Here is a 144179-nt window from a genome sequence, read left to right as displayed (position 1 = left end):
TTATTGTGTTCTTTGATCATTTCTGACACCACTATTATCAACTTTCTCTATATTAATGCCATTTTACGACTTGTAAGTAATACAGCAGAAGCAGAGGTAAACAGCCAGCAAGTGGAATGGCTTGGCTTTCACAAATGCACCGGCTCTTACTACTGGTTATCGCCTAACCTAACTCTTCCATCCCATCCTAGATAAGAATACTTCTAAAAGCCTTGCAACAAAATAATTTGAAAATGCTTAAAACATTTCTCCATGGGCCCTCAAAGGAACCAGACCTTTACTATTCCAAAAGCCTCCTGGAAATTCACCCTCTATGTCTGAGTGTTTTGACAAAAAAAGACCGTATCAAACATTAAACATGCTGAGAAATGTTTGAGGCTCAAATACATACCTAAAACAGAATCACACAAGATCCCTTACTCATCCAGTAGGCCAGTGACATTCAAACTGATCTTTTTTCTCTAGCAGTGAAATATGCACTTTCCCCTCAACCCAACCTGAAAAAAAAAAAATCTTACATAGCAACTCGGTCCATGAAACATATAAGCAGAGTGGCTCTCCTTGAATCAAGTGTGGAAGACCAGGATAGCCACCAGCTTAAGAACTGGTGATGTCAAGCCTCAGCCAGCAGGGAACCTGGCCTAGAGGCAGAGCAAAGCAATAAAGGGCCAAGGAATCAGGCAAAAGATTAGGAAATAAGGGTTAAGACTTAGGCATGCACAGGTTCCAGTAAGAGGGATGCTGAATGAATAACAAGAGAGAAGGTATAGATCCAGCTGCCTTCCTATACTGCCACCTCCCAGACCACACACTCAGACCAAGCTTTGTTGAGCACAATGGTAACTATTTTGCTATAAGTGTAGTGATGGACTCAGGAACGTGGATTACTTATAAGGATTGGGTGGCTGTGTGGTTAAAAATACCCAGCAATGTGCCAGATGCTTAAGTTAACATGCCCCCAGGAGACTGGCAATCTGCATTCACCTCCAAAGCTGGCACTAAAGGGCTACTGGCAAGCTAATGTGAGCACCGAGTTGTCCTTCCAGGTGCAGGAAGAGATTTCCATCCAGGCAGACCTAGGAGACACTGCGGATTAGGCTCTAGCCCACCACAATAAAGTGATTATCGCAATACATAGTGACTCACATGAATTTTTTGGCTTCCCAGTGCATATAAATGTTATGCTTATGCTATACTGCAGTTTATTAAGTGGGCAATAGAATTATGTCTAAGAATACAATGTACATATCGTAGTTAAAAAATACTTCATTGCTAAAAATGCCAATCATTATCTGAGACTTCGGCGAGTCATAATCTTTTTGCAATACTAACAAAGATCAATGATCAAAGGTCACCATAACAATTATAGTAATAATAAAAAAGTTTGAAATATTTCGAGAATTACCAACATATGACACAGAGACATGAAGTGAGCAAGTGCTAAAATGGTGCCAATAGACCTGCTCTACTCAGGGTGGCCACAAACCTTCAATGTGTAAAAAGTGCAATATCTACAAAGCACAATAAAGTGAAGTACAGTATATATGCTTGTGTATTTACTCTATCTAATTGAGTCCAACAAAAGGCTTTTATCAAAAGGATGCCCAAGATAAGGATATGGTCTGAGACCCTGGCACAGACTTAAACTACCCGGTTCCTGACAGGTGCTAAGCCACAATTATGGCCCTCATAGGCTTTCTGCATGTAGTTTAAAAAGGTGTGTTCCAATCAACTGAGGTAAGTAGCTGCAGATTATTCTATCACTAGGACTGCCACTCTTTACGTTTGGCAGCCTGAGCCACAGTAAAAAGAATGCCAAAGAACAGCCATAAAAATAAGTAAAATATGGTTGCTACATCCTTGGAGAATAATTTTTTAAAAATCAATTAATGGACAAGGGGAAGGAAACAAGTGTGTGTGACTGCAAGTGTGAGTGTGTGAGAGAGAGAAAGAGAGAGGTCTTGTGCAAATTGTGATCTGCCTCTTAAAACATAAGACATTTCTGCCCCTGCCTTACTGTGGAACTTTGGACAAGTCTTTTCTCCTTTTGGGGACTCATCTACCCCAAAGGGAAAATGATGGCTTCAGTATGAATGGTCTGTGAGGTCTCTTGCAGCTCTCATAGTCTCTGGTTCTATAACTCCTTTTGAAAATCTAGATTTCAGCTATAGGTACAAAGACCACAGAGGGACTGAGTAAGTCTTCCTTTCCTTGTATCTTTCCTTCATCTTCTAATTATATCTTCATTTTCCATTTGTCATAACAGTAATTTATGTACCCTCGCACCAGGCAATCTCTGCCTCATTTCCTGGCAATAAAGAATAATTTCTTTTATTCTAAATTAAGGGCTATGGGAAGCTCTGAATCCATCCCCCAAACCTTTCTTGTGAGGCCCTTTGTAAGGAAAATGGCGGGGGGGGATTGCTGTCCAATGTTGTAAAGGACACCATCCAGTTTCACCTGCCAGTTATCCTCAAAGCATCCTTCAGGACCCTTGGATAAGGGGTAAGATGACACCCCATTCAGTTATAGAAGAGAACTTGGGAACAAGAATAAATGGTGGAATAAGTAGAGGACAGGAGACAATACTGTGCCCAAATCACTCCTTATCTCTGGTTCCCAGGACTTCAGAGTCAGTCCTGAGGAGCTATATACCAAAAGTGGGGGATGCAGCGAGAGGTCTGCCCAGTTGGAAAGAATATTTTATCATTGATGTTGTTTAGAATTTTTGCTATATGGTGATAAAACGCAGATCAACTTTTAGTTTCATTGTTGTTTCTAAATGCTCTACAGACAGTGCCCATGGGAAGTTGATCTAAGAAAGTGAAATGTAAAGGAAACATCCCTATATTGAGAAGACCTGGGTTCTAATAATAATAAGAATCACTAAGCATCTGGTAGGCTGAATAACGGTCTTCCAAAGATATCAGGTCCTAATCCATGGAACCTGCGCATGTTACCTTATATGACAAAAGGGACTTTGCAGGTATGATTAAATTAAGGATCTTGTGATAAGGCGATTATCCTGGATTATCTTGAGATGGGCCCTAAATGCCATCACAAATATCCTTAGAAGAGAGATGCAGAGGGAGATACTACGACAGAGAAGAGAAGGCGATGTGACAACTAAAGCAGAGGTTGAACTAATGTGGCCACAAGCCAAAGAATATCAACAACTACCAGAAGCTGGAAGAAAAAAGGAATGAATTCTTCCCTGAAGCTTCTATAGGGAACCAGCCACACTGACATTTTGATTTTAGCCCTGTAAGACTCACTTCAGATTTCTGATTTCTCTAACTGTAAAATAATACATTTGCGTTGTTTAAGCCACTAACTTTGTGGTGATTTGTTACAACAGCCATAGGAAACGAAGACAGCATCTGCTGTATACCAGATATTGCATCAGATACTTAGCACAGATCATCTCATTTCATCTCCACATCAGCCCTGTAAAATATTATCATACTCATTTCACAGATGAGGAAAGTGAGGCTCTCAGGGATCACTTAACCAATTAGTGGCAGAGCCTGAACTGCAACTCAGGTATGCCTAACTTCAGAATCTACTTTTTTGCCACTACAACATGTGGTAAAAATAACCATAATTATGAGAGTTTACACTCATCCGAAGCCTTTGCTACTAACCTCACAGGTATGATTTCTGTTAATCCTTCCAATAATCTCAAAACACTGAGATTTAGGTTTAAAAAACATTTGGTAGTTGGGTGATGATGGGAAAATTACTTATTCTCTGTGACTCAGTTTGTTCTCTGTGAAATGGAGCTGAAAATAATATTACCAGCCTCATAGATGTGTTGTGAACACCTCACAGGTGTTAACATTTGTAAAGAGCTTATAATAGTGCTGGGAACATAGTAAGTACCAAACTTTAAACATAACCATGATGATATATTCTCTCAGGAATGTGGTCCTGCCTCATCTGCTAACTAACTGGGTGAGTTTGAGCTAGTTCCTTGACTAGATTAGAATGCCTTCAAACACTGATATTTTACGATTCGAGGCCTCTCCAGGCCTCAGTCTCCCCAAGTATGAAATGAGGGCTTTGGAAAATAATGAGCTCTGTCATTCTATGATTGCATGAGAACCCTGGTAGTCGCTAAGAGCCTCAGGGGTTACATAGCTGCTGCACTTCCCAAAAACTAAAACTATTTATTGTGTCCGTACATGGTGAGTTTGAGTAACACAGATTAATGAGAGCTCAAGGCAACTAGATCATTCCATGTCACAAAGCAGTTTATCTGTAGATGAAAGTCTCTCTCTGTCAAGTCCTTTTAGTCCAATTAGATGCTTTCTTCCTAAAATAAGGCAGATCATTAACTGGCTTTTGAAAAATGTAAAGGCTCTGGTATTTCAAAGCAATGTGCACTATGACACCCAACATTATTTTTACCAATATGTGACCTTTTGTCATTTCTTTTGTCTCCTTATAACTGCTGGGAGATAGGCCTAAAGTTCACGGATGTCAGGTACCTCATTTAGCATGACAGAAGCTTGGTAGGAAAGGAGTAAAAGCCCAAGGTAAAAAGACTCGTGCACAAACCAAAGTTTCTCTGGTAGAGTCATGTCCCATGGCAATAAGAGAACACAGTCCACCACCTAGAGAGGCACTGCTGGGTACCAGAGGAATGACATGTGTGGGAGGACAAGCATGGACATAAGACAAAGAGGCCCAGAAGGGTGACCCTGGAGGAGAAAGCAAGCTGCTTCTACTCTCACCGTAGCCGAGCCCAGTCCTGCTGGTGTTTATCTTTTACCTGAGGAGCTAACTGGCCAGCAGTGACTGGCTTCCACCTTTCTTTTCGGCAGACTTAAACTGTTTGTACACTGTGGTATCTTATAACTAGGTGTATGGACTAAATGTTTGTGTCCCCCCCCAAAATTCTATGTTGAAATCCTAAACCCCCACTGTGATGGTATTAGGAAATGGGGCTTTGGGAAAGTGATTAGTTCATGAGGATGGAGCTCTCATGAATGGGATTAATATGCTTATAAAAGGCCCACGGAGCTCTCTCACCTCTTCCACCACTGTGAGGGCACAGCAAGAAGAACCAGGCAGCAGGCCCTCACCAAGAACCCAACCATGCTGGCACCCTGATCTTAGACTTCCAGTTTCCAGAACCGTGAGAAACAAGTTTCTGTTGTTCATAAGCCACCCAGTCATGGTATTCTTTTATAGCAGCCCAAACTGACTGCGACACTAGGTTAACAGTTTCTAGTTGTTTTCAGAAAATATGGGAACCCTTCTTTACCATCAAACATTTTCTCAGACCTCCACATGACAATAGCTATACTTCACTACAGATGGTTGAGAAAACATGGTGACAAATAGTAACTGAATCCCAGGATATATACATTCAATAAGGCTACATACATGTGCAAGTAATATATTTATCCAGTTTCATACAAGTATTTTCTGAAGTTCTTAAAATAATTTTATCCTTCCCTACTCCTGAGGCTGTTGTCAAGTGGGCATTTTGTCTCTTTTTTCCTCCTACTTCCTTGTCCTGATATGGCCACCAAGCCTCCCCCTCAAACATGGTTGCTATGTGACTGGAATTCAATGCTCTGACCAATCATATCTGCTATTACTTTGTTGCTGGTTTATCCAACTTCTCTCCCTTGCAGTACACGTGAAACCCAGGGCAAAATCTCCCTGTAAAACTCGAAGTCCATCTTCCAACTCTGCCCATACTATCCCATTTCAATTCTCTCAACTCTTCCTTGGACCCCAGTTATGATGCCCCATGTTCCCCATTCCATAGCCAATTTATCTGGTGGAAATGAGGGAAGTGTACCAACATGGCCTGAGTAGACAACCTTTGAGCTGGGTCTTGGGAGATGAGCAGGAGTTCCACAGGCAAGGATAAAGGAAAAAGCATTCCAAAATGAGGCAAAACTATATAAAGTGTTGAGCAGTAGTTAGAAAAGGAGCATGTGTTAAACGTGCAGATTTCTGGACCCTACCTCCAGAGATTCTGACTCATAAGTCTAGGGTAAGGCCCAGAAGTCTGCATGTTAAACATATGACCCACACAGTTCTGATAGTGGTGGTTTATAGATCATACTTTAAGAAACACTGATCTAGAAACAGGTTTAGTAAGTCAGATACAATTTGTTCATCTGTAGAACTGTTCAGGGAAATCCCACTGAGGGTCAAGGGTAATAGTTTGGGTTCATCTGAAGAAACTGGCTCATGTACACACTGAGATACAATCCTGATCCCTTGGTATTGCTGAGTGATGGCATGCTGAACAAATCCGGCCTAAGATGGAGCTAGTTCTTCCTTTACCTATCTTTCTAACTTCATAAAAGCCAAATTTCCAAGTATAAAATGAGCATTATTTTTTTGTCCTGCAAATCACAAGACAGAAGATACTTCTTTTGTATACCTAACCAACCTTGTGTCAAAATTTTATGACACCTCACATTTTAAGAAGGCACTTCATGGTTTTTGGTCTCAGAGCTCTTGCCATCTGCATAAAGGTAGTTTCTGCACATGACTCAAAATGCACTTGTAAACTGGCAGTGGAGGAACAGGGTAAAGGGAATGTAATTTGCATATATGAGCAAGTTTGTAAACCTGATGGTTAACTCAGTATGTTAAGGCATGAAGCTCATGAGGCCAAGGTTATGAGTTTAATCTACATATGAATTAGATAGCTGTTCTCCATCACTTAACAGACTCTACCCTTCCCCCAGCTCACCAATGAGCAAATATAACTGGGCTAGGCATAAGAGTGTGGCTAGCTCTGTGCAAGATATCCCACCTATGTGAATATAATGAAGATGTAGAGCACATGTTTTAATAGGAATGGGTAGGACTACTACTTTTTTTAAAAATAAAGTAAAACCAGACCTTTTACCTGAGACTATTCAAATATAATGGTTTTATGTGCCACCTTTTGTATCTTTAGATAAGTATGCTAAAGCATCCTTCTAACTGAGTCAAGTAGGGAGGAAAAGTGTGGTTAGTGGTGCTTTGTGGATGGATGTAAAATGGAGGAGAACACTCTGCCAAGGTAGCTTCAAAATGCAAAAGTTGGATATACAATTTTATTTGTCAATCATACCTCAATAAAAACAAAATGCAATAGTTTGTTTTACTGTCTAAAGGGAAATATATTTTTCATATGATTCTTCGGGCTTCTGAATTCTTCTCTGATTTCCACTAAAGAGCATAAAAGAAATTAAAAATCCCTTCAAGAAAAAGGTCTAAGTAGCTGTCTTCTGTTTGAATGGTCACTGGCATAACTCAAGGAGGCTTAGGCCCAAGGCATGCTGGGGCCTTGCCAAGAAGGCACCTTTGTGAATTGCAAAGATGATAAGACTAGTCTGTATAGAGACTGGGAAAGTGGCCCCGAAGGCCAGTTTACGAGAGGGCAACTCAATCTCCCATAGGATATGATGGTTTCTGTCCTAAACCTGAAAACATTGGTCTACTATCCAATAAGGTCGGTGACTAAGTCAGCAAACAATCCAAGAAGTAATCAAACACTTAGTAGTCAGGTTCTAACTGATTCTTCCATATATAACAAGTCCCCAAACCAGCAGCTAACCAAAAGAGAGCAGTTTCTTACCTCCCAAGAAGGTACTGGCAAGATGTTTTAGAGTATTGGAGCCCTAGTTAACTGAGTCAGTGTTCCTGATAGGATCCTATCCTAGATGGTAATGATAATGACAAGATGGAGACCTAGGCTAGACCTCTGAAACTACTGCCTCCAGATAAGTTAATACAAATAATGAACATAGCACAGTGCTTGGCACAGAATAAGTCCACAATAAGTGTTAGTTCTTATAATAATTACTTAGAAAACTGTAACACAACTGCTTGGTTACCCTTGCCTTCCACTAGGCCAACTCTGAAACCCATTTGTTTTCCTCAGCCTCTGTTCTTCTCTTGCTGTGACTTAAAGATCATGTAGGAGTTCAGAGTTCACAAGTATACCACATTTGGAGATAAACAATAAGACAATTTCAAATGGTCAGACTGAGGCTGACAAATGCCATATTGCATGACAGTTAAGATAATGAGCTCTGAGATCAAACCATCTGGATTAAAATCCTAGCTTGCCCAAACCAAATGTAACCTTAGGCAATTTGCTTAACTTTTCTGTGCCTCTATTTGACCCTCCACAAAATGAGCATGATAAAAATCTCACTGAGTTGTTCTAAGAATTAAATTGATATAATACATGTAAAGTACTTAATAGGGTACCTAGCACACAATAAGCACTCAATAAATGTTAACAATTGTGATTATTACTTCTTTTCTCATTCAGGACTGGCTCAGAAGGCATGACCAAATCTGTACTTTTGGTTATATATGGGCTCAGCTGGGAAAAGCTGAGGAAGAGGGATAATAAAGAAATAGGGCAAGAGTTGCTAATAAGATGGTAATGGCTGATAGTGACTTGGGGTGGCCCAAGAGGATACATTTAAAGTTTAACAAGGCCTTAGGTCCCTTAACCTGAAGCAGTGAAGGTTTCAAATACTGTGGCACATATAAGGGGGAAGACTTGATGGTAATCAAGGACCTCTAAGCTCCCCCCACCCCTCACGTCACAGCAGGAGGGCAGCTACTTATTCCACCTAGGCACAGGGCCAGAGAGTGCTTTGGTCCAAAGGCCAGTGGAAAGTCAGGCCACAGAGACTGCCTATGGATCTCCTCACTTTGTAAGAGTTTCTCAAGCTGGTTTGGCTAGGGAAGATTCTTTTTCATTTATGCTAGCAATTTTTCCATCACAGTGCTTTCCACAACCGTAACCCCACACCCAGCCAAAATGGCAGTTATTACATTTGGCTTAATGAAAAGAAAACTAATGAATATAACTAAGGTGATTAGCCAAAATGAATCACCAATTTAAGGAGGAGTGCTGGCTCAGCAGGGGCACGGCTCACTTCCAGGTGTGGGCTCCAAACTGCAGCTTCCAGCGCCAATAGAAAGGAGTTTATGGAGGAGGGGAAATCACCCCAGTGGCGCCTAAATCGCCACCCTTTCCTCTCCTATGCCCTCTCAAGCCCTGCCCTTTTCACCCTCAGGGTGACTTCCACAAACAGTAGAATATTCACATTAGGGAAGGCAAAGAGCACCTAAGAGCCTGGGCTTTGGAGTCACACTAACTTGGGTATGAATCCTAGCTCTTCTATTACTAGCTGTGTGGGCTTGAGAGAGGTATTTAGCTTGGATGAGCTTCAGATTCTTCACCTAAAAATGTGGGTCAAATTGGTAACTATCCCATAGGTCTGTTATAAGGATATAATGAGATTATTTCATTCAACAAATGTTTAGGGAATGTCTATTTCGTAGCTGGCTGAGACTGTGCTAGGTGCTACAGGTACATCAGAGAAAAAACTAGACATGGTTTCTGCCCTCATGGAACTTACAGTCACAAGGGGGAGACAACAGTGTCCCCTCTATGCTATAACTTGGCTTCATGTTTACAGCAGGGCAGTAATAATTGATGGCTGGATGTGTTTTACAACTAGAAACTAGGCCTCTTGCCCACCTTTAACCACAATACTACCTGCCTGAGACCGTATTTCTGAAAAATTGCCCTCTCTCCAGGTTGCTTTCATTGTTGTGTGCTGCTTATTAGGATGCCTTTGCTGTTTTTATTCACTCATTCAGCATTGTATATTGGTGGAACTGGAAAAAGGCAAGTGTGGCTTGAACAGTGAGGGAGATGGGAGAGTGGAGGGAGAACAGAGTGGACAGGTCTGTTAGGAGCAATATTGGGCCTTTCAGGATATATTAAAGATTATATATTTTATATCAAGTACAATTGAAAGCCATTGAAGAGTTTTAGGTACTACAACAAGGTGCTTTTGTGTTTGCAAAAGATCCCCCTTTTCCAATATTTTATAATGAACATTTTCAAAGTTACCAAAATATTCACAGAATTTTACAGTAAGCACCCATATACCACCCACTGAGTCTATAATTTACATTTATTAGACTTGCTTTATCACCTGTGGGTCCATCTAGTCATCCTTCTATGCGTCCAGTCCACCTTATTGTCATATGCATTTCAAAGTAAGTTGCAGTCTTCAATACACTTCCCCCTAAATACTTCACCATGCATATCATTAACTGGAGTTCAATATTTGTTTATTTTTTTCTTTCCCCCAAATGATCACTTTTAGAAATCTGACTACAGAATAGCAGTTACCTCTAAGAGGAAGCTCAAAGAAGCTTTCTGGGGTGCTGGAAACAGTCTATATTTTGATGTAGGGAATAGTTACATGAGTATATACATATGGAAAAATTCATCAAGCTATACACTTGAGATTAATGCACTTTGTACATATCACTATATGTATGTCATACCTCATTTTAAAAAAGTAAAAAGAAAAAATCTGACCAAGGTATAGACGCAGATTAAAATGGAACAAGTATGTGAGAGGTGAGACCAGTTAGAAAGCTATTATAATCCGCAGAGAAAATGACAGTAGCTTCCACTATGATGGTGATATTGAAGAAGGAAAGAGACACATTTATTACACATTTTGGGAGAAAAACTAACAGAATTTGTCAAGGTTCTGAATGTGGGATGCAACTGAATAGTTGGTGGTGCCATGTAGTGACAGGATACACAGAGGGAAAAGCAGAATGGAATTGAGGTGGCAGGCGCTGTAGGAGGCACAGTCCAGTTTTGAAACATTTGGTTTCAGTTGCCTCTGAAATATCCAAACGCCAATGTCAAATTTTCAGTTAGATATACAGGTCTAGCTCCTCATGTCTAGGAGTAAAGATAGGAATTTGGGAGTCATCAGCACATAGAGGGCATAGATGGTATTTGAAGACAAGATGATGGATGAGAATACTTAGGGAGAGAATGTAGCATGCAGGGAAATGAGACTACAGATAATTTATGTAAAGCATTTAGCACATACACTGCACATAGTTAGAAATCAATGAACAGTAGTTGCTCTTATTATTATTCCTCATCATCATCATCATTGGATCTAACACAAGAAAAAGGGCCAGAGCTTGATAGGTAGGAAAGATACTGAGCTTGGAGTTAACTTTAAGAGCTCAAAGATGCAGTCATCTCTTTCTGTTCACTCTGTCCCTGAATAACACAAAAGACAGATGCCTGAAAAAGCAGAATATTTCACTTTTAGACCATTTAGAAAACATATAATGAGTGCCTAATCTGGGCCTAGGCACTATGGATACTAAAATTTATAATAATAGCATTTCCATTTAGGAAGCATCTACTGTATCTGGTACTCTATAAGCATTATCTCATTTAATCCCCACAAAGATTCTCTGCAGTAGGTTGGTATAATTATCCTCATTATACAATGATGAAAACAAGACTCACAAAGGTTAAACAAGTTGTCCAAGATAAGAGAGAGAGAGTTAGTAAGTACCTCAGCTAGGACCCAAACTCAGGCAGTCTGGATCCAGAATTCACACTTTTTCCATTATATTACATTACCCCAAGATCACTTAAGAAGAAAAAGTGGAGCCATAAAATCCTAACCAAAAAATTAACTGTATGTTATAAGCCACGTTAGAATAATAACAATAATATCTAATAATTGCTGAGCAGGATCTATTCTTTTTGCCAGGTAGTGCTCACAGTCTTTTACTTATATTAACCCATTTAATCCTCACAACAGCCAACTTGATAAAATAGGCACTATTACCATTCTCACTTTATAGGTGAGAAAACTGAGGCACAGAGAGCTTAAGTAGCTTGTCCAAGGTCACACTTCTCATAATGATGAAGCTTGGATTTGAATCCAGACAGTCAGGTTCAGAGACCAAAAGAACACTGAGGCAATCACAGACGACATCATGGAGATGGTAGGATTTGAGCTAGACCCTTAAAAACTGTAGGATTTGGAGAAGCTAGGAAGAAGGCATTCCCTTTGAAACAACTTGCACGAGCAGCAGCAGCAGCAGCAGCAGCAGCTACCAGACTCTCCAGGGCAGAGCTGGAGAGGGTAAAGAAGTCTGAATGCATCTCCATCACTATCCCCCACACAAAGCTACCCACAACAAGATGCACAGTTTTTCAGAGAAGCACAAACATAGGAGAGACCAAAGGTAATATTTAGGGAGCTGCCGATTAGGATTATAGAACTTGAATGTCAACCTAAGAACTGTTATTTGTTTGGCTTCAGCTCATGTGTCTGGGGCTAGTAAGCAGAGCTTGACACTCCAAATGTTAGGCCCTCCAGTCCCTGCCCACTTGTTTTATTTTGTTGTTGTTTGTTTCTCTACTTCCTGCTGGATAGCTTAAAAACAATAAAGTGACTAAGAAAGCAACAGCCTAACTGAAAGGGGCAAACGGGTGATGATACAAGAAGGGTATGAAAAAGGAAAAAGAATCATAACATGTTAAAACTATTTAGGGGCTTCCCTGGTGGCGCAGTGGTTGAGAATCTGCCTGCCAATGCAGGGGACACGGGTTCGAGCCCTGGTCTGGGAAGATCCCACATGCCGCGGAGCAACTAGGCCCGTGAGCCACAACTACTGAGCCTGCGCGTCTGGAGCCTGTGCTCCGCAACAAGAGAGGCCGCGATGGTGAGAGGCCTGCGCACCGCGATGAAGAGTGGCCCCCACTTGCCGCAACTAGAGAAAGCCCTCACACAGAAACGAAGACCCAACAGAGCCATAAGATAATAAATAAATAAATAAATAATTAATTAAAAAAAAAAACTATTTAAATGGGCAATGGTTGCTGCACGAAGCCAGGATATAACTGGTAATCATTCAAATGTCTTAACACCTCAGCCCAAAGGATGGTGGAGTTGCAGGCCCTGAGGCAAGTATGGAAGATCATTTTGGTAAGAGGCATCTTTCAGAGCCTCTCAATTCATACCATGTAAGGTGGTAACGGGATGGTAATAAGCCCCACTTAAATTGTCTTTCTTTACAGTTTAAGTTTTAAAGTTTAAAACAATGTTTCTTATTGCAAAATTTTTAAATACACATTGAAGAATACTTGAAAAATGTGTATACATGTGTGCACACATGCAAACACACAGAAAAAAGAAAGCAAGCATCACTCCTAGTTACACTACTCATTCTTTCACTCAAGAAGTATTTACTGAGCACCTCCTAGAATTAGCAGAGCAGAATTTCTCACCCCTCATCCCTATCTACCTTCTTTCTTATTAGCATCTTTAGTGATGAGTGACAATTTTAGCAAAATAATGAGCCACCAATATTAATAAGAAAAATATTTGTCACATACACGTACCACTCAGAAGCAACTGAAAGATTTAAGCCTGCTCCCAAGAAAGACTTTAATCAACTATTCTACAAAATCATCCTCAATATTCCCTGAAAAAAGTCTCAAATGAAAGTCCATGGCTTTGATTACTGGATAAAGAGCCAGAACACTGGGGAAAGGCAAAAGATAGAAAATGGAAGCTGGAGGGTCATTAGGGAAAGAATGGACTCCTAGAGCATTCATGTAACTCAGAACTGTAAGTTGAACAACTGGAAAAGGTACAGAACTCTTTTTTGCACCATGCTAAAAATTCAGTGCATGTTCATAATTAGAGACTCACAAGATTGTGTTCTTTCTGGTGATGAGCTTCATCTCGAAGCCCTTCCAGACAATTCAGGGCATAAATGGCAGGGTTATTACAAGCCAGATGCTGGGGATGCATCACTGAACAAGAACAATAAACACAGTCCCTGACTTCCCAAAGCTTAGAGTCTAGTTTCCAGACAAACAAACAGGAGTTTTCACATCTGTGTGATGTGCTATAATCAGGAAAGCACCGAAGACTATGAGAACTGCAATTGAGGGGTCAAAGAAAGTTTCCTAGAGGAAATGATATATAAGAATAAAACTTTTTACTGATAAACTAAAAAAAAAAAAGACAATGGAAGAAGAAAATAAAACCACACTGCAAATAACACAAAAGAGAATTAATACTGTTGAAAAGCTGGTAAGAAATATATGGTATACAGGATTAAAAAAAGGTTAAAAAAATGGAAATGAACAAAAAGTTTAACAGGATTCAAAATAACACAACAGATATCTAAAAGATAGACAAAGGAGATCCAAAACAAATACAACTGAGGAGCATAAAAAATAAACAAAACATGGACTAGAAAATATTTAAATCTCCCCAGAAACAAAAAACCCAAATATACAGATTGAAAAAACATACCATGACCCTAGAAAAATTGACACAGAACACTCAGCACTAAAATATATCTTAGTAAAATAACTAGATATCAAGAACAAAGAACACTTTGGGTATCTAGACAAAAAAAAGAGAAAGACACTGATAAGGAATATTATTAGGCTGGCCTCAGATGTCTCCAGTGCAACATTCAACACTACAAGAAAGTGAAGCAATGTCTGTCTACAAAATCTTCAGAAAAAGAAAAATGTCAGCCATATTCTGCTACATAGTCTTTCATGAACAAAAGTAACAAATGTGTTAGATTATACAAGAATTTATAGAATATCATTCCAGTAAGCACACCTTGAAAAAACTGCTGCAGGACAAATGTCAGCCTATTCAAAAGATGGATGGAGACTCTCTAGCAAGAGGATTAACATTGAGCATGGAAACCACTTAACTACAGGACTAAGATTAAAATAACCCTGGAAATTACGGTTACAGAGTAAGATAGAAATCTTATAAATGAAAATGCAAAAAATTATATAACTAAAAAAATAAAGATAGGGAGGGAGAGAGAAGGTAGGACTTAATATAGGTGTATTGATTTCTTCATACTTTAAAGTTGGTGACCAAAGGATATCATCTAAGACTGATAAATCAAATCAAATGTATAGGCATATTTAAAAGTATAAAGCTAAACAAATAAGCAAGAAAATAATATAACCAACTACAATTGGGAGAAGAAAGAGTAGGATGGCAGAAAAAGGAGGTAGGAGTAAAATGAAGTAGATTTATTTTGTCTTTACTCATGCAGAGTCAATAGACCCGTTTCAAAAAATGGAGGATTAAGAGAATGTCTATACCCATGACAATGACCCTTATTCAAACTTTGAGAACTAAACTATAGGACTGTTTACATAGTTACTGATTATGATGTTATTCTACAATCCCAAGGCAGTGGGTCAAGATGAACTAGGCTGTCAGCATGTTTAAAGTAAACATGAAGATTTATAATGTGTACCTGGTACCTGGTTTAGGGTCCACACTATGGCTAGTCATGTGTCAATTACATCTCAATTTAAAAAAAGAACAGAGACTAAATTTTAACCAATTTTTGGTTACAACTAGAATAGAAATAGACCTCAAGCTATTAACTCTTACAATTTTTCCTATTAGCACCACTAATATCACATCTGGCTATACCAAAATATATACTGCTTTTTCCTCCTTTTAAAAGAAGTACACTTAACCACTGAGGCTTTTCTACAATTATATTATGGTTAACAAATTTACATACAACTAAAAAAAAAGATGAGTTCTATTTTTTCCAGTTTTACTGAGATATAATTGACATATAACATTGTATAAGTTTTAGGTATACAACATAACAATCTGATTTATGTATGTATTACAAAATGATTACCACAATAAGTTAACATTCATCACTTCACACAGTTATAAATTTGCTTTCTTATGATGAGAACTTTTAAGATCTACTGTCTTAGCAGCTTTCAAATATACAATATTGTTAACTACAGTCATCATGATGTACATTACATCCCAAGGATTTACTTATAGCTGTAAGTTTGTAACTTTTCATCATCTTCACCCAATTTCCCCAATTCCCCACCTCTCTGTTTCTATGAGTTTGGTTTTTCTAGATTCCACATTTCATAAGTGAGACCATACAGTATCTGTCTTTGACTTATTTCACTTAGTATAATGCCCTCAAGGTCCATCCAGGTTGTCACAAAAGGCAGATTTCCTTCTTTTTATGGCTGAATAATATTCCTCTGTGTGTGTGTGTGTGTGTGTGTGTGTGTGTGTTTCATGTTTTCTCTATCCATTCATCCATCGACGGACACTTAGGTTGTTTTTGTGTCTTGGCTATTGTAAACAATGCTTCAATGAACACAGGTATGCAGATATCTCTGCAGGACAGTGATTTCTTTTCCTTCAGATTTGGTATTCAACCAAAAGTGAAGTTGCTGGATCATATGGTAGTTCTGTTTTCAGTTTTTTGAGGAAGCTCCATGCTGTTTTCCATAACAGCTGAACCATTACATTCCCACCAACAGTGTACAAGCGTTCCCTTTTCTTTATACCTTCACCAACACTTATCTCTTGTCTTTTTCATAATAGCCATTCTAACAGGTGTGAGGCAATATCTCACTGCAGTTTTCATTTGCACTTTCTTGGTGATTAATGATGTTGAGCATGTTTTCCTGTACCTGTTGGCCATTTGAATATCTTCTTTTGAAAAATGTCTATTAAGTCCTTTGTCCATTTTTAATAGGATTGGTTTTTTGCTATTGAGCTGTATGAATTCCTTAATTATTTTGGATATTAACCCCTTATCATATGTGGTTTTCAAATATTTTCTCCCATTACATAAGTTGCTTTTTCATTTTGTTGATAATTTCCTCTGCTATATAGAAGTAGATGAGTTTTAACTTAGGGGTCCATAATAGAGGACTGCTTAAATAAGTTATGGTACATCCATAAAATGGAATATTATGAAGCCATAATGAAAGAAAAACTAGTAGGGCATATCTACATACGGGCATAAAATGATCTCTAAATATTTTAAGTGATAAAAGCAAAGTGCAGAATGGTAGGTATGGTATAAATGTGTGTGCATGTGTGTGAAGAGATTATATATACACATCTGTGCTTATGAAATTAGTACACTGACTGAAAATGTGTTTTCTGATCAAAATGCAATTTTTTCTCCCAACATCCCAATAAAATTTAATTCAATGAGAGGACTATTCCCTTGTTCATGGATAAAAACTCCAATAGACCTATGACTTTTCAGCTCAATCATTTCCTGTAATAATGAAAAATCCCAACTTTACCTAAATTAAATCTCTCCTAGCTCAGGGTGTGAGGTTGCAGTGTAGCAGCTCCTTCTGCTAGCATGTTTTCTCCCTGATCGTGCTCTCTCCTACACGCTTATAGTGGAAGCTCCAGGTCAAAGAGGCGGGGGCAGTTAAGGGATAGAATAGTTCTTACTTGACTAACACAGTGCTCTTTTGAGTCTGGGCCTAGAACCTGGCAGATAATTAAAGTGGACCATATCTCCTGGATTGCTTCAATGGGCCATCTCTTCTGTTGTTCCTATGACCCAGCAGATGCAGCTCTAGTCACTCTAGGACCAGGAGTTTAGATTGCTAACTGGGACTCTATCTTCAACCCTTGGGCATCTGGCAGTAGACCTCCTGCTTATTTCTGCTTAGGTTTCCACATCCCTCTGTGCAGCTCCACTGCACAGAACCCAAGATGACACCATGACAACTCTCCCTCTTAATGGCCCACATCCATCTGCAGAAACACTTATGTAATGCTTGCTCTGACAATCTCTGGAAGTATAGACCAATCTGGGAGCCAGGAGGCAGGTGAAGGGGGGAATTTATTTTGTACTCTGTATACACTGTATTCTTTGTTTTTTGTACTGAGTATATGTATTATCTAAATTCATGAATAAAGTGCATTTTAAAAAGCAAGCCATAGGGGCTTCCCTATGGTGGTGCAGTGGTTGAGAATCTGCCTGCTAATGCAGGGGACACGGTTCAAGCCCTGGTCCAGGAAGATCCCACATGCCGTGGAGCAACTAAGCCCGTGAGCCACAACTACTGAGCCTGTGCTCTAGAGCCCGTGAGCCACAACTACTGAGCCTGTGTGCCACAACTACTGAAGCCCGCATGCCTAGAGCCCACAATGCGGTGGCTCTGCAACAAGAGAAGCCACCACAATGAGAAGCTCGTGCACCACAACGAAGAGCATCCCCCACTTGCCGCAACTAGAGAAAGCCACCACAGCAACAAAGACCCAATGCAGCCAAAAATAAATAGATAAAATAAATAAATAAATAAAAATTTTAAAAAGCAAGCTATAGATTGGTAGAAAATATTTGCAATTCACATATCAGCCAAATGACTTGTACCCAGAATATATGAAGAACTCTTATAAGTCAATGCTAGAATGACAAACAATAGAAAAATGGGCAATATATTTGAAAAGACACTTCACAAAGAAGATATATAAATGCCCAATAAATACAAATGCTCAACCTCATTGATCATTATGGAAATGTAAATTAAAACCATGATGAGATAACACCAAATACCCGTTGTAATGTCTAAATATAAAAAGAATGGCAACACTGAGTTGGAGAAGCTGTGGAACAACTAAAACTTTCATATACTGCTAGTGGAAATATATACAGTACAACTGCTTTGGAACATAGTTTAAAAGTTTATTAAAATATTAAATATCTAATGTGATACACCACATTAACAAATTGAAGAATAAAAACCATATGATCATCAATAGATATAGAAGAGTCTTCTGACAAAATTCAACATCCTTTTACGATAAAAACTCTCCAGAAAGTGGGCATAGAGGGAACATACTCAATATAATAAAGGCCATATATGACAAACCCACAGCTAACAACATACTCAATGGTGAAAAGCTGAAATCATTTCCTCCACGATCAGGAACAAGACAAGTACGCCCACTCTCACCACTTTTATTCAACACAGTATTGGAAATCCTAATCAGACAAGAAAAAGAAATAAAAGGAAACCAAATTGGAAACAAAGAAGTAAAACTGTCACTGTTTGCAGATGACATGATACTTACTATACATAAAAACTCCTAGAGATGCCACCAGAAAACTACTAGAGCTCACCAATGAATTCAGTAAAGTTGCAGAATATAAAATTAATATACAGAAATCTGTTACATTTCTATATACTAACAACAAACTATCAGAAAGAAAAATTAAAGAAACAATCCCATTTACCATTGCCTCAGAAAGGATAAAATACTTAGGAATAAACCTACCTAAGGAGGTAAAAGACTTGTACTCAGAAAACTATAAGACACTGGTGAAAGAAACTGAAGACAACACAAACAGATGGAAAGATATATGGTGTTCTTGGATTGGAAGAATCAATATTGTTAAAATGACCATACTACCTAAGGCAATGTGCAGATTCAGTGCAATCCCTATCAAAATAACCATGACACTTTTCACAGAACTAGAACAAAGAATTCAGAAATTTGTATGGAAACACAAAAGACCCCGTATAGCCAAAACAACTTAAGAAAGAACAGAGCTGGAGGAATCATGATCCCTGACTTCAGGCTATACTACAAAGCTACAGTAATCAAAACAGTGTGGTACTGGCACAAAAACAGACACATAGATCACTGGAACAGAATAGAGAGCCCAGAAATAAACACACATACTTATGGTCAACAAAAAAACTGATTCACTTTGTTATAAAGCAGAAACTAACACACCATTGTAAAGCAATTATACTCCAATAAAGATGTTAAAAAAAATGAAAAGGCAACCTACTGAATGGGAGAAAATATTTGCAAATGATATGATCAATAAGGGGTTAATATCCAAAATATATAAACAGCTCATACAACTCAACATCAAAAAAAAACAAACAACCCAATTAAAAAAATGGGCAGAAGAACTGAATAGACATTTTTCCAAGGAGGAAATGCAGATGGCCAACAGATACATGAAAAGATGCTCAACACTACTAATCATCAGAGAAATGTAAATTAAACCACAGTGGGATATCACCTCACATCAGTCAGAATGGCCATTGTCAAAAAGTCTACAAATAACAAATGTTGGCAAGGATGTGGAGAAAAGGGAATCTTCATACACTGTTGGTGGGAATGTAAATTGGTGCAGCCACTGTGGAAAACAGTACGGAGGTTTTGCAAAAAACTAAAAATAGAACTGCTGTATGACCGGCAATTCCACTCCTAGATATTTACCCACCACCCCAATAAAAAAAATTATGTCCAAAACTTGTGCATAAATGATCATACTAGCTTAATCATTATCCCTAAAAACTAGAAACAACCCAAAAGTATATCAACAGGTGAATGGATAAATAAAATGGAATACTACTCAGCAATACACTGGAATGAGTACTGATACACACAGCAGGGAGTAACCTCAAGATCATTTCACTGAGTAAAAAGAGACTGACAAAAAAGGAGAATAGATCATAAGATTAATTTAGAACTTCAAAAAGGCAAACTAACCTATAATGATAAAAAGGAGATCAATGGCTACCTGAGGGAAAGGGTAAAGAGAGAGATGAACTGTAAAGAGGTCCAAGGAAACTCTGAGGTAATAGAAACATTCCATATCCTTATTTCATAGATACATAAATATGTCAAAACTCAACACACTGTACACTTCAAATATATGCAGTTCACTGTATGTAAATTACTGCTCAATAACTTTATTGAACAAAGAAACACAAGATCCTCTTTGGGTAAAGAAAATCTAGTGGATAACCTGAATTGTAAAAGAAATTTACTGTGTATCAAATATATTTTCCAATCAATTTGTCACTTTTTCCCTTACAAAGCTGAAAAAATGGGTAGGTTTTACCCCATTTTTTTAAATATGAGAAAATTAAGGTTTGGGGAAGAAAGTTATCTTCCCAGTGTACACATAAAGTAAGTAGGCTGAGATGTGGTTTGAATTCACTTCACAATGATCCCTAATTTAAGTAGGCCTTTATTAAGCAATGGATAAAAAGAGTACTTTCCATCATAATTCTAATTATTACCTATACAAATTCCACCCTCATCACAATCTGAACAAATCCATATCAAGGATACTGGGTCCCCAGACCTGTCTGCTTAGTTGAAATACACTCTTCTTGATTTCCATTGTTTTTAAACATCTAAATTGACAGATTTGATGGATACGTTCTATAAGTTTTTAGTTACTGATAATGTATCCACTGTCCGATGAAGAGAAGTTCTTTTCCTACGTACTCAATATTTTATATCAATGAGCAAGATGCAGAACATTGTGCATTATAAAATATTATTTTTGTAAATGAAATATGTGTAAAAGTTTAAAAAGCAACCCAGATGTCCATCGATGGATAAATGGATTTTTTAAAATGTGGTACATACAATGGAATATTATTCAACCTTAAAAAGGAAGAACATCTTGTCACATGGATGAACCTTGAAATGTCATGCTAAGTGAAACAAGCCAGCCACAAAGAGACAAATCAGTATGATTTCACTTATATGAGGTATCTAAAGGAGTCTAATTCATAGAAACAAAAAGTAGAATGGTGGTTACCAGGGGCTGGGGTAGGGGGCAGTCGAGGGGGGGGGAAGGGAAACTATTGTTTAATGGGTACAGAGTTGCAGTTTTGCAAAATGAAAATGTTTTAGAGATTGGTTGCACAATCCCGTGAGTAGACTTAATGGTACTGAACTAAATAAACTTAGAAGTGATTAGATTGGTAAATTTTATGTTGTGCTTTTTAGCTAAATAAAAATAAAATTAGTGTTTAAAAATTAATGCTTAAAATAAAAATAAAGAATTAGGACGCACTTCATCTGGAAAGTTATACCCATAGGTACTACCCTCTTGCTTATCCTGTCTGTAAGGCTTTCTACTTATTGAACAATTTTAGTAATTTATGTTTTGAAAAAAGTATCTATCACTGAGATCTTCAAATTAAAAGCATGGAGTTGTACATGACTTCCGTATAATTCTGGAACTCTCCTCCATATTTTCAGTTATATTCCATTTTTCATTTTTAATTTTGTGGATTTTTCCCCTCTTAGGTTTATTAGGCTAGGATTTTGTCCCCCCTACTTTTTTTTAAGAAAAAGTATTCGGATTTGCATGTGGTTTCACTGGATTTCTTTTTTTCTAGTTCATTAATATCTGCTTATAGCCCTATTAATTCCTTCCTCATGTTTTCCCTTATATTTATGATGTTCTAACTTTGGAACTTTAACATTTAATAAAAGAAATTTTGTAGAGCTATGAATTTCCCTTTGATTAAAGCTTGTCAATCCCCCTTAGATTTGGACACATAGTATTCTCATTATTGTTATTTTTCTAAGTATTTTGATACTGTGGCTTCTGTTTTCCTTCTCAAACCAAGAAGTTTTTTGAAATCGTGTTTTGAATTTTCTATGTGGAAGGTTTCCATTTGTACATCTATTATTAATTGCAAATACTACTGAATGATGTACTATCTTTGATTTTTGGAGTTGAGGTTTACATTGTGGTCAATATGTGATTACATTTTTAATGTCACATGGGTACTACAAAATAAGATAGTTCTTTAGGATGAAGAATTTTTTCATGAATTGATCACTTCAACTTTATTAATTAAAATAATCAGACCCTCTATATTATTATATACATTTTGCATTTTTATCTGTCATAGAAAAAAAGATACACATTCTGTCCCCCTTTACCACTGGCATTCTGTAAGTTTCTCCTTGTATCTGGCAGTATTAAATTATTACATTTGAATGGATCTTATTTTGTGTATTAGGGTTCATAAATGTTACACTCTTAGTATACAGTGTACTCCTTACCAGTATTTTCTAACTGAACCGAGATGATGAAATCTTCTATGTCAGTGCTGTCCAATGTTCTGACTATTGAGCACTTAAACACATGTGGCTACTGAGCATTTGAAATGTGTCTAGTATTACTGAGGAACAGAACGTTTTCAATTTAATTTTAATTATATTAAATTTAAATTCAAATAGCCACATTGTAGCTAGTGACTACCTTATTAGAGCAATGCTAAATTAATAATAAATTAACTGCCTCATCTTATGAATGTGGTTGCTTTAGATTCCACTTTATTATATGCTTTCTTTCTATTTGGATTTGCTGATGTATATATAATATATATATTATACATATACATAATTCTTCTACCTTTCAACCTTAATAGTAACTTTTAGATGTGTCTTTCACAAACTACAGAAACTGTAGTTGAATATTGTTTCCTAACTCCATCTGAGAATCTCTGTCCTACTCACACACATTTATTGGCATCGCTTGGTCTTACTTCTGCTGTTGTATTTGAATTATGCTTTCTTCCTATCTCCTTTTTTAATGTGGATTTCCTTTGATTTTTTTTCTGCTTTAGCAATTTGAAAGTATACTTTCTGCTTTTAATTCTGCAAGAGGTTACCCTTAAAACTAAAATAATTTGAATCTATAGTTCTCCTTGAAACAGTATCTACTAATTCCTTCTGCACTTTCCTTCCCCATCCCCATTTCTTCCAGGTAATGGTGGCATAGTATGAGATTTTAGACTTAGTTTTGTATTTTCAATGTTTAAAATGTTGTCTGTTCTTTCAAGGATTATTAATGATTTCTGTATTCTGTTTGTTATACCCTACCCTTATCTACAAAATTTTTTAGAATACTTCTATGTTTAAATGGAGTCAATGTATGCATCAATCTTTTTATAACATAGTCCACATTCTTAAAGTCTTTATTTTTCACTGTTTTCAGTTGCTTTGAATCTATTTTGAGTTGCCCCCTTCCTTTTCCAAGGATTCTACAGAGGGTGTATTTTCTGAGCTCTTGCATTTCTGAAGGTATCTTTATGTTGCACTGTCAGGGTAGAGAACTCCTTGGTCAAAATATTTTTCTATCAAAAATGTAAATGTCACTCCATTGTCTTATGACATTTAATATCATGTTGAAATCTAGGGTTATCCTATTTTTTTAATTTAGAGGTGACCTGTTTATTTTGGGGTTTTGTTGTTTCTTTTTGTTTTCTTTTTTTTTCTTAAGTGGGTTCCTGTAGATTTTCTTCTTTAGTCTTGAAATTCAGGACATTCAGCAGGAGTATTCAGATGTCAGTCACATCTTATTAGTTTGACTGGTACCTGGTGATCCCTTTTGATCTGCAGATTCAGTCATTTCTTTATTTCAGAGATGTTTCCTTCTATTATTGCTTCTATTGAATTTATTCTTTTTCTTCAGATATACAGATTAGCCACATGTTGGTTCTCCATTCTCTAGTCCATTAAATTTATTATTGATTTTCTCATATTTTTATCTCCTTGTTCTTTTTCTCTGCATTAATTGATGATTTTATTTGCCACATTCTCAAACCTGATCCCTATTGCTTCTGATTTATTTTTTTACATTCTAGTATTTTTTATTGATGGTTGGCTATTTTTGGTACACAAAAATAGCAATTTCATATGGTTTAAACTAACACAAGAATAGTTACTGCAGCACCAATGGTTATGGTAACAAACGAGAAATACAATGAATTAATATGGAAATGATCGAACAGACTGTGGTACATTCATATCATGAGCTACTGTGCTGTCACTGAGAATTGTGTAAAATTCACCAAATCCATTAGGTACTGATTAATAAATAAAAGATACAGAAAATGTATAACATACTAACCAGTTTTATAAAATAATGACCAAACAAACCTCTGTGTGTGTGTTTGAATGATATGAAATTAATCTAGAGAAACATATAGAAGGATATATGTCAGGCTGTTAACTCTGGTCATCTTGGGGGAGTGTAACGAGAAGGAAGAGAAGAGGGTAAGGACAAGTCCCTCAAAAGATGTCCTTAAACAATAAAGAAAGCATTAGACTATTATACCATTTACAAAAAGTAACATACGTATATGTGTATACACATAATGAGCCACACAAAAGGATGGCCATTCTAAAATGGTTATCTTAGGATGGTAGGACTTTAGATGCATCTTTCTTCCATTTTCCTCCATCCCCAAACACACACATATACACCATTTAGAAAACATAAATATGGGGGGGGTGGGATGAATTGGGAGATTGGGATGGACATATATATACTAATATGTATAAAATAGATAATTAATAAGAACCTGCTGTATAAAAAATAAATAAATAAAACACCTACAGATTGCAAACTTCAAAAAAAAAAAAAAAAAGAAAACAAAAATATAACACTCACACTTCCAAACACACACAGCATAAGCTAGTTTCCAGTAATCTAAGAGCCTAAAGGTAAAGAAGAGGAAGCCAGAGCCACAAGCAGTGCTGGCAAAGGAACTTTTTCTCTACTTCTTCTATTTAGTGAAATTTCTCCACCATGGCCAGACTCAGATCAGCCTCCTTCACAATATGATAGTCTCTACATCAGAGTCCTGCTACCTTCCCTTTTAGTTCTTGCTCTTCCAAATTAGGGAGAGATTGTGATGTCCAGGGTTTTTTCAATGTCTTGAGAGGCTGGGATTCTCTTGCTGAGTGGGGAGTTACAGGATGTCTTCCAATGTTTTTCCTTGTTTGTTTTCTTGGTCCCACCTGCACTGTGTCTTGACTACTCCTTCCTTTTTTACATTTCAGGATAAGACAGGTTTTCTACGTTTTTTAAATTTCCTCAGTCCTTCCAGAATATCCCTATTTCTTAAACTTACTTTTCTTTATTTCTAAGCTTCACTTATTTAAAGTCCACCTTACCTCTCTAGAATCCTAGCCTCCATTTTGCCTTTCTAGGCAGTGATTCTAGTGATTCTTGCTACAAGGATGTTGAAGACTCCATTTCACAGGACCTGAGATAACCAACCAATCTCAAAGCCTTGAGATTGCCATGGCCCTTGAACCACATTTAAACTAGTGACAAAGCTTTAAAAGCCTTTACTTATCTTTAATACAGGCCCTCTGAGCCCTCAGCATTACATTCTCCCACCCCATCAATATTTTATGGAATTTAAATTAAAGGCTGTTTTCAAACTCTTAATTGTAAAGCATTACTTTCAATTTTCATAATGACTAAGACCAAATTTAGCTTCTGGGCATTGCTTAGGCTGTCCCTAGTTAGAGAGTTGCTAGGGCTGTTTAAACCTATAATCTTAGTTTCAATCCACACTCTATAATTTTCTGGAATGATGGCTCTGACAAGAAAATGCCTGGAAAGACACCAACCTCTGTTTCTCCCAACTCTGCAGAAGGCACTTGTTGACAGACTTTGACAAAAGGGCCCCATTGAGTACACACTGGGGCAAGTTTCCGTATGAATCAGACACCTTCCTGTTTGGCCTCAGCTTTTTCAAATGAGGGCTTCTGTACACTATCTAACCCTCACCTTTCACCTCATTGGCATAGGTCCCCCAGTCACACAACATCAGCAGGCGATCAAACACTGTCCCAATTCAACTGTACCTGCGCAGTAGAGATCTGCTGCCTACTGGGCTTCAGCACAGGAGAACTATACTGAGAAACCTTCGGGAAGTGAACCAAATGAACTATAACTAGCTGGGATCAGTTCGAATCATTTCAAGCCAAACTGGCCATCACAAGGTATTGGCAGTCCTGAGCAATTTGTGACTCAGCACAGGGAGCAGCTACATAGGATGAACGAAGAGTTAAGGTGAGCCATATTACAAAGAAAGAGAATGAATAGTGAAGCCCTAAAAACCTCTCCTTCTCCCATCCCCAAATAAAAATCTGTTCCTCACAGTTCTGCCAAGAGTCTTAAAATTCCCACCACAGGAATTACTCTGTTAGGTTGAAGGTACTGAATGTCTTTGTTAAAATTTAACTGGGAAACCCAGGAAAGGTAACTCAAACCATTATAAAAAGCCTTAGGGCCCTAAAGGGATTTGTTTGCCATATTAAGCAGTTCCCTAGAAAAAAACTAAAAAATAATACCTCATATCTGTAAAACGCTTTATAAACTACACATTGTTACTTTATATGTTCATACCACTCAGATGACACAGGTAAGGAGGAAATATTATTATCCTTGTTATTTGGTAAGGAAATTGAGACCCAAAGAGGTAAGGTGACTCCAGCCAGCTAGCAACTGACATCTGTACTAAGAATGGGTCAAAGGACAGTGAAAATTTCATAGGAGAGAAGGAATTTGGAAAGACCCTGAACACTGTGGGGCAGGCTAGGGTGGGGCCCCATGGTGGAAACACTAAGTAACCTCAGAACACTGACTACCAAAGCTTCGGCTCAGATACAGGGGAAGGTGAATGTGTAGACATGGTTCTGTCCATGGCCTTACAGTATGCACATCATCATTCAAGGATCTTTCAAAAAAGATAGCATATCATTAGATCTGCCAGTATCCAAAAATAAAATAAAGTAACACAAATCTACTCTACTGAGAATTAAACAACCTGGGTTCTTGTCTCAGCTCCACTAATTACTAGCTGCATGACCATTTGTGCATTTTTCCATCTATCTCTTTGAACACTGGCAAAAGAAGAGGAGCCATAAAGAATTTAAAAGACCACAGGATTTGGGACAAGAAGACTGAGGTTTCTTTCAACACTAAACAAAAGCATTCACTATATGCCATGCACTAATCTAGTCTCTGGGGAATATAGAGGAGAACATAACAGATAAAAGCCCTGTTCATATCAAACTTACATTCTAATGGCAGAGAAGACAGATAATGACCAAACGAATAAGCAAACAATATGAAAGATATATTCTAGTGATATGTGCTATGCAGAAAATAGGTTTTGAGTCTGACTGAAAAAACCTGGGGCAAGTGACTTCTCTGCACCTTAATCTCCTCATATTTAAAAGAATGCTAATGACTCATGCCTAGCCTACTCCAAGGACTTGCTGTAAGGATTAAATGAAAGTAAGAATTGGAAAGCTCATTGTATAATGCAAATTGTTTACATAACCTTTACCAGAGAGGAAGAAAAATCTTCTGACCACTTCACTGCTGAAAGCAAGCAAAAAAACTGAGCATGCCAGAGATTCTGTTGTTTCCAAAGACAAGGTGTAAAGGGGCACGTTCGATAACAACATATAAAAGGAGACCAGTCAGTATAGACCAAAATGTTCTTCTGAGTGGGTAACTAGAATTGGGAGTTGAAAGAAATTGAGAGTCAAGCTAAATCAGAGAAAGTTCTCATTTCACATATTTGGTTTTTATTGCTGGAATTGATAAGACATGAAAAAGCTAAAATTAAGACAATATCAGTGAGTGGCCTCAAAGCCTCCAACTACAATAAAAGCCAAAGCCCTCTTGATTCTTTAAAGCAAATTTTTATCATGCAGACACTCAAACTGAGTGTTCTCTACCATGGCTGGAAGCAGAGAACTGAGCCTGGGTAAGAGGAGGCACAGACAAGAGAGTCTAGATGTATAGATGGAGGTTCACATCATAAGCACATGCTTTGTTAAGATAAGTTAGAACCCACAGTTGAGAAGTGCTAGGTGCCAAATGGAGAGAGGGAACACCAAAAACAAACTTCCAGGCCTACCCTACTAGGACAGTACTGGCCAGCAGCTTAGCAATGTGCTAGAAGACCAGTTATTTAAGTCTTATTTCTCTAACTTCTATAAGTAACCCTCCTATAGCAGTGGTTCCTAAACTTAGCTGCACTTTAAAATCTGGTATATTTTAAAAGAAACCAATACCCACATCCACCCTCAGAGGTTTGGATTTAATTGCTCTATGGCACGATCTAGGCATTGTTAATCTTTTAAGCTACTGCCCAGGAGATTCTAATGTGCAACCAGGTTGAGAACAACTGTATCTGCAACTGGTTTGAATGGTCACCTCAAAGTTTGATTTGAATACCATCTCTCGCTACTTGTGTTCTTTCAGCTCTTCCAATTGCTAGTGGTATCCAATAGATCACAAGTGAGAGGGTAGAAAAAAGAGGGCATTTCACATTTACCCATCAGAAGTCCCTTAACCTCTCTCTGCTCCCTGTGACACTCCCCATTCCCCGTAGTATGCATCTCTTATTAAAACATGCATCCCATGTGTCATGTATCACTAGGAGGTGAACACAGCATTTCTCCACCCAAAACCAGGGAATGTGGCTTAGTGTCCGTCTCTCAAACTGTGCCAACAGGGATCTTACCTGTACTTTCAGAGTTAGTGTTCACTGAATCATTGCCATCCCCACTGAACCCAACTGTTACCCTGTAGATGAGACAGTGCGACAAAGGGAGAAGGTAGGAGGAGAAGGAAAGAATATGAACAAAGAAAGAGGAAGAGAGAAAAGAAGATGAACATACAAAAATGAGTTGTTCCCATTCTAAAACGCAAGTAAAGCCACCAGAAATAAAGAACTTTTAGAGCTGTTAAAGACCTTAGAAATCACCTATCCAGTTTCTCAAGAGTGAACATTAAACCATATAGACCCCTTTGAGGTGCTTCTTAATATGAAGATTCCTGGGCCTTAGTTAAATTTATTGGATCAAAGGATAAACACAGGAGGATGACCCCAATTCTGAATTTTTAAAACACTCCTTTGCATAGTTCTTATGCACCTTAAAGTTTGAGAGAACTCCTAAATTCCCTCCTTTTTCAATAAGGAGACTAAGGCTCAGAGAAAAGAAGGGATTTACTTAGGGTACACACAAATCTAATTAGTGGCAGAGATGGGACTTGAACCTAGGTTTCCAACTCACAGTCTAGTGCTATTTCAACTATCCTCTGCAGGTGTTGCCACTGCTGCCAGTGCCAAGGAATATGAACACCAAAATGCATTCTGCTTGGTCCAGAAGAAGTCCCTATCCAGTATTACATTTCTTCAAATATCCTATAACTGTTTGCCAAAACACATCTCTGATTAAAAACAACAGCAGCAACAACAACAACCAAAAAAAAAAAAAACAACCCTTCATGCAGAGGCAGCAATGACTGGAAATGTTGCAAAGCACTGCCCTTCTCAGGACCATTTACATAACCAACTCAATTCCCCAGAGCAGCAATACCCCAACCATCCAAGTCATGACTCTAAAATGACAGAAATGCAGGCATCAAATGAACCATAGGTGAAAGGTTTGAGGAGCAGGAAGTTATCTTTCTTGGTTTCCCTCAATTCCTGTTATGCATAAAGCCAGTCTTGACTAGCAATAATTTTAAAGAAAGCTAGTTTTAAATACATCAATATTTTTGTTGTTATTGTCTCTTGGGGACTCTATGGATCACATATCTAACAACTTCTTCACAAGTATTGTGAATCGCTCACTGGTCATCTCAGAAGGACCTTCTCCATTACGCCTTTCCTGAAGTGGCCATCTGATACTGAGAAGGTATTTCTAGCTAGATTTATGGCTCTTGAACTCAGTTGATCCATCCAGCTGATTATAATTTTATATTATACAAGACTGGATGCCTTAGGGGCCTACTGGCCCAGGACTTTCTAATTGGCATCTGCTGAGATTGACATTCCATTACCTGCTGGAGCACATGTATCTGAATAACCTTCATGCATTGACATAAACTGGGAATCAAGGACTGGCTGTGGCATTTGGATACATTAAAAACATGCAGGGCTTGAGATTTTGTTCAGAGACCACAGCGAAGAATCAGGAGGTTCAGAAGCACATGTCTCCACCCCTACCCAACATATGAACAATGCAGTGAAACATCCCAATAACCTACAGAAACACACAGTTTTGTAACCATCCAAAAGATTTAAAACATTAAGTAAATCAGTTATATAATTGTGAAACAAATTCTACCTCTATTTGCTCCATAACTATATAAACAGAAAATTTTGTTATGATTGAAATTTGAAACAAAAGTAAACTATGAGCATCAAATCATGGAAAATTCTATCACCAGGACAGAATGTACACCCCAAATGTGTTTAGGGGGAGTAAACTTCTGTTCAAAGGTGAATTGTCCTCTAGCTGGCAAAGAGGTATTTATTGAGGGCTTACTATATGAAGAAATGAAAGTCTGGGCCCCTAGCCTAGAGCTATTTATAAACTACTTTGGAAGACACAATATACAAAATGAAATTGCATGAGAGAGAGCAATCAGCATAACAACGTGACCTATAGACAATACTCAACTGTCCCCAACAAGATTACCAGATTATGTGCCTTGCCTGAGCATGGACAATTGAGTTATTCTCTCCTCTCTTCTCTCTCCCCTTCCCCGCATCTTCCCCACTTCCTCTCCCCACCTCATCATTTCCCCTCACTCCTCTCCCCACCCCACCCCTGCTTCCTCTCACCTCCCCACTGCTACACACACACACACACACACACACACACACACACACAGAGCCAGCTAAGGAAGCAATCCAAAAGAGCAAAGATTGAAACAGGCTATTTTGACAAATTATGTTTTGATACCATACACAATTTTCTAAATATTTCCACATTGTCTTTCAAAGGCTATATGGTATATTTTGTGAAATCCTGGCAACATTCCCACACTGGCTTTTAACGGTACCTGAAATTTCCGACATTAGTAAAACTTTAAGGCAATGATTCTCCTCTTATTTGAGGGCAAGGGACGTATTTAAATCTGTATGAGCAGAGGGCATGATACTAAAATCTACTGAAAAAAATCCATCTGGTAGTGATGACGAGCATGGGCTCTGGAATATGGCTGCCCGAGTTTACAAGTCCAATGAATCCTTACCACTTCTTATCTGTGAGGATTCCCTGAAATCTGCTCCAGTCAAGCTTTCGCCATCACTACTTCACAAAATTGCTCTTGTCAAGGTCAAGTATGATCTCCATGTTGCTAAATCCAATGGTAAATTTTCAGTCCTCACCTTATTTGACTTTCAGCAGTATTTACCATTATTTCTCTCCAACTTGAAGTATTCTTTGCCTGAATTTCAGGTCAACACACTCGCCCGGTTTTCCTCCTACCTCACTGACTTCTCCTTCTTAGTTTCCCATTTTGGCTCTCTTCCTCTTCCCAATCTTTATATGCTTGAATATCTGAGGGCTTGGTTCTGAAATTTCCTCTCTTTTTCTATACTCACTCTTGCTGATCTCATTCAGTCTCATTGCATCTAATCATTTATATCTCCCAAATTTATAATTCCAGCCAGTGCACCACCCCTAAACTCCAGATGTATATATGCAACCATTTCCATAATACCTCCCACTTGGCTGTCTGAGAAGCCTCTAAAACCTAACACATCCAAAACCAAACTCCAGCTCTTCCCTCTCAAACCTGCTCCACCCACTGTATCTTCCATCTCAGCTGTTGGCAACTCCCCTCCAATTGCTCAGGCCAAAAACTTTGTTGTCATTTTTAACTCCTATTTTTCTCTCATAGCCCAATCCATTTGGTTAGCAAATCCCACTGGCCTACCGTAATAATATTTCCAAAATTCAACCATTTCTTAAGTCCTCTACAACACCACCCTGGTCTAAGCCACCATCATCTCTTACATGAATTATTTATAATAGCCTCCTAACATCTTTCTGCTTTTGTCACTTTCCCCCACAGTCTGTTTTCAACACAGCAGCTAGGGATCCTATTAAAATGTAAGTCAGATCATATCCCTCCTCAGCTCAAAACCTTCCGATGACTTTCTCACTCAGAGTAAAAGCTAAATCTTTACAAGGCCTGCAAAGAGCTCTCCTTCCCTCACTGTTACCTTCTGACCTTATCTCCTACTATTCTCCACCTGACTCACTCCACCCTAAGTATGGTGGCCTCCTTGCTCTTCCTTGAACAAACTAAGCAAGATTCCACCTCAGCTTTGTACTTTTTGTTCACTCTACCTGGAAAACTCTGACCCCACATATTTACATAGATCCTTCCCTCAACTCTTTCAGGTTTTGCACAAATATTCAATATAATTATCAGTGAGGCCTAACCTAGCCCTATTTAATACTGTAACTGCACCCTCCATCCCAGCCTTTGATATACCTTCCCTCAATTATTTTCCTCCACCATACTATAAATTTTATCTTTCTGTTTATCGTCTATCTCCAGATGTACACACCAGAATATAAGCTAAATTAGGGTATGAACTATCATCTGCTTTGTTCACTGTCATATCCCCAGCACCTAGAATTGTTCCTGGAAGTTAAAAAGTGATCAGGGAATAATTGGTGAACAAATAAATGATCTTAGGTAAGTTATATAAACTCTCTGTGCCATAGCTGACTCATCTGAAAAATGAGGAGACCACTGCTACCTACCTCATAAAGTTGCAGTGAAGATTAAGTGAGTAAATACATGTAAGGTCCTTGAAAAGTACCTCAATAAGCACTCAGTATTTGTAGCTATTATTATTACTATGATTCACTAAGAGAATATAAATGAGTATAGGAAAGGAAGAAGAAAAGACATGGGTCAGGAACTTTGAAATCCAGGCCCCTAGTGTCTAATAAGGGGAGGTGAGATGGGATGGAGGACATAGTACAACTCAGTCCTCATTGAGACTTTAGGAAATGTATGAGATTTGCACAAAGAAAGTACATGTGATATGATATGATACAATCTGCCTTAAAGTGGCCCTGAGCCTATCCGTGGGCCCACTTTTCCTTTCAGGTTGTAGCAGCAAAAAGTTGTTGATTAAGTACCCTGGCTGTTCCTATGGCTGAGCTGACACCCAGGAAACAAGCAAAGGGCCTTCTCTAGCTCCCTGTAAATCACCAAAGAAAAGCCACATGTTTTAACTTCCAAACAGAAACGGAGGAAATTTCTATAAGGAAAAGAGGCATAATTTTCAAATAGCAAAAAGTTATTAGAGGCCAGGAGTAGTAAAATTTTAAGAATTTAGAAACATGTAGTGATAGCCTTTTTGAGGCATTCTGCCTTCCTTAAGTTCAGAGTTCATATACAGCCTTAAATTAAGCTTTGCAGATTTTGACAGTGCTAGTTGAGAATTTGGATATTTTCTTCCTGCCTTTATTATGCTGGGAAAGGGGCCATGGGCAGTTTTCTTTCAGCACCTGAAAACATTTCTATAAAAAATTCATCAACCATTAATTTGTTTAAATGACACATTTAGCTTTTCAATTCCAAGGCTGCAGCTGCTGCCATATTGTGAAGAAAACATGTTGAGGTTTCCTCTGCCTGCTAAAGGGCAAGCATGACCTGAGCTAACCACTGAGGCACCTCAACACAATTTTAAAAGGAGCAGAATACTCAGAAAGAGTACACAATGGTGAACACATTGAGACACCACCAAAGACCCCCCTCAGGGGAGAGGGTCTGGTCACCAGGTAAGCAACCAAGACAAGTAGGGGTGCTGAGGTTGAGGGAAATCTAGAATTGACAATAGAAGAGGGAGATGATGAGTATCAGTTGCAGCCCTGAGATCATCTGCAGTTGTGGGAGCTGTAATTTTCTCCACTAACCTTCCTTTTCTAAGTTCTATCCAGGAAGAGAGGTCTATAGAATCCTGGAAAATCTGTACCCAAAATACATTTGAAGAATTGGATCTAAGCCAGCAAGGGACAAACACTATGACACACTGCTCAAATCTCCCTCCCATGAAGTATCTATTGTTCCAGCTGCTGGAGCAACTTTGGCAGACATCCTTCAGCTATTAGTCCCTTCAGAGATTACCTCAACTAGAGAGAGCCATCTTGCCCAAAGTCGTGATCCTTCTTGGGGCAGCCCACATCCAGTGACTGATTGATGAGGGGTATAAAGGCCTGGCCATTCTGGTCCAACTCAGGAAAACTCTAAAGGACATTTTTTAGCTCCAGATTTCCCTAGCTAAGGATTAGCTAAGGCTACTGTTAAGCCTGTAGCTCAGATTCTCTATCTATCCATTCCTGCTTCTTTCCTTTCCCCTTCCATACATGTTGATCCCAAGGGGACTCCTAAATAAATATCCTATGATCTACATGCCATCTCAGAGTTGCTTCCTAGGGAACCCAACCCATGAAAACACAGGCAATGATGGAAGAAATGTCCAGTACATTCTAGTTCATTAAACATTCACTGAATCAATATTCATTAAGGACTTTTTCTAGGTATTGGGGATAGATCACTGAACAAGACAAAGTTCCTGTTCTCATGGAGCCTATATTTTAGTGAAGGGACACAGGTAATGGACAAATTAACAAATGAATAAACAATATTTCAAACAGTGATAAATATTATGAGAAAAAATGATAAAGAGGCATGATAGAAATTGAATTGGAGGTATGGCTAATTTAGATTGTGTGGTCACAAATGGCCTCAATGAGAAAGTGACATATGAGACAGTCTGCCATATAAACATATACAGTAAGAGCATTCCAGGCAGATGGAACCTCAAATGTGAAGGTCTTACTGTGCAAATGAACTAGGTATGTTCTTGAAATTGAAAGAAGGTCAATGTGGCTGGAGTAAGAGGAAAGTAGTAAGAGACGAAGGTGAAGAGGAGGCCAGGGGCCAGATTATGATAAGGAATCTGGGTTTCATTCTATGTATATTTGGAAGTTATTAGAGTATTTAAAGCAGGGCAGTGACATTATCTGATTCAGATTGTTACAATATGACTCTAGTTACTGTGAAGAGAAAAGATTATAAAGAAAAATGAAAATGAGAAAATCAGTTAGAAGGCTATTGCAGAAGTCCAGGGTTAGAGAGAATGGCGGCTTGGATTGGGTAGCAAGAATGGAGGTGAAGAAGGGTACAGAGATCCTAGATATATTTTAGAAGTAGAGCACACAAGTTTGCTGATGAATTGGATATAAGGAATGAGAGGGAGGCCTTATAGAGGATTCCTGATTTTAACTTGAGACACCGAATTATAGTTCATTGGGTTTTTATCCCCCTCCACCCAAACACTATGCTGAGTGCTGAAGAGATCAAATTGATGAATCATGTGTAGCCCCAAAAGTCAAAGAGTTGAGAGACAGGATATAGGAGATTTTACATATATATATATATACACACACATACACACACACACACATATGTATACACATATACATATGTATACACATATATATGACTATAAAGTAAGGTAGGAAGTGGGAAATGCCAAAGAAATACAAATTTTTTATTGTTCTCTACTTGCTTCATGCACCTTCTTCCTCTAACACATATGTGTACTTGCTATGAAGCCAGGCAATTATTTGGCGTTAAAGAGATACATATTAGTTGCTGGTTAATCCAGCAACTCCCCCCAGGATATTTATGAATGCCTTATTCTTTAAAAAATTGAAGCAATTAACTATTTTATATTTGCCATGAAATGGTTTAAGAATCTCAGTGCCAAATTTGTGTTCTAAAAGTGGGGGAAGTGAATTGGTCTTAATTGACCAATGAGAGTCTATTCAGGAAAAAAAAAAAAGCCACTAGTTCAGTTTATTACTGACCATGGCAGAGACTAGTTCTTCCCCAATATCCTTTCTCTACTTCCTTCTTAGAAATATAACTTCTAGTTTTTAGCTGGAGACATGGCCATCATGAGGAAAGACTGTATTTTCCAGACTCCCTTGTAGCTAGGTATGGCTACATGACTTAAGTTCTCTCCACAGGATGAGAACAGAAATGTCCTCCCAACACTTCCTCTTTCCAAATGACTGCAAAGTGTCCATGATGTCTACAGCTAGAACAACTCTTTTGAACTATGAGGTAGAAGTAAAGTCCTGGACCTGATAGATTCATAGGTGAATTCTATCCAACATTTATAGAAGAATTAACACCAATCTTTCTCAAACTTTCAAAAATGAACTTAAGAGAAAGGGATACTTTGTAACTCATTCTATGAGGCAAACGTTACTCTGATACCAAAGACAGATAAAACATCACAAGAAAAAAAAATCACAGATCCATATACCAAATATAGATTTAAAAATCCCCAACAAAAGATTAGTAAATTGAACCCAACAGCATATTAAAAGGATTATTCACCATGACCAAGTGAAACTTATCCCAGGAATGCAAGTGTTTCAACAAAACAAAACCAGTGTAATACATCACATTAATAAAGGGGGAAAAAAACCACATGATCATCTTAATTAATGCAGAAAAGGCATTTGACAAAATCCAACACCCTTTCATGTTAAAAACTCTCAGAAAACTAGAATATTTTACCACAACAAAAAAGGTTTGGGTTTGAATACTGGCTCCACCACTAAATGTATGCATTTGAACAAGTCATTCAATGTTTTAGCACCTCTTATAAAAGTACTGAGGTAGTTAAGTTCTCGAAACTTCGATGCATGTAAGGAACTTCATAGAATATCTGAAACAGAGCAAGTCCTCAATAAAAGTTAGGTATTATTATTGTAAAGGAATATAATTTCTTACTCTAAGAAATAATGCATTCATAATCACAAAGGTCAGCAAATGAATGCTGTCTCAGCATGGATCCTTCTACAAAATATCAATACTATATAGCAGGGATTAGTAAAGTTTTTCTATAAAAAGCCAAAGAGTACCTATATATACTAAGCTTTGCAGGCCATACAGTCTCTGTTGCAACTACTTGACTCTGCTGTTATAGCATGAAAATTGCCATAGAAAATACCTAACCAAATGAGTGTGACTGTGTTCCAATGAAACTTTATTCACAAAAATAGGTGGTGGCCAAACTTGGCTCACGGACAGTAGTTTGCCGACTCAGTGCTAGACACTTGGCTTGCATAAGCTACTAACACATGTGGATAAATTCAGACATACTTTTGTTTCCTTCTGAATGGACTGTTTTGAAGAACACTGAATCTCTACTTCCCTTAAAACAAATGGTAAGCTCTGACTAGAGAATTTACTGATTGCTTTTTTTCTTTGCTGGACACATTAACTGATGCTAATGTTTTACCAGATGTGTCCAAAGGGACAAAAGAGAATTTTGAAACCTACGTGTAGATACCCTTCGGGACATCTTACTGGGTGCTTCCTATCAATTAAAATAATAGTTACTTTCCTCTTTCATGGTACTGCTATGAAAATTAGTATCTACAAAATGCTTCAAAGTTATAAGGGTTAAGTATCATTATATAGTTATGCATCCAGGACTCCTTTATTAATTATGCAGTTTTTCTCTTTACATAATTAGGTAAAATACAATAAATTTAATCGTATTTATCTTTCATTCTATCAGCGAGTTCATATTTAATATGGCCATGGGAACCAAAATGAAAACCTGAATTCCCCAACAATTATACAGGCTCTCAATTAAGGACTTGGCCCACAATTACCAAAGGTAGCCACCAAAATACATGGCTCCAGCAAAGAAGGGGGTGACTGTCCACAGTTTCACTAAAGGATGCCCCTTGGTATTTCCTACTAAACCAGGTCTTAAACACTCTCCTTCATCCAACACACTCTACTCAGGGACTCAGCACTGTATTTTTAAACACAAAATGCTTCATTGGCCTGACCTAATTGAATTACAGTGAGAATCCCCACGGTATTTCTCAGAAATCCAGCACACCAAAAGTTACTTCACCTGCTATTTCTCATTAAGAAGAAAACAGACAAGCTGTACTGTTCACATTGCAGAGGAAAGACAGCCTCTCCTAGAACCTTGCTCTTCTTTCCTACACAGGCCCCTTAGCATTTATGACTGTAGTTTGAAATAAAGTTCAAACCCCACTGCAATAATTGAGGAATTGTCCTGAGTTTGTATGCATTGATCTGCTCCACCTTAAGCTGTTCAAGAGACAAAAACTAAAACTTATGAAAATAACTCAACTGGGAGTTTATCTGCTTTATTATAAAAAGGATTAATCACAGGATTTTTATAATAGCTTCATAAGCACAGTTAACAATTTACAAAAACTGGTATTTACCAGTTAACTTCTCAGGAACATTTCTACTGTGTCCATCAAAATGCATCTGGAACGCAGATACATCATACAATGTACAAAAAAATATGATTCGCTAGGACTGGGAAGTCTCTAGGTATTCTCATGGTATTTCCTGCAGCAGGCCTCAGCTTCTTAGTGAAATCATTTTCATTTCTGTTTAACACATCCCTGAAAGGGTATTTAGCTTTAAGTGGTCATTGAACTTTTGTAAAGTAGAATTTGCAAGCCTAGAGAGAAATACTGTCATACCAGTGTGGGGATTTGCTCTTGTCTATTGACAGAGCACAGTCAATGATTTTCTTTAATATTAAAGTGTATATGTGTATCCTGTTCCTATTAGACAATAATGTCCCCAACGACAACAATCTTTGACTCTTACACCTTTTAGGAAGCAACCAACCCTCTATGAACAGTCTCTATTCAATGACATGACTGTGGAGGATACTCAAACAGGGAACAGTAACTTCAGCACTCAGGTTGTTCCTGACACCAAAATGGAGCCCTAAGGCTTAATATAATCCTCAAGTGGCAAAGAAAACTGAGCATGAGCGACACCTCTTGGCTTCAGACCACTGTTGTTCTATTTCCTTGCTGTATGACCTTGGAAAATGTACTTAAGCTCTCTCAATTCCAGATTCCTCATCTGTATAATCAGAATTATAAATACCACCTACCTTCCAGGGTAGTTATAAGGTAAACAATGACCCAGTTGAACCCCAATAAATAGTAGTTATTCAAAAGTTTTGGAAATAATTTCAACCAAAAGAGAGAAAAAAACATAATTTACAAGTAATCCTGAAAAATCCCACTAATTGGAACCTTCCATGCTTTCCTTCTTCCCACACCCCAGCATTCGGGTTAATAGAGGTTTCCTTATCACAGGTGCAGGAAAGAGTAAAAGTACTTCAGAAGCAGCTGGCTTCTCTCAACTGACTCATGTATAAAATGGAACACCACTTCCAGCAGCTATTATAACGCCACCTCCCCTATTTTCCAAACCCCAGTTTGCAACCAGTGATAAAAAAAACAAAATCATCTCTCCCTTAAAGCAGCTCTCTGTGGATTCTTCAGTTATTTCTCATGTATTCAGGAGCGGCTGAAACAATCAGATATTAGTTGGGCTCCAGGCTGCTTCTTCCCTGATCTGCTCTTTGCTTCCTTAGCCTCCAGAATAGGTGGCAAGCAGGAAAACAAAACGTGTGACCTCCAAGTAGAAAAACATGGGCTGTTGCTTAACAGTTCCAAGTAAAGGTTTATAGTTTGGGTGAACCCTCAATAAAATGGAGTTTGCTTTGAGAAATTAATTTCTCTTTATAAACCATGACTCATTAGTATGATCAGTCAAAAAAAAATGATGACACATCTACTCCTCCTTTCTAATGTGAGTCTGGAGGGACGTTAATATTTACCATGCATATTAGATAAGAAGAAACTAACAGAAAACTGAGGATGCGTGAGGGAGAAGTTGGTTTGACTCTTAATAAAACAGAATCTACAATATACTGAAGGTTCCTCAAGCAACAAACTACTGTATACTTCTAAGAGTGACTTCTTAAATTATTTAAAATCTCAATAGCTTCCAGTCTGACACACAGGATACCATCACTCATTAAGCATTCCATCAAAGTGTTCTTCTAACTGTCATGGGATACTGAAATTTGACAAATTATAAATTGAGGGAATATTTGATACTACACCAGGAGAGACAGAGGAAACAGCATCTCTACCCTCAAATCTGCCTCAGCATTACCTTGAAAAAAATATTCTAAGAGCTCTTATTGAAGTCCACTCTCCTCACAGAAACAAGAGTTCTTTATTTAACAAAACTATGTGGAGAGACCTTCAAGATGGCAGAGGAGTAAGACGTGGAGATCACGTTCCTCCCCACATATACATCAAAAAAACATCTACATGTGGAACAACTCCTACTGAATGCTGGCAGAAGACCTCAGACTTCCCAAAAGGCAAGAAAATCCCCACATGCCTGGGTAGGGCAAAAGAAAAAAGAAAAACCAGACACAAAAGAATAGGGACGGGACCTGCACCTCTGGGAGGGAGCTGTGAAGGAGGAAAAGTTTCCACACACTAGGAAGACCCTTTACTGGTGGGGAGGGGGGGTGGGTGGTGGGGGAAGCTTCAGAGCCATGAAGGAGAGAGCAGCAACAAGGGTGCAAAGGGCAAAGCAGAGAGATTCCTGCACAGAGGATGGGTGCCGACCAGCACTCACCAACCTGAGAGGCCTGTCTGCTCACCCGTGGGGGCAGGTGGGAGGTGGAAGCTGAAGCTTGGGCTTCAGAGGTCAGATCCCAGGGAGAGGACTGAGGTTGACTGCGTGAACACAGCCTGAAGGGGGCTAGTGCACCACAGCTAGCTGAGAGAGAGTCCTGGAAAAACTACGGAACTGCCTAAGAGGCAAGAGGCCATTGTTTCGGGGTGCACGAGAAGAGGGAGTTCCTGTTCCGTGTGCCCACAGAAGGCAGAGCACCACCAAACCGAGCCCCAGAGACAGGCATGAGCTGTGGCTATCAGCTTGGGCCCCAGAGACGGGCATGAACCGCTAACGCTGCTGCCACTGCCACCAAGAATCCTGTGTGCAAGCACAGGTCACTACCCACAACCCCCTGGGAGCCTGTGCAGCCCACCACTGCCAGGATCCCATGATCCAGGGACAACTTCCCCGGGAGAACACATGGTGTGCCTCAAGTTGTTGCAATGTCACGCCAGCCTCTACCGACGCAGGCTCGCCCTGCATTCCAATTACGACTACCGTACCCCTCCCTCTCCCTGGCCTGAGTCAGCAAGAGAGACCTAATCAGCTGCTGCTTTAACCCCTCCTGTCTGGGAGGGAAACAGACAGCTGAGGCCTACATGCAGAGGTGGGCCCAAAACCAAAGCTGAACCCCAGGAGCTGTGCGAACAAAGAAGAGAAAGGGAAATTTCTCAGTGCAGCCTCAGGAGCAAAAGATTAAATCCCCACAATCATCTTGATAAACGCTGCATCTGTGGAGTACCTGAAGAGACAATGAATGTTGCCAAAATTGAGGCAGTAGACTTTAGGAGCAACTGTAGACTTGGGGTTTGCCTTCTCCGTCTGATTAGTTTTTGCTTTAAAGTTGATCTTAGTTTAGTTTTTAGTGCTTGTTATGATTCGTGGACTTGTTTATTGGTTTGGTTGCTCTCTTCCTTTTTTTAATTTAATTTTTTAATTGTTTTTTCCTTTTTTCTCTTTTTGTGAGTGTGTGTGTGCATGCTTCTTTGTGTGATTTTATATATTTAGCTTTGCTTTTACCATTTGTCCTAGGGTTCTCTCTGTTCATTTATTTGTTTGTTTTCTTTTCTTTTCTTTTTTCTTCCTTTTCTTCCAAGCCATGTGGCTGGCAGGGTGCTGGTGCTCGGACTGGGTGTCGGGCCTGAGCCTCCAAGGTGGAAGAGCTGAGTCCAGGACACTGGACCACCAGAGACCTCCCAGCCCCATGTAGTATGAATCGGGAAGAGCTCTCTCAGAGATCTCCGTCTCAACACTAAGACCCAGCTCCACCCAACATCCAGCAAGCTCCTGTGCTGGACGCCCAATGCCAAACAACTAGCAAGACAAGAAAACAACCCCACCCATTAGCAGAAAGACTGCCTACAGTCACACTAAGTTCACACACACCCCAAAACACACCACCAGATGCGGTCCTACCCACCAAAAGTACAAGATCGAGCCCCACCCACCAGAGCACAGGAACCAGTCCCTTCTACCAGGAAGCCTACACAAGCCACTGAACCAACCTCACCCACCGGGGGCAAACACCAAAAATAATGGGAACTACGAACCTGCAGCCTGCAAAAAGGAGACCCCAAACACAGTAAGTTAAACAAAATGAGAAGACAGAAAAACACACAGCAGATGAAGGATCAAACAAAAACCCATGAGACCAAACAAATGAAGAGGAAATAGGCAGTCTACCTGAAAAGGAATTCAGAGTAATGATAGTAAAGATGATCCAAAATCTTGGAACTAGAAAGGAGAAAATACAAGAAACATTTAAGAAGTACACGGAAGAAATAAAGAGCAAACAAACAATGATGAACAACACAATAAATAAAATTAAAAATTCTCTAGAAGGAATCAATGGCAGAATAACTGAGGCAGAAGAACAGATAAGTGACGTAGAAGATAGAATAGTGTAAATAACTACCACAGAGCAGAATAAAGAAAAAATAATGAACAGAATTGAGGACAGTCTCAGAGACCTCTGGGACAACATTAAATGCCCCAAGATTCGAATTACAGGGGTCCCAGAAGAAGAAGAGAAAAAGAAAGGGTCTGAGAAAATATTTGAAGAGATTATAGTTGAAAACTTCCCTAACATGGGAAAGGAAATAGTCAGTCAAGTCCAGGAAGCGCAGAGAGCCCCATACAGGGTAAATCCAAGGAGAAACACGCCAAGACACATATTAATCAAACTATGAAAAATTAAATACAAAGAAAAAATATTAAAAGCAGCAAGGGAAAAGCAAAAAATAGCATATAAGGGAACCCCCATAAGGTTAACAGCTGATCTTTCAGCAGAAACTCTGCAAGCCAGAAGGAACTGGTAGGACATATTTAAAGTGATGAAAGGGAAAAATCTACAGCCACGATTACTCTACCCAGCAAGGATCTCATGCAGATTCAACAAAGAAATTAAAAACTTTACAAACAAGCAAAAGTTAAGAGAATTCAGCACCACCAAACGAGCTTTACAAAAAATGTTAAAGGAACTTTTCTAGGCAGGAAACACAAGAGGAGGAAAAGACATACAATAACAAACCCAAAACAATTAAGAAAATAGTAATAGGAACATACATATCGATAATTACCTTAAAGGTAAATGGATTAAATGCTCCCACCAAAAGACACAGACTGGCTGAATGGATACAAAAACAAGACCGGTATACATGCTGTCTACAAGAGACCCACTTCAGACATAGGGACACATACAGGCTGAAACTGAGGGCATGGAAAAAGATATTCCATGCAAATGGAAATCAAAAGAAAGCCGGAGTAGCAATTCAAATATCAGACAAAATAGACTTTAAAATAAAGACTATTATAAGAGACAAAGAAGGACACTACATAATGATCAAGGGATCAATCCAAGAAGAAGATATAAAAACTGTAAATATTTATGCACCCAACCTAGTAGCACCTCAATACATAAGGCAAATGCTAACAGCCATAAATGGGGGAATCGACAGTTACACAATCATAGTAGGGAACTTTAACACCCCACTTTCACCAACGGACAAATCATCAGAAAATGAAAATAAATAAGGAAACACAAGCTTTAAATGACACATTAGACCAGATGGACTTAATTGATATTTATAGGACATTCCATGCAAAAACAACAGAATACACTTTCTTCTCAACTGCACGTGGAACATTCTCCAGGATAGGTCATATCTTGAGTCACAAATCAAGCCTTGGTAAATTTAAGAAAATTGAAGTCGTATTAAGTATCTTTTCTGACCACAACGCTATGAGACTAGATATCAACTGCAGGAAAAAAAACTGTAAAAAATACAAACACATGGAGGCTAGACAATACACTACTAAATAACCAAGAGATCACTGAAGAAATCAAAGAAGAAATCAAAAACTACCTAGAAATAAATGACAATGAAAACACGACGACCCAAAAACTATGGGATGCAGCAAAAGCAGTTCTAAGAGGGAAGTGTATAGCAATACAATCCTACCACAGGAAACAAGAAACAACTCAAATAAACAAAGTAACCTTACAACTAAAGCAATTAGAGGAAGAAGAACAAGAAAAACCCAAAGTTAGCAGAAGGAAGGAAATCATAAAGATCAGGTCAAAAATAAATGAAAAAGAAATGAAGGAAACAATAGCAAGATCAATAAAACTAAAAGCTGGCTATTTGAGAAGGTGAATAAAAGAGATAAACCATTAGCCAGACTCATCAAGAAAAAAAGGGAGAAGGGTCAAATCAATAGAATTAGCAATGAAACAGGAGAAGTAACAACTGACACTGCAGAAATACAAAGGATCATGAGAGACTACTACAAGCAACTCTATGCCAATAAAATGGACAAACTGGAAGAAATGGACAAATTCTTAGAAAAGTACAACCTTCTGAGACTGAACAAGGAAGAAACAAAAAATATAAACAGACCACTCACAAGCACTGAAATTGAAACTGAAATTAAGAATCGTCCAACAAACAAAAGCCCAGGACCAGATGGCTTCACAGGGGAATTCTATCAAACATTTAGATAAGAGCTAACACCTATCTTTCTCAAACTCTTCCAAAATATAGCAGAGGGAGGAACACTCCCAAACTCATTCTATGAGGCCACCATCTCCCTGATACCAAAACCAGAAAAAGTTGTCACAAAAAAAGAAAACTACAGGCCAATATCACTGATGAACATAGATGCAAAAATTCTCAACAAAATACTAGCAAACAGAATCTAACAGCACATTAAAAGGATCATACACCATGATCAAGTGGGGTTTATCACAGGAATACAAGGATTCTGCAGTATATGCAAATCAATCAATGTGATACACCATATTAACAAATTGAAGGAGAAAAACCATATGATCATCTCAATAGATGCAGTAAAAGCTTTCAACAAAATTCAACAACAATTTATGATAAAAACTCTCCAGAAATTGGGCATACAGGGAACTTACCTCAATATAATAAAGGCCATATATGACAAACCCACAGCCAACATCATCCTCAATGGTGAAAAACTGCAACCATTTCCGCTAAGATCAGGAACAAGACAACATTGCCCATGCTCACCGCTATTATTCAACATCGTTTTGGAAGTTTTAGCCACAGCAATCAGAGGAGAAAAAGAAATAAAAGAAATCCAAACTGGAAAAGAAGTAAAACTGTCACTGTTTGCAGATGACATGATACTATACATAGAGAATCCTAAAGATGCTACCAGAAAACTACTAGAACTAATCAATGAATTCGGTAAAGTAGCAGGATACAAAATTAATGCACAGAAATCTCTTGCATTCCTACACACGAATGACAAAATATCTGAAAGAGAAATTAAGGAGACACTCCCACTTACCACTGCAACAAAAAGAATAAAATACCTAGGAATAAACCTACCTAAGGAGACAAAACACCTGTATGCAGAAAACTAGAAGACACTGATGAAAAAAATTAAAGATGATACAAACATACGGAGAGACATACCATGTTCTTGGATTGGAAGAATCAACACTGTGAAAATGACTATACTACCCAAAGCAATCTACAGATTCAATGTAATCCCTATCAAACTACCACTGGCATTTTTCACAGAACTAGAACAAAAAATTTCACAATTTGTATGGAAACACAAAAGACCCCAAATAGCCAAAGCAATCTTGAGAAAGAAAAATGGAGTTGGAGGAATCAGGCTCCCTGACTTCAGACTATACTACAAAGCTACAGTAATCAAGACAGTATGGTACTGGCACAGAAACAGAAATATAAATCAATGGAACAGGACAGAAACCCCAGAGATAGATCCATGCACATATGGTCACCTTATGTTAGACAAAGGAGGCAAGAATATACAATGGAGAAAAGACAGCCTCTTCAATTAGTGGTGCTGGGAAAACTGGACACCTACATGTAAAAGAATGAAATTAGAACACTTTCTAACACCATACACAAAAATAAACTCAAAATGGATTAAAGACCTAAATTAAGGCCAGACACTATAAAACTCTTAGAGGAAAACATAGGCAGAACACTCTATGACATAAATCACAGCAAGATCCTTTTTGGCCCACCTCCTAGAGAAATGAAAATAAAAACATAAATAAACAAATGTGACCTAATGAAGCTTCAAAGGTTTTGCACAGCAAAGGAAACCATAAACAAAGTGAAAAGACAACCTTTAGAATGGGAGAAAATATTTGTAAATGAAGCAACTGACAAAGGATTAATCTCCAAAATATACAAGCAGCTCATGCAGCTCAATATCAAGAAAACAACCCAATCCAAAAATGGGCAGAAGACCTAAACAGACATTTTTCCAAAGAAGATATCCAGATTGCCAACAAACACATGAAAGGATGCTCAGCATCACTAATCATTAGAGAAATGCAAATCCAAACTACAATGAGGTATCACCTCACATCAGTCAGAATGGCCATCATCAAAAAAATCTAGAAACAATAAATGCTGGAGAGGGTGTGGAGAAAAGGGAACCCTCTTGCACTGTTGGTGGGAATGTAAATTGATACAGCCACTGTGGAGAACAGTATGGAGGTTCCTTAAAAAACTAAAAATAGAACTACCATATGACCCAGCGATCCCACTACTGGGCATATACCCTGAGAAAACCATAATTCAAAGAGTCATGTACCCCAATGTTCATTGCAGCACTATTTACAATAGCCAAGACATGGAAGCAACCTAAGTGTCCATCAACAGATGAATGGATAAAGAAGATGTGGCACATATATACAATGGAATATTACTCAGTCATAAAAAGAAACGGCACTGAGTTATGTGTAGTGAGGTGGATGGACCTAGAGTCTGTCACACAGAGTGAAGTAAGTCAAAAAGAGAAAAACAAATACCATATGCTAACAGATATATATGGAATCTAAGAAAAATGGTTCTGAAGAACCTAGGGGCAGGATAGGAATACAGACGCAGATGTAGACAACGGACTTGAGGACACAGGGTGGGGTGGGAGGGTAAGCTGGGACGAAATGAGAGAGTAGCATGGACATATATACACTACCAAATGTAAAATAGATAGCTAGTGGGAAGCAGCTGCATAACACAGGGCAATCAGCTCGGTACTTTGTGACCACCTAGAGGGGTGGAATAGAGAGGGTGGGAGGGAGGCGCAAGAGGGAGGGGATATGGGGATATATGTATACGTATAGCTGATTCACTTTGTTATACAGCAGAAACACAACACTGTAAAGCAGTTACACTCCAATAAAGATGTTAAAATAAATAAACAAATGATCAATACTTCCCAAGATAGTAATAAGATATTTTGCGTGAGTCTAAAAAGGCAAAAAAGTAAAATACCTAGAAGTGATTATGGGCTATACACACCGAGGCCCACATTGTGATTTTCAAAAGGTCAAATTCTGTTACATTTTCTGTTCCTTTATAATCTGTCACTTTATAATCCTATCTTCCTCCATTTTAGAGTAATCGCTCAGGGAAAATGCTGGGAGAGCAGAAGTTCAGTTAACCAGCCGAGAAAATAAGAATAGATGCTCTTCCTTCTCTTGGTGGGCGGATGTGGGGTTTTAGTGCTCTCACAGGTATAAAAATCAAGTCTCTTGGGTTTTCCAGGGTAAGTGAGAAGGCAAAGGGTAGAACACAGAAGAGAGGCCACCTGAAAGCAGAGCATTAGCCACTGGCCACAGTAAAGAGGTTTTCTGAGTAGTGAGCCAAAGCTCAAATTAAGACAGACCTAAGACAATAATAGAAAATCAAATGGTGTAAGGCTGTCCAGAGGGACCACTTTCTCCTAGAACCAAATTTTAAAGACTTGAAGGAGTACAGTTAATAATAGCTAAGAAAAGTTACCTTATGAAGGCTTCCCTGATAACTATCTCTCAGAAAAGTCTTATTTCCCCAGGAATATTGTAGTCATTGTAGAACACTCATAAGGAAGTGTGCTTCATTAAATAAGAGTTGTTTATGAAAATCCCCCCTTATAATGAGCCAAAATCTGCTTTCCCTGTAACTCTTATATATTAGATCTAGCTCAGCCCTTTGGTCCAAAAGAGAGCAAGCCTATTCCCACTTCCTCATGACAGTCACTTAATGTTCAAATATCTGAAGACACTGATCTCTGTAAGTCTTCTCTCTGTAGATGAGACAACCTTAATTCTGTCAACCTTTCTGCTATGACATGGTATGTAGAGACTATATATCAGACATTCTGATTTTTTTCCATATGGACTTCTTAAAAAATTAAGGTTCATGTCATATAAGAGTTTCTTATATTAATAGAGTAATTTTAAAAAGACAAGCAGACACTTTAATTTCTGCCTCAAGCCTTATGAATCATATGACTTGTAACTCTCCTCCACTACCTGGTGGCAGAGCACTGCTTGAAAATTACAGGATTGGTTACTAAAGAGTACATGAAATGTTAAAACAATAAAAACTACAGTCTCAGAGTGATACCTTTCTGATATCACCCAACATTCTCATCATAAATCAATGGCCTAAATTTCCATTATTAAAGGTCAGCTACTTTTCAAACTTATTTTAAAAGCCAAGACAGGAGGAGCTTCAAGATGGCGGAAGAGTAACAGCTGGAGATCACCTTCCTCTCCACAAATACATAAGAAATACATCTACACATGGAACAGCTCCTACAGAACACCTACTGAATGCTGGCAGAAGACCTCAGACCTCCCAAAAGGCAAGAAACTCCCCACGTACCTGGGTAGGGCAAAAGAAAAAAGAAAAAACAGAGACAAAAGAATGGGGATGGACCTGCACCAGTGGGAGGGAGCTGTGAAGGAGGAAAGGTTTCCACACACTAGGAAGCCCCTTCATGGGCGGAGACTTCGGGTGGCAGAGTGGGGGGGCTTCGGAGCCACAGAGGAGAGAGCAGCAACAGGGGTGCAGAGGGCAAAACGGACAGATTCCCGCACAGAGGATTGGTGCCGACCAGCATTCACCAGCCCAAGAGGCTTGTCTGCTCACCCGCCGGGGCGGGCGGGGGCTGGGAGCTGAGGCTCGGGCTTTGGTCGGATTGCAGGGAGAGGACTGGGGTTGGCGGCGTGAACACAGCCTGAAGAGGCTACTGCGCCACATCTAGCCGGGAGGGAGTCCGGGAAACAGTCTGGAGCTGCCGAAGAGGCAAAGAGACTTTTTCTCGCCTCTTTGTTTCCTGGTGCGCAAGGAGAGGAGATTAACAGCGCTGCTTAAAGGAGCTCCAGAGACAGGCACGAGCCGCAGCTATCAGCACGGACCCCAGAGATGGGCATGGGACGCTAAGGCTGCTGCTGCCGCCACCAAGAAGCCTGTGTGCAAGCACAGGTCACTCTCCACACCTCCCCTCCCGAGAGCCTGTGCAGCACGCCACTGCCAGGGTCCCGTGATCCAGGGACAATTTCCCAGGGAGAACGCACGGCTCGCCTCAGGCTGGTACAATGACACGCTGGCCTCTGCCGCCGCAGGCTCGCCCCGCCTCCTCTGTACCGCTCCCTCCCCCCAGCCTGAGTGAGCCAGAGCCCCCGAATCAGCTGTTACTTTAACCCCGTCCTGTCTGGGCGGAAAACAGACGCACTCAGGCGACCTACATGCAGAGACGGGTCCAAATCCAAAGCTGACCGCCGGGAGCTGTGCGAACAAAGAAGAGAAAGGGAAATTTCTCCCAGCAGCCTCAGAAGCAGCAGATTAAATCTCCACAGTCAACTCGATGTACCCTGCATCTGTGGAATACTTGAAAAGGCAACGAATCATCCCAAACTGAGGAGGTGGACTTTGGGAGCACAGATATATATTTTTTCTTCCCTTTTCCCCTTTTTGTGAGTGTGTACGTGTATGCTTCTATGTGTGATTTTGTCTGTATAGCTTTGTTTTTACCATTTCTCCTAGGGTTCTGTCTGTCCGTTTGTTTTTTTCTTTTTTTTTTTTTACTACTTTTTAAGAAATTTTTTCTTAATAATTACTTTTCATTTTAATAACTATTTTATTTTATTTTACTTTCTTTTATTTTATTTTATCTTCTTTCCTTCCTTCTGTCTTTTTTTTCCTCACTTTTTTTCTGAGCCGTGTGGATGAAAGACTCTTGCTGCTCCAGCCAGGCATCAGGGCTGTGCCTCTGAGGTGGGAGAGTCAAGTTCAGGACACTGGTCCACAAGAGACCTTCCACCTCCACGTAATATCAAAGAGCGAAAATCTCCCAGACATCTCCACCTCAACGCTAAGACCCAGCTTCACTCAATGACCAGCAAGCTACAGTGCTGGATACCCTATGCCAAACAACTAGTCAGACAGGAACACAACCCCATCCATTAGAAGAGAGGCTGCCTAAAATCATAATAAGACCACAGACACCCCAAAACACACCACCAGACGTGGACCTGCCCAACAGAAAGACAAGATGCAGCCTCATCCACCAGAACACAGGCACTAGTCCCCTCCACCGGGAAGCCTACAAAACCCACTGAACCAACCTTAGCCACTGGGGACAGACACCAAAAACAACAGGAAATACAAACCTGCAGGCTGTGAAAAGGAGGCCCCAAGCGCAGTAAGTTAGGCAAAATGAGAAGACAGAAAAGCACACAGCAGATGAAGAAGCAAGACCAAAACCCACCAGACCTAACAAACAAAGAGGAAATAGGCAGTCTACCTGAAAAACAATTCAGAATAATGATACTAAAGATGATACAAAATCTTGGAAATAAAATAGAGAAAATACAAGAAACGTTTAACAAGGACATAGAAGAACTAAAGAGCAAAAAAGAGTGATGAACAACACAATAAATGAAATTAAAATTTCTCTAGAAGGGATCAATAGCAGAATAACTGAGGCAGAAGAACAGATAAGCGACCTGGAAGATAAAATAGTGGAAATAACTACTGCAGAGCAGAATGAAGAAAAAAGAATGAAAAGAATTGAGGACAGTCTCAGAGACCTCTGGGACAACATTAAACACACCAACATTCGAATTATAGGGGTCCCAGAAGAAGAAGAGAAAAAGAAAGGGACTGGGAATATATTTGAAGAGAGTATAGTTGAAAACTTCCCTAACATGGGAAAGGAAATAGTTAATCAAGTCCAGGAAGCACAGAGAGTTGCATACAGGATAAATCCAAGGAGAAACATGCCAAGACACGTATTAATCAAACTACCAAATATTAAATACAAAGAAAACATATTAAAAGCAGCAAGGGAAAAACAACAAATAACACACAAGGGAATCCCCATAAGGTTAACAGCTGATCTTTCAGCAGAAATTCTGCAAGCCAGAAGGGAGTGGCAGGACATATTTAAAGTGGTGAAGGAGAAAAACCTACAACCAAGATTACTCTACCCAGCAAGGATCTCATTCATATTCGATGGAGAAATCAAAAGTTTTACAGACAAGCGAAGGCTAAGAGAACTCAGCACCACGAAACCAGCTCTACAACAACTGCTAAAGGAAATTCTCTAAGTGGGAAACACAAGAGAAGAAAAGGACCTACAAAAACAAACCCATAACAATTAAGAAACTGGCCAAAGGAACATACATATTGATAATTACCTTAAATGTAAATGGATTAAATGCTCCCACCAAAAGACATAGACTGGCTGAACAGATACAAAAACAAGACCCATATACATGCTGTCTACAAGAGACCCACTTCAGGCCTAGGGACACATACAGACTGAAAGTGAGGGGATGGAAAAAGATATTCCATGCAAATGGAAATCAAAAGAAAGCCGGAGTAGCAATTCTCATATTAGACAAAATAAAGACTATTACAAGAAGCAAAGAAGGGCACTACATAATGATGAAGGGATTGATCCAAGAAGAAGATATCACAATTGTAAATATTTATGCACCCAACATAGGAGCACCTCAATACATAAGGCAAATACTAACAGCCATAAAAGGGGAAATCGACAGTAACACAATCATAGTAGGGGACTTTAACCCCCCACTTTCACCAATGGACAGATCATCCAAAATGAAAATAAATAAGGAAACACATGTTTTAAATGATACATTAAACAAGATGGACTTAATTGATTTTTATAGGACATTCCACTAAAAAACAACAGAATACACATTTTTCTCAACTGCTCATGGAACATTCTGCAGGACAGATCATATCTTGGGTCACAAATCAAGCCGTGGTAAATTTAAGAAAATTGAAATCGTATCAAGTATCTTTTCTGATCACAACACTATGAGACTAGATATCAATTACAGGAAAAAATCTGTAAAAAATACAAACAGATGGAGGCTAAACAATACACTACTTAATAACCAAGAGATCACTGAAGAAATCAAAGAGGAAATCAAAAAACACCTAGAAACAAATGACAATGAAAACACTACGACCCAAAACCTATGGGATGCAGCAAAAGCAGTTCTAAGAGGGAAGTTTATAGCAATACAATCCTACCTTAAGAAACAAGAAACATCTCAAATAAACAACCTAACCTTACACCTGAAGCAATTAGAGAAAGAAGAACAAAAAAACCCCAAAGTTAGCAGAAGGAAAGAAATCATAAAGATCAGATCAGAAATAAATGAAAAAGAAATGAAGGAAACGATAGCAAAGATCAATAAAACTAAAAGCTGGTTCTTTGAGAAGATAAAAAAATTGATAAACCGTTACCCAGACTCATCAAGAAAAAAAAGGAGAAGACTCAAATCAATAGAATTAGAAATTAAAAAGGAGAAGTAACAACTGACACTGCAGAAATACAAAGGATCATGAGAGATTACTACAAGCAACTCTATGCCAATAAAATGGACAACCTGGAAGAAATGGACAAATTCTTAGGAATGCACAACCTTCCGAGACTAAACCAGGAAGAAACAGAAGATATGAACAGACCAATCACAAGCACTGAAATTGCAACTGTGATTAAAAATCTTCCAACAGACAAAACTCCAGGACCAGATGGCTTCACAGGAGAATTCTATCAAACATTTAGAGAAGAGGTAACACCTATCCTTCTCACACTCTTCCAAAATATAGCAGAGGGAGGAACACTCCCAAACTCATTCTACGAGGCCACCATCACCCTGATACCAAAACCAGCCAAAGATGTCACAAAGAAAGAAAACTATAGGCCAATATCACTGATGAACATAGATGCAAAAATCCTCAACAAACTACTAGCAAACAGAATCCAACAACACATTAAAAGGATCATACACCACGATCAAGTGGGATTTATCCCAGGGATGCAAGGATTCTTCAATATATGCAAATCAATCAATGTGATATACCATATTAACAAACAGAAGGAGAAAAACCATATGATCATCTCAATAGATGCAGAGAAAGCTTTTGACAAAATTCAACACCTATTTATGATAAAAAACCCTCCAGAAAGTAGGCATAGAGGGAACTTTCCTCAACATAATAAAGGCCATATATGACAAACCCACAGCCAACATCATCCTCAATGGTGAAAAACTGAAACCATTTCCACTAAGATCAGGAACAAGACAAGGTTGCCCACTCTCACCACTATGATTCAACATAGTTTTGGAAGTTTTAGCCACAGCAATCAGAGAAGCAAAAGAAATAAAAGGAATTCAAATTGGAAAAGAAGTAAAGCTCTCACTGTTTGCAGATGACATGATACTCTACATAGAGAATCCTAAAGATGCTACCAGAAAACTACTAGAGCTAATCAATGAATTTGGTAAAGTAGCAGGATACAAAAGTAATGCACAGAAATCTCTAGCTTTCCCATACACTAATGATGAAAAATCTGAAAGTGAAATTAAGAAAACACTCCCATTTACCACTGCAACAAAAAGAATAAAAGATCTAGGAATAAACCTACCTAAGGAGACAAAACACCTGTATGCAGAAAATTATAAGACACTGATGAAAGAAATTAAAGATTATACAAATAGATGGAGAGATATACCATGTTCTTGGATTGGAAGAATCAACATTGTGAAAATGACTCTACTACCCAAAGCAATCTACAGATTCAATGCAATCCCTATCAAACTACCACTGGCATTTTTCACAGAACTAGAACAAAAAATTTCACAATTTGTATGGAAACACAAAAGACCCCACATAGCCAAAGCAATCTTGAGAAAGAAAAACGGAGCTGGAGGAATCAGGCTCCTGAACTTCAGAGTATAGTACAAAGCTACAGTAATCAACACAGTATGGTACTGGCACAGAAACAGAAATAAAGATCAATGGAACAGGATAGAAATCCCAGAGATAAACCCACGCTCCTATGGTCACCTTATCTTTGATAAAGGAGGCAAGAATATACAGTGGAGAAAAGACAGCCTCTTCAATAAGTGGTACTGGGAAAACTGGACATGTACATGTAAAAGTATGAAATTAGAACAGTCCCTAACACCATACACAAAAATAAACTCAAAATGGATTAAAGACCTAAATGTAAGTCCAGACACTATCAAACTCTTACAGGAAAACACAGGCAGAACACTCCATGACATAAATCACAGCAAGATCCTTTTTGACCCACCTCCTAGAGAAATGGAAATAAAAACAAAAATAAACAAATGCGACCTAATGAAACTTAAAAGCTTTTGCACAGCAAAGGAAACCATAAACAAGACCAAAAGACAACCCTCAGAGTGGGAGAAAATATTTGCAAATGAAGCAGCTGATAAAGGATTAATCTCCAAAATTTACAAGCAGCTCATACAGCTCAATATCAAAAAAAAAAAACAACCCAATCCAAAAATGGGCAGAAGACCTAAATACACATTTCTCCAAAGAAGATATACAGATTGCCAATAAACACATGAAAGAATGCTCAACATCATTAATCATTAGAGAAATGCAAATCAAAACTACAATGAGATAGCATCTCACACCGGTCAGAATGGCCATCATTAAAAAATCTACAAACAATAAATGATGGAGAGGGTGTGGAGAAAAGGGACTCCTCTTGCACTGTTGGTGGGAATGTAAATTGATACAGCCACTATGGAGAACAGTATGGAGATTCCTTAAGAAACTAACAACAGAACTACCATACGACCCAGCAATCCCACTACTGGGCATATACCCTGAGAAAACCATAATTCAGAAAGAGTCATGTACCACAATGTTCATTGCAGCTCTATTTACAATAGCCAGGACATGGAAGCAACCTAAGTGTCCATCAACAGATGAATGGATAAAGAAGATGTGGCACATATATTCAATGGAATGTTACTCAGCTGTAAAAAGAAACAAAATTGAGTTATGTGTAGTGAGGTGGATGGACCTAGAGTCTGTCATACAGAGTGAAGTAAGTCAGAAAGAGAAAAACAAATACAGTATGCTAACCCATATATATGGAATCTAAGGGAAAATAAAGGTCATGAAGAACCTAGTGCCAAGACGGGAATAAAGACACAGACCTACTAGAGAATGGACTTGAGGATATGGGGAGGGGGAAGGTAAGCTGTGACAAAGTGAGAGAGTGGCATGGACATATATACACTACCAAACATGAAATAGATAGCTAGTGGGAAGCAGCCGCATAGCACAGGGAGATCAGCTCGGTGCTTTGTGACCACCTAGAGGGGTGGGATAGGGAGGGTGGGAGGGAGGGAGACGCAAGAGGGAAGAGATATGGGAACATATGTATATGTATAACTGATTCACTTTGTTATAAAGCAGAAACTAACACACCATTGTAAAGCAATTATACTCCAATAAAGATGTTAAAAAAAAAAAGCCAAGACAACCTTTTCTTCAAATACAGGCAACATAATGTGGTAGCTGAGTACAGCCTAGGCTCAAATCCCAGTTCTACCACATACTAGTTGTTTAGCCTTGAGCAAATTAGTTTAACTTGTCTGTGCTTTAAGTTCTTCTGTAAAATGAGGGTAATGTCTACTTCTTAGGTTGTTTTGAGGTTTAAATGAAATAATATGTAGTACTGACAACAATGTATGGCAAAAAGTAAGTACTATGTAAGTGTTTGCTATTATACTTCCAACAGAATTTTACGAGGAAGCTAAATGTAATGCAAGAAGATAAAAAAGTGGCCCTGTTCAATTTGAATAAAACATGCTATAGTCCTAACTATACCACAACCCACCCCACGCCTTATTTCATTCAGGCTCAGAGCATCACAACTTGAAATCCACACTAAATTATTTTAGCTCTGGGAGTTAAAGAACAGGGCCATCAGAAACTCTAAGTCAAAAGTAAATTATCTACTACTAATACCCCAGAATGAGTTAATTTGTCTTGGAAATGTCAGTCACCTTGGAAGGTAGCAAAGCCCTCTGAAAAGAAAGTACAGAATAAGGTTTGTTTTTGGTTTTGTTTTTTGTTTTTTTTAATAAGGGAGCAAGGAAGAATTTATCTGAAGCATGGCCAATCAGCCAAACAGAGCAGGTCTGGAGAGAAGCACTGTGAGGAAATAATGCTGTGGTTGACAATGGCGATAGCTAACAATCATTGAGGGTTTACAATGTATTAAGCAAAAGTACTTTATATATGTTAACTTGTCAAGCCTCACAGCAAACCTGTGGGATAGGGGTTGTTATCCCTTGTCAGCCCAATTTTACACATGTAGATAACTGACACAGAGAGGTTAAATAACTGGCCCAGGGTCTTCCCTGGTGGCGCAGTGGATGAGAATCTGCCTGCTAATGCAGGGGACACGGGTTCGAGCCCTGGTCTGGGAAGATCCCACATGCTGCGGAGCAACTAGGCCCGTGAGCCACAGCTACTGAGCCTGCGCGTCTGGAGCCTGTACTCCGCAACAAGAGAGGCCACGATAGTGAGAGGCCCACGCACCGCGATGAAGAGTGGCACCCGCTTGCCGCAACTAGCGAAAGCCCTCGCACAAAAAAAAAAAAAAAACACGAAGACCAAACATAGTCAAAAATAAATTAATTAATTAAAAACAAAAATTAACTGGCCCAAAGTTATATAGCTAGTAAATGGCTGAGCTGAAATTCAAACCCAGACACTCCTAGACATGTATCAGCCCAATATCAGCGAACATCCTAAAGGAAAGCAAGGCAAGAGGAGACACAAATCACTGGGAACATTCAGTCTTGCTCAGTATCACCCTGATTCTTGTACAGCAAAGTCATCATAACAGTGTGAACTCTGGAGCCAAACAGATCTATGTTAAAATTCTTGTTTTCCTCGCTTACAAGCTGTGTGCTCTTGAGCAATATACTGAGTATCTTAAGGCCTCAAAGTATTCAATGTTGTCTTGAGGAGTAAAAATCATGTGTGCAAGTCACCTAGCACCCCTGCACACAGCAAGCTTTCAACAAGTGATATCATTTTTGTCAATGCTCTTTGTATTTTCAAAACATGATATCCATAACTTTCACCTCTCCTCTCAGTTTAGAAATTAACATCATTCCCAATAGCACAGAAAGGACACAGACAGAGTAAGTAATTTACACAGAACTGACAGTAGGTCAGTCTGGGACAGGAACTCAAATCCGAAATTTCCTAGTGTCCAGCCCAATCGTTTGCAACTTTCAGCCTCCTCTGCCAACTTCTTAAGTTTTTCCTCTTCCTAAGTCTGCATTTCTCACCCAAAGAAGAAAGTGAGCACTTGTAACCAATGTCAGATGAAAATTAGACAGATTTCCTGAGTGACAGGGTGATCCTCTTGCATTTTCTGGGGAAGATTGGTTCCTGCCAACGAACTGGCAGAGAAAAAGGTGAATGCAAGCCACATGAGTGCAAGTATCAGTGAGTGGAGAAATGTCAGAAACAAAGAAAACTCTTTAAAATATCAAATGCAAACTCATTTACTGGTGGCCGCAGATAAGATGGAAGAGTTTACCATCGACAGGGACTGTGACATTGATGAATGAAACCATTCTGGAACTGTGAAGGAAAGTGGCCTCTGAGAAGCGGGGCAGGCATTTAAGGGGGAGCAGGAGGATGCTGTGGGGGGGGGGAACAGGAAGAGAATAAGAGCTAGTTACATGTGGGCTGAGGCATTTTCAGTGGCAGAACAAAAAATATAGAAATAATGTTGCTGCTGGCACTTAAAAAGGCCAGGCAGGCATCAATTCCCACCCACCCCTAGTCCTCCACACTCTAAAATGAGGAAAGGTATGGCTTCAAAGGAAGAATGAGGGGGAAGGGAAAATGGGTAAGATGCATTTGACAAGTGAAATTCTATAGGGTCAGTTATCGAATCCAAAAAGAAAGAAAAGGATCCCATGGCAGGGCCAGTATAATGGCTGATGTAATCAGTGAATGCACAAATGGCTATCCCTCAGCACTTAAGAGCAACTATTATCGAAGGACTAGGGAAGTTTGAAAGTCATTGTTCCAAGTTCTTTTCACTCCCCAGTTAAAAGACGACATGCTGCCAGAAATAAAGAAAGCCTGAGTCACAGTTTGGAATTGAAAGAAAGTGTTGAAAATGGAAGTTGAGTTATGGAAATGGGTTTGTTTCTCATAAGTGAAAATAAAGAATTTTGGCTCACTGCAATTCTCTAAAAGCTAATGGGAAGACAAAGAACTCTGAACACTTCATTTTTAAGTACTTGACTATTTTAGTGACTATAAGCATGCATTTTAGGTTCACTTTCCCCTTTATCCCTCAACGTAGCTTTGGTATTTGTGTTTCTCAAGCAAATCTCCATCATGTCCTCTGAAACCCTTCCATCCACTCTACAAGCATTTATCGTGCTCCTGCTGGTGACAAGCCTGGTGTCAGATGCTACAGGATTGCAGAGTGTAGAAAGAAATGAAAGACATAGCCCTCAAGGAATTTAGAGATGAACTGGGAAAACATCAACAGGCATGAAGCAGGTAAACCCCAATTCAAGGGTGAAGTCACCACCAATTCAAGGACAAGTTGATAACACACAACAGACCCCAAGGCTGGACAGCAAATGAAAGGGGCAACCAGGAAGTGAAGGAAGCTCTGAAAACCAAGAAAATCTTCAGTGGCTTGAGTGGTTCTGGAACACACACGAGAGGAGATGAGCCTTAAGGAATGGGTCAGATTTGTACAGGGAGGGAGAAAGGAGAAAGATCATTCCTAAATGGGAAGGTCCTTCTACAACAAGTTTCTCTTCTTTGAGCCAAAAATTCCTAGCGTGATGAATTAAAATAAAAAAATCCAAAGGCCAAGTTTTCTAGATTTTTCAAAACTCCTTTTAATAGCCTTATGATTTACCTTTTTTTATTTTACCTTTTAAATTCAAAACTCCATTTCTTGGTTTTTAATCTTTTCCTACTTGAGTGGTCCTCAGACCTGAGCAAGAATCTGAATTCATGCACCTGGAGAGTTTGTTTAACAGGCAGATCCCTAGTCTCTGACTCAGCCCATCTGGGGCAGGGCCCAAAATCTGATTTTTAACCAGATACCTCCCCAGGTGAATTCTTTTACAAGTGGTCAAAGACAGCCATACTTTGAGGAAACACTGGTGCTACTGCAACCACAAATGTATCCCATAAGCCTCCTGATAGCACTAAGCCAAAGGAACCTGGAGAATAAATGTACAGATATTTCAGATGTGACCCCATATCATCCTCACCACCACCCTCAACCTCCACCTGTTTTATTCCATGGGATACAGAAAAACTGAGTCACAAAACTGTCTGAAGAAACAAACATCAAAACTATACACACACATACATATGCACTCAAAAAACAAAGAATACCAAACTGATATTGAAAAATTGGCCCAGGTTTAACTCAAAACCTACAAAGTTCACATAGGTTCAAAGTCTGACAAAAAAAAATCTACCCTCCCATCCCAGCTGGGCTGTCTTAGCCTGAGCAGTGACCTCAGGGCCATCAATCGAATAGCAACTAATAAAAGAAAAATCTAGTTCTAAGTCTCCAAAACCCAATGCATCACATCTTGAATAGCAGAAGCTACAAATCCATTTCTATCGCCCCTGAGTTTACAGAAAATAGTTCAGTACTTAACCCATACCTCCTGGGCTGCCCAAACAATCCTCCTAATGCACAGCTCTGAGTAAGGTACTGGCTACTCCAAAACCTGCCACCAACAATCCATTGTCTGTAGAATAAAACACCTACCTCTTAATCTGACAGTCAAATGCTTCCTTCATCTGACCCCCAATCTATGAAACCTTATCTACTGTTATTTCTACACTCTATACTTCTATAAAACCAGACAATTCCCATTGTACAAGCCTATCCTGGACTTTTCCACCTCTACTGGCATTTAACATGCTAGTTCCCCTACCCAAAATGCCCACAATTTGTGCCCTTTCCCCTTGCCTTCACACGCCTCTGTAGAGACTTCCCTGACCCCAGCCAAAAGTAATATCCCTCTCATTGGTGCTTCCACCACGTTTGGTAGCTCCCTTATGACAGTATATTTGGTCTGCTTTGTACATCATCATGTATATCTCTTGTCTCTCCTATTAAGTTTTTAAGCCTCCTGAGGTGCCATGTCTTAACCCCCACAGCACCCAATGCAGTGACTTACTAGATTAGTGAATTTTTTTATGCTAGTATAGAAGGGGTTAAACACAGACTGTTATATTAACTGACAGATGGTCTGAGAAATTCTTTTCTATCAGTAGAACTGGCATCTCTCCAATAAGGACAGACTGGATCTTGCTACTTAAAGCACATTTTCCTACAGATACTGTAAGATGTGATTCCTTCTTTTTTTTTTTCATTTTTCAATGATAAGAATCATTTGAAATTTCTGAGAAATGATTGTGTGATGAAAGCAGCCAAGTTTGATAGTCCAAGCTGTTTTCCACCCATCCTTCACTTCCTTTGCACTAGCTTTTATTTAAGCCTTGGACTTCGTGAAGATAGCACTCTGGGATTTGAAGCACACGACACCCAATCTTGACTGAACTGTATTACAGTGTTACCTTCCACTCTGGTTTAGACATAATGCAAAAAGGGAAAGCCCCCATAAATCAGCAAGATTGGCCAGAATCCCCTCAGAGCCCTCCCCCATGTTATAGAGCCCTCTGGGAAACCCCAGACAAGTTGGAGACAGTCCCTTTACACAAGGAGCTCACACTCTAGCTAGAGCCGCAGAATCCATATGCCCACATTTTTTTAAAGAGACTAATTAACCAAGTGTTAACAGATCACTATGGTGATCTATCAGTGGGCACTGGGCTCAGGGTTGACCCTAAACACAGGCTTAATGGACAGCTGCCTATACCATGTGGTATGAGGGCCAAGGAAAATATGTCTCTACATTGGCCTGCCTTAGTACATGAAATTCCACTGTTCCCTAACGGTAAGGCACTAAGGACACCCATCTAAAATGCAAACATTTCCTAGAGCTAGGAGTTCTTGAATAATTGCATGGACAACTTTTCACAAATATGTAAGCCAGTGAGAAAGCAGGCATGTGCTGATCAGGAAGGAAGCCCAAACCATGGTAGCTTCTGACAGGAACTTTAGACCACTGCCTTGGTCCTCTCTATACCACTCTCCACCATCTTAAATATTTTGAGTGCCTTTAGCCCCATCTTTAAGAAGGTTGTAGTCTAGTGGGGAAGAGAGATATGTAAATAATTTCAATATAATGGGGTACATGATGAGACAGAGGTATGCACAGGTGCCATGGAACTCAGAGGAGAAATACAGCCCCATCTGAAGGGGTTGGAGAATGCTTCTTAGAGGAGGTAATATCTGAGCTGTGTCTTGAAGTATAAACAGGAACTAGTAAAGAATATGGAAATGGTGTCGCAGGCAGAATGATTTGCAAGGGCAAGGACATGGTCCAGCCTTTTGTGTGTAAAGTGTGTAGTAGGGGAGCTGAGGTAGAAAGATCTGTAAGTCATTCAATATTACTGTAGCACCAAGTGTGGGGCAGAAAGTAGGAAGAGGGGAGATGGATCACGACAAGAGACAGATTGTGAAGGGCCTTGTACATCATGTCAGGGAGTGTGGACTTGATGTTCAGCTTAATAGAAAACATTGAAGGGTTTTAAGCAGGGGAATGAGACAATCAGATTTATGTTTAGGAAAATCAATGGTAGGTGTGTGGAGAATGGATTGAAGAGAGGCAGGACTAGGGGTAGAGAACACAATTAACAGGTGGGCTCAAAAAGCCCAAATACTGTCCCCTTTGGCTTTCTCCTCTTCTCCTCCCTACTTCCTTTCCTCTCCTCCTGCCTTCACACCAGTCAGTGCCTAAGGCCTGCCCTCGGTCCCTGGTGGAACTGCAGGCGGCTCTCAGACTGGAGGGGAAGTTCCCAATGCTTGGTCTTTGTCTTCACAGAAAATATTCAACCAACTTGGCACCTAAATGCCCTCCACAGTGATAGCAACAGGGAGGGCTACAGAGGGAACAGCAAAATTACCCACTCACTAGGATGTGGCTCTTACCTGAAAATCTCCTAAAGACCCTCCTTGGATGTCTCCTTTATTCAGCCTGGCAAAAATAATTTGAGTTCAAATAACCTCTGCTATTTGACTAGAGCAATAGAGGAGTTTAAAACTGAGGCAGGGCTTCCCTGGTGGCGCAGTGGTTGAGAATCTGCCTGCCAATGCAGGGGACACGGGTTCGAGCCCTGGTCTGGGAGGATCCCTCATGCCGTGGAGCAACTGGGCCCGTGAGCCATAATTACTGAGCCTGCGCGTCTGGAGCCTGTGCTCCGCAACAAGAGAGGCCGCGACAGTGAGAGGCCCGCGCACTGCGATGAAGAGTGGCCCCCGCTTGCCGCAACTAGAGAAAGCGCACGCACAGAAACGAAGACCCAACACAACCATAAATAAATAAATTTAAAAAAAAAAAAAAGATCAAGTCCTTTAAAAAAAAAAAAAAAACTGAGGCAAATCCATGTGCTTTGTTCATTTATCACAGAAGCCTTACCTTCATTTCCCCCTCTATTTTGCAAAGTGCTGGTAAACATTTGATTTTTCCTTAATAATTCCTTACTGTCTCCCTCTCTGTTCCAGCAGGCTGCCTGCAAGCAGCTCACCACTTAACTTGGGCACTTTCCCATAATTGATTTTTCCCCTTAGATATCATCTTTTTTTTTTTTTTTTTTTTATTTATGGTTGGGTCTTGGTTTCTGTGCGAGGGCTTTCTCTAGTTGCGGCGAGCGGGGGCCACTCTTCATCGCGGTGTGCGGGCCTCTCACTGTCGCGGCCTCTCTTGTTGCGGAGCACAGGCTCCAGACGCGCAGGCTCAGCAATTGTGGCTCTCGGGCCCAGCTGCTCCGCGGCACGTGGGATCTTCCCAGACCAGGGCTCGAACCCGTGTCCCCTGCATTGGCAGGCAGATTCTCAACCACTGCGCCACCAGTGAAGCCCTAGATATCATCTTTAAATGCAAAATATCTGAGAAAAATAGCCCAGGCTGAAGATTAACACCTTCAGTCTGAGTGATACCGCTACCCAATGGTGATTGATAGGTGAATCTTAAAGTGAAGGTAACCTTTATCTCAGCTCAGCCTGGCTGGAGGCATTGCAGTTCACACCCAATAAGAGGCCCCCAGTGGCTGTCCTTGAGGCTGACCAACCTGAATACAGTGTTTGCCTCAGGTAAAAGGAGCCACAGGCACAGGGGCACTCCAGGCAGAGAAGCCTTAGGGTGGCCTAAGGCTAAGCCTTAGGCTAAGCCTTAGCCTTAGCCTTAGCTAGGCCTTAGCCTTAGCTTAGGTATGGTAGCATTCTTTCATTTTCATCGGTCCTCACAGGTGGAACCTATTACATTGGTCACATTGGACATGTCTTACCAGATTGTATTAGTGAGGCAGCAAAAGCTAGGAAAGAGAGTGGTTACCTGGACTCCTGTGGAGACAAAAAGTCAACTCCAAACAGTCTCTGGATACGATGGTGAAGCCCAGAGCCCAGTCTTTACTCCCTTGAGTATTTAATTAGTATTTCCCGGGTGCTCAGCTCTCAGGTGACTACAAGCTAGGTGATCTGAGAAGCAACTCCCATCTATAACAAAAGAACTAGAACTCCATTGCCAATCAATTCAAAAGTGCCAAGATACGTGACATCAAAGCAGGCAATATGAGATGGGGTTCAAGAAAAAGCCTTCAAAGGTGTGATAGACTAGGAGAGACAGAAGAGGTTTCAGGGGGAGTACAAGTATTATACTTTATAACTTTTTAAAAACCTACCATTAATTGAGTACTTACCATGTCTCAGGCATTATGCCTTCACATTATTCCTTTTAAGCAAGTATCAGTATAATGCCCCATTTTACAGACGAGGATCTAAGGATCAGAGTGCTTAAATTACTTGCCCAAAGTTAAATAAGTTGATATGTAGCATGGCCAGAAGTAAAACCCAAATCAGTCTGACTTTAGAGCCCATGCTCTTCACTACACTCTTCCTCCAAAATGATCCTTTGCCCTGGGGCAAGATGGTTAAGCTGAATGGAAAGACTGAGTTGGAAAAGACATTAGAAGGGGATTCATACACCCATGTACATCTCTCTTCACCGGTATCAAGGGTTAATGCAAATCTGACTAAAAAGTCCTGACTGCCCTTTCTCCTCTGAGTGCACAGGCTTCACTAATTGCCAGTAGAATGGAAAGCCATGAATTTCTCCCTCAGTTTTGATAAAGAGAGAACAAGTTTCAAACAACAAAAAAAGGAAAACAAATCTAAAAATTTTCAGTTCAAGCAACAATCCTGTTTCTATGGAAACACGTAAGGACAAACTGTAGGAACTACAGCATAGGCAGGGTTCACCTCCACCCTATGAGCTGCAAAGCTTTTTTTCCCTTTAAAATAAACTCTACGTAAACAAGCCATTATGGATGGGTGGCTGGTGGGTTATTGGGAAGGGATTTAACAACAATGGGATTAGAAGAACAGCTTGAATTCAACAGAGTTCCAGGTCCTTTGAAATATTTTAGTTAATTCAGTTAATTCTCCTTTGATAGATCAAGTTTCTTTGGTGTATAAATATTAGCCTCCTCAATCTCCAGCAATAAACTACCTTGAGATCTGGTTATTTTGTGGACAGTAAGGGGCTAATCTATGCCTGAGATAAATCATCTGCAACCTCCCATGAAAGAGCCAAGTCTCAATTAACCAGAATCCAATTAAATGGAGCCCTCAACTAAACGCATCCACCTTCTGCAGAGAGTGCCCAATGATAAGAAAAAACATAACAGAAATTTAGTATAATATATGGCAGAGGGTGGGGAGAAGGCGGGTATAGCTGTGTGACTTTGGGCAACTTCTTTATACTCTCTGTTCCTCCGTTTCTTCATCTGTAACACTAGGTTGTTAGCAGAATTAAATGAGATAGCTAATGCAGGGTGCTTCACACAGCACCTGGAACTTAGTTAAGAACTCAATAAATCTTAGCATATATTTATACTCTTTAGTCTATAAGGTCACCCAAAACCATCTTCTAGGGGATGTTTTGGTGTGAGTACCCACCAACCTTCACCTTCTCCATCCCCATTTCCCAAAGTAGACAGTGATCTGTTACTCTGAACAATGTTCCCGATGCCTAGCAAGGACTTCCTTTATCATCAAAGAATCTGTAACATTACTTTCTGAAGCAGGAAAGAGAGCTCAAACATAAACATTTGAGATAGCATAAAGCCAAAACAATATTCATGTTCCATTTCCCTTCATATTGTTAGTCTCACTGCCCTCTACTGCCCCCAAATGACCTGATCTTTAACCTGTGTGTGATGCGGACCACACATTTTGCACTGGCTGACTTAACACTTCCATACAACAATCCAGTCTCTGTAACAGTGTGTTAGGCTCAGTGCAGAAACGGATAGGTCTATGAAGTTCTCTAAGTACAGCACCATGCCCAATTAGGCACTTAATTGGGTACCATATCCTGATGATGATAATTATCATTATTATCCCCACTACCAGCCTGAGGCAAAATTGTCAAGTTGTTTTCTAGCCTCAAACAACCAATGGACACTTTTCTTTCCCAGTGTTTTCCCGCAGATGGCTAGTGCCCCAAACCTTCTCTGACACCCATTCACACTGAGGTATAGAGGATCAGTGACAGTTAAAAGTGGATTTAAAGAAATAGATGGGATAGAGGGTCTTCACGTGAGTTTGCAACATCACTAAAAGTGTTCCAGGAGATGGAAAAAGACCTCCAGGAACCCCTGACATCATACCACCTAGGCATGTGCTACTCCAAAGAGGAATCAGCCTCACAAACTGAAGCATAGCGCTACACAGGATCGCAGGATTTCTCAGTGAGTCACTATTACCAAGAAAATCTAGGACAAAACTAAAACAATATGTAGATGATGGCACCTATTTACCTGATTTCACATAAGGAATACCAAAATATCTATCCTAATGGTCATCAAGGGCAATTTCAAATAATAAGTTATGTAAGTGTTATGTTAAGTCATTCAGAGCCATGAAAACCACAGTTTCGGTTTTCCTATAGTAAGTTCCCCCAAAAATAAAATGCCCTGGTGAAATGATAAAACAGTTAGCGACATTTTGATTTGAAAGACTGGAAGAGAAGGGAAGTCAGGAACCGCCTGAAGTTGAGACCACACCTTTGGGGGAGGTACTAGACTTGTCTGCCTTCCTTCTTCCTGCCTTCAATCCTTCTAGCAGTGGGGAAAACAGGGCAAGACGACAATGAAAGAGAGGACTACTTCACAGTTTGCTTCAGACCAGTCCTGCCTTGGACTCAGGTCTCCATTCTCCAATTAATGGTCTGCCGACATGCTTTCATTCTTTACAAATTCCCCACTTAACACAGTTAAAAATCTCCAGCTGGGTTTCCATCAGCACTCTTTGTGGAAAGAAGATACCAAATGAAAGTGAAACTGTGCATGTCTGGCCCCATGAAGGGTGAGATATTCAGATAACGTATTGGACATTTCAAATACCTTCCATTTTCTGCCGAGGCAGCTGACTTGCTGGGAATATGTTCTCTGAGAAGTAAAAAGTTAAGTGCTCTATTCCAAATCCTCAGTGGGGCAGTGAGCTTGACAGAACATCAACTAGAGGAAGCCAATTAGCGTGGTTTTTACCATGACAACCAGTGCACCTTCCTAAGAAATCAGTGGGATTCACACACTGAAGTGGGGGAAGAAGGGAGAAGAATGTCAGAGAATGTGCTGACTTTGAAAGACCCCTTTTTGAAATGAGCCAATATTATTCATTTTCTCAAAATGTCTAGAAATGGAAAATTATTCCTGTCAATGACATGACATTCGTTTAGCTCATGCATGCACAGTTTCTGGATAGTGGAAAGAATCAGCAAGAGCAGGAGTCTGAGAAAGTACCCCAATTATATGCACGGTTTATAATTCACCTGGAGTGGAGGGCATTAGGACAGGGCAGATCCAAACACATCTCTGCAAATATCACTCAGTTGAGGACATGCAGACATCACTGAAATTTTAAGCTATGAATTAAAAGACATTATCTTCACTCATTCATACATGAGTTATCATCTTTGCTAAATAAATTTCCCCATCTCAAAAGCTCTCCTCTCCCCTCCCAATCTAAAACTCAAGTTCTTATCCCTCTATGAAGCCTCCTTTCTAAAATCATCCCAGGTTCCACTGATCAATCTTTTTTTCAGACCTTCTATTAGAGTCCACACCACATAGCTGAGTACTGGATTCTACATTATTTTATAATACCATTTAGTGTATTTATGTCATATTTCCCATTGTGACAGTAATTTCTTCCAGGGCATATTTCTTCTGTACCCCAAAGCACTACATAATTTGGGGTTAGAGTAAATGCCTAATAAAAATGTACATGGTGCTTGATTGCTTAGAGAGTTCATGGACTTGTGTCTAATTTAAGGCTGACTACATGACCTTGAGGTTAGTGCCTCTATTATTGCAGCAGGAAATAAGAATACCTTACTATGTTCTCCATAGAAAATAAAGGAGGAGGCACATCAGTAGGCAGGATTTTGCTACCATTGTGGATTTACTCTCTGCAAATTGCTAGGATGATGAAGAAGAAAAGGATGAGTCATCATTTGCAGTCCAGTCCCAGTAGGTATTTATAGCTGACTCTAGAAATAGCATTCTCACAACTGTATGCCTTAATTCTATGCTTCCTTCAAGGCTCAGCTTAGCTGTCACTTCCTCTATGATTCCTTCCTTGCTTCTTCATCCAGAAGGACTCCCATACTCTTTTCAACTACCAGAGCATTTTACCTAACCTCCTTTCATGACATATCACTTTCTGCCTTGTGTTGTAGTTATTTATGTCTTTGTTTTCTCTCCCCTAGTAGACATACATAGTGACATATACTAGGTACACAATACTAGGAATAGCTAACACCTACTGGGCTTTATATATATTATGTTATTTAATCCTTAAAGCAATTAAGTTGAAGTATATACTATTCACAATGTCTCAGTTTTACAAATGGGAAACTGAGGCTTTGCAAGATTAAGTAATTTGCTCAGGGTCATACAACTAATTAGTGTCATAGGTAGAATTTGATTTGAGAGTCAGTAGTCTTAATAACTATGCTATAATGACTTAATAAATGGTGAATGAAGGAATGTAATGAATGAATTAATTAATTAGTACTATCTTAACTGATATAGGCTTTCCAGCCATATGCACTTCTTTAGGCTGTGACTGATCAAAGGTCTGATGCTACCTACTTGTAAAAGAATAATCAGACCCAATGTCAAAAGCAAGAGATCAAATTATAGACTTTCAATATCACCTGTTATTCATCCAAGAAAAGAGTCCCGGTTTACGTTTTCAGTCTCTCCCTGATCTGCAAACTACCCAAAGTTCATACCTGAAAATTTTGCATAACTGTCCACCAAGAATACACTAGCATTTTGGAACTACTCTCACACTTCAGGCTGGGTGATCAAGATCTGGGCAATGTGAGCCTATCAAGCTCAGCTAAAAGTACATTATTTTTCATGAAACTACTGACATAGAATGCACTATCAGTGTTTCACCCTAAATTCAGCACTAAGATGGGTCCTGCCTGCACATATGCCACATTTAGTCTGTCAAATAGCAGTATTCATTGACTCAATCAGAAGTGGTTAGTGACCAAGAGGACACCTATAAATGTTCATATTTTAAAAAGTTAATTTAAAAAAGCTTTTTCTTAAACTATAATACTTTAGCCTTTATCTGAAGTCCTCTACATAGCAGGCCCACTGCTGGCCATGTACAACATTGCTCTGGATGGTCAATGTGGATAACTAGAAAAAAATGCAAACAGTGTTTCTCCTAAAAAAATCTGTTGTCTGGCCATTCCGTTGTACAGGTGTGAACTCTGGTTGTAGTGCAGCGTTTCAGAGTCTAGATTCTGATGCCAGCCAGCCTGGATTCATATCCTGGCACAACAACTATCTTGAACAAATAACCACTCTGTGCCTCCATTTCCTTATCTCTAAAATTAGATAATAAGAGTACCTACTTTCAGAATTGTTAGGATTACATGAGTTATATGTGCAAAACACTTGTTCCCGGCCGCAAATGTTATACAAGTATTGCTATTATTATTTTAATATATAAGTATTGTTTAATACTCAAGATCTGTATAGTGCTGTAGTTCTCAACCTGGGACAATTTTGCCTCTCAGGGGACATTTTTCAAAGCGTGGGGACATTTTTGGTTGCCACCAATAAAGAGGGGAAGAGATGCTATTGGTATCTAGGAGGTAGAGTCCAGGGACAATGCTAAACATCCTACGATGCACAAAACAGACCCCTACAACAATTATCTGGCCCAAAATATCAACAGGGCTGAGGCTGGGAAAACCTGGCATAGAGGCAACCTCCACTTTATGAGAACTCAGTGGAGCAAAACTCCAGGGACAAATGCCAAAAAATAACAGGTGATAATTCCTTTTCAAAAAGCTTTCACCAAAGGGTCCTTTCAATACCAGAACTCAATACATTTATAGGTGGCTTATAGATTAATTATAGCTTCCTTCACATAATATATTTATAAATATATTTTTTATATTTTATACACATATATCAATGGAAATTTTATAAATTCAATACTAGTTAATATACTTAAGGCAAAATATGGGTAGAAATCTTCTTGTCAATGATTTCATAATGCAAATAGGTATAGCCCCCTATTTCAATATTTTGTGGATTTAGGCCTTCTTAAAGAAGCCACCTGTATTTGACAGGAAAGTGAACAAGATAAAAACTTAAAGCTAACATCTTATACATTAGTGCCAGTTGAAGACAAAGCATATCTGAAACAATAACCCAAGTTAAAGAGGAAAGAGAGGGTTTGCATCAACATCCACTTCTTAGAAATTGATCAACTTACTGAACGTGGCCCATCTATAAAGCCAACTTTAATTATCTAGATATTATCTTATCTACTCTATGACGGGTTATTACCTGAACAATTCAGCCAACCTAGTCAATGTACCTTTATGTGTTTGAGACCGGTCACTACAACATCAACTGGTCAATGAAGAGAAAAATCAACCAAATTACCCTTCTTGCACTGTCTAGATTTAGTTCCCTCACCTCACCTCAATTCTTTCCAGACAAACCCATACATAACAGTTATTTGGATTGCTATTACGTTTTATCCAGTTGTTCTGGGTTTAAGTAAACAAAGACTCCTTGTTCATGGAATCTCTACTTTTAGAACCACAGCCTGGCTTCTCTTTTCAACGTGAATTGTCACTTCTCCCATTATTCAATAATTAATATATCAATTGTAATATAAATTTGGTGAGTTTAACTTTTTTAAAGGCTGCTAATCAATTGATTTGATGAACCTGGTTTTCCTCACAGGCTGAGATAGTAATGGCTGTCTGGGCTTTCATAATATGCAAATATATACCGCTACTAAATACGACAAAACTCAGAGCCACAAAAAAAGATGAACTGTATGTCTTATGTACCTACTATATGCTCAGCACTGTAAAAAAAAAAAAAAAAATAAGTCAGAGGTAAAAGTCAAGCTTATTCATGCAAAACAATTAAAAGATAACCTGGAGAAGGGGGCGCCTTCAAGATGGCAGAGAAGTAAAGGGTGGAGATCACCTTCCTCCCCACAAATACATCAAAACTACATCTACACGTGGAACAACTCCGACAGAACACCTACTGAACGCTGGCAGAAGACCTGAGACTTCCCAAAAGGGTCTTGGTGCTCTGGCCGGGTGTCAGGCATAAGCCTCTGAGGTGGAAGAGCCAAGTTCAGGACACTGGTCCACCAGAGACCTCCCAGCCCCACGTAATATCAAAAGGCAAAAGCTCTCCCAAAGATCTCCATCTCAACGCTAAGACCCAGCTCCACTCAACGACCAGCAAGCTACAGTGCAGGACACCCTATGCCAAACAACTAGCAAGACAGAAACACAAACCCACCCATTAGCAGAGAGGCTGCCTAAAATCATAATAAGTTCACAGACACCCCAAAACACATCACCGGACACGGTCCTGCCCACAAGAAACACAAGATCCAGCCTCATCCACCAGAACACAGGACCAAGTCCACTCCACCAGGAAGCCAACACAACCCATTGAACCAACCTTACCCACTGGGAGCAGACACCAAAAGCAACAGGAACTACGAACATGCAGCCTGTGAAAAGGAGACCCCAAACACAGTAAGTTAAGCAAAATGAGAAGACAGGGATATACACAGCAGATGAAGAAGCAAGGTAAAAACCCACCAGACCTAACAAATGAAGAGGAAATAGTCTACAGGAAAAAGAATTCAGAGTAATGATAGTAAAGATGATCCAAAATCTTGGAAACAGAATGGAAAAAATACAAGAAATGTTTAACAAGGACCTAGAAGAACTAAAGTGCAAACAAACAATGATGAACAACACAATAAATGAAATTTAAAACTCTCTAGAAGGAAACAATAGCAGAATAACTGAGGCAGAAGAACAGATAAGTGACCTGGAAGATAAAATAGTGGAAATAACTACCACAGAGCAGAATAAAGAAAAAAGAATGAAAAGAATCAAGGACAATCTCAGAGACCTCTGGGACAACATAAAACGCATTAACATTCAAATTATAGGGGTTCCAGAAGAAGAAGAGGAAAAAAAAAAGGGACTGAGAAAATATTTGAAGAGATTATACTTGAAAACTTCCCTAATACGGGTAAGGAAATAGTCAAAAAAGTCCAGGAAGGGCAGAGAGTCCCATACAGGATAAATCCAAGGAGAAACACGCCACGACACATATTAATCAAACTATCAATAATAAAATAAAAAGAAAAAATATTTAAAGCAGCAAGGGAAAAGCAACAATTAACATACAAGGGAATCCCCATAAGGTTAACAGCTGATCTTTCAGCAGAAACTCTGAAAGCCAGAAGGGGGTGGGAGCACATATTTAAAGTGAGGAAAGGGAAGAACCTACAACCGAGATTACTGTACCCAGCAAGGATCTCATGCAGATTCGACAGAGAAATTAAAACCTTCACAGACAAGCAAAAGCTAAGAGAATTCAGCATGACCAAACCAGCTCTACAAAAAAAGCTATAGGAACTTCTCTAGGCAGGAAACACAAGAGGAGGAAAAGACCTACAACAACAAACCCAAGACAACTTAAAAAATGGTAACAGGAACATACATATCGAGAACTACCTTAAATGTAAATGGATTAAATGCTCCAACCAAAAGACACAGACTGGTTGAATGGATACAAAAACAAGACCCATACATATGCTGTCTACAAGAGACCCACTACAGACCAGGGACACATACAGACTGAAAGTGAGGGGGTGGAAAAAGATATTCCATACAAATGGAAATCAAAAGAAAGCTGGAGTAGCAAGTCTCATATCAGACAAAACAGACTTTAAATAAAGACTATTACAAGAGACAAAGAAATATACTACATAATGATCAAAGGATCAATCCAAGAAGAAGATAAAACAATTGTAAATATTTATGCACCCAACATAGGACCATCTCAATACATAAGGCAAATACTAACAGCCATAAGAGGTGAAATCTACAGTAACTCAATCATAGTAGGGAACTTTAACACCCCACTTTCACCAATGGACAGATCATCCAAAATGAAAATAAGTAAGGAAACACAAGCTTTAAATGATACATTAAACAAAATGGACTTAATTGATATTTATAGGGCATTCCATGCAAAAACAGCAGAATACACTTTCTTCTCAAGTGCTCATGGAACATTCTCTTGGATAGATCATATCTTGGGTCACAAATCAAGCCTTAGTAAATTTAAGAAAATTGAAATCATATCAAGTATCTTTTCTGACCACAACGCTATGAGACTAGATATCAATTACAGGAAAAGATCTGTAAAAAATACAAACACATGGAGGCTAAACAATACACTGCTAAATAACCAAGAGATAACTGAAGAAATCAAAGACGAAATCAAAAAATACCTAGAAACAAATGACAATGAAAACATGATGACCCAAAACCTATGGGATGCAGCAAAAGCACTTCTAAGAGGGAAGTTTATAGCAATACAATCCTACCTCAAGAAACAAGAAATATCTCAAATAAACAACCTAACCTTACACCTAAAGCAATTAGAGAAAGAAGAGCAAAAAAACCCCAAATTTAGTAGAAGGAAAGAAATTATCAAGATCAGATCAGAAATAAATGAAAAAGAAATGAAGGAAATGATAGCAAAGATCAACAAAACTAAAAGCTGGTTCTTTGAGAAGATAAACAAAATTGATAAACCATTAGGCAGACTCATCAAGAAGAAAATGGAGAAGACTCAAATCAATAGAACTAGAAATGAAAAAGGAGAAGTAACAACTGACACTGCAGAAATACAAAGGATCAAAAAAGATTACTACAAGCAACTATATGCCAATAAAATGGACAACCTGGAAGAAATGGACGAATTCTTAGAAAAGCACAACCTTCTCAGACTGAACCAGGAAGAAATAGAAAATATAAACAGACCAATCACAAGCACTAAAATTGAGACTGTGATTAAAAATCTTCCAACAAACAAAAGCCCAGGACCAGATGGCTTCACAGGTGAATTCTATCAAACACTTAGATAAGAGCTAACACCTATCCTTCTCAAACTCTTCCAAAATATAGCAGAGGGTGGAACACTTCCAAACTAATTCTACAAGGCCACCATTACCCTGATACAAAAACCAAAGACGTCACAAAAAAAGAAACTACAGGCCAATATCACTGATGAACATAGATGCAAAACTCCTCAACAAAATACTAGCAAACAGAATCCAACAGCACATTCAAAGGATCATACACCATGATCAAGTGGGGTTTATCCCAGGAATGCAAGGATTCTTCAATATATGCAAATCAATTAATGTGATAAACCATATTAACCAACTGAAGGATAAAAACCATATGATCATCTCAATAGATGCAGGAAAAGCTTTTGACAAAATTCAACACCCATTTATGATAAAAACCTTCCAGAAGGTAGGCACAGACGGAACTTACATCAACATAATAAAGGCCATATATGACAAACCCACAGCCAATATCGTTCTCAATGGTGAAAAAGTGAAACCATTTCCACTAAGATCAGGAACAAGACAAGGTTTCCCACTCTCACCACTATTATTCAACATAGTTTTGGAAGTCCTAGCCACAGCAATCAGAGAAGAAAAAGAAATAAATGAATCCAAATTGGAAAAGAAGAAGTAAAGCTTTCACTGTTTGCAGATGTCATGATACTATACATATAGAATCCTAAAGATGCTACCAGAAAACTACTAGAGCTAATCAATGAATTTTGTTAAGTAGCAAGATAAAAAATTAATGCACAGACATCTCTTGCATTCCTATACACTAACGATGAAAAATCTGAAAGAGAAATTCAGGAAACAGTCCCATTTACCACTGCAACAAAAAGAATAAAATACCTAGGAATAATCCTACTTAAGGAGACAAAAGAACCATATGCAGAAAACTATAAGATACTGATGAAAGATATTAAAGATGATACCAACAGATGGAGAGATATACCATGTTCTTGGACTGGAAGAATCAACATTGTGAAAATGACTATACTACCCAAAGCAATCTACAGATTCAATGCAATCCCTATCAAACTACCACTGGCATTTTTCACAGAACTAGAACAAAAAATCTCACAATTTGTATGGAAACACAAAAGACCCCAAAGAGCCAAAGCAATCTTGAGAAAGAAAAGTGGAGCTGGAGGAATCAGGCTCCCAGACTTCAGACTGTACTACAAAGCTACAGTAATCAAGACAGTATGGTACTGGCACAAAAACATAAATAGAGATCGATGGAACAGCATAGAAAGCCCAGAGATAAGGTGACCATATGTGTGTGGGTTTATCTTAGATAAAGGAGGCAAGAATATACAATGGAGAAAAGACAGCCTCTTCAATAAGTGGTGCTGTGAAAACTGGACAGCTACATGTAAAAGAATGAAATTAGGACACTCCCTAACACCACACAAAAATCAGCTCAAAATGTATTAAAGACCTAAATGTAAGGCCAGACACTCTAAAACTCTTAGAGGAAAACATAGGCAGAATACTCTATGACATAAATTACAGCAAGATCCTTTTTGACCCACCTCAGAGAAATGGAAATAAAAAGACAACCCTCAGAATGGGAGAAAATATTTGCAAATGAAGCAACTTACAAAGGTTTAATCTCCAAAATATACAAGCAGCTCATGCAGCTCAATATCAAAAAACAAACAACCCAATCCAAAAATGGGCAGAAGACCTAAACAGACATTTCTACAAAGAAGATACGTAGATTGCCAACATACACATGAAAGGATGCTCCACATCATTAATCATTAGAGAAATGCAAGTCAAAAGTACAATGAGATATCATCTCACACTGGTCAGAATGGCCATCATCAAAAAATCTACAAACAATAAATGCTGGAGAGGGTGTGGAGAAAAGGGAATCCTCTTGCACTGTTGGTGGGAATGTAAATTGATACAGCCAGTATGCAGAACAGTATGGAGGTTCCTCAAAAAACTAAAAATAGAACTACCATACAACCCAGCAATCCCATTACTGGGCATATATCCTGAGAAAAACATAATTCAAAAAGAGTCATGTACCACAATGTTCATTGCAGCTCTATTTACAATAGCCAGGACATGGAAGCAACCTAAGTGTCCATTGGCAGATGAGTGGATAAAGAAGCTGTGGTACATATATACAATGGAATATTACTCAGCCATAAAAAGAAACGAAATTGAGTTATTTGTAGTGAGGTGGATGGACCTAGAGACTGTCATACAGAGTGAAGTAAATCAGAAAGAGAAAAACAAATACCATATGCTAATACATATATATGGAATCTAAAACAAGAAGAAAAAAAATGGTTCTGAAGAACCTAGGGGCAGGACAGGAATAAAGACGCAGGCATAGAGAATGGACTTGAGGACACGGGGAAGGGGAAGGGGAAGGGTAAGCTGGGATGAAGTGAGAGAGTAGCATGGACATATATACACTACCAAATGTAAAATAGATAGCTAGTGGGAAGCAGCCACATAGCACAGGGAGATCAGCTCAGTGCTTTGTGACCACCTAGAGGGGTGGGATAGGGAGGGTGGGAGGAAGATGCAAGAGGGAGGGGATATGGGGATATATGTATATGTATAGCTGATTCACTTTGCTATACAGCAGAAACTAACACACCATTGTAAAGCAATTATACTCCAATAAAGATTTTTTTAAAAAAAAAAGGATAACCTGTGAGAGTGTACAGTCAAGCTTTGAACAATGCAGGGATTAGGGGTACAGATCCTCCACACAATTGAAAACCCACGTGTAACTGCAGTCAGCCCCTGTATCTGCGGTTCTGCATCCAGATTAAACCAACCAAGGATCATGTAGTAGTACTACCACAGTACATATTTATTGAAAAATAATCTGTGTATAAGTGGGCCTGCTCAGTTCAAACCTGTGTTGTTCAAGGTTCAACAGTTTATTCAAGTTTTAGATTCAGTAGTTCAGACTGTGCGTATATATTTCAGATTATTAGCCAATTTATTGAACTAGAGTTGTAAAGGTAGATTTAATGAGCTGTAGCTAGAGGACGGTATGTAAAGTGGCCTCTGGAATAATACTGACATGAGTTCAAATCCTAGCTCCACTGTTTCTTGGCTACTTAACTTTGAGCAAGTTACTTAACCTTTCTGAACCTCAGTATCCCTATCTGTTTTAAAATGAAGATTAAAAATGCTATCTTCCTCACTGGGTTGTTGCGAGGATTAATCAAGATAATGAAGATTAAAGAAAACAGCACAGTGCTTGTCATATTCTATATAGGGTAGCCACAAGTTCCTGTGCATTCCAATTAGACATTATCTGCATACTCCCCTCCATTGCACAAATTTAATTCTTCTTCGTTCTTCTGGAATATTCCTTCTTGTTAATGGTTGAAAATCATTTAAGTAGTACCTGAGAGTTATTTTGGGTCTTCAACTATTGTTATACAGACTCCTTATGCATGAGATTATAAAACATTTTCCTCAAAAGAGAGATCATTCAAGGAGCTTCTATTTAGCATGTATAGGGACTTTGTTGCAATTCCTTAAGTAATCATTAATTGCAAGCCATTGTTTTTTATTATCATTGGTGTTTTGTGGTTATTCAGAGGAGAAGGAGAGGTAGGAGGAAAAAGGGGAAGAGGAAGAGGAGGATGAGGAGAAAAAAAGAGGAAAAGGAGGAAATAGAGAAAGGTGAAGCCTTACTTATAAAGGAATAGGAAAGGTAATCCAGGCAAAGAGTACAGCATAAACAAAGATACAAAGGCAAACATGAGTAGGCAGAGCGAAAACTGACCAGTCTGATTGGATCACAAGGAATATGTTGGGTGTAATGAGACACCTTTTGATGCACAAGGAGAATAGCAATAGTTACTTGCTACCAAGTAAGTACTTTCCTTTTAAGGAGTCAAAACTTTGTAATACCACATGCCTACTCTTCTGTAATTCCAACAGTTTTCCCTCTTGGTGCCTTTGAAAAAGGCAAATGACCACTGATTTTGGAAAACACATTCAAGACATGACAGGCTCACCACCAGTCCTGGTCAGTGAATTGATTGCCCCCAGGTACTTCTCCTTGGACTAGAGGGCATAAGTTTCCCACTACCCTAAACACTACCTGCAATTTCAAGTCACAGTAGGTTAGCCCAATCTTACTTGAAATACATTACAGACAGATGAAGTCCCCAGCAACCTGGGTAAAAAGCAAGAGGCTAGAATCTTTATAAACTGCTAGGTAACCCATAATATCCACCACCTCCAAATCAGCCAAAGCTGGCACAAGTGTGTGAGTGATCTCCCCATAATTCAGCACTTCCTTTGAGTTTCAGGGATTTTTTTAAAGTCTAACATAATTACCTTTGTATTTTTGTTCACTTCCATTCAAATTCCACCAAATAGAATAAATTACCGAAAAAGATTTTCAACAGATTTATTGCTGAGGGAGAAAGAGAGAGGGAGAAGGGGAGAGAGAAAGGGGGGAGGAAGGAGTGGGAGAGAGAGAAGGAGAGAAGAAGAACAAATTTCATGCATGAATCAACCTGAGGTTTTATCTTAGAGAAACAAACAGATAATCCAAAATTAAACTATTTCCCTCAGTTTAAAATCCTATGTAAGCAGTAACTCCAGCACCCTGACCAGTCTGCACAGAGCAGTAGTGAATAACAGAGAGCCACCTCCCAGCACAGACAACTGATGGCTGCCCACCTTCAGTGCCCTGTCTGCTCTCAGTGCTTACTGAGCCACAGACTTCTCAGAGATGGACAGCCTGACTCTTCTGGTTACAGCATAACTTCAGATTCAAAGGGCAACAGAGCTGGTATTTGGCAAACATGTCAGGCAATGGACTCTATCTTTAGTATCCATACCACCTCCCTAACCCATCTGTGCCCCCCGAATTGCCACCCCACTGCCACCTATGCAGTACTCTCTCTTATGATGAAATGGAAAGTATGGGGGTTCTGGAATCAACAATATGGGTTTGTCACCCCTTAGTATGTGATCTTAGTTATGTTGCTAATCTCTCTGAGCCTCAGTTTAGTAATCTGTAAAAAGGAGATAATACTACCTGCTTTATAACATTATTACGCCAATTAGAAAAAAGTTCTTAAAATGCTTAGGACAAGGCTTGACACAGAATACTCAAATAATAAATTTTAGCTATGGTGGCTATTACTATTACTGTCCAAGACCATCCCCCTCCCAACAGCAGATATGCCTTCACTGCAAAGGGCTCCATTATTCATTCATTCATTGGGAATGTACTGAAAACCTACTCTGCGCCAAGAAATATCCTGGATATCAGAAGTATAGCAATGAACAAAACAAGGTGCCAAGAAGCTCATACTCTCAACTGAGAATTATAATCCAATCTTGTGATTGAGAGCCACAGCCACAACCCTGAGCATACAAGACGCATTATCCAACCCCAAGAAGGTGGAGAAGGGGAATTGGCAAGAAGCAGTCAGGGTTATCTGAAGTTCAGAACAGAAAGAGTTAGCAGGAAGGCTATGGTTCCTTAAACACCCAGGGGCCCTAAGGCGTGGCCTACACACACACACACACAAATTACCAGGTCCAGGTTTGGGGATGTAAAAGAAATTACGCTCCAGTTGGTGACACAGATCCTGCAGTGGTCAGTTTAGATGCTGGGCTGGGCAGGCTGAACTCACAAGTTTACTGTACGTCAGTTCTAGAGAGGCTGCATAAAAGCAGGGTCTAACAATATGTAAATAAACAAGACTCGATGATATAAGGCCTATAAATACGTACAAAGTGGTATATGAGCCAGAATTGTTAGTCAGTAAATATTATTGAACACCTATTATAAGTCAGGCACTATGCTGGGTGCTTTGGTTTACAAAGAAGACATACCTTTGCCTTCACAGTGCCCACAGCACAGTGGAGGAGACAGATATCAATCACATGGATAAATATTTGCAGACAAGGAAAACTCCATCCACTGGACCTCCCAAACTGCCACCCAAATTCACACATTCCACATATTATATCTGATTCCCAGAAAAATCTAAGTGGGTAGAAGAAATAGGGATCATTTAGAAGGGCTACTTCTCTCAGATAATATATATAACATTTTAGGAGTGGCCATCTGGAGACAGTATTCACCCCTAAAGGGATGGCTGTGATGGCGGCATTCCAGATAATGTGGCACACTAGTGGAAACTGTATTGTTTAGGCCCTCTTTTAGCAAACCTCATAGCATGGTGAGGCCATCTGTTCCTGCCCTAATGTTTCCTAAAGGCCTAACAGTGGAGAGATCTCAGTCATGCATGTCAAGTGAAAACCATGAACATATTTTCCTGCCCTACTCCCTTCACAAAAGATAGCAGTTCTCTGGTATGGAGAGAACAATTTGATTTTGCTGTTCATTCATTTATTTATGCATTCACATATTCAACAAATAATTAGTGAGTGCCAAGCACTGCTAGGCATCAGGGGAAAATAAAGATATTGTCCCTGCCCTCAGGCAGCTCATGGTCTATCAGGAAGATGAACACATAGTTACAGGAGAGTATGATAAATCTTGGAATGGAATAATCACACAGTGCTGAAGACACACAAGGGTAAAACATTTGACTAAGTCCAGAGGAAAGGAGGAGCCTGACAAGGCCTCCCAGAGCAGAAAGCATTTGAACAATTAGTAAGAGTGGGCTTAGACAAAGGAGAAATGGCATTTCAAGCAGAAGACACAGCATGGGCAAAGGTGTGGATATGAGAGACAACATATCACGTATGTATGTGTAGGAAGACCATACCTCCCAGTATCCAAGACACTCCCAATTACTCCTGTTATCCAGGCATAGTTATAAATAGCAGCCCCTTTCATTCTCAGAATTGTCCCAGTTTAGACAAAACATTTATGCAATAACCCTGCATATATGAGGAACTGCAAGTAGTTTGAGAGGCAGCATAAGAAAGAAGCAGTTGCACAGACTCTGGAGTCAGAATGGTGCCCGTAAGTCTGAAACAAGACAAGAGAAGATAGTTACTAGACTACTTTGAGACTTGATTTTCCATTTTAAAAATTCTAATCGCAAAGTCAAAATTCCAACCCTGGCATACTATATTCCTACTCAAGTCTGGGCCATTAGGTTCTATTACATTCCTAGGACCAGCTCTGCCATTTTCTAACTGTATGACTCAGGACAAGTTGATTAAACACTCTAAGTCTCAGCTTTCTATCTGTAACATGAGGATTCATTCAAACATTCAGCAAATATTTATATATTGATTATAATATTCTATGCTAGGAATATCCTTAGTCATGATTCCTGCCCTCATGGAGCTTATAATCTAATGAGGGAGATAGATATAAAACAAGCAATTGAAGAATATTAAATAAATTTACCATTTTATGAGAGCAGCACAATTCTGATATCACAGCTGATAAAGACAGGACATATATGCATGTGCACACACACACATAAGCACATACAAAAGATAGCGACCCATCTCACTTATGAATATAGGTCTAAAAATGCTAAATAAAATACTAATCAAATATAGCAGTATATTAAAATACCATGACACCGTACAATTAATTCCTCAAATTCCTTTAATATTAGAAATCTACAACCATAATACATCCCATATCAACAGAGCAATGAAAAATTATCTATATGACCATCTTAACGTATATTAAAGGTATTTATTGAGTTCTATGTTGCATTCCTAATAAAATCTCTTAGTAAACTTGAAATAGGATAATCATTTAACATGATAAAGAATATTTTTATCTCAAACCAGTAGCTAGGATCCTAATTAACAGTGAAGCTATATCAGTGATTCTATAATACCTAAATAGAAAAATTGTTTTGAGAATTAAAGATATTTACAGAGCTAGTATATTAAAGATGGTTAATAATTGGTAACTGCTAGTAATATTTGGGATGATTATGGTTTTTATTATCATAAATATTGTTAAAGCTACAGTACAAGGAGAATGAATATTGAGGCACGGCTGAAAATTATAGGGATAAAGTAAGATCATGGAAGGTCTTGTATGTTATACTAAAAAGATGGCATTTTATGCTGTGTATAAAAGAGTAGTTAAAAGCAGAGCAGTTACAGGAGCATATCTATATTTAACATTTAACAGATTACTCTAACTGTTGTGTGGAGATGGATTGAAGGAAGACAAGAATGGAATCAGGAAAACCAGTCAGTCACCTAAAAAATGAACATGAAGTAAAGAAAAAATGGTGGCTTGAAATGGGGTGATGATACTAGAGATGGAGATCTATAGATACATTCAGAATGTATTTAGAAGGCAAAATATCCATGACTGTCAGTGGACAGGACATGGGGAAAAAAGAAAAAAGAAAGTATAGAGGTGGGCAGACTATTCACAGTTTGCAGGCTATGGTAAGATCATTTATATTTAATCTAACAGCAATGGGAGGTCATTAAATAGATTTAAGCAGGAATTTGCTGTGTTAAGATTTGTATTTTAGAAAGCTCTTTCAACTACTGAGTAGAGAATAGCTGGGAGAGGAACTGAAAAGGAAACAAGAACAACAGTTAGGAGGCTGTTTAAATAGTTGAGGAAATGACTGAGATTGATTACTGTATTTCTGGAGGTGGGTGGTCATTTACCAAAAGAACAAATTCTGAAAGAAAATAGGTTTCAGAGGGAGGACTATGACTTTCATTTTAAAGACACTGTATTTGAAATATCCAAAAGAAGGTATAGGTATAGGTATGTCAGTAGCTCAGCCCAAAAACCTAGGCTGGAGACAGAGATCAGGGAGTCAAATCACAATAGCTACAAGGAAGAGGATGACTTGTAGAGTGCAAAGACTGGGGCCAAAGAGATCAGTTTGCTTTTTGTTGGCAGAAAAAAAATAAAAGTGTTATATCCTAGATATACATTAAAATGTTTTAAGGGTTTTTAGTTTAGTTAATTCCCCTTAAAAGACAGGGGATATACAAGAAAGCCCAAGGCTTTCCCAAGGCTTCCAGGTTAAATTACAGTAGCCTTTGTACTCTCCTCACTAGGAACAAAGGGTGAAATTGGGTTTCTGATGCTCTTAGAAATTTCTGAAGGTGAGAGGCAGGGCTGCAGCATGGTGTATTGCAGAGCTGGGAATATGATAATTGCAAATTTCCATCCCATCCAGAGTAGCAGCCACAGAGCATCTCTAATTGATTAGGTTGAAAAAACTGAGGCTTTGGTAGAAGCCATTCTCTCCTTCCCCCAAGATTTCCACTAGAATTAACAGCCTAGTGTCTATCCAAATGCTAGAATCACAATAAGCATGAAAAGTTTAGGGTACTGTGTGGCACTCATGAAAATCATATAGGATAAGAGGTTTCTACTGACGATGAAAAATCAAAAGAATAAAGGGGAGATAGGTCAAATTTTCAAGAGCACAGTTATTGTCTATTAAAACAATTATGTAGCTTCAATAATTAAAACTTTTTGGTAATAAAGAAGAAACAGATACATAGATCACTGAACAAGATTAGACAGAATGAAAATAGACCTAACCAAATATAGAAATAGTTTGAGATAAAAGTGGCATTTCAAGTTGGTGAGGAAAAGAGAGATTATTCAATAAATAAGTTTGTGTTGACTGGCTAATCATGTGACATATAAGAAAGGCTGCAACCCTATGCCATTCCTTAAATAAAAATAAAATCAGTTGGATTGAAATATTTAAAACACAAAAAATAAGAGAGATCAGGTGTTGTGGAAAGAAGATGATTTTAGCTTTGAAGTGCCTGTGGGACATCCAAGTTAATCTACTGGGGAGGCACCTAAGATGGGTGTGACACTCAGGAAAGAGACAGGAGCTGAAGACAGAGATTTCAAAATCATCTGCATGTATTTAGTAACTTAAACCATCAGGATGGATAAGATTGAGAAATTATGTGGAGTGAGAAGGGGGCCTAGAAGAGAACCCTGAAAAACACCTATATTTAAGAGATGGACAGAAGAGGCAACAACAAGGAGAAAGAGTTCCTAGAAGTAGAAGTAAGCAAGGAAAGATTTCAGTCACAGGAAAAGAAATTTAAGAAGGGAATGGCCAGCAATGTCAAATGTTTCTAGGAGGGCAAGTAAGATAAAAAACAGAAGTTTCCACTGGACATTGTACAAGGAGGCTAGTAAAAGTAGCTTTAGAGGAGTGTTGATAATAGGCACTTATTTAAGTGCAATGAGGCGTGAAAGCATAGACAGTGAGTACAGATAACTCATTCAGCAAGTACAGAAATAAGAGATGGAGAATGATACAGGGTAATTGTTAGAACGTGTTACAGGTTGACTTGTGTCCCCAAAAAAGATAAGTCCTAATCCTCAGTACCTCAGAACGTGACCTTATTTGGAAAGAGTCATTGCAGGTGTAATTACAGTTGAACCTTGAACAGTACAAGGATTAGGCATGCCAACACTCCACGCAGTTGAAGACCTGCATACAGCTTATAGTCAGCCCTTCATATCCATGGTTCCTCTGCATCCACAGTTCTGCACCCAAGGATTCAACCAACTGCAGATCGTGTAGTACTGTAGTATTTAGTTTTGAAAAAAAAATTCATGTATACATGGACCCAAACAGTTTATACCCATGTTGTTCAAGGGTCAAAAACCGTAAATGTGCACGGAGGGAGGAAAAATGAAGGGTTGTTAAGTAAAATGCATTTCAACTTAAGAAATCTACAACTTAAAACAATCATGTATATATAGAGATAGCTATAGATAGATATATAGATATATAAAGATTGCTATATATAAACCTCATGGTAACAAACCAAAAGTCTTCAACAGATACAAAAAAGAGAAAGGAATCCAAACTTAACACTAAAGATAGTCATCAAATCACAAAGGAAGATAGCAAAAGAAGAAGAAAGGAACAAAAACGAGCTATAAAACAACCCAAAAATGATTAACAAAATGGCAGTAAGTAAATACCTATCAATAATTACTTTAGAAGTAGATGGACTAAACGATACAATCAACAGAGTGGCTGAATGGACACAAAAGCAAAACCCATCTATGTATGCTTATAAGTCACTCACTGCAGATCTAAAGACACACACAAAGTGCAAGTGAGAGGATGGAAAAAGGTATTCTATGCAAATGGAAATAAAAAGAAAGCTGGGGTAGCAATACTTACACCAGACAATATAGAATTTAAAACAAAGACTGTAACAAAAGACAAAAACGGTGATCAAGGGATCAATTGGAGAAGAAGATAGAACAATTGTAAATATACTGTATATGCACCCAACATAGGAGCACCTAAATATGTAAAGCAAATGTTAACAGACATAAAGGGAGAAATTTACAGTAACACAATAATAAAAGTGAACTTTAACACCCCACTTTCATCGACGGACAGATGATCCACACAGGAAACCAATAAGGAAACAGTGGCCTTAAATAACACATTAGACCAAATGGAGTTAATAAACATATATAAAACATTCCATTCAGAAGCAGCTGAATACACATTTTTTTCAAGTGCACATGGAACATCCTCCAGGACAGATCTCACGCCAGGCCACAGAACAAGTCTCAGTAAATTTAACAAGAGTGATATCACATCAAGCATCCTCTCCAAACACAACACTATGAGACTAGAAATCAACTATAAAAAGAAACCCTGCAAAAAATACAAACACGAAGAGGGTAAACAATATTCTTTTGGGCTGGCCAAAAAGTTCATTCGGGTTTTTCATGCTACAGAAAAACCCGAATGAACTTTTTGGCCAACCTAATACTAACCAACCAATGGGTTACTGAAGAAATCAAAGTGAAAGGTGACTGAGGAAATCACAGAGAAAATCAAAAAAATACCTGGAGACAAATGAAAATGAAAACACAATGATCCAAAATCTATAGGACACAGCAAAAGCATTTCAAAGGGGAAATTTTATAGTTATACAAGCCTACCTCAGTAAACAAAATAAATCTCAAACAACCTACACTTACATCTAAAGGAACTAGAAAAAGAAGAACAAATGAAACCCAAACTTAATAGAAGGAAAGAAATCATAAAGATAAGAGTAGAAATAAATGAGATAAATGAGACTAAAAAAAATAGAAAAGATCAATGAAACTATGAGCTGGTTCCTTGAAAAGAAAAACAAAATTGATACACATTTAGCTAAACTCATCAAGAAAAAACAAGAGGGCCCAAATCAATAAAATCAGAAATGAAAAAGGAGAAGTTACAACCAACACCACAGAAATACAAAGGGTCACAAGAGAGTACTACAAACAATTATATGCCAATAAAATGGACAACCTAGAAGAAATGAAAAAATTCTGAAAGAAATTAAAATATTCCAAGACCAAATCAAGAAGAAATAGAAAATATGAACAGACCAATTACCAGTAATGAAACTGAATCAGTAATTAAAAAAAAAATCCGAACAATCACAAGTCCAGGACCAGACAGTTTAACATGTGAATTCTACCAAACATTTAGAGAAGAGCCAACACCCTTCCTTTCCAAACTATTCCAAAAAACTGAAGAGGAAGGAATGCTTCTGAACTCATTCTATGAGTCCAGCATCACCCTGATACCAAAACCAGACAAAGGTATTTTAAAAAAAAAAGAAAGAAAGAAAATTAGAGGCCAATATCACTGATGAACACAGATGTAAAAATCCTCAACAAAACATTAGCAAACCAAATTCAAGAATATATTAAGGGGCTTCCCTGGTGGCGCAGTGGTTGAGAGTCTGCCTGCTGATGCAGGGGACATGGGTTCGAGCCCTGGTCCAGGAAGATCCCACATGCTGCGGAGCAACTAAGCCCGTGCGCCACAACTACTGAGCCTGCGCGTCTCGAGCCGTGCTCTGCAACGAGAGGCCGTGACAGTGAGAGGTCCGCACACCGCGACGAAGAGTGGCCCCTGCTCGCCACAACTGGAGAAAGCCCTCGCACAGAAACGAAGAAACAACACAGCCAAAAATAAATAAATAAATAAATTTATTTTAAAAAATAATAATAATACATTAAAACGATCATACACACCATGATCGAGTGGGATTTATCCCAGGGATGCAAAAATGGTTCAATATCCACAATTCAATCAATGTAATACATGACATTAACAAATTGAAGAATAAAAATCATATGACCATCTCAATAGATGCAGAAAAAGCTTTTGACAAAATTCAAACTCCATTTATGATAAAAGCTCTCAACAAAGTGGGTATAGAAGCATACCTGAACATAATAAAGGCTGTATATCATAAGCTAGCATCACAGTCAATGAACAGCTGAAATCATTTCCTCTAAGATAAGGAACAAGACAAGGATGCCCACTCTCACCACTTTTATGCAACATAGTATTGGAAGTCCTAGACACAGCAGTCAGAGAAGAAATAAAAGGAATCCAAATTGGAAAGGAAGAAGTAAAATTGTCACTGCTTGCCAATGACATGATCCCATACATAGAAAATCCTGAAGACACCACCAAAAAACTACTAGAAATCTTCAATGAATTCAATAAAATTGCAGGATACAAAATTAATATATAGAAATCTGTTGTGGTTCTATTCACTAACAAGGAACTATCAGAAAGTGAAATTAAGAAAACAGTCCCATTTAAAATCACATCCAAAAAAATAAAATAAAATACCTGGGAATAAATCTAACTAAGGACATAAAAGACCTGTAATAGGAAAACTATAAAACACTGAAAAAAGAAATTGAAGATGACAAAAAAATGAAAAAAAATAAAACCATGTTCTTGGATTAGAAGAATTAATATTGTTAAAATGACCATACTGCCTAGGCAATCTACAGATTCAATGCAAGCCCCATCAAAATACCCATGACATTTTTCACAGAACTAGAATAAAGAATTCAAAAATTTGTATGAAAATACAAAAGACCCTGAATAGTCAAAACAACCTTAAAAAAGAAGAACAAAGCTGGAGGTCTCATGCTCCCTGATTGCAAAATATACTATCAGTACAAAGCTACAGTAATCAAACAGTATGGGACTGGTACAAAAACAGACATATAGAGCAATGGAACAGAAGACAGAGCCCAGAAATGAACCCACACTTATGTGGGTAATCAATCTATGACAAAGGTGGCAAGAATACACATGGGAAAAAGACAACCTCTTCAATAAATGGTGTTGGGAAAACTGGACAGCCACATGCAAAATAATCAAACTGGACAACTCTCTCATGCCATGCACAAAAATTAATTAAAGATGGATTAAAGACTTAAATGTAAGGCATGAAACCATAAAACTGCTAGAAGAAAACATAGGCAGTATATTCTTTGGCAACAGTCCTAGTAATATTTTTTTAATATGTCTTCACAGGCAAGGGAAACAAAAGAAAACATAAACAAATGGGACTACATCAAACTAAAAAGCTTTTACACAGTGAAGGAAACCATCAGCAAAACGAAAAGGCTGCCTACTTAATGGGAGAAGATATTTGCAAATAATATATCCAACAAGAGGTTAATATCCAAACTATACAAAGGACTCATACAACTCGACATCAAAAAAACATCTGATTTTAAGATGGGCAGAGGATCTGAATAGATATTTTTCCAAAGAAGACATACAGATGGCCAAAAGGAACATGAAAAGATGCTTAACATCACTAATCATCAGGAAAATGCAAATCAAAACCAAAATGAGATATGACCTCACACCTGTCAGAATGGCTATTAAAAAGACAACAAAAAATAAGTGCTGGCAAGGATGTGGAGAAAAGGGAACCCCTGTGCACTGTTGGTGGGAATATAAATTGCTGCAGCCACTATGAAAAGCAGTATGGAGAGTCCTCAAATGATTAAAAACAGAACTACCATATGACCCAGCAATTCCACTTCTGGTTATTTATCTGAAGAAAATGAAAACACTAATTAGAAAAGATATATGCACCCCTGTGTTAGCAGCAGCATTATTCACAATAGCCAAGATATGAAAGCAAGCTAAGTGCCCATCAATATATGAGTGGATAAAGAAGACATGGTATATTTATAGAGTGGAATATTACTCAGCCATAAAAAAGAATGAAATCTTGCTATTTGTAACAACATGGATGGACCTAGAAGGTATTATGCTAAGTGAAATAAGTCAGACAGAGAAAGACAAATACTGTATGATTTCACATATAAGTGGAATCTAGAAAACAAAAGAAATGAACACATATAACAAAACAGAAACAGAGTTATAGATACAGAGAACAAACAGGTGGTTGACAGAGCATCAGGGAGTTGGGGGGAAGAAAGAAATAGGTGAGGGAGATTAAGAGGTACAAACTTACGGTTACAAATAAATGAGTCATGGGTATGAAATGTACAGTGTGGGAAATGTTGTCAATAACTATAATATCTTTGTATGCTGACATATCATAACTAGACTTATAGTGGTGATCATTTTGAAATGTACAGAAATATCAAATCACTATGCTGTGTAACAGGAACTAACACTGTTGCAAGTCAGTTATACTTCAAAACAAAGAAACTCAATAGAAAATTGTTACCAGAGGTGGAGGGGGGTGGCAGGGTGGGTAGGGGGAATGAAGGTGGTCAAAAAGTACAACCAGTTATAAGATAAAAAAAGCACTAGCGGTGTAATGTACAACATGATAAATATAATTAACACTGCTGTGTGTTATATATGAAAGTTGTTAAGAGAGTAAATCCTAAGAGTTCTCATCACAAGGAAAAATTTTTTTTCTATTTCTTTAATTTTGTATCTATAATGCGATGGATGGTCACTAAACTTATTGTGATAATCATTTCATGATGTATGTAAGTCAAACCATTATGCTGTGCACCTTAAACTTACACAGTGCTGTATGTTAATTATATCTCAAAACTGAAAGGAAAAAAAATAAAACTCAAAAAAATACTACTACTACATGTAAATGTTTTGGTTAAAACAAAATTTGAAAAATGGCTTCTCAAGACATAATTCAACCACAGCTACTTAAAGGTACACACAATTGCCAACCAATAAAGAGACTCCAGTCCTTGGTGGAAACCCTATTCTTTTGAGGGGATATTTGCATGTGGAATATTTGTTGTTTTACCAGAGGAAAAATCGATTATGAAGTAAACAGTCATTTTATAAGCTACATTTTAACACTCTGAAAATTGGAACTTACAAAATAAATTACAGTGGAGATGAGAAGCTAGGGAAAACCCAACACTCTCCAGGAGTTTAAGAAAAAAAAGTCTTTGCCCCTTCTTGAATGATCTTCTAAATAAATAGTTCCTACTATTTAACATCAGGAGACACATTACAGTTAAAGGAGCCCAATACCTGCATTGAACTGATAACAAACATCTCTATAACTTAGGAGAAAAAGTAATAAGTATGCCTGTGGAGCCTTATTTCCACCGTCTCTTCTGGGGAAGATAACTTTTTATGCAAACTCAGTTTTCATTTCCACCATATTGTCTTCCTTTTCCAAACAGGATATAAAATGATTTCACAGGCACCTCTGGAAATGAGCACTGAGAAAAGCTTCCCCTCACACAAAAGCCTACCCACCTCTTGAAAGACTCTAAAATTAGAAAGGCAATCTCTTTCACAAAAATGGAAGCAGTGCTGCTAACCTACTTTGCACAATTCTTCAAGGCAGGCATAACTACCTTTCCTCAGCTTCCTTGAGCTATGACATTCTGAAGAATACTTCGGGCCATCAAGCCTCTAATTGGCCCCTTGGAAAGACTGTTTTCTCACTCTTAATGTTAGGCCTTAGAATGATTCTGTCCTTTCAGGAGCTTCTTATCAGAAGGTAGCGGATTCTGTTCCCTCAGCGTGTTTGCATGCACAATGCCAGTTATATCTTGGGAAATTAAGAATTATCTTTGCCTCTTCCAAGTGGGTCGTTCTTAATTTCTCTAGGCTGCATTTCAGTTACACCCAAGAATTTGACTGAAGAGGCAGTGCTGCGCAGTGGGAGAAGGGCTGAGCTAGGAGTTACAGACTGGAGTTCTAGTCCCAAGTCCTCTGTTTACTAACCATATAGTCATGGAGAGTAGTTTAATACTTCTGAGTTTCCTCTACTGTAAATAAAGACAATGGAAACAACAACAACAACAAACAGTATTGGGTCTACCTCACAAGGTAATTTTAAGGATCAAGTGAGATCATGTGACAATAATAATGTTACATTTGCAAAAAGCGTTCACAATTTACAGAAAGCTCTTTCACATGCATTAGTTCATTTAATTTTGTAGGAGCACTTTGAAAATGATAAATGGCTATGTTAGGCATCGTGACAATCACATGCATTAAATTTCTCTCAAATCAGCCAGGCCCAAAAGGCATAGCAAACCTCTTTAAATGTTCATGGCATTCATTCCAATTAATATATAACCCATTTGTTGTGCTTTCATTTCTTCTGTTATTTTTTTTCTTCTAATATATTTTGGTAAGCTAAAAACCATACCCTTCTATGAGAAGAAAACTACATAAAAATATTCCAGCTTAAACAGCTCATATTCTAACTTATTTATTTATTGTTTTTTTTATTGTAGCATATAAGCAGCCTTTATAGTATGACTTATAAGAGAGATTGTTCAAAAAACTGTAAACATGAACCCACCTTCACTGCTTCTTAGGTAAGAACAGTGTTCATAGTCATAATAATAATAGTTTTATTTAGATAAGTACATTAGAAAAATGTGGTGGTCATTCCTGCTGCTCACCAAATGTTTATATTTCTCCTCCTTTCCACCACATAATGGGATTGCTTTCCCTATACACAAACACTGGGTACAGCCATCTGACTGTTTCTGGTCAACGATGCATGAGTGGAAGTGATATGTGTCACTTCTGGGTGGATGCTTTAAGAGCCAGTGCATAATGCATCACACACTCTTTACCTCTGTCGAGGTGACCAACAATGCTAGAGATGACAGTTACTCCATCAAGCTGGGTCCTACAAAGATGATGACATGAATCAGACCCTTAAGCAACCAAAAATATGTAGCAAAAATAAGGAAAGAACTTTTGTGATTTTAAGCCATAAGATTCAGCGTTGTTTGTTCCTGCAACAAGATGATCCATACTAAATAGTACAGACTTAATGATTACAAATTTGGGCTCTGAAGTCAAAAAGATCAAACTCCATTTCAGATGTATAATCTTAAATAAATTATGGAACCTCACTGAGCTTAATTTCCTCATTTGTAAACTGGGCAAAAACAATACTTACCTCATTGGGTTCTATAGAGAATTAAATGAAGTAATGCATGTATGTCTATGAAAAGTGTCGAGCACAAAGTAGGTGCTCAAAGTTTATCATATGATTTTCATAATAATCCTGTAAAGGTGAAAGGGACTTACTGTGCCCATCGTGAAGATGAGAAAATAGAGGCCAAGACTCCTAGAAGAGGGCAGAGTAGAAGGATGTGCTCTCACTCCCTCTTGCAGGAGAACCGGAATCACAACTAACTGCTGAACAATCATCGACAGGAAGACACTGGAACTCACGAAAAAAGATACCCCACATCCAAAGACAAAGGAGAAGCCACAATGAGATGGTAGGAGGGCCGCAATCACAATAAAATCAAGTCCCATAACTGCTGGGTGGGTGACTCACAAACTGGAGAACACGTATACCACAGAAGGCCACCCACTGGAGTGAAGGTTCTGAGCCACACATCAGGCTTCCCAACCTGGGGGTCAGGCAACAGGAGGAGGAATTCCTAGAGAATCAGACTTTGAAGGCTAGCGGGATTTGCTTGCAGGACTGGGGGAAACAGAGACTCCACTCTTGGAGGGCACACACAAAGCAGTGTGCACAACAGACCCAGGGGAAGGAGCAGTGACCCTGTAGGAGACTGAACCAGACCTACATGCTAGTGTTGGAGGGTCTCCTGCAGAGGCGGGGGGTGGCTGTGGCTCACCGTGGGGACAAGGACACTGGCAGCAGAAGTTCTGGGAAGTACTCCTTGGCTTGAGCCCTCTCAGAGTCCACCATTAGCCCCACCAAAGAGACCAGGTAGGATCCAGTGTTGGGTTGCCTCAGGCCAAACAACCAACAGGGAGGGAACCCAGCCCCACCCATGAGCAGTCCAGCAAATTAAAGTTTTACTGAACTCTGCCCACCAGAGCAACAATCAGCTCTACCCACCACCAGTCCCTCCCATCAAGAAACTTGCACAAGCCTCTTAGATAGCCTCATCCACCAGAGGGCAGAGAGCAGAAGCAAGAAGAACTACAATCCTGCAGCCTGTGGAACAAAAACCACATTCACAGAAAGACAGACAAGATGAAAAGGCAGAGGGCTATGTACCAGATGAATGAAAAATACAAAACCCCAGAAAAACAACTAAATGAACTGGAGATAGGCAACCTTCCAGAAAAATAATTCAGAACAATGATACTGAAGATGATCCAGGACCTCGGAAAAAGAATGCAGGCAAAGATCGAGAAGATGCAAGAAATGTTTAACAAAGACCTAGAAGAATTAAAGAACAAACAGAGATGAACAATACAATAAGTGAAATGAAAACTACACTAGAAGGAATCAATAGCAGAATAACTGAGGCAGAAGAACGGATAAGTGACCTGGAAGACAGAATGGTGGAATTCACTGCCGCGGAACAGAATAAAGAAAAAAGAATGAAAAGAAATGAAAAGAGCCTAAGAGACCTCTGGGACAACATTAAACACAACGACATTCGCATTATAGGTGTCCCAGAAGGAGAAGAGAGAGAGAAAGGACCTGAGAAAATATTTGAAGAGATTATACTCGAAAACTTCCCTAACATTGGAAAGAATATAGCCACCCAACTCCAAAAAGCGCAGAGAGTCCCATACAGAATAAACCCAAGGAGAAACATGCCGAGACACATAGTAATCAAATTGGCAAATATTAAAGAAAGAAAAATTATTGAAAGCAGCAAGGGAAAAATGACAAATAACATAAAAGGGAACTCCCATAAGGTTAACAGCTGATTTCTCAGTGGTAACTCTACAGGTCAGAATGGAGTGGCATGACATATTTAAAGTGATGAAAGGGAAGAACCTACAACCAAGATTACTCTACCCAGCAAGGATCTCATTCAGATTTGATGGAGAAATCAAAGGCTTTACAGACAAGCAAAAGCTAAGAGAATTCAGCACAACCAAACCAGCTCTACAACAAATGCTAAAGGAACTTCTCTAAGTGGGAAACACAAGAGAAGAAAAGGACCTACAAAAACAAACCCAAAACAATTAAGAGAATGGTAACAGGAACATACATATCGATAATTAACTTAAATGTGAATGGATTATGTGCTCCAACCAAAAGACACAGGCTCACTGAATGGATACAAAAACAAGACCCATGTATATGCTGTCTACAAGAGACCCACTTCAGACCTAGGGACACATACAGACTGAAAGTGAGGGGATGGAGAAAGATATTCCATGCAAATGGAAATCAAAAGAAATCTGGAGTAGCAATACTCATATCAGGTAGAAAAGACTTTAAAATAAAGAATGTTACAAGAGACAAGGAAGGACACTACATAATGATTAAGGGATCAATCCAAGAACAAGATATAACAATTATAAATATATATGCACCCAACATAGGAGCACCTCAATACATAAGGCAAATGCTAACAGCTATAAAAGAGAATACTGACAGTAACACAAAAAATGTGGGGGACTTTAGCACCTCACTTACACCAATGGACAGATCATCCAAACAGAAAATTAATAAGGAAACACAAGCTTTAAATGACACAATAGACCAGATAGATTTAATTGATATTTGTAGGCCATTCCATCCACAAACAGCAGATTACACTTTCTTCTCAAGTGCGCATGGAACATTCTCCAGGATAGATCACATCTTGGGTCACAAATCAAGCCTCAGTAAATTTAAGAAAATTGAAATCATATCAAGCATCTTTCTAACCACAACGCTATGAGATTAGAAATCAATTAGAGGGAAAAAAACGTAAAAAACACAAACACATGGAGGCTAAACAGTACGTTACTAAATAACCAAGAGGTAACTGAAGAAATCAAAAAGGAAATCAGAAAACACCTAGAGACAAATGAAAATGAGAACACAATGATCCAAAACCTATGAGATGCAGCAAAAGCAGTTTTAAGACGGAAATTTATAGCAATACAATCCTACCTCAAGAAACCACAAACATCTCAAATAAACAACCTAACCTTTCACCTAAAGGAACTAGAGGAAGAAGAACAAACACAACCCATAGTTAGTAGAAGGAAAGAAATCATAAAGATCAGAGCAGAAATAAATGAAATAGAAACAAAGAAGACAAGAGCAAACATGAATAAAACTAAGAGCTGGTTCTTTGAGAAGATAAAACTGATAAACCAATAGCCAGACTCATCAAGAAAAAGAGGGAGAGGACTCAAATCAATAAAATTAGAAATGAAAAAGGAGAAGTTACAACAGACACCGCAGAAATACAAAGCATCCTAAGAGACTACTACAAGCAACTCTATGCCAATAAAATGGACAACCTGGAAGAAATGGACAAATTCTTAGAAAGGTATAACCTTCCAAGACTGAACCAGGAAGAAATAGAAAATATGAATAGACCAATCACAAGTAATGAAATTGAAACTGTGATTAAAAATCTTCCAACAAACAAAAGTTCAGGACCAGATGGCTTCACAGGTGAATTCTACAAAACATTTAGAGAAGAGCTAACACCCATCCTTCTCAAACTCTTCCAAAAGTTTGCAGAGGAAGGAACACTCTCAAATTCATTCTACGAGGCCACTTTCACCCTGATACCAAAAGTAGACAAAGATACTACAAAAAAAGAAAATTATGCACCAATATCACTGATGAATATAGATGCAAAAATCCTCAACAAAATACTAGCAAACAGAATCCAACAACACATTAAAAGGATCATACACCATGATCAAATGGGATTTATCCCAGGGATGCAAGGATTCTTCAATATACGCAAATCAATCAATGTGATACACCATATTAACAAATTGAAGAATAAAAACCACATGATCATCTCAATAGATGCAGAAAAAGCTTTTGACAAAATTTAACACCCATTTATGATAAAAACCCTGCAGAAAGTAGGCATATAGGGAACTTTCCTCAACATAATAAAGGCCATATATGACAAACCCACAGCCAACATCGTCCTCAATGGTGAAAAACTGAAACCATTTCCACTAAGATCAGGAACAAGACAAGGTTGCCCACTCTCACCACTATTATTCAACATAGTTTTGGAAGTTTTAGGCACAGCAATCCAGGAAGAAAAAGAAATAAAAGGAATCCAAATTGGAAAAGAAGGAGTAAAACTGTCACTGTTTGCAGATGACATGATACTATACATAGAGAATCCTCAAGATGTCACCAGAAAACTATTACAGCAAATCAATGAATTTGGTAAAGTTGCAGAATACAAAATTAATGCACAGAAATCTCTTGCATTCCTATACACTAATGATGAAAAATCTGGAAGAGAAATTAAGGAAACACTGCCATTTACCACTGCAACAAAAAGAATAAAATAACTAGGAATAAACCTACCTAGGGAGACAAAAGACCTGTATGCAGAAAACTATAAGACACTGCTGAAAGAAATTAAAGATGACACAAACAGATGGAGAGATATACCATGTTCTTGGACTGGAAGAATCAATATTGTGAAAATGACTCTACTACCCAAAGCAATCTACAGATTCAATGCAATCCCTATCAAATTACCAATGGAATTTTTTTACAGAACTAGAACAAAAAACCTTAAAATCTGTATGGAGACAGAAAAGAACCCGAATAGCCAAAGCGGTCTTGAGGGAAAAAACAGAGCTGGAGAAATCAGACTCCCTGACTTCAGACTATACTACAAAGCTACAGTAATCTAGACAATATGGCACTGGCACAAAAACAGAAATACAGATCAATGGAACAGGATAGAAAACCCAGAGATAAAGCCACACACCTATGGTCAACTAATCTATGACAAAGGAGGCAAGGATATACAATGGAGAAAAGACAGTCTCTTCAATAAGTGGTGCTGGGTAAACTGGACAGCTTCATATAAAGGAATGAAATTAGAATACTCCCTAACACCATACACAAAAATAAACTCAAAGTGGATTAGAGACCTAAATGTAAGACCGGACACTATAAAACTCTTAGAGGAAAACATAGGAAGAACACTCTTTGACATAAATCACAGCAAGATCTTTTTTGATCCATCTCCTATAGTAATGGAAATAAAAACAAAAATAAACAAATGGGACCTAATGAAACTTAAAAGCTTTTGCAAAGCAAAGGAAACTACAAACAAGACAAAAAGACAACCCTCAGAATGGGAGAAAATATTTGCACATGAATCAATGGACAAAGGATTAACCTCCAAAATATATAAACAGCTCATGCAGCTCAATATTAAACAAACAAACAACCCAATCGAAAAATGGGCAGAAGACCTAAATAAACATTTCTCCAAAGAAGACATACAGATGGCCAAGAAGCACATGAAAAGCTGCTCAACATCACTAATTATTAGAGAAATGCAAATCAAAACTACAATGAGGTATCACCTCACACCAGTTAGAATGGGCATCATCAGAAAATCTACAAACAACAAATGCTGGAGAGGGTGTGGAGAAAAGGGAACCCTCTTGCACTTTTGGTGGGAATGTAAATTGATACAGCCACTATGGAGAACAATATGGAGGTTCCTTAAAAAACTAAAAATAGAATTACCATATGACCCAGCAATCCCACTACTGGGCATATACCCAGAGAAAACCATAATTAAAAAAGACACATGCACCCCAATGTTCATTGCAGCACTATTTACAATAGCCAGGACATGGAAGCAACCTAAATGCCCATCGACGGACAAATGGATAAAGAAGATGTGATACATATATACAATGGAATATTACTCAGCCATAAAAAGGAATGAAACTGAGTCATTTGTAGAGACGTGGATGGATCTAGAGACTGTCATATAGAGTGAAGTAAGTCAGAAAGAGAAAAACAAATATCGTATATTAACGCATATATGTGGAACCTAGAAAAACGGTACAGATGAACCAGTCTGCAGGGCAGAAATTGACACACACATGTAAAGAACAAACATATGGACACCAAAGGGGGAACGTGGCGGGGGCGTTGGGTTGTCGTGGTGGGATGAATTGGGAGATTGGGATTGACATGTATACACTAATATGTATAAAATGGATAACTAGTAAGAACCTGTTGTTTAAAAAAATAAATTAAATTAAATTTTAAAAAAAGAAGATCAAGAGGAAATAGGAAAAAAAAGAAAATAGAGGCCAACAAAAAATATATTTATCTTGAACAAGGTCATAGAATTCGTTATTGGCACAACTATACCTAGAATAGCAATCTCCTAATGCATAGGCCAAGTGTTGGATTTTAAAATGTAAATTATGTCCTGAATTCAGAATAAATTTTTGAAGGCAGTGGTTCAATCTAGGGACTCCTAACACCCAGGGGTCCATAACAGTAGTAATAAAAATCTGTGATCTCTTTTACTACTTCCAACAGCCTGATACATATCATAATTTCCCCTACAAAAGGACTATTCAAATTTACAAAAACATCAATTTTCTTATCTTCAACAGCAGTTACATCAGCTCAGCTTGGAAACAAAGTAAAATGAAGGCAAAGGTAACACAAAACTTTTACAAACACAAAAATATATAACAGAAGGGTCTATATAATTATCAAAAGTAGGTCACAAATGTGGATTTTGTAAGTTTATGAGTGATACATGTTAAGTTATAAACTTATACTATCCATATGACAACTGCATATCATTTACCCAGAAGAAATAAAGGCTTTCCCTGCTACTAAAGATAGAAAAAAATACCCCTGTAGATTTTAAGAAAGAGACACTACACAGTATAGTAAAACTTCCCAAACCACTATTCCATGGACTTGTTTCATCAAAATCATCATGAGTGCTTGTTAACAATACATATTCACAGGCAGTACCTCAGATCGGTAGTTTACAGACACCTCAGATGACTCTTTTGTGCAATCAGGCCTTGGAATCACCTGGGTAGTGTATAATATTCTCAGTAGTATCCAGCAGTAAATGCAATGAATTTCAACAGCTGCTTTTCACAGTGCTCTTCAACGCAAGTAAATGGGACACAAAACTAAAGCATGCTCTGTGAAACAATTAGCCAAAGCTTGGGAAGTAAGTACATAGCTTTCCAACGATCTGGCCTGATCCAGTAGTAAAACATACAACAAAACCCAGAAAAATATTTATTCACAAAAACTCAAAATTTTGCATAAAATTTCAATGCATGCACTGACTTCCTGCAGGCCAGCCCCTGTTGAGCTTCAGGTAAGGACTCCTGCTCTAAACTACTGCTTCTCAAACTTTAACTTGCATACAAAACACCTAGGGAATCCTGTTAAAATGCAGATTCTGATACAGTGGGTTTGGAATGGGTCCTGAGATTCTCCATTTTTTTTTCCAAGCTCTCAACTGATGCTAATGCTGTTGGACCTCCAAATTTTTTAGAAGGAATGATCCTGAGGAACTGTGTATCTTTCAAACAATCCTCCATGAATACATGGTAGTACCATTAAGCTTTCACAAAAAGGTCGAGTTATATTCTCAGGCAAAAAGCTGGAATGCAGCTATACCGTGTTTCCATCCCAAATCAAATGTTTGGGTTAACTTTTTGTGACTGTCTACATAGCAGAAAAAAGTTTTCAGAGCAAGAGAATTTTTAAAATATATACTGAACAGGTTGGAATTCCACAGTTTCTCCTTCCCCCGGCCAAAGCAGCTATGGGCACTTAAGTACTTAAAACACCCCTGCATTTACATAGCCAGCCATTCCTTCACAAAGAGTGGTCCTGTAGGGTTCTCAGAGCATTTTCATTGCCTACCTGTTATCATGTATATTTTAGCCACTATCTAATCAGATAGCAGTATACACTTTAACTTCGTTTCTCTGTAGTTACTTTTTTTAAGTAGTTATTATTTTTTTTTTTAGTAGCTTCCAATGGATTTTTTCAAAGCTGAAGTAAAATATGTGGAGGATAGTTAATTCCACATTTTTTTCGCCAGCCAACAACCTGGTGGAAATAGTCTACAAAAATGTACTTATTTCTTAATCCTACTAGTTTGGGGTTCATTTGTTTGGATTATCTCAGATGCACAACAATCGGTCCTTAATCACAACACACTATCATGGTTGGTCCACGCATGGTACTCTTTTATTAATTCATTATTTTAATAATATTATAAGCCCACAATCCCACTAACCCAATTTACGAACTAGAACATTGCCAATAACCTATACCTATGTGCTCCTTCCCATTCCACTCTCCTGTCTCACCCTCAGAGATAACCACCATACTAAATTTTAGGATTATGTTTACCGTGTTGGTTTTTTTCTTTAATTTTATCGTGTGTGTGTGTGTGTAATACACCTAAGCCATATGATATTTGATTTTGTTTGGATTTGCACTTTATACAAAGGAGATGATACTATATAGAGTATCTCTGGAACTTACATCCTTTACTCCAATTTATGCTATTAAGATTTATCCAGGCTATTGCATGTTGTAGTTCATTCATTTTCAAAGCTTTATAATATTCCATTGTGTCAATATATCACAATTTACCCAGTCTCCTGTTGATGAGGATTTGGATGACCTCTAGTTTTTTACTATTATAATAAATGCTGCTACAAATATTTATGACCATGACTCCTGGTTTACAGTTGCTAATGTTTCTCTTGGGAATATACCTAGGAGTGGAACTGCTAGGTCATAGTGAATGTGAATATTCAACTTTACAAGATAATGACAAGTTGTTTTCCAAAGTAGTTGTACCAATTTATAATTACAGAATCAACATACAGATGATATTGTTTACCCTCCTCTCGTTTAATATTTGGCATTGTCAAACTTCTTAATCATTTTCAAATGAGTGGTTAAAAAAAATATTATCTCATGTCTTGATTTGGATTTTCCTAATCATCAGTGAGGTTGAGTATCTCATATATTATTAACTGTATTTATTTCTTCATCTATAATATTCATGTCTTTTGTCCACTTTTCTATTAGGTTATCTTTTATGAGTTCTTTACATATTCTTGACACCAACATTGCATTGATTTTGTGTGTTACAAATAACTTCTCAGAGCCTGTAGCTTGTCTTTTCACTTTTGGTAAGTGGTATTTTCATTAACAAAAATTTGTAATTGAATGTGATTTATTTTACCAGGCTTATTAGTTTTTTCTGATTGTACTTTATGTCTTTTTAAGAAATAGTTTGCTACCCCAAGATCAAAAAGATGTTCACCAATGTTTTTTACTTAAGCATGTAGTTTTGCTTTTGACACTTAACTTATTAATTCTTCTGAAGTTAACATTTATACATAATGCGAGAGGTAAAAACCCATATTGTTTCCATACTGAGTAACCAATGTTTCCTGCTTAATTTATTTAATAGCCTCTCCTTAACCCAGTGATCTCCACTCCAACTCTGTCATACATCAAAGTTCCATACATGTGAGTTTGTTTCTGGACTCTGTTTTCTGTTCCATAGGTCTATTTCTCCCTTCCTGACCAATACCACTCCATGTTTCACAGGAGCCCATAAGACTTTATAAACCTTGATATTTAATAGCATATGTTCTCTAACTACTCTTCTACAAGGTTTTTAAAGTACTTTATGGTATTTGTATTTCCACATAAATTTTAGAAAAAGCTTATCAATTTCCATGTAAAAAAGCTGAGATAGTGATTAGATTTTCACTCAACCTATAGATAGATTTAGGAAAAACTGACATCTTAAAACACTGAGAATTCTAAAATGTATTCTATAGTCAAATGGACCTCAACTGATCAACATGATATACAAGCAAACTAAGATATCCAAACCAAGTTTTCTGGATTGTATAAAAGGGCTGTGAAGATAGAATATCTCAGGAGCATTCCATTCACATCATCATCAGACCAAAGTTCCCTCACACTTCCAAGCTGATCTCTGTACAGGATTATGATGACCAGAAACTACTGGTATAGGACAGCGTGTGTCTGCATGTGTATCAGTGTCCATGACTTAAGTGTTAAGATGAATAGGATTAGAATTCAGAGTCCACCTGCAATTTGCCCTAAGCTTCACTCCCTATGGAGTCTCTCATGTAAAAACCATAAAATCTCCATTTATATTTGATATAAGGGATGAGAATGGAGGCATATGCTGAACTCAGGCAGCAAGATAACCAAGACATGGAGGGTAGCAGAGAACCCCATCTTGGGAAAGAGGCCCTTATCTGAGGTAGGTAACTCGCCAGGTCATACATCTGCTGGTCATCATCCAGTGGTCCCCATGTCCACCAGGTCACCAGGATGCTGGGTACTGTATTCCCAGGAGTTCTGGGATGGGCCAGGTGCCCCACTGGTAGGGACATGAGGCCCCCATGATGGAGTGTGGGAATCATCAGGCCTGGTTGGAGCAAGGAGCAGGGAGCAGGAGCAGGGGGGCCTATCTGGGCCCAAGGCCCATGTAGGCGGGGGAAGAAGCAGAATGAGGAGGAGGGGCAGGGGTAATGGAGGGGTGTGGGAGAAGAAGCAAGCAAGTCAGAAGGGGTGCCGAATGGAAGGGAGAGAAAGAGGAGGAAGGCAAGTAGTAGGAAGAGCAGACAGAACAGGCAAGGGTAGAAGTGACCCAGGCAGGGAGGTGGGAAGGGGTGAAACTGATAAGAAGAGGGAGACGGTCTGGGCATGAGGTAAGAAGAGGACCAGGTTGGTCTGAGTAACTGGTGACTGAGGCAGGCACAGAATGAAGAGACAGGGAAGTCATAGGGACAAGAGGCAGAACAGAAGGAAGGGAGGGAGCCGAAAGCCAAGCTAGGGCAGAGGGGAAAGTATGATGAAGAGGAGGTTGAGCAGGAAAGAGACAGGGCAGCTTCTTCTGCATGACTCTCAGATGAAATGCTGGGTTCAGTGTTCTGCATTCTTTTTTTGCTTGATTCCATTAAAAAAGAGTCCAAGATTCCATGACATTTTGACTTGGAAGATAACTTTGACATCTATGAGTACAGCTTTCTCCATCTTATAAATTAAGAAACAAAAGTCCAAAGGGCTGTCCGAAGTTACCCAACAGTTAGGGGTGCAGTTTAGAGACAATCCAATCCAGAACTCATAAAAACAATCCCAGATGACCAGGCAGTGGATCAAAGTGCAGGCCTCTCCAGGGACTGGAGGGGGCCCCTCTGGCCATTAGGGCCCACCCTAGATAGAGGCAATGGCGGTAGCCACTCTCTATCCTTGAAAGGCACCTTCTATCCCTGTCTTTAAAAAATTCAGACTTCTAAACCATAAATATATTATGCCCCCCACTTATTTTTCTTTCCAAAATTTATAGTTTCTGTTTAGAAGACTTGATCATCTTTCATTAGATAATTCCTAGGTCGATCAATTCCTAACCTTGGACATAGACAACGGCCCATAATGAACAAGAATTTGCTACATCCTCAGGGCATCATGCTTAGACTGCTGCCTACTCTTCTGGAGACAGAGTCCTTTAGATGAGGCAGTCCTGCCACCACCCATGCATCCCAGGCATATTCCCCTCTCGCTGCAAGTTACCACAGAGGTTTCACTATAGACTTAACAGAGGGGGATTCTAGATTCCCCAGGGGAGAAAAGTAAGAGAGAAGTGGGAAAGCCAATAGAAAGGTAGGAAATTAGACATATTTTTCCAAGTTCACAGTTGGCCTAGGGCCAACTATTTCAGCCCATTTTTGTTTAACAATCCCCTCCCCCAAATTGAGACATGGAATATCCTACCTCAATCCACCCTATCATCTAGGAAAATCTTTGAAAAAGTGAAATACTGGGTGAAGCAATTGGGTTTGATACTGGATGCAACATTTCTGCAGGCCACAGCTCCGACAAATCTGTTCTATGCAAAAAATTATTATTTCCTCTGCTTAGCATATCCTGTCCTCTGCCCTTCTTGCAAAAACATGTTTCAGATGCTGTTTGCTCCATAATGTTCCACTGAGAAACAAGGCCTACATCATGCCCTCAACAATAGCTCCCAGAGCATATAGTTGCCTGCATCAGAACCCATCATAGAGAAGAGAAAAAAATTTCCATCTCCTGCCCCCTCATGATCAAACTGGGGCTTCAGCCCACACAGATCTGTCACTCTGAGAAGGCTCCCCAGTCACAGCATCATCTTTGCCAAGGACGAACAGAGAAAATTGCATCTAGGAGCTATCCAAAGTTAACTTTTCTATTCTAGCCTGTATTTTAGCAGCACCGTCTTCTTAGAACAATTATCTCAAAAGTACAAACTCAGTTTTCACCTAGAGTGGAAGGAAACCTGACTTGGGAAAGGAGTCTCCTGGACTAAGTTCACACCAGAGCCTAAAATCATATTGCAAAAGAACCAAACTGTAAAATTGGGGAACTCAGAGTGTAAGATTTGGCATCGTGGGGAAAAAAAAAAAATCTTCTTTGACAGGCCCCTTCCTGAACTTGTCACCTGAGATGGAGAGAGATACTCTTTGATAAAAAATTAAATATAGGGTTTCTATCATGCCATTCCACCATTCCAGAATATCAGCACTAACACTGACTTAACACACGCTGCAATCAAAACCTTACCCATTCTCTCAGCATCAGTTCAAATGTCATCTCTTTTAGGAAGCTTTTTTTAAGTAGCCTGGTGCATATCTCACTTTCTGTCCCAATCTTCCTAGCATACGTTTATAACTGTGTGCTGCTCAGTCACGGTGGAAAAAATGTAAGGCCTACCCAACTAGATGGTAGGCTCAAGAGCAAGGAGTCTGTTTATAACACCCCTGTTACACAGTTGGTGTTTCACAAGTACTTGCTGCTCAACTATAAAACGCTGAAATGCTAAGGAAGCTTAAGCAACACTGGCCCCCACTGGGTCCACAGACTCATGTACCAAGAGGGCCACCCATTAAAAACAATTTCAGTGTTGAGAAGAATTTATACAATCTTCTACCAACAATTTATACACTCCTGAGAGCTGTCTGTTGCTACCATATTAATGAAAAATGGTCCAAAATGCGCAGTACCAAACATTTGAGTCTGGAGATTCACATACTCACAAGGAGACAGAGGCTCAGGCAATGTAGCCCATTGAAACCCTTAAAGGAGATCTGTGTTGGAGGAAGCAGGATGTGGTTTGGAAAACTTGCCTCACTTATTATGCCTTCTTTCACTGCTCATATCCACAAATTAACATTTTGCAAGTAACAGAGTCCAAAGGCCAATATTTCCTCAGGTCAGGTTTCCTTCCAACAGACTGAAAGTGGTGTTCCTCTATGTTCTTGGGAAGAAAAGTTCTAGTGCCACAAATCCATCTGCAAGTCCTGCTGCGTCAATGCCAGGACTGTGGTACAAGGAATGCAGGGATAGGGCAAGATGCCTGGACTGGGAAAGCCAAAGCAAGAGATGTATGTAAACAGGGCAAGGTATAGGTCTGAGCAAGGGAGGTAAACTGAAAGCAGGAGGTCACAGTGGACTTGTACTGGAGGTCATAACATGGCAGAGGGTAGAAATCAGACAGGCCATGAGGAGTCTGGAAGCACATGGGTACCAGAGAGCAAGGCAAGAATCGAATTGTACAATTAAAGTACAATGAATGTGGAGGCAGAGTCCCAGTTATACCACTTACCAGATCTGTGATGTTTGACAGGTCACATCTCTGCCACCTAAACTCCTTTATCTATGAAACAGGGACAGTTAAACCTACTTCACTCCCTACCTCACATGTAGTAATAGGGATCAAAGGAGATAAAGTATATCTGAACATGCCTTCTAAACTCCAAATCACTGTTCAAATGTAAGTGATTACTATTATTAAATCATTGTGTGGACAAAGATCAGAAGTATGTAGCACTAACAAGAACAGCAAGCCGAGCAGTGAGTCCAGAACCTGCACCAGAGACCACAGAAATACAAAAATAGATCATAGCAGCGGAGAGAAGAGTCATAAAGTAGCAACAACAAAGAGGCCATGAAACTAAGATGCCATCCACGGCAGGAAGTATCTTACATAAGCTAAGGCAGGACACAAAGAAAAGGCAAGACTTTCTCTTCTCTCTTAAGAGAATAAAATTAAATAAATATCGTACATTTTTGACACCTATTGGGACCCATATGGGATTGCAGAGGGAAGGAGAGGAGATCAATGAGGGAATGGGCTTACTTCTGTTTCCTGCCTCAGTGAGTGTCACCACCACCTACCCAATGATCCAAACCAGAAACCTGAGAGTACTTCTAGACTTCTCCTCCCTGCCTCTGGCCCTTCTCATCCAATCAATCACTGCAACCTAACAATTTTGCTCCCTAACACCTCTAAAATCTGTGCTTACTCTCAATTCCTATTGCCATGGTACTCACTCCATCAGTCCCCCATTATCTCAACCTCCTAATCAGCCTCCATGCCATCAGAGTAATCAATTTTAATCAATAATCAGACCATGTAACTACTCCACACAAAATTCTACAATGGCTTGCCACCACTGCATGCAACCTAAAGTTCAACGGATAGTAGAAGACAGTATAATAAGCACATGTTAAATTGTATATTGCAGACAATAGGTGCCATAGGAGAAGAGAAAAAACAATGCAGGTTCCCTTACTGGGGAAGAGTATATGGAGAGGATGAGACTTAAACTGAGCCTCAAAGAACTGACAGAACTTGAAACGTTGGAAATACGTATGTATGTCTGCGTTTGAGAATATGTGTGGGGGTGAGGGGTGGGAGAGATGCAGAGATTTTTAAGAAGGAGAATTAAACCTCAGGAACAAGATGAGCTTCCTAAGATTCAGGGGGATGTCAGCCCCCACACAGCACCAAATAAGCACATTCCCAGTTAATAAGGTAGCCTGCTCTTTGCTTTCCGAAAATGGAGAAATTAAATTATCTGGTTTGAAACGGCTGCCTCAGAAGCACTTGGCACACAGATTGAATATGGAGCCACCATCCTGGCAGAAGATAAATCAAATATAGAATAGCTCTGACAAAGCTCAGAACATGCAATGAAAACTGAAAGAGACAGGACCTGGATTCCAGCCACATCCAGTGAGTCAAGGTCTCTGAGGGCAGCTGCAAGCAGGAAGCTAAATCAAAGAGGAAGAAGCAGTATTTTTTAAAGAGACTATCATCTACAGAAACAGCACCCCCTCCAAAAAAAATAGTAGCAATGGTATGCATTAAAAAAGCACTGTAAGATGGAAGTGAGACAAACAGCAGGCAGATGTGCAAAGGCTGACATAGTTTTTTCTGGGGTTTAAAAACTGGGAAGCATTTGGAGAACTGAGCCATTCCAATTCCCAGTACTGGGACACCCATATGATACTAATATGGTTGGCTGAGAGTTGAGACGTTCATAGAATCTACCTGATTTTTTGCCCATTTCTATGATACCAATAGATAGTTTTTATTGGCGGTTTTTACTGACATAACCAATTGTGGTGATATCATGTTATCTATCAAGTCAGATTCATCATTTGGAGACTTTTTCTGTCTCTGCAAAGTAAATACAAAATATTCCTAGTTCATGATGTTGACATTAGAGAGAACAGCCTGGCCCTCCCACACCTCGTTCCATGGGGCCCTGGTCAGAGAAAGAATCTGGGCCTGAGTGGAACACACAGAAAGGAGGGATTTAGGATTTGTAGAGCACTGAAGACTCTGCTTGGGACTTCGGGAGAATAGATATATAAAAGATCATAATGATAGGTGACAGAGATAGATAACACACATAAATGATGAGATAGAGATAGATGATGATAGAGACAGACTGCAATCACATTCCATTCTAATTAATTTGAAGATAGAGCAAATGCCACAAGGTTGCATCTTAGGTAGCTTGTAAACCCGAACTGAACTTCCTGCCTGTAGACGTGTGCGTGTCAAATACCCTTCACCTCTCCAGTTGCAGGCTAGAGAGGCTCATGGAGCATGTAGCTCCTGACCCAGCACATGCACCCAAGCACAAACACCTTCTCCCCTGCTAGGATATACTCTGGCTGAGAGTTGAGACGTTCATAGAATCTACCTGATTTTTTGCCCATTTCTATGATACCAATAGATAGATTTTATTGGTTCTATCAAACAATATTGACAGCCAGGCTTGGATCTCCCCAGAGTATTTCAAAGAAAGCTATGTAACTGTTTTACAAAGCACCAAAAATGAACGCAGGACCTCACTTGCAGTAATTCACGGCTTCAGATTCTACTGTCCTGACTTTAATGGGCACAGATATGAGATAGTTCTGTACCTTCCTCTATTCTGCTCTCTCTTGCTTGGCCAAGGTTGGGTCCATTGGAGGCAGAAGATAGATGCCTTTATACCCTGGACAAGTTGAACAAATCCGCCCCACTGCTGTCATTCCCTGAAAGTTACCTTACCTCACAGCAAGGAGTATCTGTGGAAGGCTCCTCACTTGGCAATACTGGCTTAGTTATTTCAGACTGAAAGCTCAGCTCAAATGTCACTTTACTCAGGAAAGCCTCCCAGACTAGATCACCCATTAAATAATTCTTAAACACCTCATCTGTCTTCTTTCTCACTCAAAACAATCGTTATTAATTCTCTAAGTGATGTCCAATAGAAATTTTGATGATAATGGAAAATAAATGTTCCATATCTGAGCTGCCCAGTACAGGGGTCATTAGCTGCATTCAGCTATTGAGCACTTGAAATGTTGTTAATGTAACTGAGACACTGCGTTTTTAACTATTTAATTTTAAATAACTTAAATTTAAATTGCTACACATAGCTAGTGGCTATCATTGTGGACATCGCCTGCAATTAGATTCTGTGTTTCAAGACAGCAAGGGTAATTCTGGTGTTTCTGTAACACTGTATCCCCAGTGCCCACACACAGTAAGCATTCAATTAACACATAATGACTTGAAAGGTTAATCAGTCTACTATTATTGGACTTCCCTGGTGGTGCAGTGGCTAAGAATCCACCTGGCAATGCAGGAGACACGGGTGCAAGCCCTGGTCCAGGAAGATCCCACATGCCGTAGAGCACCTAAGCCCGTGAGCCACAACTACTGAGCCTGCACTCTTGAGCCCACAAGCCACAAGTACAGAGCCTACGCTCTACAGCCAACGAGCCACAATTACTGAGCCCACATGCCACACCTACTGAAGCTCAGGGGCCTAGAGCCCATGCTCCACAACAAGAGAAGCCACCACAATGAGAAGCCCATGCACCACAACAAAGAGTAGCCCCCGCTCACCGCAACTAGAGAAAGCCCACACGCAGCAATGAAGACCCAACACAGCCAAAAAAATAAATAAATGAAAAATAAATTATGGTGGGACTAATGGCAGACACTAGGAGGGCTCACACCAAGGAGTACTTCCAAGAACTTCTGCTGCCAGTGTCCTTGTCCCCACGGTGAGCCACAGCCACCCCTGCCTCTGCAGGAGACCCTCAAACACTAGCAGCCGTGGGGCTGGCAGGGTCATGGGTTTCCGGCCGGGGGTCAGGCCTGAGACTCTGAGGTGGGAGAGCCGAGTTCAGGACATTGGACCATCAGACACCTCCAGACCCCATGTAATATCAAACAGGTAAAGTTCTCCCAGAGATCTCCATCTCAATGCAAAGACCCAGCTCCACTCAACGACCAGCCAGCTCCAGCGCTGGACACCCCATGCCAAACAACTAGCAAGACAGGAACTCAACCACACCCATTAGCAGAGAGGCTGTGTAAAATCATAAAAAGTTCACAGACACCCCAAAACACACCGCTGGATGTGGTCCTGCCACCAGAAAGACAAGATCCAGCCTCAACCACCAAAACAGAGGCACCAGTCCCTTCCACCAGGAAGCCTACACAACCCACTGAACCAAGCTTACCCACTGGGGGCAGATATCAAAAACAACGGGAACTACGAACCTGCAGCCTGCAAAAAGGAGACCCCAAACGCAGTAAGTTAAGCAAAAGGAGAAGACAAAGAAACACACAGCAGATGAAGAAGCAAGGTAAAAGCCACCAGACCAAACAAATGAAGAGGAAACAGGCAGTCTACCTGAAAAAGAATTCACAGTAATGATAGCAAAGATGATCCAAAATCTTAGAAATAGAATGAAGAAAATACAAGAAACGTTTAACAAGGACCTAGAACTAAAGGGCAAACAAACAATGATGAACAACACAATAAATGAAACTAATAATTCTCTAGAAGGAATCAATAGCAGAATAACTGAGGCAGAAGAACAGATAAGTGACTCAGAAGATAAAATAGTGGAAATAACTACCCCAGAGCAGAATAAAGAAAAAACAATGAAAAGAATAAAGGACAGTCTCAGAGACCTCTGGGACAACATTAAACACACAAACATTCGAATTATAGGGATCCCAGAAGAAGAAAAAAAGGAAGGGGCTGAGAAAATATTTGAAGAGATTATAGTTGAAAACTTCCCTAATATGGGAAGAGAAATAGTCAATCAACTCCAGGAAGTGCAGAGAGTCCCATATAGGATAAATGGAAAGAGAAACACGCCAAGACATAATAATCAAACTTTTCTAAGAATTTGTCCATTTCTTCCAGGTTGTCCATTTTACTGGCACATAGTTGCTTGTGGTAATCTCTCATGATCCTTTGCATTTCTGCAGTGTCAGTTGTTACTTCTCCTTTTTCATTTCTAAATCTGTTGATATGAGTCTTTTCCCTTTTTTTCTTGGTGAATCTGGCTAATGGTTTATCAATTTTGTTTATCTTCTCAAAGAACCAGCTTTTAGTTTTATTGATCTTTGCTATTGTTTTCTTTGTTTCCATTTTATTTATCTCTACTCTGATCTTTATGATTTCTTTCCTTCTGCTAACTTTGGGGTTTTTTTGTTCTTCTTTCTCTAATTGCTTTAGGTGTAAGGCTAGGTTGTTTATTTGAGATGTTTCTTGTTTCTTAAGGTAGGATTCTATTGCTATAAACTTCCCTCTTAGAACTGCTTTGCTACATCCCATAGGTTTGAGTCGTTGTGTTTTCACTGTCATTTGTTTCTAGGTATTTTTTGATTTCGTCTTTGATTTCTTCAGTGATCTCTTGGTTATTCAGCAGTGTATTGTTTAGCCTCCATCTGTTTGTATTTTTTACAGATTTTTTCCTGTAACTGATATCTAGTCTCATAGCGTTGTGGTCAGAAAAGATACTTGATAACGATTTCAATATTCTTAAATTTACCAAGGCTTGCTTTGTGACCCAAGATATGATCTATTCTGCAGAATGTTCCACAAGCACTTGAGAAGAAAGTGTATTCTGTTGTTTTTCGATGAATTGTCCTATAAATATCACTTAAGTCCATCTTGTTTAATGTATCATTCAAAGCTTGTGTTTCCTTATTCATTTTCATTTTGGATGATCTGTCCATTGGTGAAACTGAGGTGTTAACATCCCCTAATATGATTCTGTTACTGTTGATTTCTCATTTTATGGCTGTTAGCATTTGCCTTGTGTATTGAGGTGCTCCTATGTTGGGTACATAAATATTTACAATTGTTATATCTTCTTCTTGGATGGATCCCTTGATCATTAGGTAGTGTCCTTCTTTGTCTCTTGTAATAGTCTTTATTTTAAAGTCTCTTTTGTCTGATATGAGAATTGCTACTCCAGCTTTCTTTTCCGTCCCATTTGCATGGAATACCTTTTTCCAACACCTCACTTTCAGTCTGTATGTGTCCCTAGGTCTGAAGTGGGCCTCTTGTAGACATCACGTATACAGGTCTTGTTTTTGTATCCATTCAGCCATTTTATGTCTTTTGGTTGGAGCATCTAATCCATTTACATTTAAGATAATTATCAGTATGTATATTCCTGTTACCATGTTCTTAATTGTTTTGGGTTTGTTATTGTAGGTCTTTTCCGTCTCTTGTGTTTCCTGCCTAGAGAAGTTCCTTTAGCATTTGTTGTAAAGCTGGTTTGGTGGTGCTGAATTCTCTTAGCTTTTGCTTGTCTGTAAAGGTTTTAATGTCTCTGTTGAATCTGAATGAGATCTTTGCTGGCTAGAGTAATCTTTTGGTAGGTTTTTCCCTTTAATCATTTTAAATATGTCCTGTCTCTCCCTTTTGGCTTGCAGAGTTTCTGCTGAAAGATCAGCTGTTAACCTTATGGGGATTCCCCTGTATGCTATTTGTTGTTTTTCCCTTGCTGCTTTTAACATTTTTTCTTTGTATTTAATTTTTGATACTTTGATTAATATGTGTCTTGGCGTGTTTCTCCTTGGATTTATCCTGTATGGGACTCTCTGCGCTTCCTGGAATTGATTGACTATTTCCTTTCCCATATTAGGGAAGTTTTCAACTATAATCTCTTCAAACATTTTCTCAATCCCTTTCTTTTTCTCTTCTTCTTCTGAGACCCCTATAATTTCAATGTTGGTGTGTTTAATGTTGTCCCAGAGGTCTCTGAGACTGTCCTCAATTCTTTTCATTCTTTTTTCTTTATTCTGCTCTGCAGTACTTATTTCCACCATTTTATCTTCCAGGTCACTTATCCGTTCTTCTGCCTCAGTTATTCTGCTAATGATTCCTTCTAGAAAATTTTTAATTTCATTTATTGTTTTGTTCATCATTGTTTGTTTGCTCTTTAATTCTTCTAGATCCTTGTTAAACGTTTCTTGTATTTTCTCCATTCTATTTCTAAGATTTTGGATCATCTTTACTATCATTACTCTGAATTCTTTTTCAGGTAGACTGCCTATTTCCTCTTCATTTATTTGGTCTGGTGGGTTTTTGCCTTGCTCCTTCATCTGCTGTGTGTTTCTGTCTTCTCATTTTGCTTAACTTACTGTGTTTGGGGTCTCCTTTTCGCAGGCTGCAGGTTTATAGTTCCCGTTGTTTTTGGTGTCTGCTCCTAGTGGCTAAGGTTGGTTCAGTGGGTTTGGTAGGCTTCCTGGTGGAGGGGATTTGTGCCTGTGTTCTCGTGGATGAGACGTGATCTTGTCTTTCTGGTGGGAGGACTGCGTCTGGTGGTGTGTTTTGGGGTGTGTGACCTTATTATGGTTTTAGGCAGCCTCTCTGCTAATGGGTGGGGCTGTGTTCCTGTCTTGCTAGTTTTTGGCATAGGGTGTCCAGCCCTGTAGCTTGCTGGTCGTTGAATGGAGCTGGGTCTTAGCATTGAGATGGAGATCTCTGCGAGAGCTTTCACCATTTGATATTATGTGGAGCCTGGAGGTCTCTGCTGGACCAATGTACTGAACTTGGCTCTCTCACCTCAGAGGCACAGGCCTGACACCCCGCCAGAGCACCAAGACCCTCTCAGCCACATAGCCAGCTACGTGGGGAGTTTCTTGCCTTTTGATATGTCTGAGGTTTCTGCCAGCATTCAGTAGGTGTGCTGTAGGAGTTGTTCAACATGTAGATGTATTTCTGATGTATTTGTGGAGAGGAAAGTGATCTCCATGTCTTACTCCTCCACCATCTTGAAGGTCTCCCCTATCAAACATTTAGAGAAGAGCTAAAACCTATCCTTCTCAAACTCTTCCAAAATATAGCAGAGGGAGGAACACTCCCAAACTCATTCTATGAGGCCAGCATCACCCTGATACCAAAACCAGACAAAGATGTCACACAGGAAGAAAACTGCCATCCAATATCACTGATGAATATAGATGCAAAAATCCTCAGCAAAATACTAGCAAACAGAATCCAACAGCTCATTAAAAGGATCATACACCATGATCAAGTGGGGTTTATCCCAGGAATGCAAGTATTCTTCAATATATGCCAATCAATCAATGTGATAAACCATATTAACAAACTGAAGGAGAAAAACATATGATCGTCTCAGTATATGCAGAAAAAGCTTTTGACAAAATTCAACACCCGACTGTGGTACCAGGGCAGCCTGCCAAGTGAGCTGTCAGAAGGGCAGACAGAACGAGAGGAACCAAGATGGTGGAGTAGAAGGACGTGCTCTCACTCCCTCTTGTGACAACACCAGTATCACAACTAGCTGCTGGACAATCATTGACAGGAAGACACTGGAACTCACCAAAAAAGATACCCCACATCTAAAGACAAAGGAGAAGACACAATGAGACGGTAATAGGGGAGCAATCACAGTAAAATCAAATGCCGTAAGTCCTGGGTGCGTGACTCACAGACTGGAGAACACTTATACCACAGAAGTCCACCCACTGGAGTGAAGGTTCTGAGCCCCACGTCATGCTTCCCAACCTGGGGGTCCAGCAACGGGAGGAGGAATTCCTAGAGAATCAGGACTTTGAATCCTAGTGGGATTTGATTGCAGGACTTCGACAGGACTGGGGGAAACAGAGACTCCACTCGTGGAGGGCAAACACAAAATAGTGTGTGCATCGGGACCCAGGGGAAGAGGCAGTGACCCCAGGGGAGACTGAACCAGGCCTATCTTCTAGTGTTGGAGGGTCTCCAGCAGGGGGCGGGGGGGGCTCTGTTTCACCGTGGGAACAAGGACACTGGCAGCAGAAGTTCTGGGAAGTATTCCTTGGCGTGAGCCCCCCCAGAGTCTGTCATTAGCCCCACCAAAGAACCCAGGTAGGCTCCAGTGTTGGGTTGCCTCAGGCCATACAACCAACAGGGAGGGAACCCAGCCCCACCCATCAACAGTCAAGTGGATTAAAGTTTTACTGAGCTCTGCCCACCAGAGCAACAGTCGGCTCTACCCACCACCAGTCCCTCCCATCAAGCCTCTTAGATAGCCTCATCCACCAGAGGGCAGACAGCAGAAGCAAGAAGAACTACAATCCTGCAGCCTGTGGAACAAAAACCACATTCACAGAAAGACAGACAAGATGAAAAGGCAGAGGGCTATGTACCAGATGAAGGAACAAGATAAAACCCAGAAAAACAACTAAATGAAGTGGAGATAGGCAACCTTCCAAAAAAAGAATTCAGAATAATGATAGTGAAGATGATCTAGGACCTCGGAAAAAGAATGCAGGCAAAGATCGAGAAGATGCAAGAAATATTTAACAAACACCTAGAAGAATTAAAGGACAAACAAACAGAGATGAACAATACAATAACTGAAAGGAAAACTACACTAGAAGGAATCAATAGCAGAATAACTGAGGCAGAAGAACGGATAAGTGACCTGGAAGACAGAAAGGTAGAATTCAATGCTGCGGGACAGAATAAAGAAAAAAGAATGAAAAGAAATGAACACAGCCTAATAGGCCTCTGGGACAACATTAAACACAACGACATTCACATTATAGTGGTCCCAGAAGGAGAAGCAAGAGAGAGAAAGGACCAGAGAAAATATTTGAAGAGATTATAGTCGAAAATTTCCCTAACATGGGAAAGGAAATAGCCACCCAAGTCCAGGAAGTGCAGCGAGTCCCATAAAGGATAAACCCAAGGAGAAACACGCCGAGACACATAGTAATCAAATTGGCAAAAATTAAAGACAAAAAAAATTATTGAAAGCTGCAAGGGAAAAACAACAAATAACATACAAGGGAACTCCCATAAGGTTAACAGCTGATTTCTCAGCAGAAACTCTACAAGCCAGAAGGGAGTGGCATGATATACTTAAAGTGATGAAAGGGAAGAACCTACAACCAAGATTACTCTACCTGGCAAGGACCTCATTCAGATTTGATGGAGAAATCAAAAGCTTTACAGAAAAGCAAAAGCTAAGAGAATTGAGCACCACCAAACCAGCTCTACAACAAATGCTAAAGGAACTTCTCTAACTGGGAAACACAAGAGAAGAAAAGGACCTACAAAAACAAATCCAAAACAATTAAGGAAATGGTCATAGGAACATACATATTGATAATTACATTAAACGTGAATGGATTAAATGCTCCAACAAAAACACATAGGCTTCCTGAATGGATACAAAAACAAGACCCATATATATGCTGTCTACAAGACACCCACTTCAGACCTAGGGACACATACAGACTGAAAGTGAGGGGATGGAAAAAGATATTCCATGCAAATGGAAATAAAAAAAAAGCTGGAGTACCGATCCTCATATGAGATAAAATAGACTTTAAAATAAAGAATGTTACAAGAGACAAGGAAGGACACTCCATAATGATTAAGGGATCAATCCAAGAACAAGATATAACAATTATAAATATATATGCACCCAACATAGGAGCACCTCAATACATAAGGCAACTGCTAACAGCTATAAAAGAGGAAATCGACAGTAACACAATAATAGTGGGGGACTTTAACACCTCACTTACACCAATGGACAGATCATCCAAAATGAAAATAAATAAGGAAACAGAAGCTTTAAATGACACAATAGACCAGATAGATTTAATTGACATTTATAGGACACCCCATCCACAAACAGCAGATTACACTTTCTTCTCAAGTGCGCATGGAACATTCTCCAGGATAGATCACATCTTGGGTCACAAGTCAAGCCTCAGTTAATTTAAGAAAATTGAAATCATATCAAGCATCTTTTCTGACCACAACGCCATGAGATTAGAAATTAATTACAGGGAAAAAAACATAAAAAACACAAACACATGGAGGCTAAACAATATGTTACTAAATAACCAAGAGATCACTGAAGATATCAAAGAGGAAATCAAAAAATACCTAGAGACAAATGACAATGAAAACACGACGATCCAAAACCTATGGGATGCAGCAAAAGCAGTTCTAAGAGGGAAGTTTATAGCTATGCAAGCCTACCTCAAGAAACAAGAAAAATCTCAATAAACAATCTAACCTTACACCTAAAGGAAGTAGAGAAAGAAGAACAAACAAAACCCAAAGTTAGCAGAAGGAAAGAAATCATAAAGATCAGAGCAGAAATAAATGAAATAGAAACAAAGAAGACAAGAGCAAACATGAATAAAACTAAGAGCTGGTTCTTTGAGAAGATAAACAAAACTGATAAACCATTAGCCAGACTCATCAAGAAAAAGAGGGAGAGGACTCAAATTAATAAAATTAGAAATGAAAAATTAGAAGTCACAACACACACCACAGAAATACAAAGAATCCTAAGAGACTACTACAAGCAACTCTATGCCAACAAAATGGAAAACCGGGAAGAAATGGAAAACTTCTGAGAAAGGTATAACCTTCCAAGACTGAACCAGGAAGAAATAGAAAATATGAACAGACCAATCACAAGTAATGAAATTGAAACTGTGATTAAGAATCTTCCAACAAACAAAAGTCCAGGACCAGATGGCTTCACAGGTGAATTCTATCAAACATTTAGAGAAGAGCTAACACCCATCCTTCTCAAATGCTTCCAAAAAATTGCAGAGGAAGGAACAGTCCCAAACTCATTCTATGAGGCCACCATCACCCTGATATCAAAACCAGACAAAGATACTACAAAGAAAGAAAATTACACACCAATATCACTGATGAATATAGATGCAAAAATCCTCAACAAACTACTAGCAAACAGAATCCAACAACACATTAAAAGGATCATACACCACGATCAAGTGGGATTTATCCCAGGGATGCAAGGATTCTTCAATATACGCAAATCAATCAATGTGATACACCATATTAACAAATTGAAGAAGAAAAACAATATGATCATCTCAATAGATGCAGAAAAAGCTTTTGACAAAATTCAACACCCATTTATAATAAAAACTCTCCAGAAAGTGGGCATAGAGGGAACCTACCTCAACATAATAAAGGCCATATATGACAAACCCACAGCAAACATCATTCTCAATGGTGAAAAACTGAAAGCATTTCCTCTAATATCAGAAACAAGACAAGGATGTCCACTCTCGCCACTAATATTCAACATAGTTTTGGAAGTCCTAGCCATGGCAATCAGAGAAGAAAAAGAAATAAAAGGAATACATATTGGAAAAGAAGGAGTAAAACTGTCACTGTTTGCAGATGACATGATACTATACATAGAGAATCCTCAAGATTTCACCAGAAAACTATTACAGCAAATCAATGAATTTGGTAAAGTTGCAGAATACAAAATTAATGCACAGAAATCTCTTGCATTCCTATACACAACCCAATCCAAAAATGGGCAGAAGACCTAAATAGACATTTCTCCAAAGAATACATACAGATGGCCAAGAAACACGTGAAAAGCTGCTCAACATCAGTAATTATTAGAGAAATGCAAATCAAAACTACAGTGAGGTATCACCTCACACCAGTTAGAATGGGCATCATCAGAAAATCTACAAACAACAAATGCTGGAGAGGGTGTGGAGAAAAGGGAACCCTCTTGCACTGTTGGTGGGAATGTAAATTGATACAGCCACTATTGAGAACAGTATGGAGGTTCCTTAAAAAACTAAAAATAGAATTACCATATGATCCAGCAATCCCACTACTGGGCATATACCCAGAAAAAACCATAATTCAAAAAGACACATGCACCCCAATGTACATTGCAGCACTATTTGCAATAGCCAGGACATGGAAGCAACCTAAGTGTCCATCGACAGATGAATGGATAAAGAAGATGTGGCATATGTATACAGTGGAATATTACTCAGCCATAAAAAGAAACAAAATTGAGTTATTTTTAGTGAGATGGATGGATCTAGAGTCTTTCATACAGAGTGAAGTAAGTCAGAAAGAGAAAAACAAATACCACATGCTAACACATATATATGGAATCTATATTTTAAAAAATGGTTCTGAAGAACCTAGGGGCAGGATAGGAGCAAAGACGCATACGTAGAGAATGGACCTGAGGACACGGGGAGGGGAAAGGTTAAGCTGGGACGAAGTGAGAGAGTGGCATGGACTTACATATACTACCAAATATAAAATAGATAGCTTGTGGGAAGCAGCTGCGTAGCACAGGGAGATCAGCTTGGTGCTTTGCGTCCACCTAGAGGGGTGGGATAGGGAGGGTGGGAGGGAGACGCAAGAGGGTGGAGATATGGGGATATATGTATATGTATAGCTGATTCACTTTGTTATACATCAGAAACTCACACACCATTATAAAGCAATTATACTCCAATAAAGATGTTAAAAAATTAATTTAAAAGAATAGTCTAATATTATTTATTTATTATTTATTTATTATTTATTTATTATTTATTACTTATTTACTTATTTCAACTCTCTTGGAACCTATTTCACAAATGATTACAAGGTGATCACTGGCTATCACTAGCTATTCAGGCTGAGTGGGGACAGTGTAAACAATGTAGGAAAAGGGGAAGGGAGCAGGAAGGAAGAGAAGAGGGCTACCTGAGTTTACATTCTGGTTCAGATACTTAGTAGCTATATGACATTGGGAAAGTCATTTAACCTCATTGAGTTTCCTCATCTGTAAAATTTGGACAATAGTATCTATCTATCTAGCTAGCTAGCTAGCTAGGGTTGCTGTGATGGTGAAATAAAATAATGCATACAAAGCACTATAAACATAAGTGGTATCTATTACAACTATTTTTTTTTTTGGAAGAGGATTCATCAGACAGTAATAGCATAACCCAAGTAACCAAATTCTATACAAAAAGCATAAGCCCTAGCATCTCTCCTGAAAAATTTCTCTTCTTTCTCTATTTTCAACCAAATCCAAATAGGATCCTTTATGCCACCCTCCTACCTCCTCTTTTTCGTGTGGGTAATGACTTAGCCAATACGTAGCCACCAAACCCATGATTCAATAGCATCTTATATAGGGACATTTTTTTCACCACATACAGGCTTCCTAAAACCACATAGTCTCCTCTATATTGGCCTCTGTTGGTGATGCAGCCTGCTCTGAGTATTTATCATGCCAACGGGTACCTCTGTCTTTGGCCCTCCCTCCCCTACCAGTACAGCCACTGGGAGAGATGCCAGCATTTCAGGCCATGATGCTCAGGGTGAGAAACAGCATTCACAGTGTGGAACTGATAGCTAAGGTTAAGGATGTGAGACTTGCTGATCTGAACATCCCATATACAGCTTCTTATAACCAAGGGCAAGGTTGTCATATAACTCATTAACATTGCAAGGACCATTGAGCCTTCCCATTTCAAAGCAAAGTTGAAAGTACTTTAAAAATTGGAAAATAAAATGAAATTTGAAGTAAATTAATCCTACTTTTTAAAAAATTCTGAACCCCATGTATCTAAAATCCAGTCACTCTCCAATATACAAATAAATAAAATGCGCGTAACTTATCAACTTCAGGGGCCAGACAATAAAAAAACAAGATCTGTATCTTAATGAGGTCCCACCTTAGTTAAGCAAAGCATACTACAGCTTCCAGTTTTACTTGTCACGTGGAGTAAGGAGAGGTCACAGAACATATTGCCTGTGCCCAAAAAGCCTTTAGAAACCATTTGATCCAGGCTTCCTTTTTTGTAGATACGGAACTGAAATGCAGAGAGGGAACATGACTTTTCCAAGGGCACACAAAACTGTTAGTAGAACGTTGGACCCAGGACTCCAGATTCAGAGGCATATGGTGATATAATGAAAATTACATAAAGTTAAGACTCAGACCTAAATTTAAATACTGGATCTTCCTTTTACTAGCTGAAGTTACTTAACCTCTCCAATCATTATTTTTCTCACTCATAGTATGGGACTAATAATGATCCATCTCACATGTTTACTGTGAGGACTAAATAAGAAAACATATAAAACACTTACTTTGTGCTGGACATATAGGACAAGTTCAGTAAAACTTATTTTTCTTCTCTTGACCATCTAGTATAGTATTCTTATCATTCAGCTATCCTATATCTTTATCTGCTCCATGGCAATAACAGCAATAATTATATTTTTGTGAAATGAAATGGAGACAAATTTGGTCACTAGAATTTCTCTCGAGAATAACATTGCCTTGGATTGGAAGACTGCCTTGGTAAGTGCTTAAAGCAGAAGGATAGAAAGTGACCCTCCTCACAACTCCCCCACCCACCCCGCCCCCCAAAAAACAAGCACCCTGGATAAGCAGGTAGCACCAAGTCTTAGGATGGGGAAGTATGTGCTATGAATGGAATGGGGAAGGAATTCTGTTATCTTAGAATATGAAAGAACAAGAAATTGGCCAGCTAGAAAGAGACTGGGTTCAGAGGACGGGTTAGTGAAACTCCACAGGGGTGTGGTAGCTAACAGTATCTGTTGTACATGTTAAAGTCATTTGTAAATTATTCTCCATATCCTCTACAAAATTTCAGTAAATTCTATACTGGTATTACTTTATATAAGTGGATTATTTGGAGGAAACTTGAATTTCTAGGGATCCAGGGGAAGGTTTTGGACTTCCACAGACCATGGAATTGGCAGGGATTCAGGCTAATTACAACTAGGTCTGACACTGAGGTTGCACCTAACTTCTTAGCCATGAACATCTCAAGCTTTATAGAATAGGATGTTTATTGAATCCATGTCTTTTAGGTGCCCTGTCCCTAATCTAGCTTCCACTGAGATGGGATTCAAGCTCTGGGGACTAAGTACATCTACATTAGAGGTAGGTGCTCAAGAGACAAAGAACTGAAAGCCAAAGCTTCTTAAGTGCCCCAAAGGAAATCGGCAAAGCATTATTTCCAAGTATCGGTCACTAGCTCCAGAGGAGGAGGAAGGGGAGAAGTGACCAAATGTCAAGTCCAGTTTTTTTTTTTTTAACATCTTTATTGGAGTATAATTGCTTTACAGTGGTGTGTTAGTTTCTGCTGTATAACAAAGTGAATCAGCTATACATATACATATATCCCCATATCTCCTCCCTCTTGCATCTCTCTCCCACCCTCCCTATCCCACCCCTCTAGGTGGTCACAAAGCACCAAGCTGATATCCCTGTGCTATGCGGCTGCTTCCCACTAGCTATCTATTTTACATTTGGTAGTGTATATATGTCCATGCCGCTCTGACCTTCCCAATGACCTTTTTAAAGAATCAATTCTAGGTTAGTCTTGATACTAACTTTTCCCTAAAATGATATATTCCTCTCTTTCTTTTTTTTTTTTTTTCCTCTCTTTCTTGATTCATCTTGAACATATAGTCCCCATAGCCTCCAGGCTTTCTAGAATCTTCATTGACAACTCCAGATATCCCAAAGATAACTGGGATATTCAATCCCTGTTTTCTGCTAACACCTAGGTAGAAAGTCCCTGAAGAGAGAACAAAAACTTGACATGATAAAAGATATGTGGGAAAAAAAAAGCCGCCCTTTTAGTGCCCTGAGGTCCTTATTTCAGCAATTCTCAAATTTAATGTGTATAAGAATCACCTAAGCAAAACATAAGGCTTCCTTCAGCCCCACCAGAGAAATTCTGATTCAGTCTGGGATAGCATTCAGGAAACTGCATTTGTAACAATATCTCTGCTTCTTCTACAGATAGTATATTAGTCTGCTAATATACTAATATATATTAGCAGGGCTAATCTAACAAATAACCACCGACTGGGTAGCTTAAACAACAGAAATTTCTCACAGTTCTGAATGGGGGGAGTCCAATAGCAAGGTGTTGGCAGGTTTGGTTTCTCTTGAGGCCTCTCTCTTTGGCTTGCAGATGGTGGTGTCATTTCTGTGTCCTCAACATGGCCTTTTCTCTGTGCATGTGCATCCCTTGTGTCTCTCCCTCTTCATGTAATAATACCAGTTCTATTGGACTAGAGCCTATCGTCATGACTTCATTTAATGTTAATTATCTCCTTAAAGGCCCTATCTCCAAAAACAGTCAAATTGAGGGTTAGGACTTCGACATATGAATGGGAGGTGAGGATCAACTCAGTTCATAACAGATAGTCTATAAACTTTACTTGGAGAAATAATGATGGCTGAAATGTGAAGTACAGAATACAGTTAGTCAGAAACAGCTACCCAGAACCCATGGTGTACAGATTCTAGGGTACTTACAGGAGAAACTACAAAAGTAATTAAAATGCCCCTGTCTTCATGAAAATCTAAGGTAAAAGAGGAATTTTATAAATACAGTCAAGACATTTACAAGTGCCAAATAAATACAGTGACCATATAATTTACCATCTAAATAGGACACTTGAGCGTAAAACAAGGCAACAGGCATAAACTGGAATATCCAGGGTAAACCATACCCTCTGGTCATCCTATATTTTCTTCTTAAATGTTCAGGGACAAAGCCAACTTTAAAAGGTAGGCAGCAGCCTAATCCATTTACTTTTACTGCACACCTAATAAAATGATTTCCTTCCAGGTGAATTCATCTTATAAAACATAAATAGTACTTGAGAGGGTATGGGGGTTAGAGGGAAGGGAGTAGTGAGGCATGAAACCATTATCACTTATTAATGCCTTAGCTTGAATTACTTTTCCATATTAACTTGAGGTCTCAGTTGAGGCCTGTTAAAAAGGATACAGAACAGGTATGCTTCGATAAAGGAAGGAGGAAAAGGCCATGGATGAGGAAATGGAGGCTCCAAGAAGTTAATTTGTTACACAGCTCATAAGCAGAGAGAGGCTGTTTTCCAACCCTGGCCCTTCTGCCTCCTATTCTGGTGTTCCTATCTATCCGTTATACTCCAAGATCTCTAGGAAATAATAGCCTTACATGAGTGTCAGGGATTCTGGGCAGCCAACGAATAGAAGAGAAGCCTGGAGCACTTGACAGGTGTGGTAGCAGAATAACACACATCCCAACCCTGGCAAAGATGTCCACATCCCAATCCCCAGAATCTGAGAACATGCTAGGCTATATGGAAAAAGGGAACTAAGGCTGAAGATGGAATTAAGGTTACTGATCAGCTGACTTTTAAGTAGAGATTATCCTGGATCACCTGGGTGGGTCCAATATAATCAAAAGGGTCCTTAACAGTTGGAGAGGGAGACAGAAGGGTAGGTCAGAGCAATCCCACATGAGAAAGAGTTGACTGGTCATTGCTGGTTTAAAGATGGAGGATGGAGCCACAAGCCAAGCAAATGTAGCCTCTAGAAGCTGGAAAAGGAAAAGAAAGAGATTCTCCCCTAGAGCCTCCAGGAAGGAATTCAGCCCTGCCGACAACTTGGTTTTTAGCCCAGTGAGATTCACTTTGGACTTCTGGACTTCTTTGACCTCCAGAATTGTAAGATAATAAATTTGTATTATCTGAGTCACTAAGTCTGTGGTAATTTGTTATAGCAGCAATGGAAAACTAATACAACACAGCAGGAAGACTGATAAGGTGAGACAGTGGCGGGGGGGGGGGGGGCGGCAGTGCGCACGTGTGTGTGTGTGTGTGTGTGTGTGTGTGTGTGTGAAACAGATAGACACACACAGAGACCCAACAGAGTTGAGGTAATTTATCTGCCAAGGCAAACTTCATCTACTTTGCTATTCTGCCCAACAGATAAAATGAGTAGACACTTTAGATAATAGTTTTTAATATAAGTAAACTTGGAGTTTTCTAGTATTCAAAATCTGCATGAATAAATCACTCATTTGATAATACTGCAATAGCTCATTTGATCCCTAGGACAGGTGCAAAGTCCCCTCCCTTCCCAGTACATCTCTCTGCAAAGAATCAGCATTTTACAACTAGAACTTCAAATAGAGTAAATTAAGAGAAGGAAGATTAAAATAAAATGTTTCCCTTCCAAATTTTCCTCTGAACAGAACAAGTCTTCCTGCATGACCCAAGGATGATTTTGCCAATGACTTGCACAAGCATGAAATTCTATTTACTCTGCATTTATTTTTCTATTACTTGATTCCATGGAAAAAGAAGAGTGTTAACCAATTATAGAGGAAGCTGACTCTAAAAGTGCTCTTCCCAATTGACAACCAGATTTTCAGGGCCAGGGCTTCAGCTGTGAATATATTACACTGTCTCAGAGAAGGTCCCTGGCTGGGCTCTCACACGGTACCAATTCTGACAATGTCAGAATTCTAATAGCTCTACAATTTTTACTACCTTGAGCACTGTATCAAGAATAATGCCCTATCAACCTTTAAACCAACAGTCTACAAAAGGATTTCTCTTCAATTGAATGTTGAACAATTGGATGACTGGCTCATGGGGCTTAAGATTTTCATCAGTCTCTCACCAAAAAGAATTCAATTCTTTCCAAGAGCTCAGCAGTTAATATCCACAGCAGGGAAAACAATTAGCCAATTCATAAAGTTGGGTTCAGTTGATACTTCCATTGGAAAGGGAAATTGCTTTTTAGCTTATGTAAGAATCTATAACTTGATTTCAGGCAAGACTAGCCTTCCACAGAGTGTTCACCCTTGGACAGACATTCCTTTTGTCTTAGGGCATCGTGACTCTATGCATATTCCAACCAGTGCCACTGGCACCATCACAACAGGATTAAATTTACAAAGTCCACTTCTGTAGTGGACTGTGATATCATCTACCCAGCATAATATTCCTTTCCCCTTTCTTCTTATAACCAAACCTGTGGGAAACTCATTCCATAACATTTAAGTGAGATCATCATCTCATAATCCCCACCCTCCAGACCACTTGAATTGGCAGGTGACTCAGCCTACCCCATGTATCTGGCCACCATGATTAGTTCAGAGACAGGTGCCTGAAGCAAGCTAGAACAACCAGAGTCTCCCCCTAAGAGTTGATATGTAAACTATGAGAGTGAACAGTTTTGGGTTTTTTTCTCTAGGACTGCAAGCCATGAGGATCATATAAACCTAGAGCTGTTCTGACCATATTTCCAGCCATATGGAGAAAGCTCACCCAAGAATGTAACCATACAGAGGAAAGTAGAGTCAAGAGATGTAAAAAGAGAGTAACATCCCTGATTGCACTGTTTAAGCCCCTAAATGCAGAAATGTCTGAAATCAGACAACCCCTGGACATCTTAAGTGAACCAATAAATTCCTTTTTGCTTAAGCCATTTTGGGTATGTGTAAGTTGTAACCAAAACAGTCCTAGTACAGCTTCCCAAAACCTGTTTTATCCTCTCCACCACAAGGTTCTCAACCTGGGCAGCACATCAGATTCACCTGGGAAGATTTTAAATCCCAATGCCCAGGCCACACCTCAGATCAATTATAAGTCTCAGGAGGGAGGTGGGAACCCAGTCATCAGCATTTTTAAAGTTCCCCAGGTAGTTCCAGTTGTAGCAAAGGTTGAGAATCATGGTCCTAGAGAGCAAATGTCACTAGGTGACCTTTGGTATTAAATCACTATTTCTCAAGCTTGACTGGGCATCAGAATTCCCTGGGGAAGTTTTTTTAAAACATAGGCTCCCGAGTTCCAGCCATGGAGATTTTAATTTAATAGACCTGAGCACAAGAATCTAACTGCTCTCTGACTATCCCAAGGTGATCCTAATGCTCAACCCAAGTTTGAGAACAAACAGAAAAGAGTAGTGGTATCAAAAGTGGTTTGCAGTTACCACCCCATGAATACTGTCAATCAATCAATCCACTGGGGTTTGGTAAGAAAATGTCAAAATTTCCACATAAATAACCTATTTATTTCTATTTCTATACATTTTATTAATGTTTATAATATATTAAATCAATTTTGTATGTAATACTTTGCAAATAAATGCATATCTATCGGGATGCATACGTTTTTTGACAAAGGTGGGTGATCAAGTATGTCTGGAGAGAACTGGATTAGAGTCCTGTAAGCCTCATAAGCACACTTTGGCCTTAAGCATAGTTAGCTGAGACTCCAAGCATCTAGTACATATTTCCAGACATGATCATGCTTTTTCCTATAGAAACAGAACTTCATATAAAATAGTGATACCTATTAATGAGACATTCTTATAAAAAAAAAAAGAAGCCAAGAAATATAGTAATAGATTAAGGTTAATCCTGAAGAGGAAAAAGGAACTCTGTGGCACCATGTAGTATCCTTTGATTTTTAACTGGAAATAAACAGCTTCTCTATTGGTTTCCTTTGTACCCTCCTATAGGAAACTTCTGAATTGTTTTCTATCCCTTTTAAGAGACTTCTAAATTTTTTTTTCTGATCTCCTGACTGTGACCTGTTCACAGCCATTTGCAAACTGCTTGCCCTGGTAGAAAAAGGAATCAAAGTCCATTGGGATTTTGATTTTTCCTGTTTCTTCCTGTTTTCCCTGTGGCATGATGTGAGATATTGTTCTCTAATTATATCTTCCAACTCTATCCCAATCTTAATGCTTAAGTAATTAACAGAAAAATAATTTAACAAAACTCTGCATTTTCTATAATCCTTACCTGCTTCCCAGAGCAATTTCAAAATTACTAATCTTTAAAGGGATCAACTCTTTTGTTCCTACCAAAAAGTCTAAACATTGCCTTTCTTTAGAGGCAATGTTTTCCACATTGTCTTTGAGAGTGCCCTACTAAAAAGTAAAAGCCCTTGAGAGAAATCAGAGATTAGTAACTTAGTGAAGGGAAGTTTGAAAGTACATCAAACCACTTTTCAAAATGCCAGCTAGGTGAAAGCTGGGTCCCCAAAGCAGGAGACTCAGAGTAGATAAATTTGGACAGAAGGGTCAGTAGATTGAATGATTTAGATTCACGAGTATAGAGCAATGGGTCTCAAATCTGACTGCTTAAGTCACCAAGTGCCAGGTGCCTGTTAAACATGCAAATTCCTGAGCTCCATCCCCAGAGATTCCAAATCAGTAGTTCTGGGATAGAACCCAGGAAACTGCAGTATTTAAAAAAAAAAAAAACTCCCACAGATGAACCAGGGACATAATCAGATCTGAAGTGACTAGCAGAGAGTATTGTCTAGAGAAGGTAGGCATTCAGGGGAGAGAATGAAAGTTCTGGGTACAGGTTGGCAGTGAATAAAGAGCTGGGTCCTCATAGAGGCCAAAGACAAATTATTCACTTGCAATTGCACTGAGCCCAGACCAGACTACAGATGTCAGTGAATTAAAGTATTATTGATTTATTCTTATGTGCTACAAAGTTTCCTGATTTAATCAGCTTCAATCCAATGATTATTTATTCAGCACAGACTAGTTATAAGGCCCTGGGATGGACAAGAATGACAAATATATCGCTTATATGTGGAATCTAAAAAAAAAGATACAAATGAACTTATTTACAAAACAGAAATAGACCCACAGACATAGAAAACAAACTTATGGTTACCAAAGGGGAAAGGGTGGGTGGACAAATTAGGAGGTTGACATTAACATATACACTAATGTATGTAAAGTAGACAACCAACAAGGACTTACTGTATAGCACAGGGAACTATATTCAATATTTTGTAATAACCTATAAGGGAAAAGAATTTGAAAAAGAATGGATATATATATGTATGTATAACTGAATCACAGTGCTGTACACCTGAAACTTACACAACATTGTAAATCAACTATACTTCAATTAAAAAAAAGAAAATATACTAAATGGGGGGACCCGGAAAAAAGAATGCCCTGGGATGGATGTTATGATGAATATGAAGAAAAATAAGGCAGTAAGTACCTGTGCTCCAAGGACTCATGAGGTATTTTTTCAAGTAAACCAGAATCTGATAAGTGCTCTAATACAAGTGCAACCAACATGCTATGGGAAAATAAGGGACAAAGGAATTTATTCCAATTGGAGGCCTCTTGGGAGGCCTTATGGAGTAGTTATTATTTGAGAAATGTCTTTGAAGGCAGGCAAAACAGGGAATTCCTGGAAAAGAAGATAGAATAAGCAAGTGTGCCAAGATGGGACAGAGCTGGACCTGTACAAGAAAGGGAGAGTTGTCTCATTTAGTTTGAGTCTAAGAGCACCTTACAATACTGCCATTTGTGGATTATAATTCTGTGGATGGTTGGGATTGTGTTATGTAAAATAAAGTGAGAAATATAAGTAGAGGTCAGATTGTAGGCACAAAGGAGGCCAGACATTATTCTATATTTAAGGGGGAACCATTCTGAGAGGCAAAATGACACACTCAGATCTTTTTTTTTTTTTTTCCTGAAAGTTACTCTGGACCTAATGTGAAGGATAGAAAAAATAAAGACCAGTTAGGAGTGGGGTATAATAAAGGAAATGAAGGCCTCAGCCTGAGTCATGGCGCTGAGAGTGAGAAGATAAGACACAAAAAAGGGAAAAGTCATATGTCTTCTGAATTAACTGTAGTGTTGGGAAAGAGTGGATGATGGTTAAAAACATAACCCTAATTTTTTTTCTCAGAACTTTTAGCCTTCCATAGGTTACAGTGCCAAGTAAATTAGGAGAGGGGAGAGTGGAGAAGTCCAACTCCTCTTTATAAAAATAATTCTTAACCACAGAAATGCTAAAACCACAGGGGGGAGAAAAAGGTTGGTTACTTTACTACCCTACCACATCTTTTTTGAAGAGGGGGTTGTGAGGAATTAGCCAGCTTGATGGCCAACCTTATTGATTTAAGTTACTCACCACTCTCTTTGGGCTGTTTTTAAATATCAAGTCCACTTTCAAAAGACAAAGATTCAATTTCCACTTGCAGCCAAAATGGAGTAACAGGGACTGGATTATCCTCTCACCTGAAACAACCCAAAAAACAGAGACAATAAAAAATAAGGGTTTTCAAGACACAGGACACCAAGCAACAAAGAACAGTGATCCTTGAAACAAAAAATTGTGCCAGTTTACTGCCTGAAAAGAGTTTCCAGGACACATGCAGGGTGCAGGGAGAGAGAATGGAGAAGAAGCCTAATGGATTTCTTGAGTTAGAACGTAAGGAGCTGAGAGTACATGAAGAGCAAGGAGACTAGAATTTGTAGCACAGATGATCAGAGAGGAGAGAGTAGCAGACAGAACCCTGGAAGTCAAGAGAATGTCCCCTTAGAGTATTCAGCAGAGTACTGATCAGAACATACATGTGAGGAAACTAACCAAGGGAGGGGAAAGAACCACCTGAAAGGACTGCAGGGAACAGTAGCCAGCACTCACACAGGGCTAGGAATAAAGCCTGTTCCTATAAGCTAGACTGAAAAACTGGGGTACAGGACTTGTCAAAAACTGTGAAGGGTCTGGGATTTCACCCTACTTGTAATCTAAAAAGATAAAACATACTGTTTCATGGATACTGAAAGATGAAAGACTCCTGGGTCAGAGACAGAGTACTTTATTGCTCACAGAACAGCAAGTAGCATGATCATCTGGCATATTTATTCGTGTTGGTTGTCTGTTATGGACTGAATGCGTCCTCTCAAAATTCTTATGTTGAAGTGCTAACCTCCAGTGTAATGGTAGTGGAGCCTTTGAGAGATAACTAGGTTTAGATGAGGTAATGAGGGTGGGCTCCCACAATAGGGTTAGTGTCCGTAAATGAAGAGACACCAGAAAGCTTGCTTCATTTTCTTCCCTCTGCCATGCAAGGATACAGTGAGAAGGCAGCTGTCTGCAAGTTAGGAAGAGGGTTCTCACCAGAATCTAACCATGCCTGCACCTTGATCTTGGACTTCCCTGCATCCAGAACTGTGAGAAATAAATGTCTGTCATATAAAAGCCACCCAGTCTATGGTATTTGTTACAGCAGCCTGAGCAGATTAAGCCAGTTCCCCTTGTCCATGAGTCCCATGGAAGTGATTTGATATAGGCCTAGGTAAATGTTATAGATGCAGTGAATTCCCATCACAGCTGAGGAACACCAAGCTTGGGTAAGTCTATGTTTTCATAATAAGCAGTAAGCCCATGGGTCCCTAAGAGAATGCTAACAATTCAGAAAGCTAACACAGGAAATCATTAGCACCCATCAAGCATGCAGGAACAAGATGATGGAATCACCTGGAACATAGGTCTGGGAAGATAATGAGGATAGGGAAGGAAGGGCCAGAGCATGGTTCAAAGGTACCTGGCTCATGGGCAAGAGATGACTCTTAAATAAAGCAAGGAGAGGTGGCATGCTATAATGGAAAATCATCTCACCTGTAAAATGAGGATACTAATATTTACTTTGCAAGAAAATATTAGTGTCTGGCATATACAGTGCCTGGCTTATAGCAGATGTTCAAATGGTAGCTTCTTGAAGACAAGGACCAGAAAAGGAAGCATATATGGTACCAATAGAAAACAAGAATGCTTGAAAAGCACTGAGGCACAGTGGAAAGACAGAGAGTGCTTTGCATTCAGGGAGATCTGGGCTTGAACCATTTGCTGTGTAACCTGGGGCATGTTATCTCCCCTCTCCGCTCCTCAGTTTCCTCATGTACAAAGTAGAAATGAAAATATCAATGCTGCAATATTTAGAAATAATGTATAAATTGTAACTGTCACCTGCTATGCCTTGATAACTAATAGCTATTATTTTATTATTATTAATATGATTGTTAAATTTGTCTTGAACTAGCCTTAGGCAAGTGCCACAGTGTGGAAGACTGCTCTATCAACCCTTCAGCCCTATTTTCTGAAAGTACAGAAAATAGCACTACTGCTGATATCCATTTGTCTTTCATTGATAGCAGGAGTAACAAGAGGCCAGGAAGCACCATCCAGAGTTACAAGGCATTCAAATTACAAGAAAGAAGTGTCACTAGCCACATTAACAACAGAATAGAACATTCTGCTGTAAGGTTCTTCCTTAGCCTTCTTACCAAATATTAGCAGAATGTCTATGCTCAAACATACTCCAAATTCCTATTAATGGCTACCTGAGCCGCCTTCATCTTTTTTTTTTTTCGCTATTACTTTTTTCATGAAAAACACTCAAATCTGTTCCTCATTTAAGGCACTAAGAAAATGAAATCTCACACACACAGACTAGATCCAATTTATCTTCTTTCTATTAAGGGTAAGTCAAATGCTCTTAGCCAAATTTCCCAGTAAATCAAAGAAATCAATAACAAGGAAGAGCACACTGAATATTAGCTCTCAAAGGTTCATGAGAAAAAGAAACTGACACAGAAAGTCCCATCTGACTCATTCACCAAGGTGATCCATAGGTACCAAATTTTTCTAAACCAAAAGTCAAGACACATAGTATGGGAATTATGAGCATACTTATGAGGGCACATGGTTAAATATCTAAAATCACTGCTATCCATTCACTTTTCTACCCAGATCTGGGATAAGTCAATAGCCCTAGACTTAGAACATTTTAACTGATTATCTCTGGGTACTGATTTTGCACACTATGTAATTACTTGGGTTAAGGGGAAGTAAACAAATGTAATTTCTACCAACAGAAAAGAAAATGAGCCAACGGAGATTCTAAAAGAAAGAACTCTAGTTGGAATGACGCATCAGGAGAGTACAGGAAGCAGTGTCGAAGACCAAAATGAATGCCTGGGTATTCTCAGTCAGAGGAGAAGGCGGTAGGCAAAGAGAATTTTGCTACAGATGAAACCAAATAGACTGAGTTCACAACAAGTATGAAAGTGGCCTCACAGCCTGGTAACACCTGTTGTTATAATGAGGATAAGTGGTCATATGGCTTTTGACTACTCAGGGACAGCCCTCTGGAAAATAAGGCATCATGAAAGAAATTCATTTACCAATAATCTGAAATTAAAATGCAGATGACTTTGCCAACACTGACCTGTACTCAGAACCTTTCTAGCTAGCCATGAGGAAAATTTGGTATAGTGGAAAAAGCCTTCCACTAGCAGTTAGTTGACTTGATTTTTGATACTTCCTCTATCTTGACTATTATTCTGTGGCTTTGTGTAATGTGGTCCATGCCCAGATAGAATTCAGCCACTCTGGGACTTCTTGTGACCTGTTTTTGCTCATTCAAATTAACAAGATATTGATTATCACACATAATGGGGATGACATAGGTGAAAATGGTGGAGTAAGGGGTCCCAAGGGCCCATCCTTCCACAAAAACACCAAAAAGAAATAAAAACTGATGAAAACTATCAGAATCAAATTTATCAGAACTACAGAAAACAGTCAGAGCAAATACTTCAATAAGAAAAAGGTGACTAAAACCCAGTAACAGAGCTTTGTGGCGTTTTAGCTTACTCCTGCTGCATCCACACCTTTTAAGCTTAGTGTGGGTCTTGAAAACATCAATCCACATTCCCAGAATCGGTTCCTGGTATGAGAGAGAGCAGACTGGACCTCGTTCTCAAAGAATTCTGACTGTTGGTTTTGATCTGATTGGTGGTTCCCTGAAGGGCTAACACAAAAAGATTGCCTTTATTTTGCCTAAATTGGAACTCTCTCAGGGTACAAAAGTGAGTGCACAGAAGGCAGCATTTGTCAAAAACATTTTAAAGGCAAATGAACTAGCATCTTCCACCTGAGACAATGGATATCAGTTGGGGGAAACAAAAGACACAATGAAAAGCCAAAGGAAAGGCTGAGTAAGATGCTTTGGGGAATAAAAGTTCCCACATACTCCTGGAAACTTAAAAGGCCATGCATATGCCCAACATAAGAAGCATGCTCAAAAACAAATTAAGAAGTCCCTAAGCCCTCTCCTCTGGCTGACATTCAAGCTCTGTACAAGCAGGAAGTGAGGGCAAAGGTAGAGTTGTAAAATGCCTGAGTGTAGAAGGCCTGACCCAACACATATAGAAAGCCCAGCTACAAAGATAGAGAGCTTTTTTTTGATCCAGGAGTTTAAGGAGATATGTGTCCAATCACTAGATAAACACTAAGCTAATGGAACAGACACTTCAGTGACCATTCAGGACAAATATACTGTCTTTACAAAGTACACTGGATAAGTCACTAAACAAACAAAAAACTACAACCCATGACAAACAGAAATGAACCAACCCCATGAGGAGGGGGTAAATCTGATATTCAGTGTTACCTCATTTTAATTTTCAAAATGTCCAGTTTTCAACAACAAGAAGTTATTGAGGCATGCAAAGACATAAGACTGTATGGCCCATGTACAAGTGAAAAAAATAAATTAAAAGAAACCATCATTGAGGAAGCCCAAACGTTGGACTTATTAGAGAAAAAGTTTAAATCAACTGTCTTAAATATGCTGAAAGAGCTTAAGGAAACAATGGACAAAGAACTAAAGAAAGTCAGAAGAACAATGTCTTGCCAAATAGAGCACATCAATAAAGAAACAGAAATTTAAAAATGGAAAAAAACAAATTCTGGTGCTAAAAAGTACAATAGCTGAACTGAAATATTCACTAGAGGTTGAACAGTTAAACACCGAAGAACCCGAATAGCCAGGAAAATCTTGAGAGAAGAACAAAGCTGGAGTAATCAATCATGCTCCCTGATTTCAAGCTATACTACAAAGCTACAGTAATCAAAACAGTATGGGACTGGCACAAAAACAGACACGTAGAGCAATGGAACAAAAGACAGAGCCCAGAAATGAGCACACACTTATACCGTCAATTAATCTACAACAAAGGAGACAAGAATACACAATGGGGAAAAAACAGCCTCTTCAATAAATGGTGCTGGGAAAACTGGGCAGCTACATGCAAAAGAATCAAACTGGACTACTTTCTCACACCATATACATAAATAAACTCAAAATGGATTAAAGACAAATGTAAGATCTGAAACCATAAAACTTCTAGATGAAAACATAGGCAATATGCTCTTTGACATCAGTCTTAGCAATACTTCTTTGAATATGTCTTCTCAGGCAAGAGAAGCAAGTGCAGAAATAAGTGAGTTGGACTACATCAAACTAAAAAGCTTTTGCACAGCGAAGGAAACCATCAACAAAACAGAAAGGCTGCCCTACTGAATGGGAGAAGATATTTGCAAACAATATATTTCATAAGGGGTTAATATCAAATATATACAAAGAACTCATACAATTCAACATGAATAAAGCAAACAACCCAATTTAAAAAAGCAGAGGACCTGAATAGACATTTTTTCAAAGAAGACATACAGATGGCCAACAGGAACATGAAAAGATGCTGAACATCACTAATCATCAGGGAAATACAAATCAAAACCAGAATGAGCTATCAACTCATTTTGATCAACACCTGTCAGAATGTCATTTATCAAAAAGACGACAAATAACATGTGTTGGCAAGGATGTGGATAAAAGGCAAACTGTGGGTGGGAATGTAAATTGATGCAGCCACTATGGAGAAGTGTATGGAGTTCCTCAAAAAATTAAAAACAGAACTATCATATGACCTGGCAATTCCACTCCTTCGTATTTATTTGACGAAAACAAAACACTAATTAGAAAAGATATATGCACCCTTATATTCACTGTAACATTATTTATAATAGCCAAGATATGGAAGCAACCTAAGCGCCTATCAATAGATGAATGGATAAAGAAGATGCATATGTGTGTGTGTGTGTGTGTGTGTGTGTGTGTGTGTGTGTATAATGGAGTATTAGTCATAAAAAAATAATGAAATCTTGCCATTTGACACACATGGATGGACCTAGTGGGTATTATGTTAAGTGAAATAAGTCAGACATAGAAAGACAAACATTATGATTTCACTTACATGTGGAATCTAAAAAACAAATGAACAAACATAACCAAACAGAAACAGAGTCATAGATACAGAGAACAAACAGATGTCTGCCACAGGGCAGGGGATGGGAAGAGGAAAGAAATAGGTGAGGGAGATAAGAGGTACAAACTTCCAGTTACAAAAAAATGAGTCACAGGTATGAAATGTACAGCATGGGAAATATAGTCAATAATTACGTAATATCTTTGTATGGTGACAAATGCTAACTAGACTTACCATGATGATCATTTTGAAATGTATAGAAATATTGAATCACTATATTGCACACCAGGACCTAACAGTGTTGTAAGTCAATTATACTTCAAAAACAAACTCAGAAAAAGAGATCAGATTTGTGGTTACCAGAGGTGGGGTGTGGGGGAGGGGGATTGGATGAAGGTGATCAAAAGGTACAAACTTCCAGTTATAAGATAAATAAGTACTAGGGATGTAATGTACAACATGATAAATATAATTAGCACTGCTGTATATTATATATGAAAGTTGTTAAGAGAGTAAATCCTAAGAGTTCTCCTCACAAGGAAAACAATTTTTTTCTATTTCTTTAATTGTGTAACTACATGAGATGATGGATGCTCACTAAACTTATGGTGGTTAATCATTTCATGATGTATGTAAGTCAAATCAGTATGCTATATACCTTAACTTAAACAGTGCTGTATGTCAATTATATCTCAATAAAACTGGAGGGGAAAAAGTACCAAGAATATGAAAGTCAAGGAAAAACTAAGGAACCGTTCTAGACTAAAGAGACATTACCATTAAATGCAGCACATGATTATGCACTGGACCTTTTTGACATTATTGGGACAATTTGTGAAACCTGAACAGAATCTATGAATTGAATGGTAATAATATATTAATGTTATTTTCATGAATTGGATGGTTGTTTTTTGGGTATGTAGAAAAATGTCTTTGTTTATAAGACTAAAAAAAGATGAAATTTGTGACATAACATAGAGGAAGAAGAATGGAGCTTATAGGAGGATAGTTTGTATACTATAAATGCTAAGTTGGTATTACTTTAAACTAGATTGCTATAAAGATGTTATTTGAAATCCCAAGGATATACACCAAGAAAATAACTTAAAAATATATAGGAAGGAAAATGAGAAGGGAATACAAATGGTACACTAGAAAAAAACATCAATTGAACACAAAAGATGGCAGTAATGAAATAATAGAGGAACAAAATAGACGCATAAGATACATAGAAAATAATAAAATGGCAGAAGTCCTTGTATATCAGTAATACTTTAAAAATAAATAGATTAAACTCTACAATTAAAAAGTAGAGAGTGGCACAATGGATATAAAAACATAATCTAATTATATGCTGTATACATGAAACTCAGTTTAGATCCAAAGACACAAATATGTTAAAAGGGAAAGGATGGGAAAAGATAGCAAATACTAACCAAAGACAACTGGAATTCTATACTAACATCAGACAAAATAGACTTTTAAGTCAAAATTGTTACAAGAGAAAAGAAGAATACATAACAATAAAAGGATCTATCCACCCAGCAGATATAACAATTATAAACATATCTGTACCTAAAAACAGAGCCCTAGAAATATGAAGCAAACACTGACAGAAAGGAAGGGAGAAATAGGCAGTTCTACAATGTAGTTGGAGACTTCAATGTCCTGCTTTCAATAACGGATGGAACAATTAGAAGAGCAAAAATAATAGGGAATTTGAGAACAAATAAACAACTAGACCTAACTGACATATGCAAAGACAACACATTCTTTACACATACACATGGAATATCTTCCACTACAGACAACACGTTAGGCCACAAAACAATTTTCAATAAACTTTAAAATATTGAAATTGTACAACATATCTTCTCTGATAATAGTAGAATAAAGCTAGAACTCAACAAAAGGGAAACTGAAAAATTTTTAAAACATGTAGAAATTAAACAATATACTCTTAACCAATGGGTCAAATAAGAAGTCACACAGGAAATTAGAAAATATTTTAAGATGGATGAAAAAGAAAATACATCATACCAAAACTTATGGGATGGCATTAAAAGTCATACTGAGATGGACATTTATAGCTATAACTGCCTGCATTTTAAAAAAGGGGAAAGATCTCAAGTCAATAATCTAATTTTATACCTTAAACAATAAAAAGAAGGGCAAAATAAATCCAAAATTTGGAGTGGGAAGGAAATAAGAAAATTTAGAGCAGGGATACAAGATACAGAAAACAGAAAAACAATTAGAGAGAATCAACAAAACCAAAAGTTGATTCTCCGGGGGGAAAAAAAAATCAACAAACATTTAGATAAACTTACCAAGAATAAAAAAAGAAGATGCAAATAACTAAAGTCAGAAATGCAATTGGGGACATTTCTACCAACCTTACAAATACAAAAAATACAAGACATTACTATGAGCAATTATATGTCAATTTGATAACCTAAATGAATGAAAAAATTTCTAGAGACATACAAGTTACCAAAACTGACTCAAGAATTAACAGAAAATCTGAATAGGCCTATTATAATTAAGAAAATTAAATCAGTAATCAAAAATCCCCAAAAGAAAAGCCCAGGACAAGTTGGATTCATTGGTAAATTCTACCAAACACTTAAAGAAAAATTACACCAATCCTTCTCAAACTCCCCCTAATATTTGAAATGATAGGAATACATCCTAACTCATTCTATGAGGCTTAAACTGAGGGTAGTCATCAGTTAGATTCATTAAACTATAACTTACTTAATAAGTAATGAGCTATAACTTACTTAATAAGTAATGAGGCTACAGCTCATTACTTATTAAGTAAGTTATAGCCTTCACCCTATAGCCTTCACCCTATAGCCTTCACTGACTGAGCTTTTTTTTTTTTTTTAAATACAAAGACTTGCATGTCCTCCAAGTGTCATGTAGTCTAAACAATAAGTTGTTTGCCCAAGTTGTCTTTCAGGATCTTGGGGTCAGCTGTGTCCAGTTAGGGCTTGAGCACGATAAGACTGGTTGGGACCACTGACCCTCCAACTGGGCATGCACAAGTGTCTGATCAGTGACCATTTGATGTCAGAGGGCCAAAAACTCCACCCTCAGAACACGCTAACACCGCCATTTTCATCCCATGAGGAAGCTTATAGCTTAGCTGTGTTTGCTGTGCCTGCGCAGAATGATGATTACCTCACCTTTTTCTTATGTTCAGTCACCTTTCCCCATGCTCCCCATGCCTCAGCTTCATCCCATAAATATCCAGAGCCCCTTGCCTTGGTGGAGGCAGATTTGAGATTTCTTCTCCCATATTCTTGCTTGGTTTCCTTGTGAGTAAAGCTTTTCTCTGCTACAAACCTTAGCGCCTCAGCGTTTGCTTGGTGTGCATCAGACAGGTGAATCTGGTTCGGTAACAAGGCCAACATTTATCTAACATTGAAGCCAGACAAGTATGCTACAAAAAACTACAGAACAGTATCTTTTCTGAATATAGATACAAAATCCTCAATAAACTATAGTAAACTGAATCCAGCAGCATATAAAAAGGATTATACACCATGACCAGGTGGGATTTATCCTAGGAATACAAGAGTTGTTCAACACACAAAAAATAATCAATACAGTACATCCCATTAATAGAATTAAGAGAAAAAAACACATGATCATCTTGATGCAGAAGAAGAATTTGACAAAATCCTATACCTTCACATTATATAAAGACTCAGCAAACTAGGAAGAGAAGGGAACTTCCTCAACATGATAAAAGCCATAAATGAAAAACGCACAGCTTACATCATACTCAACGGTGAAAGACTAAAAGCTTTCCCAATAAGATCAGGAACAAGACAAGGATGCCCACTTTTGCCAGTTCTACTCAATAAAGTACTATAAGTTCTAACCAGAGCAACTAGGAAATAAAGAGAAATAAAAGTCATCCAAATTAGAGAGGAAGAAGTCAAATTATCACTGTTCACAGATGGCATGATCTTATGTGTAGAAAACCTTAAATATTCCAATGTTACAGCTAATGAACAAACTCAATGTTGCTGAATACAAAAATCAATATGCAAAAATCATTTGCATTTCTATACACTACCAATGAAACATCCAAAAAGAAAATTAAGGAAACAATTCCATTTATAATAGCATCAAAAAGAATAAAATACTTACAAATAAATTTAACCAAGGAGGAAAAGACTTTTACACTGAAAACTACAAAACATTGCTGAAGAAATTAAAGAAAGCATAAATCAGTGGAAAGGTATCCTGTGTTCATGGATTGGAAAACTTAATATTGTTAACATGACAATTCTACCCAAAGTGATCACAATTTCAATGCAATCTCTATGAACATCCCAATGACTTTTTTACAGAAATGAAAAAACTCATCCTAAAAATCATATGGAATTTCAAGGGACCCAGAATAGCCAAAACAATCTTGAAAAAGAAGAACAATAAAGAGGACTCACACTTCCTGATTTCAAAACTTACTATAAACCTACAGTAATCAAAACAGTGAGATACTAGCATAAGTAAAGGTATATGGACCAATGGAATTGAATTGACAGCCTGGAACTAAACCTTCACATCTATGGTCAACTGACTTTCAACAAGGATGCTGAGACCATGTAATGAGGAAAGAACAGTCTTTTCAACAAATACTGCTGGGAAAACTAGATAACCACATGCAAAAGAATGAAGTTGGACCTTTACCTTACATCATATACAAAACTTAACACAAATGAATCAAAGACCTAAACTTAAGAGCTAAAACCATAGAACTCTTAGAAGAAAACATACAAGCAAGTCTGTATGACCTTGGATTTTACAATGGTTTCTCAAATATGACACCAAAAGAACAGGCAACAAAAGAAAAAATAGACTTCATTAAAATTAAAACTTTTGTGCAAAGGACACTATCAAGAGAGTAAAAAAACAATCCACAGAATGGGAGAATATATTTGCAAATCATATAGCTGACAAGGGTTTAGTGTCCAGAATATATAAAGAACCCTTGAAACTCAACAAAAAAACAAAAAAAAAATTTTTTTAATGGGTAAAGGACATTAATAGGCATCTCTTCAAAGAACATATACACATACCCAATAAGCATATGAAAAGATGCTTAGTATCATTAGTCATTAGGGAAATGCAAATAAAACCATCTCATTGGAGATCACATTTACTGAGATGGCTGTGATTTTTAAAATAGGGAAAATAACAAGTGTTGGTGAAAGTATCAAGAAATTGGAGCCCTCATACATTGCTGGTAAGAATGTAAAATTGGGGAATTCCCTGGCGGTCCAGCAGATAGGACTCCACACTTTCACTGCAGAGGGCATGGGTCAGGGAATTAAGATCCCGCAAGCCATGGGGTGCAGCCAAAAAAAAAAAAAAAGAAGAAGAAGAATGTAAGTGTACACCCACTGTGGAAAACAGTTTAGTGGTTCCTCAAAAAGTTAAACACATAATTTTCATATGACCCAGCAATTCCACTCCTATATATCTATCTATCTATATATATATACCCAAAAGAAACAAAATTAGACATTCAAACAGATACTTGCACACCAATGTTCATAGCAGCATCATTCACAATAGTCAAAAGGTAGAAAAAATCCATGTGTGCATCAAAAGATGAATGGGTAAGCAAAATGTGGTATAATCTAGTCTTTTTATTCATGGTTATTATAAGGTTGCTGTGAACACCAAATTAGCAAATCCTAAACCATTGTTCCTAGGGGAACTTCAGGTTCAGGTTGCTCAAGCCTCTGGTCACAATATTTTCATCATCCAATCAATACATAACCTTGCCTTATGTGTGTTTTTTATTTAATATATATTGTTGATTTATTAACATTGAATTCATAGCCAACAGCACTATAACTCATACCTGAACAAAGCTAATCTAATAATATATTTTCTCCATAAGGCACATTAGAGCTTTCCTGTGCTTAGAAACACTAGATAGCATTTCAACACTATATTCAGTGTCAATTTTAAGCAGAAAAATCACCCCCAAAAGGAAAAAAAACACCTAAAACCACGGCACTAACTAGACTTCAAAGAAGACACTTATTTATGAAAGCTAAAACAAGAAGGCAGAGCATCACCTCATTCAACCTTAACTGGGAACATGTACATCAGGAGATTGAAACTTTTTGTCACTCTGCAAAAAAATTTGCTCTGCAAATGACTACAAAAATGCCATTAGTATTAACTTAGGGATTACAAATAAATCTCAGTGAGTAGGTGAATTCTCAAATACAGAATCCACGAATAATCAAAATCAACTGTACTTACATACAATGGAATATTAGTCATTAAAGGAAATGAAGTTCTGATACATGCTACAATATGGTTGAACCTTGAAAACATGATGCTAAGTGAAATAAGCCAGACACAAAATGACAAATACTGTATGAGTCCACCTATATGAAATACCAGAATAGGAAATTCATAGAAACAGAAAGTAGATTAGAGGTTACCAGGGATTGGGTAAAGGGTAGTATGAGAAGTTATTGCTTAATGGGTGTAGAGTTTCTGTTTGGGGTAATGAAAATCTTTGGAAATGAGACAGTGGTGATGGTTGCACAACATTGTGGATATAACTAATGCCATCAAATTGTACACTTAAAATTAGTTACAATGGTAAATTTTATGTTATATATATTTTACCACAATAAACACTAAACAAAAAATACACATGATATCTACCCAAATGAAATTTTGTTTTTATGTTACAGAACAAAAATACCAATGTTTGAGTATTCACAGTCGTACCCTACCTCACCCCCACCTCAAAGGATGCAGCTATGTTTAACAACTTGCCTCTTGAACTTCTGATTTGGTGAAGACATTAAACTAGAGAATTCGAAGGACTGATTTGATTTTGGAAGGAGCAGACAGTCACTCATAAAGGTAAAACTAGATCTGGGAAGGCACAGAGGGAGAACAAGGTATGGAAGAGCCAGCACAGACAGCCAGATCTTGGGGAATTTCAGGGAGAGTAGACAAGAGATGGAGGGCAACTGCCATACAGTGTGAGTTACCGGAAGAGAGATGGGAAATGAGGATTCTAAGAGGTTTCACTCTGGACTATAATTTTCATCCCTTTCTGGTACCTCATCAAAAAACATTACTAAAAACAATACTTCCAAAGTTTTCCTTAGGGTGGGGATTTCTGTTTCCTTTTGGACGTAACACTTTATTTAGACTGGCCAGCTTTATTCAGATTACATTAAACAATGGTTAGAGGGGTTGTTTAGCTCAGAACTTTATGAAAATGAACAAAAGAATGTGTTAAGAATGACTATACCAAATATCCGTAATAAGAACAATATACACTTAACTCTCATGCCTAGATATACTGAACTACAAAGAATACAAATGATTCTGATTTCAGTCGCTAGCTCTTTCTAACTAAGTTAACTGGTATCAACCATGTTCTTTGCTTTGTAACAAACTACCCCCAAAACCTAGTGACTTAAAACAATAACCATTTAGTTATATCTCATGATTTTACAGGTTATGAATTCCAGCAGAGCTTGACTGGGTGGTTCTCCTGTTCCACATGACATCAACTGGGATCACTTAGTGGTATTCAACTGGTGGCTTCACTCGTATTCCTGGTGCCCTGTCGAGGACGGCTGGAAGATCCATCTCAATGGAACACCTTTCTCTCTCTATGGAGTCTCAAGGCTTCTCCACATGTCCTCTCAGCAGGATATTGAGACCTTGTACATGATATCTCAGTGCTCCAGGAAACCAAAGGAGAAGCTGCCAGTACTCTCACTGGCGAGGCCCAGAACTGACTTAGCATCATTTCTACATATTTCATTAGCCAGAAGAGGGACGAGCCAGCCCAGATTCAAGTGTAGGGGAGATAGGTACCAACACTTGGTGGGAGAAATGCCAAAGAATTTGAAGCCATCTTTAATTTCCCACAAACACTTAACCAAAAGGGCTAGGGGTCATCTATTCCAATTTAGATCATCTCCTGTCCTACACTGCTTATTCCACACAGTCAATTTTGTCTCTGGGGTGGTTGTTTTATACTTTATGATGCCTATTAATAATGGAAATGAAGTGTATGGCATGAAACTTAGGTTTTAAGATCTTTTTTGAAATCTCTGATGAATAAAAGAGGTGGACAGAAGTTTCAGTCATTTCAAGGACTGCAAGGAGTTCTCTCTCTCTAGAGATGAAGCCTTCATTTTATTCTTGGGGAAAATTGTGTAGTCACTATTAAGGTCCATGCAAAGACTACAGATGGAAATTTCAACTCTACCACTGAATAAATTGGGTATATCTTTAGCTGGAGTTAAGAATATTTTTAATACAAATTTATATTGGATTGTCTCTGAAAATTATTTTTTGTTCACTGAAATTCTAAGTAGGTCTTTTTGTCCAAATATTTGCTCCCAGGAAATTGGGAGAACAAAACCGTGCCAAGAAGAGTATGTAGATCTAATTGTTTCTTCATCTCATAATGGAATAAAGGCTGTGAAAAGAAAATGAACTGAATGTACATTAAGTGTTCTGGTTTTGCAATATAAATTGTTGTTCACGGTTGAGCAAGGACTATTTCTGAAGTTTTATGCAACCTAAGGGTGAGTAGAAAAATGTTGCTAGACTATGTATGAACTGAAATAGTATTACACCTGAACAGTTACTTGTGACTAAAGAAATAAGCATGGACTTTGTTTTTTGTTTAGTTTTTCTTTTGTTTTGTTTTGTTTTTGTTAAGAGATGATGTTATGAGACTTTGTGTGCAGCAATGTAGCTTTGGTTGCCTAGGGGACAAAGTTTCATATATAGCTAGAGAGACAGACATTCTCCTTACTTACACAAAGAGCCCAGCATTCCTCTGACACCCCAAGGAGAGGTACCTCTGGAAGATGGCACCTTAGGCACAGATGCTGACAATCATCTGAAGGATAACCCCAATACAAGCTACAGTGAGGCATCCTAAAATGCTT

The sequence above is a fragment of the Balaenoptera borealis genome, assembly GCF_965194805.1.
Source record: "Balaenoptera borealis genome assembly, chromosome: X".
NCBI lineage: Eukaryota > Metazoa > Chordata > Mammalia > Artiodactyla > Balaenopteridae > Balaenoptera > Balaenoptera borealis.
This window is presented reverse-complemented; position numbering follows the sequence as displayed.